General features: G+C 44.7%; 1 protein-coding gene across 1 annotated transcript; it reads left to right on the plus strand.

The window, feature by feature from the left end:
• Positions 1 to 32803: 32803 nt before the first annotated feature.
• Positions 32804 to 108462, plus strand: B4GALT5 (beta-1,4-galactosyltransferase 5). Its single transcript, XM_044262856.1, has 9 exons — positions 32804 to 33060; positions 88931 to 89065; positions 98173 to 98286; positions 99202 to 99326; positions 100319 to 100435; positions 101059 to 101246; positions 101950 to 102072; positions 104258 to 104359; positions 105336 to 108462. The coding sequence occupies exons 1-9, from the start codon at positions 32946 to 32948 to the stop codon at positions 105481 to 105483; spliced, it is 1167 nt and encodes a 388-aa protein (XP_044118791.1). The 5' UTR covers positions 32804 to 32945; the 3' UTR covers positions 105484 to 108462.
• The last annotated feature ends 2119 nt before the right edge of the window (positions 108463 to 110581 follow it).

Raw genomic sequence — 110581 nt, forward strand, 5'->3', positions numbered from 1 at the left:
ACAATGAGGACAGAGAGTAGGCAGAAGGCTTGACTACCTTTTAGTCAAACAGGAAGTGATGAAGGGAAAGAGAAGCTTGTTCGGAGGAGGAGAGAGCACAGAGGTTACACTTCTCCAACTGGAGTTAGGGTCTCAAGTGACATGGGGATGGCGGCATTGACCAGAACCCTCTTGTCCCAAATGGGGATGGTCGGTCACCCTGCTCCAACTGCCCATTTCCAATCTCCTGACCTGGCCATTGTCAGAACCTTCCATGAACACTGGCCTCTCTTTGAGGACACTTCATCTCTTTGAGGACTTTCTTAGGTCTTCAAGGGATGGTTTGTTCTTGCACACTTAAAATTATGGGCAATTAACATTCCCAGGAGTAGCTCTCAGACAAGGACTAACAGGAGTTGGTAGTTAAGCCCCTCAGTGACCTCCATCCTATAATGGGAAAGCTCCGAGATGCATGTTCTACACTGGCTCCCAGAGTTCCCTGATGGGATTAAGCTCCAACTGCCCACAGTGGTAACTTGTTCAAAAACATCTTGACCGCCTACCTTTCCCTGTCTCATTCCCTCAAGGTGCTACCTGGGATCATCTCCCAAAGAATGTTCTTGCATTTGAAATCCTTGTCTTGGGGTCTCCTTGTAGGGAAGCCCAAGCTAAGGGATGCAGCGATCTTCCCTGTTCCCAGGTCTCCATCCCTAAATGCTGGAAGAGAGACTGACCCCACCCTGCAACTCCAGAGTTGCATCTGCCCATTCACATCACCATATATCTTTGGCTACTGCAACTGGTTCAGGGATCACTATATGACCCCCACCCTAGGCCAATGGCAGCTTCTTCCTGGACTTCTGGTGAAATAATTGAGAACAACAACATCTTTCGACTGTTCAGTTACTGGCTTGGGGGTTGGCGTTCTCTGCCAATGAAGCCACCTCAGAGGACAGTGGTCCCGAGATGAGGAAGAGAAGTCAGATCCCGGTGGCCATCTGTGCATCCCGGTTCCAGTGCGGTGTAGACATAATTTTACATGTCATTTATTAGCTTGGGACGTCCTGAGCGCTCCTGTTGCCCCACAGACAGACCAATTTCCCGTTGCTACAGAGGCGTACTCTCCCTATCTGGCCCCTCTGACAAGGTATGCAGTTCCTGGGTTTGGCTGGGAAATAGTTCTTGCCTGACTGTTTCGAGTTGCTTTAGCAACACTGTGGAGCAAGGGGCGTTACCAAAGCTTATAGTGGTGGAATAACCTGATTGAGAAACTAACTACTTTTCATTTCCTCCACTCTGGAGTCACTGGGAAAGAATGAAAGGTATTTCCCCTCCTCTTTGCCAAGAAGGTAGCTGGACTTTATGATCAAAAGGTCTGGATTTCTTTTACCCCTTGTTAGGATAACAGACCACCCTTCCCTAAGGTCCTAGAGGCTCCGATGGTGGTGGGCAGGACCACCTATGTTAGGGGACTTGGAGGAGCTGATTCCAAAGTAGAGTTTAGTTTCAGGCCCCAACCCTAGGGGGACTCGGTCTTTGGGGACCAGACCAGGGAATTGACCTTTCAAACACACTTCTCCGAAGGTTGAGAAACTCGTGATTCTTTTCCTTGTAAGTGATAGAAAACCCATTTGAAACTGGCTTTCCGTAAAAGAGGCAATGTATTGGCTTAAGGACCTGGAAAAGGACTGGCTGAAGCAGCCTGAGAGCTCTGGCTTTAGGGCTGTCTGGATCCATGAAATCAAAGGGGGTCGCCAGACAGTCTCTTGCCATCTCTTGCCTTGGTGTCTTGCCATCTTGCCATCTCTTGCCACCTCTAGTGTCTTGGCTCCATCCTCAGACTCTACCTGACAAGATGACAACCAGGAGCTTCAGGCCCGCATTCTGCCAGGTACAAGTCTGGTGGGAAAAAGGGGGTCATTTCCTGAAAACTCTGCTGTAGTTCCAGTATCCATTCTGATTGGACTAACTGAGGTCATGGCCTGTCTCTGAACCCATCACTGTCACACCAGGAAGGCAATGTTCTGATTGTCTAGGCTAGGTCACATACCTGCTGAGGTAGAGATAGCCTCTCCCAAACTACAAGGACTGGACCTGTGGAGGGGACGTTCCCCAGAGAAAGACTGAGTGGGCATACATGGGAGAATGAATGCTGGACAGGCAAGACAATGGTGTCCAACATAGAGTCCCTGGTATAGGTCGTGTATCTCGAGGGCTCTGGGCTTCTTGGCACTCTTGTGGGCCTAAGTTATTCTTTGGTTCAGATCATGAGAAGAGAACCAAGACACCCACTCAGGAAACAACCAAAACCATGAAGTAGACTCTGTCGATGGCTTCATTCCCCTTCTTCCTGGCTATCAGAGCCTAATTTTGTTGGGGTGAGGAGCAACATGTAAGGCCCAGAGAATGAATATTTTAAAAGATTTTACTTATTTATTTGAAAGAGAGTGAGGTTACCAGCGGGGCCAAAGAGTAGAGGGAGAAGCAGACTTCCCACTGAGCAGGAAACTCAATGCGGGACTCGACTCCAGGATCCCAGGATCATCACCTGAGCCAAAGGCAGATGCTTAACCGACTGAGCCACCCAAGCACCCCCAGAGAATGAATTTTGACTGATCTAAGCCAACCATGGCAATCCTTTCTCCATTTGTCCTAGTCTTGGGGTAAGCATGGGACCCAATTCTGGCCAATGAGGCAGCAGGGGTAGTTTGTGGAGGGCTTCCAGGCAGGATTCTTCTCCCTGTTAAGAGAGAGATGTTTTCGGGGCGCCTGGGTGGATCAGTGGGTTGAGCTGCTGCCTTCGGCTCGGGTCATGGTCTCAGGGTCCTGGGATCGAATCCCGCGTCGGGCTCCCTGCTCAGCGGGGAGCCTGCTTCCTCCTCTCTCTCTCTGCCTGCCTCTCTGCCTATTTGTGATCTCTCTCTCTCTCTGACAAATAAATAAATAAATAATATTTTTAAAAAAAAAGAGAGAGAGAGAGATGTTTTCTCCCCAACCCCTTTTCTTTCTTATATACATTTTTCCATCCTTTGGACATTGTTGTGCTAGAATGTGACCTTTGGAGCTACAGCACTTACTCTGAGGCTATAAAGGAAAGGCAAAAGGGATCCTCAAGAAGGGGACCCATTGCCCTAACACTGAGAGGTTGAAATAGCCAAACCTGAAACATCTTACTCATTGATTTATTGTTACCTGAGATAACAAGGATGAACCTTTAAGGCTGTCTTGATGGAGTGTCCGGTTACCTGCTGTCCAAAGTGCCCTAACTGGTCTACCTCTAGACTATAAAAATGGAAGGCCAGGAAGGCAGAACAAAAAAGGCCACCACTTCTCTGAGATTATTCTGGTTCTAAAGCCGATCACACTTCTCTCATTTGGCTCTTTATTCCATTATGAAGCTCTTCCTGCTGATAAGTATTAATAATTCATCAGGACCCAACTATTCTGGACTGAATTTTGTCAACTCCCTCATAAGTCCCAAAGTTGCCTGAAGCCCTGTGCGAGCATTTACCATGGAGAGGGGAAGACTGGGATGACCTAGGAGCTTGGCCTCTAACATTTTAATTTTTCTTTTGAATCCTTTAATTTGTGAATACTATTAAAGATACAGAAGAGTTAGATGAATAAAAACGGGACAGAGAGCACCTCTATACCCTTCACCTCAATGTACCTATTGCTAACATTTTACTTTCTGTTTTTTATCATTTGTGCTCGCTCTCTCTCTGTTGACACACGTTTTTGAACCGTTTGAGCATAGGTTAGGTATATCATGGTCCCTTACCATTAAGTACTTTTGGTGTATATTTGCTAAGAATAGGAAAATTCCTTAGAGGACCCCAGTAGTTATCAATATTGGTACTTTTAAAAAAAAAGATTATATATATATATATTTTTTTTATTTTATTTTTTTTTTAAAGATTTTGTTTATTTACTTGACAGAGAGAGAGCGATCGCAAGCAGGCAGAGGCAGGGAGAGACAGAGAGAGAAGCAGACTCCACACTAAGCAGAGAGCCTGACATGGGGCTCAATCCCAGGACTCTGGGATCATGACCTGAGCTGAAGGCAGAGGCTTTAAACCACTGAGCCACCCAGGCGCCCCAAAGATTATATTTTTAAAAAGATTTATTTATTTATTTGAGAGAGAGTAAGAGCAGAGGGAGGGGTAGTAGAAGAGGGAGACAAGCAAACTCCCCGCTGAGTGGAGAGCCCAATATGGGCTTCCATCCTAGGACCTTAGGATCATGGCTTGAGCCAAAATCAAGGGTCAGATGTTCCACCAACCGAGCCAGCCAGATGCCCCGCCACCCCCAACTTGGTACTTTAACATTGATAAAATTCTTTAATCTACTGTTTGTATTACGATAAAATACAAATTTTACCATCTGCATACCAATTTTACTAACCGATCCACTAATGTCTTGAAGTGTTTTCTTCCCTCCAGCTCAAGATCCAGTCAGTTTAGAGCTCAATACTGCATTTAGTTGTCATGCCTCTTTAGTTTCCTTTAATCTGGAACATTCACAGTCTTTCTTTGTCTTTTATTATATTGACATTTTTCAGTAATACTCTCCCCCACCTCTGGTCTTTTTTTTTTTTTAAATAATATTTCTATTTTGGAATTGTCTGGTATTTCCTCATGATCAGATTCAGACTGTAACTTCTCAGTCTGGCCTCTAATTTTGGTTCTAACAGAACCTGGCCCTAAGATCCCAAGCAATCTGTATTGCCTCTTTGAGCATCAGTTTCCCTATCTGTAATAAAGAAGAATTGGATTAAATGATGATTAGAGGGGCACCTGGGTGGCTCAGTGGGTTAAAGCCTCTGCCTTCAGCTCAGTTCATGATCCCAGGATTCTGGGATCGAGCCCCACATCGGGCTCTCTGCTCAGCGGGGAGCCTGCTTCCCCTCCTCTCTCTCTGCCTGCTTCTCTGCTTGCTTGTATTCTCTCTCTGTCAAATAAATAAATAAAATCTTTTAAAAAAAATAAAAATAAAAAAAAATTATGATTAGAACCCTTGGGGCGGCTGGGTGGCTCAGTGGGTTGAGCCACTGCCTTCGGTTCGGGTCATGGTCTCAGGGTCCTGGGATCAAGTCCCGCATCGGGCTCTCTGCTCAGCAGGGAGCCTGCTTCCCTCTCTCTCTCTCTCTCTCTCTGCCTGCCTCTCCATCTACTTGTGATTTCTCTCTGTCAAATAAATAAATAAAATCTTAAAAAAAAAAAAAAAAGAACCCTCCCCTAAGGAGTCTACTATCATTTTTATATGACACCAGCCCTCTAAATTCTTTTCTTGCTTCTCAGGGCATGTGGGTGGCTCAGTCAGTTAAGCATCTGGCTCTTGATCTCAGCTCAGTCTTGATCTCAGGGTCCTGAGTCCAAGCCCCAGGCTGGGCTCCATGGGCTGGGCATGGAGCCTACTAAAAAGCAAACAAACAACAACAACAAAATAAAACTTTTCTTGCTTCTAAAAAGAAAAAAAATGAATAAGAAGAATTAATAATAGAAGTAAATAGCTATTGTAGGGACGCCTGGGTGGCTCAGTCGTTTGGGCATCTGGTTTCGGCTCAGGTCATGATCCCAGGGTCCTGAGATCCAGCCCCACATGGGGCTCCCTGCTCAGAAGAGAGCCTGCTTCTCCCTCTCCCTCTGCCCCCCCCCGTTTGTTCTCTCTCTTTCTCTCAAATAAATAAAAATCTTTAAAAAAAGAAAAAGAGAGAGATGTATTATAGGAAGTGGACCACCCACAATTATGAGAGGAGTGAGGAAGTGAAGGTTTGGAGGAGGACTTGAAGGATCAGAAAAGAGTCACCAGTCAAACTGAGAAACCAAGTGTGCCCAACAGTGGAAGTAAGACTGAGTTGGACGGATCACGTGACCTTTCTGGACCAATGATTGCTGAAGGGGAATGGGATCACTGCTTCTGCTTAAGATGGGTCATGATTTATCTGCTGGGGCTGGAGAGCAGTCCACCCTCCAAAGATCAAGCAATTTCTACCCCTTAGCTGAGCCCCAAATCAAGGGAGTTACTGAGAGATCTATAGGAAGCAGTTGCCTCTGTGAGTCAACAGCCAAGCATCTGGCTATGGGCCTAAGATAGCTTTCGGTCAGCAGGACTAACAGGAGAAAGAACTGGAAATGGCATAGTGAGAGCAAAGACAACTTCACCAGTCATAAGAGCAGACAATTCAATCTAGTTTGATAAGGTTTTCTCTTTTTTAAGTTTATTTATTTCTTCTAGAGTTCTCTATACCCAATGTGGGCCTTGAACTTACGACCTGGAGATCAAGAGTCACAAGCTCTTCCGACTGAGCCAGCCAGGCGCCCCTTAATAAGTGTTTTAATAAAGGCTAGCATAAGGTACAATAAGAGATGTAGGGATTTACTGAATCCAGTCTAGAAATCAAAGAAGTCTTCCTGGAGGAGACAGCACTTGAGCTGAGGCCTGAAGAATAAAGAGAGAGCCAGATGAAATGGGGGGAAGAGTCGAGGAATCAGCACATGCAAACACCTAGAGGTGAGGTAGGATATCAGAGGACTAAAAGTAGCTCAGTCTGGCTGGGGCCCAAGTATGAGGTAAAGAGGGACCAAGTGATGGCCCGGTGCTTGCAGGTCTTTATAACGAGAAGTTTGAACTCTGTCTTGAGAGCAGTGGAAAGTTATGGAAGGACTTCCTGAAGCAGGAGAGAGGCAAGTGTCAAAAGCAGGTGTTAGCAATTTGAAAATGGGAGATTTTCTGAATGTCTTCCTTCCTGGGAAAGTCCAAACACCTCTATGGGAACTCTGAGCTCCGCACCTTCAAGGGTTTGCCGGCTGTGGTTTCCTTCCTCCTCCTCCTCTCTTTCCTTCTAGTCCCCCCCAGGGAATCTGGGTAATGGAATATCAGTAAAGTGACCACATTGGGTGGGATATTTTCACCTGCCAGTGACAGCATGTCTGACTAACAGTGGGTTAAGCGAAGAAGAAATGTAATTATCTTTTATAACAAAAACTCTGGAGGTCGGCAGCTCCGAAGTTGTTGCAGTGGCTCGATAGTGTTGTCAAGGACCCAGGCAGGCTCTTCTCAACTTCCTGCCCTTCCTTCCTTTCTTCAGTGCTTGGCTTTTGGCCTCAGACCCAATACCCATCACAGCTATGGTGGCCTCACATGTCATTTGATCATGGGACACCAATCAAAGCAGGAAGGAATTGATGGGGACAAAAGGCCTTCACCCTCTGAAGCTCTATCTCATCAATGAAATGAACTGCCGGATTTCCCCTGACCTTCCCTGGACAAGAGCGGGATCACATGCCCATTCTTGACCAATCACTGCTGAAGGGGAATGGGATCAAGGCTTTGCCAAAGACGGCTCATGACTTTTATCTGCTGGGACTGGAAAGCCACCCACTCTCCAGCGATCAAGGGATTTCTACCTCTTCGCTGAGCCCCAAATCAAGGTTCTTTGGGCACAGAAGATGTGGACGTGGGGTGGGAATGCCTGTGGGGCAGCAAGGGGCAGTGCGTCAATTCAAGCCCTCTGGGAAGCAGATGCTAGGATGGAGTGAGGTTTACAGGGGTAGGAGAGGTGTTATGATTGTGAAAAATAAATAAAAGTAAATATGAGAGAAAACAGAATTGATTGAAGGAGCCTCAGACTGCCATGCAGATCTGCCAAACCCTTGTCAACTCCATCAGGGCCCCAGAGCAGAGACTGTAGGAGCCCCATGTTGGGCAGAGATGGCCAGCCCTGGAACCCTCCCCTGCTCAGTCACTGATCTGGGGCTATTCTGGAAGAGCATGTTGTTGGCTTGAAAGCGGAGACAGATCCCAAAGATGCTGCAGCTGGGGGCAGTCAGCTAACCGCATTCTTCACAGGGGAACAGTGGATTCTTCCTGAAGCTGTGCCCCTCCAGGACTGTCCTAGGGTGTCCAGCGTCTGGCCTGGCTATGCCCAAGGAAGTCAGATGTGAGGTGACAAATCCACTTCTGCCCGGGGCTAGCATTGAGTTTGACAGAAAGGTTAGAAGAACAATGGAAAGATGAGGCTCAATTCAGAAATTGAGTTTCATTAAAAAAAAAAAAAAAAACAGGGGTGCCTGGGTGGCTTAGTGGTTAAGCCTTTGCCTTCAGCTCAGGTCATGGTCTCAGGGTCCTGGAATGGAGCCCCACATCGGGCTCTCTGCTCAGCGGGGAGCCTGCTTCCCCTTCTCTCTGCCTGCCTCTCTGCCTGCTTATGATCCCTCTTTCTCTCTGTCATATAAATAAATAAAGCTTAAAAAAAACTTTTTCCCAGAGAATACTTTTATTGTAGTAAAATTAGAAATTGCACCTTTGCAAAAAGAAGAAGACAAAAATCAATCATAATTCTTCCACCATCGATGAAAGGCAATAATAACTACCATTTGTAGAATGATAATCATGTACCAGGCACTGTGATGCACCATTCATATTCATAACCTCATTTAAATCCCAGCTCTGCCGCGTGAATGAGTTACTTAGTCCCTCTATGCCTCAGTTTTCTCATCTGCCTTATGGGGAGATGCAATAGCATTGATCACGTGGGGTCGTTCTGTGGATTCAACGAAGTTAATCCATGGGAAGTGCCTGCAACATTGCCTCGCTCAAATAAATGCTCAATAAATAAATATTCGTTATTATTTTCCTTGCAAGCCCCCATTCCTTTATCTAAAATTATGAAAATTTTTTGCAAAAGCTGCGAAAACCAAGAGTTTCCCCACAGCCTGGCACCAAAACTCATTTGGGAGCAAACCCTGACCTGCTCTGAGGTTATTTATAATCTTGTCAAGACTTCTTCATGTGAATCTGCAGTCATGGGTTTCAAATCAATGTGTTTGATTATGGGATGTTCTAAAATGTATGGCATATAAACTACATTACTTTTCTAAAATCCAGAAATTACTATATTTTGAAACACTGGTCATCCTCGTGACAGCTCTGTGAGATGGGTGCTATTAATATCTTCATTTTATTGATGAGGAAATTGAGGGTCCAAGGCATTATTTGCCCGGGGCCCCCAGCAAGGAGGTGGAAGCGTGAGATTTTGGACCCAGGAAGACTGATTCCAGAGCTTCTGTTTGGGGTGTTGTTGTCATTTTTGTTTGTTTGTTTTTTGTTTTTTTTAGGCAGTTTCCCTTATGGTAGGATTTTCCAGAGGCTTTCGTCTGCTAACATGCTCTATAAATCTCCAGTAAAGGACTATAGAATGCAGCATTCTCCAAACTCATGGACTTTGAATGTCAAGGTCGTTTTTTCAAGGCAATCCTCCCAGTACTAACACTGAGACTCTGGGAGGCCTCCAGGAGGAGATAAGCAACCCCGGGCAAATCAGGAGCATGAAGGGGCCAAACCAGATACACCCAGGCAGGCAGGGGAGTCCTTGTTACTCCCTTCCGGTCATCAGTTAGACTTTGTATGACCTTGAAAAAAAGAAATCCCACCTCCTGACTTCTAAAACAGATGGCAAAACCATCTCTGAGGTCCCTTCGCTTGTCAGCAACATTTTCTCTACTGTCTTCAAAGAGGAAGCAGGCTGATGCATTTAAAACAGTCATTCAAAAGAATGTCAAGGGGCTGTGGCTGGTGTTAAGTTTCCTGGAAATCCTTTGGAACATCAGGCTGGGCCCACTGAGCTGCGCAGTGGTGGGAAGTTCAGGCCGGAAAAATTCTGACTGTTTCTGGAACTTTGCGTGCTGGGTCCCAGATCACCTTCCGACCCCTGAGTAACTGAACTTGTCAACATTTCTTCTTTTGCCATCCTAACGGTTTCCCAGAGACTATTTCAGCAAGGGCCAGGCTTGTCAGATTAATTTTATTTATTTCATGCACATAAAAGAGATGTAAAACTCAATTGTTCCAGTGACTTTTGAAGTTTTACTTTCTAGTTTTTGAAATGGGAAAAGCTGACTCAAGGTCAACAAAATTCGAGCAGAATAAAAATATCCAGAAAAAGTGAGTCTCCCTCTCCTCGGCTTCTCACTGCCTCGATGCCTCCCCTCCCTCTCCCAGGTGGCATCCACCGATCCCACATCCCCTCCGGGTAAACCTCAGATGTACATAAGCATAGATGTTGTATCTTTTGAGATCTTTTTGGCTCTAAGTACAAAACAACAACCAACCTACAAATGAATGCCTTACTTGTAAGATGTCTGGGTGTTGAACAGTTTCAGAGTTGGTTCATTTAGGAGAGCCATGATATCATCAAAGACCCAGATTCCTTCCCTCCCTCTTCCAGCCTCCTTAGCAGTATGACCTTTGTCTCCGCACCTTTGTGTCTATGTTAGGTGAGTCAGTATGGAGGCCATAGGAGGGTTCTGGAAGCCACTGCTATGCCAGGACAGCAGGCTGTACCTTCACTGTGCTTGGAAGAGATGGACAGCTTCATGATCACACCCACTAAGCCTCAACTGAACGGAGTCCCCAATTTAGCTTATCTTTAGCTGATCCCCCACGTGCCCGAGGCACCCCGATGCCACCTGATGCCGAGATAGGGATGCGGGGGAGTTGTTGAGACAGCAGACTTGTTGATTACAGTTACGATACTTTACTTTTGCAGGTTTAACAGGATCATGTGGTCCTGTAGCCACATTGCAACATGCCCAAGTGAGGCACCCTGAACTCTTGCCTCCTTCACTTCATGGTATGTACACCTCTGGGTTTACAGGAAAGCCAGGCAGGACTGCATGTAACAAGTGAGTCAAAGAGAAATCAAGAGTGATTCTAATGAGCTTTTGGCTTTGAGCAAATACGGGTTTAGTAAGGGAGAAATAGATTTGGTGGGTTCAGGAATCAAAAGTTCGATTTTGACCATGTTAAATTTGAGATTTCTATTAGACATCAACAGGTAACAGGTGGACACTTGAAACAGGTGTTTATTACCTCCAGACTTTTTTTTTTTTTTAAAGATTTTATTTATTTATTTGACAGAGAGAGATCACAAGTAGGCAGAGAGGCAGGCAGAGAGAGAGAGAGGAAAGCAGGCTCTCCGCTCAGCGGAGAGCCCGATGTGGGACTCGATCCCAGGACCCTGGGATCATGACCTGAGCCAAAGGCAGAGGCTTAACCCACTGAGCCACCCAGGCGCCCACCTCCAGACTTTTTGATAAGTAAATAGTACATGTTTTGTTTTTGGTGCTTATAGCCAAAAACATTCTTAATAGATATAATATGAACATATACATATACATATATATGCATGTATATATATATATACATATGTACATACATATATTCTATATAGGTATATAGGTATCTATCTTATCTAAAATTTACCTGGAAGGTGGGGTGCCTGGGTGGCTCAGTCAGTTAACCAAGTCGGGCTCTTGATTTTGGCTCAGGTCTTGACCTCAGGGTCATGAGATCAAGCCCTATGTCAGGTGGTGGGGAGTCTGCTTGGGAGTCTCTCCTCCTCTCCCCTGCTCCTCTCCCCACTCACTCTCTACAAATAAATAAATAAATCTTTAAAAAAGGGAAATAAGGGGCTTGGGTCATGGTCCCGAGGTGCTGGGATCGAGCCCTGCATCGGGCTCTCTGCCCAGCAGGGAGCCTGCTTCCTCCTCTCTCTCTGCCTGCTTCTCTGCCTACTTGAGATCTCCGTCTGTCAAATAAATAAATAAAATCTTGGGACGCCTGGGTGGCTCAGTTGGTTAAGCAGCTGCCTTTCGGCTCAGGTCATGATCCCAGCGTCCTGGGATAGAATCCCACATCGGGCTCCTTGCTCAGCAGGGAGCCTGCCTCTCCCTCTGCCTCTGCCTGCCACTCTGTCTGCCTGTGCTGGCTAGCTCTCCCTCTCTCTCTCTCTCTGATAAATAAATAAAATCTTAAAAAAAAAAAAAACTTTATTTAAAAAATAAATAAATAAAATCTTAAAAAAATAAAAAATAAAAAGATAAATAAAATAAAATTTACCTGGAAGGTGATATATGAACCTAGTAACAGTGAGTGCATTCTGGGGGTGGGGGTACTGGGAGCAGTGGGATGGGGGAGGGAGAGAGAATAATTCTGCTTGTAGGAGGAAAAGGAGGCTCAAATGTAACTTGCCTAAAGCTACACAATCTGTGAGTGACAGAGCTGCCATTTGAAACAGAGGTTGGGGGGTGCCTGGGTGGCTCAGTCATTAAGCGTCTGCCTTCCGCTCAGATCATGGTCCCGGGGTCCTGGGATTAAGCCCTGCACGGGGCTCCCTCCTCGGCAGAAAGCCTGCTTCTCCCTCTCCCTCTGTTCTCTCTCTCTCTCTCAAATAAATAACATCTTGGAAGGAAGGGAGGGAGGGAGAGAGGCAGGAAGGAAGGAAGGAAGGAAGGTAGGTAGGTTGGCCGGGCCCCAGAGTCCAAGCTTCTTCTATTCTGACAGACTCACTCCTAATGAACCCCTCCAGGATAAAGCCTGGTCTTCTCACTGTCCTCTCCCTGGGCTGGCTCCTCTGTGTGTCTCCCTGTGGCATCTCCTATAGCTGAACATCAATAACTGCCTGAAAGGATTCCTGTCTGTGGCTGGGAAAGGCTGCGTGCACTCTTTTCCCCTCTGTTCTGGAAACCACAAATCCTGTGGCTACAGCTGCAAGTAAAAATCGTCCTGGAAGGCCCCGACCCTACATACCTGCCCCCAGTGGGTGACTGTCTCTTTCCTTTCTTTACCTAAGAATTAGAGCTGCTTGGGATTCTGGTTGGAGAGGCCTGGGTTCTAATCTCTGTTCTACCACTGCTGATGGAGCTGTGTGTCCTTGGGCAAGTTACTTACTTTCTCTGTGTCTCACTTGCCTCATATGCAAAAGTGATATTAAAGATCTCACAGAATTATTGTAAGGGTTCAATGAGTCAATATCGTACAGGTGTATATTTCTTGTTTCTCTGTCTGCCTGGCTCACCATTAGTCTACCTGCATTTGTCTTGCTTCACATACTCCTTCTCCTACAGGGCCTTAGCACATGCTCTTCCCTCTATCTAGAATGCTGTTCTTTTCCCTCTTTGTCTAATTAATGACTGTCGGTCCTTCAGACCCTCTAATCTTTGACTATAACCTTGGTGAAGGCAAGATCATTTTTGCTCTCCATAGTGGGCCCACCACCCAGCCCGAACACATCTGGCACACGGTGGACATTCAGTAAATATTTGTTCAGGAAGTGAGTGAACATGGACACAGGAGTTAAGTGATCAGTTCAAGTTAAGTCTTTCAACAAGTGTTCTGCAATGAGGATCCTAAGTACCTACTTCATTGTATCATCGTGAGGATTAAAAATGTTATGTAGTTAAGATATCTAAAGGAAAGCCTGGTAGTACCACGGAATAAGGATTACTATTAGCGCTCTTTTGTATTATTATGATGATTGATATTTCCTGCAGGTGTTCTCGAGGCTTCCTGGTGGGAGACGGCTCTGCTGGTCTGCTGTGTCTGGATGCTCCTCCAGGCCCCGCAGAGCCCCACCCGACAGCTGGGTCCCCTTGCTCCTGAAAGCCGCCTCAGCCTTTCCCCGGAGGCAAGGCTCTGTCTTGTCCTGAGGAAACAAATTCCTGGCTTCTGGCAGTTTCTATGACTTGGCTTCAGTCTCTTTGTAACTTACCTCTTTCAGGTACAGAGCACTGGGGATACATTATGTGGGGTCTGGCCAGCCCATTGCAACCCCTGGTTTTGCAACAGGTGTGGACGCCCTAGGAAGCCATGCTTACAACTACACAACCCTGCCCTCCAGCCAGAGTTGACTGGATGAAGCTGGGGACCTGATTAAATGAGTCAACCACATCCTCTCTCCTGAGATTGTGGGATTATGATCTAGTGAATTTTGTCAGCTGTTGTTTAAGGAGGAGGTTGCATGCTTAGGTGCTGTGAGGCAGCCATATTTGGTCGTGGGCTTGGGGAAGGAGGGAGAGAGAAGAGCAGTAGAGATGAAGGAACCTGTGGGCTGAGTGATAAAGGGACACAGAATATGGGTGCCATAATTCCAGGTGACTTTTCAGATGCTAGTTCCAGAAATGTCTGAAGCCAGTGCACTTCCTGTCCTTGTGTTTGCCATGATAACAACGGCTCTCACAGGAAGACAGCTGGGTAGGCTAGCAGACACCTACTGTCTTCGCTTTTCAGGATCCTGGCTTCGGCATTCAGGGCCTGACCACTGGGCTGGAGCCCTCCCCGTGAGCTGTCTCTGTGCCTGAGACTCGCCCTGGGAATTCCCAAGCCTGTGGCCCGTCTGCCCGGTTACGGCAAAGGCCGGTCCCGCGTGATAGACTGCAGTGTCTCCTCAGATGGCCTCACAGGGCACCTTGCCAGGCCCTTTTTTCCTCTGGAGCCTGGCCTAGCTCACACAGGCCGCTCTGTGAGGCTGTGGGCAGGAGGCCTCTCTTGCCAGAAGTGTTCAGTTACCCCAGTGACATTCAATTGTTCCAAAGAGAAGAGGCCTGTATTTGGCAGCTCCTAGACCTAGATTCCAGGAAGCTCTGCCTGACTCCTTTCCTGTTTGTTTCCAATCAACCAGTCGGCCAGTATCACTTTCTACGGGGTTGCGTTAAGTCCACAAGCTGTTCTCACTGTCTCTCTTGCTGTTGTCCTACCGCTCTGAGCTCACACCGGCCTGGGGGGAAGATACACAGCATATCAGCAGGAGTTCGGTGCTGCCCAGATAGACCCAAAGAGCAGCTTGGCCCCGCCAAGTTTCCAGTTTCCAGGGATGTGTGACGTACCCTAGAACAAGGATCCCAAGGTCTCTGCCCAGAAATGAGAGCCCTAGGCTGGCATTTCAGCCCTATAGGAAGGACCCAGGGCCGTGTCTGTCTCCATCCTCTGCAGAGTAGTTTGGCAGGAGCGAGGAAAGCTGAAATTGGACATGCAACTCTGGAAGAAACTACTTGAGAACTCAAATCCTGCCTCTGTCACTTACCAGCTATGTGACTTTGCGCAAATGACTCAACCTCTCTGTGCTCAGTTTCTGCATCTGCACTCTAGAGATGATAACAAAACCTCCCTTATTGGACTGTAGTAAGATGTAAGTCATTCGACACATGCAAAGGGCTGGGTACAATGTCTGGCACATAATAAAGTCTGAACGAGCCCAAGAGATTATTATTATAATTATAACAATAACTATTAATATTAATATTCATGAAAGAAAGGTCATATTTATGCCCAAGGAGATATGGATAGTAATATTCATTGCAGCACAATTTTTAAAAGTGACAGATTGAAAACCACCTGAGTATCTCCCAGTAGGGAATGGCTAAACCAATTACGGTACATCATCACATCCCCACTAGGGGTTTCTGTGCGGCAGTTGAGAAGAATGAGGCAGAGCTATATGGCCTGATATGAAAGGACTTCCAAAATACAGTGTTCAGCCAAAAAAAGCAAGAAGCAGAAGGATACAAAGAGCATGAAAACTCATGTAAAACAAAAAATGCAAAACAGTCTATCAGTAACATACATATGTAAATATCCGGGGGGTGGGGGAAACATCCAGAACAGTTGTCACCAGCCATATGTAGCTATTTACATTTAAATGTAAATTCATTAAAATTAAATAAAACTTCAAATTCAGCTCCTCCGGGGTGTTAGCCACACTTCAGGTGCTCAGTGGCCACATGTGGCCAGTGGCTGGGAGTTAGCATATTGGACTATCTCCAGATACATAGATGTAGACTGTCTCCATCATTGTAGTACATTCTGTTGGATGGTGCTGGTCTGGACGGTTAAAAAAAAAAAAAAAAGCCAAATTGACGGAAAACTCTTGCCTAAAATAAGTAACTTGGAATAAACAACAATAACAACAAAAGCCAAATTGATAATAATAATTCCTTTGCCATGGATGGAGGAAGGCTGGCAGAATATTATGTATTCCTTTTTTTTTTTTTTAAGATTTTTTTTTTTTTTTAAGATTTTATTTATTTATTTGTCAGAGAGAGAGGGAGAGAGAGCGAGCACATCAGACAGAGAGGCAGGCAGAGGCAGAGGGAGAAGCAGGCTCCCTGCCGAGCAAGGAGCCCGATGTGGGACTCAATCCCAGGACGCTGGGATCATGACCTGAGCCGAAGGCAGCTGCTTAACCAACTGAGCCACCCAGGCGTCCCTTTTTTTAAGATTTTATTTATTTATTTGACAGAGAGAGATACAGCGAGAGAGGGAACACAAGCAGGGGCAGTGGGAGAGGGAGAAGCAGGCTCACTGCTGATCAGGGAGCCCAATGCGGGGCTCGATCCCAGGACCCAGGATCATGACCTGAGCCAAATGAAGGCAGAAGCTTAATGACTGAGCCACCCAGGCACCCACTCATTTATTCTTTTCAAAGGTGTTTATTGGGCGCTTGCTCTGTGCCAGGCACTCTCCTCACACTGAGACCTGTGCTGTGACTACAACAGACCCAACTCCCTGCCCTTTTGGAGTTGTTGTTCCAGTGGGTAGTACGTTTAGGGGAAATAGGGGCTTTGGTGGAAAACAGAGCAGAGGGTATGGATGAAGAATGCTGGCAGATGGCCCAGGGTGATCGTTAAAGACATTTTTTACACCTACCTGCATTTTTTTTTTTTTAAATGAGGAGTCTGCCTTATTTGTGTAATTAAACATTTACAAAAGGAAACAAAAGTACCTCAGCCCTGCAGAGAGGAAACCTGGATTCCCGCCCCGGTTCTGTTCCTAACTCCCACACTCCGTGCCTCGCGGCTTGACCATTCCAGTCCTCCATTTCTTTCCCTTGATGCACATTCGGCAAGGGCTCAGAGGCCCCACCAGCCCTCCATCCTGTAACTGAATGCCTCCCCCCACTTTGTGCACCTGTCCCGGAAGCCCGTGGCCCACTGGATGGAGATATTTGGAAGTGTTAACAGGTAAAGACTCTGCAGGAAATGGTTGCGAGAATCACAACAAACTGGGGTGCCTGAGTGGCTCAGCTGGGTAAGCATCCAACACTTGCCTTTGGCTCACATGATGATCTCGGGGTCTTGAGATCAAGCCCCACCTAGGGCTCTGAGCTCAGTGGGGAGTCTGCTTAAGATTCTCTCCCTCTCCCTCTGTCACTACCCCCTGCACACCTGCTCTTTCTAAATAAATAAATAAGTAAAATCTTAAAAAAAAAAAAAAAAGAAAAGAAAAGAATCATAACAAACTATGGACAGGGGAGGGGAGACTGGGAAGGGGGGAGGGGAGAGGAGAAGACCTGCAGCCAGCTTGAACCTCCATCAGTCTCCCCTGAGGGTTGCCTCTGAGCACCCAGGTTAAATCAACACAGAGTTTCTGAGAAGTTCTTATAAGAGTTGTGCAGACAGACACTTTGTAATAATAGCTAATATTTACCGAGCACTGACCATGCTCTTGGCATCCTTCATATGGATTAACTCATTTAATCCTCACAGCTTTGTGGAGGTCAGTATAATTTATCAACCCCATTTGATAGGGGGAAAAAATACCCTGAGGTTCCAACAAACTGAATTACACTGAGTGATTAGGTGGGGAGGCTGGGCTTCAACCCAGGGGCCAGCCTCTACAGCCCTTGGTCTTAATCACTGTGCTTCTCACCAGCTTATAGATAACTAGAATATAAAACTGAAGAAATAAAGGCTTTTGCTTGTTTAAAGCAGTTCGTGCATGGGCTCTGGGTGCATAGACCAAGGGGGCATTAATTCTGATTGAGGCTGTTGGGTCTTCTTGCTTCTGCTCTCATCAGCCCCTCTCTAGAACGCAAAGGAATCCTAAGTCAGACTATGTCTCTCTCTCAGCTCAAAATGCTCATGGCTCCCACCTCATGTGGAGTAAAAGCCTTACTGTGATTCATCAGGCCTTCTGTGATGGCATCCCCCCGTCCCTGCATTACCTCTGATCCCCTTCCTCCAGCTGCCTCCCAACTCCACTCCTCCCTGCTGCCCCAACTCACCACCTTGGTCCCTCCCCTGGGCTCTGAAGCTTGCTGGTGGAGGTCAAGCCAGAGCTGAGCCTGGCAGGTGTATAGGTGTGTGTGAGCCTAAGAGAGTGGGAGGGGCAGGGGAGGGTTTCAGGGAAACTGTGTGTGTGTGAGGGGGTGGGGAGATAGAGAAAGGCAGAGAGCAGGGGGAGAGAGAGAGAGAGAGAGAGAATGAGAGAGAGAGAGAGAGAGAAAGGAAATGGTTCATTCAAGCAACATAAAAGCAAACCACCAGTGAGATCCATGTTCCTGAAAAGAAACTGAGAGATCACAAGTAGGCAGAGAGGCAGGCAGAGAGAGAGGTGGGGGAAGCAGGCTCCCTGCTGAGCAGAGAGCCTGATGAGGGGCTCGATCCCAGGACCCTGAGATCTTGACCCGAGCCAAAGGCAGAGGCTTTAACCCACTGAGCCCCCCTGGCGCCCAACACTGTCATTCTTTTTCCTACTCTGCATAGTATTCTGTGATTTGATGGGTGACGTTTTATGCTACCAGTCTCCTCCTAATGGACAATGGGGTTGTTTTCCTTTGTTGTTTGTTTTGTTTTGTTATTACAACCCATGCTTTCCATAAATAATTGCATATAAATGTCATCTCACTCTCATGCAGGACAAACTCGTGGAAATGGAATTGCTGCATCAAAAAGGCCTATGCAAGTATTATTTTGATAGATTCTGCCAATTGCCCTTCAGAGCGCTTGGGCTAGTTTATACCACACCGGTATCAGGAATCCTGAAGGTGCCCTATGGCCTCAAACTCTTATCAGGCTTCCGGAACTTTGCGTGAGAGATGGACCATGGGGGTTTACATTTGCATTTCTTAGAATGAGAGCAGAGGAGCGGTTTTCCCCTCTGTTTAACAGCCATGTGAGTTTCCTTCTTTATGAACTGTCTGTTTCCTTTGTCCTGTTTTTTTTGTATTGGACTGTTGTCCATTTTTCTTATCTAAGAGCTCTTCTTATACAAAGGAGAATAGCTCTTTGTGGTTTGAGCTGCAAGGATTTCTCTGTGGTTTGTCATGTGTGTTTTGACTTTGCATACAGTGGCTTTTTTTCTCTTACCCTGTTTTCACCATAAAGTTTTTTTTTTTTAACGTAGTCAAATTTACTAATGTTTTCTTTTATGGCTTCTGGATATTTTTAAAAGAGATTTTATTTCTTTCATTTGAGAGAGCATAAGAGAGAGAGAGCACAGGGAGGGGCAGAGGGAGAGGGGGAGGGAAAGATTCCATAGACTTCCCACTGAGCACAGAGCCGAGGCAGGGCTCCATCCGAGGCAGGGCTCCATCCCGCGAACTGAAATCAAGACTCAGATGCCTAACCAGCCCAGCCACCCAGGCACCCTTATAACTTCTGGACTTCCAATCATAGTTAGAAAGTCCTCTTTCCTATTTTCTTGTCATATTTTATAGTTCCATTGTTTATATGTTTTACAGTTCGGCCAAATGTTATCCTACTTCATGTCTCCTTCGGTAGCTTGCTGTTTTCTCGCCTTGATACATAGAGAAGCTTTAGTTCATTCACTGTCACCGCTGCATAGTATGTCATCATGTGACCAGTAAAACCGTATTTCTTTTTTTTTTTTTTTTTTGCTGTTCTGATTCTTTTTTTTTTTTAAACCGTATTTCATTAGCTTATTCCTCTAATAACAGAATTTAGTTTGCCTACAAATGTTCACAGTTAGACTCAGTGCTGCAGTGAACACCCTGTATATATCTCCTGATTCTCACTTGCCAGAGTTTCTTTGGAGCACATACGTACAAGTAGAATTTCTGTCAATCTTTGGATGTAAAGCAGTATCTGATTCCGGTTCTAATTTGCATTTCCCTGATTAATCTGGAGATGGAACATCTTTTCATATGTTTCTCATGCTCACAGAAATGCCTTTCAAATCCTTCCATCTTTTTCATTGGGATGATTATCTTTTCTTAATTATCAATCTATATGAGCTCTTTATAAATTCTGGATTTAATTCCTTTGTTATAGTGGTTGCGAGAGTCTTCTCCCAGCTTGTCACTTGATTTCCCCCTTTATGAGGTCTCTTGCCATAGAGGAAATATTTCAATTTTGATGTACTCCTATATATCAATCTTTTCCTTTACAGTCTGTGCTTTGGGGGCCTGGCTGAGGAAATCGCTTTCTCTCCAAAGTCTATGTGTTCCTTTCATTGTTTTTAGAGTTTTTGAAGAGAAAACATTTTTTTTTAATAATCTAAAATGATGCCACAGGAGACTGAGATGCTTTTATGTTTGTTGAAATGGGGTATGGGTTAAGAAAACTGAGAAACAGGGACGCCTGGGTGGCTCAGTTGGTTGGACGACTGCCTTCAGCTCAGGGCATGATCCTGGAGTCCCGGGATCGAGTCCCACATCGGGCTCCCAGCTCCATGGGGAGTCTGCTTCGCTCTCTGACCTTCTCCTCGCTCATGCTCTCTCTCACTGTCTCTCTCTCTCAAATAAATAAATAAAAAATCTTTAAAAAAAAAAAAAAAAAAAAAAGAAAACCGAGAAACAGAGCTATAACCTCTGCCCATCCTGTGCCCTCTAGCTCGGGGCAATATTACATTTGCTGTCTTGTGAGTTGATTGATGAGGGCCGGTCTCTGGGGTGTTAAGACCCTAGACTCAGATTTTCCCTCACTGTCTTTGATCAACACTCCTCTTTCCTGTCTGCAGCTCTGGGGCTTAGCTGTGGCCATAGCTCCTTGCTTTGGCCCCCATTACTCTGCTCCGAGTACTGCTGCTAGCTCAAAGCCCTCCCCTGAGACTCAGAGGATGTGTAGGGGGAGGAACGTGGAAAAAACAGAAACAGCTGTTTTTCCTTCCTGAGACCATGACAATATCTGATTCTTCCAGACACCTGCTACAATGTAATGTCCTTGGCTAATTGGCTTTCCCTGTTGCTGTCATGGCCCTTCCTTTCCCCTAATCAGTGGTGACATTTGGAGCCCTGTCCATCTCTTGGGAGATTCCCAGCTTTGGAATGTCAGTGTTCTGGCCAGGACCCAGGCTGGACAGGGGCAGCAGGTAGCTTGGAGATAGGAGTCCTGTGACCTTCCAGCAGGAACTTTCCAGCACCTTCCCCATCTGGGGCCACTTTGGGATCTTGCTGGGCTTCTGGCATGACTTTTTAAGGCCCACCCATATCCTATTAAGGATAACAAAATGCACTCTCATGACCCATTAGATACAATTAGATGTAATCATGTGAATTCAGAAGCAGTTGACTAGTTGGCCTAATATTATATTTTGTAGACATTTTAATTAAGCTGATTAATTTCAATTTTTGCAGCTTCCTTTTTATATTCTGGAGTCAATATTGTTTTTAGGTCTAAAACATTGTTATGTTCACTTGAAATATTTGGAGCCTCTGGCCTCGGGTGTCCATTGGTAAAACTGCCCAGTGCCCAGCTTTCCTTCATAAGGCCCGGTTTGCCAAGCCCACTATAGCCCACAAAATCCCTAAGCTTTTGCCAAGCACTCTCCTGTGTATTAAATCATGAACTGCTTCCAGATCATTTTATATGTAACACGGGAGGATACTTACAGAAATTCTGTGTCCTCTTTGTCGAATCAAGGAGTATTTCCTGGACCCCCTTCATCTGTGTAAGATCTTGGAATGCGTTCTGAACCCTCTCCTACATATCAAATCGTGAGTTATCTGCAGAATACCATCTTGTACACAGTTATGGCCTCTATGCTCTGCCTGCCCCCTCCTCATGTGGAATTGAGAAATATTTACAGAATTCCCTCCTATCTGTAGCAACACTAGCTTCGTACAGATTCCTATGTTTAGGACCATGGAATCTTTATAGAGCACCCCTATTTTTTTTTAAGATTTTATTTATTTATTTGACAGAGAGGGAGAGATCACAAGTAGGCAGAGAGGCAGGCAGAGAGAGAGAGAGAGGAGGAAGCAGGATCCCCGCTGAGCAGAGAGCCTGATGCGGGGCTTGATCCCAGGACTCTGGGATCATGACCTGAGCCGAAGGCAGAGGCTTCACCCACTGAGCCACCCAGGCGCCTCAAGCACCCCTGTTCTAGGTAGAGTCTGGGGAGTAGATACTCTCCTCCTTGTAGAATCATTCATTGTTTGAAGAGCCCTCTCCAGGATCACCAACAGGTTGCAAAGCGCACCGGGAAATCAAGGAAGATCTACCTAGCCTTATTTTGTCTGTAGAATTACATAATATTTGCAGTCTCCTCCTAGGTGTAAAAATCCCAAAACATTTACAGAGCATTCCCTGTATCTGGAATTTTAGGGTGTTTGGGTAACTTTTCTTTCCTGTGTATAGACTTATGAACTGTTTTTGAGGAACACCCTCATGTATACAGAGTCACGGAATGTTGGCAGAGCTTCTTCTTGTGGCTTGAATCTGATATGATTTATAAAACACCTGCCTCTACAAAATCACTGAGTGTTTGCAGAACCTCTTTGCTTATCATTATGGAAAGTCTATAGAGCTTCTTTGTCTGTATAGACATAAGGAATTTTAGCTGAACCCCCTTCTTCTGTGTCAAATCATGGAATGTTGAGTGAGCACACTACTGTGTAGAATCATAGAATTTACTAAGCACACTCCTTGCTATACAATTTCAGATGTTTACGTCCCCACTTACACATTGGAAAGAAGGAAGAGATACAAAGGATCACAATCACATCCTGGAGGGTCTTAAAGGTCAAATGAAGATTAGGCTTTGTTCTATAAGCTATAGGGAGCCACCGAAGTTTTTGATTACTAAAGTGACATGATGAAAATTATGTACTCGGGGCACCTGGGTGACTCAGTCAGTTAAGCGTCTGCCTTCAGCTCGGGTCATGATCTTGGAGTCCTGGGATCGAGCCCCACATGAGCAAGGAGTCTGCTTCTCCCTCTCTCACTGCCTGCCATCCCCTCTGCTTGTATTCTCTCTCTCTCTCTCTCTCTCTCTCAAATAAAGAAAGAAAGAAAGAAAAGAAAGGAAAAGAAAATTATGTTCTCTGACCTTAACATAGTGAAGGAAGTACATGAAATCAACTAAAGAGTAGTGGCTTAAGAATAATTTTTTAGGGGCGCCTGGCCTGGATGGCTCAGTCGTTAGGCATCTGCCGTGGGCTCAGGTCGTGATCCCAAGGTCCAGGGATGGAGCCCCTATGTGGGCTCCCTGCTCAGCAGGAGGCCTGCTTCCCCCTCCTCCACTCCCCCTACATGTGTCCTGTGTTTGTCAGATAAATAGATAAAATCTTTAAAAAAAAAAAAAAGGAATAATTTTTTAAACCAGAGGTGCCTGGGTGGCTGCCTTTGGCTTGGGTCATGATCTCAGGGTCTAGGATGGAGCCCCACATCCAGATCCCTGCTCAGCGGGCTGTCCACTCGCCCTCTGCCCCTCCCCCACCTTATGTGCACGGCCCTTTCTCTTTTCTCCCTCTCTCAAATAAACAAATAATAGTCTTTAAAACAAAGCAAAAATTAAAGTACTGATTGATTTTACTAACTGCAATTATCTGTAGTAAATACTCTAATAAAAATAAAGACTCATTCTCTACTGCAGGGATTAGCAAACTACAACCCAGAGGCCAAATCTGGCCCGTTACCTGTCTTTGAAAATGAACTTTAATTGGAATACAGCCACATGAGCTGTTGTACAATCACAGAATTAAGTGGTTGTGACAGAGCCTGCAAAACCAAAAACATCTGGCCCTTTACAAAAGAAGTTTGTTTTTCTGTGCTTTAGTGGGAGGAGAAACACCCTGACTTTTTTTTTTTTAATATTTGGATTTTTGAGGTTTTTAAAAATTTTCTCACAGCCGACTCAGTTGAATTCATAAAGTTTCATTTACTCATTCTTTTAAAGATCTACATTGTGCCAGGCCTTAATTTAGGCACTGGGTGGCAGGGGTGGGGGTGGGCAAAGGTAGAAAGGAGACAGCCGTTCCTTGCCCTCAAAGAAATGTATAATCTATAGAGCCAGAGCTGTCACATAATTTATAAGATGCCAGCTGTGTGACTTTGAACCTTTTTAGATTTCAGTTTCCTCATCTGCAGTTGAGGACAATGATAGTACCTGCCTGGAGATGTTTTTGTAAGGGTTGAGTGAGTTACTGTGCATTAAGTGCTTAGAACAGTGCCTGACACTGAGTAAGTACTATTTAAGTGCTTTCTCAAATATGTGCACGCCCTTGAACAGACGTCCTTGTGTATACATACATGTAAAACAGTGTGACTAGTGCTGTGATAGAGCTGTGTAGAGTCACTCTACACAGGAGAGCTGTTCACTTGTGATATGTGTATGTCTGTATTTATGTTATACTTCAGTTCTAAACAAAACACAATAGGGGTGCCAGGTGCTCAGTGAGTTAAGCATCCAACTCTTGATTTTGGCTCAGGTCATGCTTTCAGGGTCATGCACTGGTGTGGAGCCTGTTTAAGAGTCTCTCCTTTTCCCACTACCCCTCTCCCCTGCTCATGCATTCTCTCTCTAAAACAAAACAAAACAAAACAAAACAAAACAGGAAAACCTTAGCAAGTACAAAATCTGGGGGATAAAATGATGGCCACCAGGGCTAACTGGATTTAGGATTCAAATTATGTCATTAGGATTCAATTTCTTGTTGTTTGCATCAGTCTCTTTCCATATGCCAGCTTCATTGCCAGGCTCCACATGTTGATAAAATGGCTGCCATTGCTCCAGCCTCACAACCTTTCATATTTAAGTCTAGCATGAAAGAGAAAGTTGGTTTCTCCAAATGTACACATTTAAATATCTGGGAGTTGAATCTCATTGGCTCTGACCAATCTGTCCAACCCCCAACCGATCACTATTACCAGAGGAATACAGTGTTCTGACTGACCTAGCGGGCTCATTATCATAACAAGTCTGAGGGTGGAAATGCAGTCAGCAACCCCAGAGAACCACAAGCAAAAGAAGGTTGTTCTTTTGTGGATAACAAAAGCTGTTCTGGAAGGTGAATGAACATTAAGTAGCTAAAAACGTTTAACAAATGCCTGATACCTAGCCCTCATCCTCATCATTTCTGGTAGCATTTATAAAAATGCCTGGCACATAGTTTGGTACTTGATAAACATTTGCTGAATGAGAAAATTACTTTTTGGCACACCTGGGTGGCTCAGAATGTTGAACATTTGAGTCTGCATCTTGGCTCAGGTCTTGATCTCAGGGTTTTAAGTTCAAGCCCCTCATTGGGCTCCACACTGGGCATGGAGCCTACTTCAAAACAAAACAAAACAAAGCAAAGCAAAACAAAACAAAAAAAGAAAATTAGTTCTATCAGCTAATACTTTCCAGGAGCAATGCTTATGCCTTAGGCCTTCCTGTCCAGGACAGAAAAGACAGTGGCAGAATTTTTAAAAGGTGTATAAATCAGTCTTTGATAGCAAAGATATAGCCCTCTCTAGAATCAACATTCTTGGAAGACTTTTGCTGACTCTTTTATACCAGTTCCTCATATCTTTCTCTCTACAGAGGAGTTTCACGGCAGAAGAACAGAGCCTTGGAAAAGTCAGATCATAGCAACTGTGGGTGAGGCAGGAAGTCACAGGAACCCTCACTCACTGCTGTGGGGAGTGTAAATTGGTACACCCATTTTGAAAACCAATTTGGAAATAGTTTAGCAGAAGATGTGCAAACCTGATTACTCAGTAAATCCACTCTCATATGTATGTGCTCTGGAAAAACTTGTCTACATGCACAGGATATGTGTAGAAGGGTAATATCAGGGGCGCCTGGGTGGCTCAGTGGGTTAAAGCCTCTGCCTTCGGCTCAGGTCATGATCCCAGGGTCCTGGGATGGAGCTCCATCCACATCAGGCTCTCTGCTCTGCAGGGAGCCTGCTTCCCGCCCCTCTCTCTCTGCCTGCCTCTCTGCCTACTTGTAATTTCTCTCTCTGTCAAATAAATAAAATCTTAAAAAAAAAAAAAAGAAGGGTAATATCACTGTAGAACAAAACACTCTAAGCTTAGTGTGTCAACAAGAACTATTTTATTATGCTCATGGATGTGGAAAGGGCATAGCAGGGACAGCATATCTGGGGCTTCAGCTGGCAAGACGGGTCTAGGGTGACTTCACAGCTAGGGGCTGGAATATCTAAAGAGTCATTCTCTCTCATGTTTTGGGTGACTATTGATCAGAGCACCCATCTGTGGCCACTCCGTGTGGCTTCCTCATAGCATGGTGACTAAAGGTTCCAAAGTTGTGTGTCCGAACCAACAAGTCAGAAGCTGTGTAGTGTCATTTCCACGTCTTTTTATTGGCTTGTAAGTGATTCATAATCCCACCCAGATTCAAAGAAAGGGGAATTAAAGAAAGTTCTAGAAGCACATGAAGATGGGAAATATTGCTGAGACCATCTCTGGAAAACACACTCCGCCACAGGGGCCCATTGCAGCAGTGTTTGCATTAGACCACAGCCCCTTATCCAAATCCCAGGGGGCCAGATGTGCTTTGATACTGTGAAGGTCACAGAATTTTGAAAGGTTATATGGTACATACACTGAATATTTATATAACACCCCTTGAGAGGGATAGGTCAGTCTGTAAACAAAAAATCTATGTATTTCCTCAGTGGAACGTATGAATATTCACAGTGAGATAAAGATTATAGGTAGCTTTCTGTCGATTGAGGTCAAGTTTCACCACTGAAGATGTTTAGGCTGGGTCAGGTCTGGCTGCTGAATAAATTATGAAAAGCCTTTTAGGTCTTAGGTTTTTTTGGATTTTGAATTTTAGCAAAGGACTGATGGGCCTGTAATAGTAAAAAAGGAAACAACCTGAACAGATATCATCATTGAAGAAGAGAAGTGTGGCCTTGTTATGCAGTGAAATGCCACATACTAGTGCAAATGAGTAAAGTTGAGCTACTTGCTTCACTGTGGTTATAGCTCATAAAAATAATGTTGAGAGAATGCATTTTGCAGAGAAGTATATTCATGATCAGTTAGGGTAAGCCATGATAAGCCGCAGTAGTAAACAGCCCCTGTATCTCAGAGGCTTAAAACAAAGCTTTATGTCTTGATCATGATGGGGTGGGGGGTGTTTCCTACTCACCCTGGAACTCAGCTGGTGGGGCATCAGCTCTGCAGAACATTGGTGGTTACTGTGGCAGAGGGAAAAGAGTGGCAAAGGAAGTACTGCCTGGCTGAAGGTTACCAGGGTGAGCCCCCCAGTCAACGCTCAGTCAATGGGCATTCCTGGTGCAGGAAGCGTTCAGTGCCAGGGTTCTCGGACACAGAGAGCAGTTACACACATGTCAATGATCTTTATCTGCTCATGCCTCTGGGAGTTTGAACTGAGATAGTCATTGCTCTGTGATGTTATCGTACTACTGGTGATTAGTGTCGGTGGATTGAGCAATGGCTTCCTAGGGGCGGATTCCTGAAACCTCCAGTAGAGTCAGAGAGGGTAGGAAGGGCATGGATTCACTTGTGACCTTACTCTATGCTGTGGGTCCTTTTCTTTATGTGTTTGATTTGGGCAAGCCTGTTTACTGGGTGCTGACAAGCACACATGAGACCCAACTTGTGCTCTCTGGGGTTTCTCCAGGGGCCTCCCTTTCTTTAGTTTACTCCCCTCCTCCAGAACCTTCAAGGGCTCCCTATGGCCCACAGGAAAGAGTGTGAGAACAGCAACAGTGACTGAGTACCTGCCGTGTGCCAGATGCTTTACAGATACTATCGCAAATCTTCCTCGTAGAAACCTCTGGAGGAAGGAATCAGATGTGGAAATGGAGGCTCAGAGAGGTGGAATGACTTGTCTTGATCATAGGGTGAGAACAAGGAAGGGGCAGGACTGGCTGGTCGCCAGATCTTTCTGACTCAGGGCCCCCTGCTGAGCCATAGGGGTCAAGGCACCTCCAGCCTCGCCCCTTTTCTTTCCCTTGTCCTGGGGCTGACAGGCTGCTCCAACCAGCCGCGCCTCCTTTCACTGCCCTTTGAACCAGCCTGTCTCAATTCCCCTTCAAAGACCATCTAGAATCTCACGGAACGCCTCCCCCTGACTGTTGGCACGGGTCCTGTCCCTACCATCTTGTACCACAGTTACCTATTCTCCTGTCGGTCCTGCCACTTGGACTCCGAGAACCTCCTCTTGGGCCCCTGTGGACCCACCAAGGCCAACATGCTCAGAGCACACCTGTGATTTCTTCATTCCTCCAGCAATTATTGAGCACCTACTAGGTGCCTGGCACTAGGTGCTAGATGCAAGGATATAGCACAAAAGGAAATAAAATCCCTCACATCATGGAGCTTATATTCTGATACAGGACACAGAAAACAAATAAATAAACAGATACATGTATACTATCATGTCAACGATGAAAAGTTCTATGAAATTTAAAAAAAAAAAGCTAAGTAAGGGGAGAGAGAGTGCTGGCATGGAAAGGTATTTTAAGAAGAAAGGTCCTCTGAAAAACAATCTGAGGGGTTTGAAGTGGCGGGGGGGTGGGAGGTTGGGGTACCAGGTGGTGGGTATTATAGAGGGCACGGCTTGCATGGAGCACTGGGTGTGGTGAAAAAATAATGAATACTGTTTTTCTGAAAATAAATTGGAAAAAAAAAAAAAAAGAAGAAGAAAGGTCTCTTCGGGGGGTACCACCTGAGCAGAGACCAGTATGCAGTGAACTTGTTTGACCGAAGGCTGAATGGGAGAGGAGGGAATGAATGAAGGGACGCATGTTTGAGCAAGCTGGAAACCTAACATGAGACGAAAAGTTTGAAAAAAGTCCCAATCTTTCTCAGTACCGTGTTATTTCGGATAGGACAGGAGTGAAGATTGGTCATCAGTACCTAGCCCAGATGTAGGAAGGCTTCTCTGTCTCTTTTTATAGGGGAACAGCAGAATTCCTTGCCCGCCTAGGCTAGGTTGGAGACCAAAGGTGAGGACATTTGCTTTGATTTGGTTGCATCTCCACAACTCCCCTTCCTAACTGGAGCCCATTTTGTGAACTCCAGAGGGGCCAGACCCTCTTTTTCCTCGTGGGGTCAGAAGTGTAGAAGTCCCTGAAATATTTCCAGACCCCACCCCCCAGCCCCCATGCACCGAAGAAGGCAATCCTAGGAGTGCCATTTTAAGGATGGGGAATGACGGAGTGTCAGAGTGCCGGATTCCAACAGAGTCTTTCAAAAAGTCAGGTCAGCCTGCTCTCAAGGACGGAAGTACCTCTTCCGCTAGGCTTCCAGAGCACTCAGTCTCCTGGCTTTGCCTCCTGCCTCTGCGTTTGCTTGGTGGAGTCACACTTTCCTACTACTGTGCCATTCAAAGAGGGACTTCTTCAAACCTTGGGGCCAGCTCTCCCTCCCTTCCTCAGAACCACGTCCCACAGATGGTATCAAGGTGTGCTTTTCCTTTGCATTTTCAGAAGCTTGAAGCAGCTTTTCATTGGCTTATTGGCCATTTATTTTTTTATTTTTATTATTTTTTAAAGATTTTATTTATTTATTTGACAGAGAGAGATCACAAGTAGGCAGAGAGGCAGGCACAGAGAGAGAGGAGGAAGCAGGCTCCCTGCTGAGCAGAGAGCCCGATGCGGGACTCGATCCCAGGACCCTGAGATCATGACCTGAACCGAAGGCAGCGGCTTAACCCACTGAGCCACCCAGGCGCCCGGCTTATTGGCCATTTAGATACCTTTTATGAAATGCCTGGTAAAGTTTTTTTTTTTTTAACTTATTTGGTTGTCAGTCTTGTTGTCTCTGTAAGTCGGTGGTGTTTTTTTTTTTAAGATTTATTTATTTATTTGACAGACAGAAATCACAAGGAGACAGAGAGGCAGGCAGAGAGAGAGGAGGAAGCAGGCTCCCCACTGAGCAGAGAGCCCGATATGGGGCTCTATCCCAGGACCCTGGGATCATGACCTGAGCCGAATGCAGAGGCTTTAACCCACTGAGCCACTCAGGTGCCCCAAGTTGGTGGGTTTAAAAAAAAAAAAAAATTCTGTATGAGTTCTTATAAGCTATGTATTTCTATTTCTTTTTACAGTGCTGCCTGTCATTTTCCTTACTGGTGCCTTTTGATGATGAGAAATTATTATTTTATTTTATTTTTTAAAAAAGATTTTATTTATTTGACAGGCAGAGGTCACAAGTAGGCAGAGAGGCAGGCAGAAAGAGAGGGGGAAGCAGGCTCCCTGCTGAGCAGAGAGCCCCATGCAGGGCTCCATCCCAGCACCCCTTGACCATGACCTGAGCTGAAGGCAGAGGCTTTAACCCACTGAGCCACCCAGGCACCCTGAGAAATTCTTATTTTAAACAGCCCTTTTTATCAAAATTTCCCCTCTGTTTAGTGTTTGTTCCTCTGACAAATCTCTGCCCACCCCAAAGACATGAAGATATTCTTCTTCATCTAAAAGCTTTTTTGTGACCTTTCTCATTCACATTTACAATCCATCTTGAAATGATTTTGTGGATAGTATAAGTTAGGAGTAAACAGTCTCTCCCCCCCACCACGTGGAAATCTAATTGATCCAGCGCTGCTTCAGTTAAACAAAACATTGCATGGTGGTGTACAGCTGCTCATTGTATCATTCCTTCAACTTCTCCATAGGTTAAAAAAATGTTTTAAATAAAATGTTGGGAGAAATTATGAAAAAAAGGTACAGACGCTGTTGTAGGTAAATAAATACTATGGAAATAAGTCCAAATGCAATGGATAAGTCTTAATTTGATATTGTTGAGAAAAACAGCTATAAAAGACATCCTTCAGGCAATTGGGGAAATTTGGGAATGCACTGGCTATTTTGGCATATTACAGTGTAATCGTTCATTCTCGTAGGTGTGATATTATTATTGTGGTTATGTAGAAGAATGTAATTTTTCTTAGGATTTTTTGCTGAAGGATTTCTGCATGAAATACCACCAGTAGCTTACTTTTAAATAATTTGGGGGTGGGGTGGGATCTGGACTTAGGAATGTAGAGAGATAAATCTGGAAAAATGATAACACTTGTTGAATCCAGGTGGAGAGTGTACAGGTGCTCCTTGTACCGTTCTTTGAACTTTTCTGTATGTTTGAAAATGATTACTACAGACATGGCGGGGGGGGGGGCATGGTGTGGGTCCAACAAGAAGTAGTTGCTGGTCAGATTATTCCAGCTACTTCAACACTTCTGCTTGAGGGCCTCAGCTCAGCTATCTCCTTTATTCTAAATCATATGCCTGTGGCTGTGGGCAGCACCGGGTCCATTTTACAAACAATGAATAGAATCTGAGGGGTAAGTGACTTAACCTAAAGTCACACAGCCAGCTGAGACCAAGCCAAGATTTGAACCCCAATTTGAGTCAAAATTCTCTGCTTTTCTTTTTTGTTGTTTATGCTTCTTCTGGTCCATCCCACTTCCCAAGGGTGTTGGTCAGGTGAGAGCCAAGTGCATTTACCATGTGCTTGACTCTGTGTGTATTACGCAAATCCTCACAACGACCCCATGCAGTTATTACTAATAATAACCCCCACCTTACTGAGAGGCACAGAGAGGTTAAGTAACTTGCCTAAAGTCACTCAGCTAAGAATGGAAGAGCTAGGAGTTGGGGAACCTAGACGGCTTGGTGCTAGAGCCCTTGCTTGAAGGGCAAAACACCGTAAAAAGTAGAAATCACTTTAGGAATAGAAAGCAGGATTATTGTTGGTTCTCAAAGAATCCTGCAAAGTCCTCTCTCCTCCTGACAGCTTCTGCCATTCCAAGACAGCCTCTTCAGGTTTGAGATGTGCCTACACAGGGAATACTTTCCTCCCGGATTCAGCTGGGAGCTTCCTGAAGCTGGGGCTAGTTTTTCTGGCCCTCACTGTGAGTTTGTAGAGACTGCCTACTGTCTCTGGAGGTCTTCTGGCCTGGGGCTGATCTTAAAGCATTGTTTTGGTTGTGCTCGCACACTATTCTATGGAGTAGGATGCCAATTTACCTGCAGGATGAGAATTAGGAGCCCCAGGGCATGCTGCACTAAGTTACCACCTAGTGGTCGCAGGTCGGGTGGCCTTGGGAGACAGCTCGGTTTGGAAGAGCATACATTTTAGGGCTGCTGGGGCAGTTTAATGAGATAAGTGAAGACCCGCGTTTTTCAACCCAAGCGTTCACGTTGATAACTGTTATCATTACACTCCTTATGGTTCTGCGGGATGTGGACCTTGCCTTGCCTAGGGATCTAATCTCATTCCCGCCGCACGGCTTTGCCTCACTAGATTTTATCTATGCTGGCCTTGGATAAGCTGCGGACAGAGGAAGCTCTTTAACCTCAGGGCCTTTGTGCCCGCCTTTCGCCCTTTTACGTCTCATCTCAGGTTACCTGCTCAACGATGCCTTCCTTGACCACGCTAGCCTGCCTCCAAGACATTCTCCTATTTTATTGTGTTCATATCATTTATCAGTTCCCGATACTATGAATTGATTTGTCTCCTTTTCTCCTCCCATTTGAGTGTAAGTTCACGAGGACGGATTTTGTCTATTTTGTTCTTTGTAGCATCCCCAGCACCAAGAACAGTGTCTGGTCTATGTCTGGCCTTCAATAAATGGTGAAGTGAATGAACGAATGAATGAATGAGTGAGTGAAGGTGTATGCCGAGCCCCTATGCCTACAATCTCCGCTCCACTGCCGCAGCAGGCGACCAGCCGCGTCCGACATTGCAGACGGCCCCTTGGCTCTGGGGCTGGGGGCGCCCACGAGCGGAGCCGACCGGCTTTTGAGCGACGCTCCCCGAAAGCCTGGGCGGTGGCTGCGCCAGAAGAGGGGCTGTCGCCATTTAGCGACGTTCCCTGAGGGCCGCCGCTCCGCCGCGGGAGCCGGACCGGGGGGTCGGGCCGGCAGCGCGCGCGCGCCGGTCTTTTGCGACGGTGCCCGGCGGCGCTAGTCCCGCCCCCTCCCCGCCTCCCGCGCTGTCCGCCCCGCCCCGTCTCTGCCGCTGTGCTCGCTTTGGGCCGCTCAGGCCCCCCGCCCGCTTCATGTGGCCCGGCCCGCGGCGGCCGGCGGCAGGGAGCGGTGAGGCGGCGGCTGGGAGCGGCGGCCGGAGAGGCCCGGGAGGTGGTGGCCGAGGCCCAGGCAGCGGCGGCGGCCCAGGAGGCGGCGGACAGGGAGCGGCGGGAGCAGGCCCGGCCCGGCTCGCCAGCGGCCGCCCGGCTGCAGCATGCGCGTCCGCCGGGGGCTGCTGCGGCTGCCGCGCCGCTCGCTGCTCGCCGCGCTCTTCTTCTTCTCGCTCTCGTCCTCGCTGCTCTACTTCGTCTATGTGGCGCCCGGCATAGGTAGGAAGGGAGCCTGGAGTCCTGGGTGGGGGCTGCCACTCCGGCCTCGGGGGGGATCCCGGGACCCCCCCCCGCCCCACCCTGACGGAACTCCGGCCCTCAGAGGACCCCGGCCCGAGCCTGGCCCTCAGAATACTGCGGGGACCCCGGCCCGACCCTCGGGAGACCCCACGCCCGACCCTCATGGGACGCCGGGACATTCCCGCTTTCTGCACCCGGACCAGCCCTGGAACCCACACCCGCACCCCGCTAGCCTCCCACGCATCCCCCGGCCCTCCTAACCCCATCCCCTGGCGAACCCGACGGTACCTCCACCCCCGCCCCCCGGGCCGGGACTCCCCCTTTCCCGCCCTTGCCTCGCTCGAGCCCCTCTTCCCGCTGCTGGGCTCGAGAACTCCCGTTCCTCCTTTCCCGGGGTCTCCCGCGCCCTGGTTCCCGGCATTCCGCGGACCCCTGAACCTCCTCGGCCCGCCTGCTAATCCTCGCCGAGCCCAGAGGCTCGGAGCTCGAGGTGCCCCACCTCCCCGGTTCCCATCCATCCTTCCTCTCTCTCCTCCCGGTTGAGTTCACCGTTTCCTGCTCCCCCTCCCTATCCTTTCTTCCCTCCACTTTCCTGTTACATTCATCTCCAGGTCCTCCTCCCCAGCATACACATTTTCTCCTCTTCTTGGTGGCCCCTTTCCTCACCGGGTGAACCCCCCCACCTTATGGAGGTCCACCCCCATTCAATGTAACCCTTGAGCGACCCAGGCCGTCTCCCCTGCTGTCTCCTTCCCCCTCCCCCAAGGGCACACCCTTGTTGTTACCTCCGCCCCTGTACCTCTTTTCCTTCCCCAAATTCTCTGCGCCCCTACCCCCCCACCCCCACCCCGCTCCGGTCCTCGGCCACAGTTTCCTCCTTGAACGAAGACTTGGGGAAAGGTTTGTCTGGATGTTTCCACGCTTTTACTGCTGCCCCCCCCCCCCAGTCTCAAGGTAGAAGGTGGCCCTTTAGTATCCTACGGCTCCTGCTCAGGGACCGGGAGGACATGTAAATTGGCCCTAGAGGAGAATTTGTGATAAGAGCCTTGGGGAAATGGTGCCAGGTGGGAGGGAGGAGCATGGAGAAAAAATGGAATGGGAACTCATTCTTCTCGAAGGCATGTCCTTTAAAGGCAAGGCAGTCTCTGGGGAAACTGAACACTGCCCACAGATTTTGTAAGACCACCGAGTGGACATTTAGGACATGAAGAAAGAGATTGGAAGGAAATACAGCATGAGGGTTAAGGTCAGAGGACACTGAGGTCAGACTTGGATTCAAATCCCTGTCCTTTATGACCTTGGGCAAGTTAACAGGCCTCAGCTTTTCTCCTCTGTAAAATGGGAGTGTTAATCTTAACCTCATGGAGTTTTAAGGAAGTAAATAAATTCCCTTTTAAAGCACTTACAGTGCAGAGGGAGTGTTTTGTGTATATGTGTGTCTGTGTGTGTGTGTTAAAGCAGTTACATGTAACTTTTCAGAAAGACGGGAGTAGATGGAAGGATTAAAGAAGGTATTGTCTGACATGGTGTCACCACAGGCTCTAGAGAAAACTTCAGTTCAGGGTGAGAAATGACCAGAAGATGCTGTTGGAGCTGGGGCAAGGAGAGTGAATTCTGCTCTAAAAGTTCTGAGTCGTTTGGATGTTAGGAAAGGGTTGATGGTTTAACTATAGGGGAATGCCCTTTAGGATTGTAGTAATGCCTAGTGCCATTCTCTTTTGACCTATCAACACTGAACTAGCTGAATAGAGAAATTTCCAGATAGAGCAGGAGATTCTCTCCTGATTTTTTTTTTTTTTAGAGCATATTTCACGTAATGGTGAATATTGATGATCTGTACTGTAAACTAGATCTGGGAAGGTAGAAAAGGCAACATCAGATTGTCCTACACAGTTCATGAAGTATCTAAGGAAAAAGGATTCCTCTGGGAGAGTACAGTGTGTGGTCTGACCGATCAGATGAGGAGATAGGAATTTTGGCAGAACAAGAACAGGTGCATAATTAGTGGAACTAATTGAGAAAAGAGGTCATTAACATATTGGATCTCAGACTCCATAACAGTGGGTGTGAAATGATAGATTTGGACCTCAATGCAGTCAGTCTTGGAGCCATAACCACTTCTAGTGATGGGGGTTATTTCTGTTGTTTGTACATAAATCAGCCATATCTACATGCAGAATAATCCCACTGGGATGGTGGTCACCCTTTAGATGAGAGAGGTTAGAAGCCAGATTCTCCAGCAGAAGCGGAACTTACCAACTTACTTAAAATTCCTCAAGGATAGATTTTTAGGTCAATGGAACCACAGTGTAAAGTAATGGGCACCTACTGTGCTTAGATTCTTGTATCACTGATAAGTGAAGAAGTTGCAAAGTACTTAAATTTTCACTAGTTTCTACTTAAATGGAAGTCTTCCAAAGGGCAGATCTACTTAAGATTCAAATTTTGTTAGTGGGAAAGGCAAGCCATAAAAAAGATGTGGAATGGCTTTAGGGCTCCTGCAAGCACAGTTACATTCAGTGGTTTGGTGGTTTTTTTTTTTTTTTTTTTTCTTTTCTTTTTTAAATCTTGGCTTTCTTGCTAATAGACTTAATTTTTCAAATGACCAGCTTTGGACAGTGGGGTGGCAAATCTTTCCAAAGGTTAAGGCAATCTAGAGAAATACAAGGTTTTATGTGCCTTGGGTTGTGAAGACCTTAATTTGAGACAATTATTAAAATAAGCTTAGAAAATAATATTAGGTTGAACCATATGAAATTTCCGTTTTTGCAGGTCAAAAATGGTTTGTACAGTGGCAATGTGATAGTAGTTCAACCTAATTCATTTCCAGAGAATGACAATTCTGACTTCTGGCATAATGGAAAACGTTAGACTTACATTTCCTTCTGGTTTTAATTTTTTTTAGTCCTTTAGTTTGTATACCTTTTGACCGTGTTTTTTGCTTAAGGTTCTAAAGAGAAATAGTCCAAAGAGCGTGTTACAGTTGTATTCAGAAATAGGTAGACTTGAATTGAATTTGAGATAAAAGTCATGTCAGTTATAAATGTTTTAAAGTTGTTCATATATGATACAATCCAGTCCCAATGTCCGCCTACCCATTAACTTAGTATTTTTTGGATCTAATGCCAGCTTTTAATATTGGTGACCTATAGTCTGAGAGCAAGGGAAATTTTCCTGGATTTGAGGGTCATCTGAAATGGGGCTAATGGTGCCATTTGACTTAGGAAATTGGATGTCAGGAGTGTTAACTAAGTCTGACTGTAGTGTGTTTGTAACAGAGGGCTCTCAGTTAACTTTAATATCCCTATCCAAATCCAGTTAGGGATTTCAAAGTACGGCTTTACTGGACATTACATTTTTGTTATGAATTCAGAAGTAGTGTCTCACACCAGTAGTTTGAAAGTAGGAATGAAAAGGATGGGACAGAAATGTGGTGTGGGGGTGCCTGGGTGGCTCTGTCAGTTAAGCATCCGACTCTCGATCTCAGTTCAGGAATTGATCTCAGGGTGGTGAGTGCAAGCCCCAGATTGGGCTCCGTGCCCACTTTAAAGAAGAGAAAGAAAGAGAGATGGAGATGGTGGATTTGAAATGGAAGAGGAAGCCGAGGTGGTGAAGAAGATGTGTTCACGCCTCCTCTCTTGCTCTTTCCCAGCCACAGCCTGATTCTCGTTTACTCAGTCACTGTTTCACCTGTTCTGGTGAAATATCCCTATGCATTTCAGAGTTCTGAAGAAAACTTTGAACTTGCTTATATGATGCTTTAACTTAAAAAAAAAAAGAGAGAGAGAAAAAGAGATATAACAGCTCAGAGTATACCCATATTCCCATCTGACCAGGTCTTTTAGAAGATAAGTGAACTATTTGTAGATACACTTATGAAGTGCTGATTGGAAAACATCTAATAAGTTTATGGTGCCCTCAGATGGGAAGGCTGTAGAGAGGTTAATGACCTTCGCGAATTGGTAAAACAGTTAACCAGTTTTGGGAGAGGTGCCTGATCCTGGTTAGAGGTACTAGTCTATTGATGAAATTTCATTAATTGAAGTTCTGCTACTTAAACTGATTTTCCTTTGCCCTTTGATTATTGAGGAAAGGAAATAGGGAATGATTTTTCCCTTTTGGTCTGCTTAGTTCCAAGAAAAGTTTGATTTATGGCTGGCTTTTGTAGGGCAGGAACCAGTAATTCTAATTCTGCCTGATTTGGCCAAATGACCTTGAGCAGGTCACTTGATTCTCTGATCTTACCCTTGGGAAAAGCCCAAAACTGTTTGAAAAACTAGAAGTGCATCTTAACCAAACTTTTTTTAAGAAACTTAAATTTGAGATGGTGGGAGAGAGAGGGAGAGAGCATGTGAGTGCACAAGGTGGGGGCGAGGGGGTGGAGGGAGAGGGAGAAGCCGGCCCTCTGCTGAGCAGGGAGCCTGACATGGGGCTCAGTCCCAGAGCAGATGCTTAACTGACTGAACCACCTAGGCACCCCTTAACCAAACTTTTATTTTTATTTATTTATTTTATTTTACTTTTTAAAAGATTTTATTTATTTATTAGAGAGAGAGAGAGCATGAGAGGAGAGAGGTCAGCGAGAGAAGCAGACTCCCTGCAGAGCAGGGAGCCCGATGTAGGACTTGATCCTGGGAGTCCAGGATCATGACCTTAGTGGAAGACAGTCACTCAACCAACTGAGCCACACAGGCGCCCCTTAACCAAACATTTTAATGAGATGTTTTTATATGCAGAAAGTTGATAATTCATTCACATTCTGTATAAATATTAGACTTAAGATTTTAGATAAGATACACGTTTTATGCGGTGCCTGGGTGGCTCAGTGCTTTAAGCCACTGTCTTGGGCTTAAGTCATGATCTCAGGGTCCTGGGATGGAGCCCCTGCATTGGGCTCTCTGCTCAGCCCTCTCTCTCTGCCTGCCTCTGCCTACTTGGGATCTCTCTCTCTCTCTCTCTGTCAAATAAAATCTTTTTTTTTTTTTTTTTAAAGATTTTATTTATTTATTTGACAGAGAGAGATTACAAGTAGCCAGAGAGGCAGGCAGAGAGAGAGAGAGGAGGAAGCAGGCTCCCTGCAGAGCAGAGAGCCCGATGCGGGACTCGATCCCAGGACCCTGAGATCATGACCTGAGCCGAAGGCAGCGGCCCAACCCACTGAGCCACCCAGGCGCCCTAAATAAAATCTTTTTAAAAAGATACATGTTTTATGTAACCAAATGCAACCTTTTCTTTTTTTTTTTTTTTTTTAAGATTTTATTTATTTACTTGAGAAAGAGACCGCTAGAGAGCGGGGAGGAGAGGGAGAAGCAGGCTCCCCACTGAGCAGGGAGCCCCATGCAGGGCTCAATCCCAGAACCCTGGGACCATGACCCTGACTGAAGGAACCAGCTGAGCTACCTAGGTGCCCTCGAATACAACTTTCTCTAATAACCACAGGAAAATTTCAGATTCCCCACAGTTTAGTATGAGAACGGCCTTTTTTCTTTTTTCTTCTCCCATGAAAATGCCCTCTAAATGCTAGTGCACATAGATAGTTCTTGAGCTTTTGTGGAAGGATATACATGTGGTGGAATGTGTGTTATTGTAAAAAAGTAAAAAACCTCCCACATACTCATGAGCACTCACTCACTCAAATACTTTCTCAGTTGTGTCATTCTAGAAGGAAACCATGTTTAAGGAACAGGTTGAAGTTTTAAAACCTAACAGCACACTTTTGACCAGGACTTTGGTGATGTTTTATGGCTTCTTTGCAGAATTTTGCTATATTGGAAACACGGTCTGGGTTTGGAGTCGAAATTTCTTTAACAGTGAAAGTATGCTAATCTTGGACAGTCTTTAGAAGCAGTATCAGTTACAGTTCCAGACCGTCAGTGGTGTAGCCAGTAGATGATTCTGCTCTAATTCTGACATTTCTCCCCACCCCCAACAGCTTGACAGGCCAGTGGGAGCAGCATATATTAAATTACCAGGAAGAAGGGTCTCTGTGTTGCTATGATTCTTTAGAATTCTTCAGGAGAGTAGAAATTCCAAAGCTGTAGAAGCCAAAATGCTCTTGACTTGCCCAGTTTTGCAGCTTTTTTGATAACGGAAGATCTGTCGGACACATCTAACCATGTAAAGCAAGCAGAACTTGCAGAAGCAAGAAATAAGGAATGTGGTGATGCTGAGACCTGTCAAAGAAATCGAGAAAACTGGGGGTTAACACTGGCCAAGATAAAGGATAATCAGAAGCAAACAGATTGGGTGTGGCTTGGAAGAGGTTAATGGAGAGGTTTCGAGAGGAGAGGCAGGCCAGCATTCGACTAGCATAAGGTCCTTATTCTTTAGGTTTCTAAAAACTAGCTAAGTAAGTGTGGCCCTGCCTTTGCACAATAGGTGCATTTTTGTAGAAAATTGTGAGAAAATGGATTTGAGATCTATGGGTCAATAATTAGTATTCGAATGTCTGCCTATTATGTTACCAGCTACGGGAGGGAAACGCATGAATTCTAGACTTCTGACTGCTTTTTTCGTTTTATAGATGATCACATAAGCCCATGTGGAGTCATTAACTCACCCAAAGTTGAGAATGATAAGATATCCCTGAGGCATACAAAAAAATATGGTTGAAAAGACAAAATTAATCCCAAGAAACAACTAGGGAAAAACAGGAGCTAGTTTGCAGTTAGTTGCTAAATTATATGACCCTCGTTGTTAATGAGACGGGAGTTCAGGCAGGCATTCGCTCCTTTAATCAACGCGGCCTTCTTTTGGGTGTCTCCTCTTGTCTGACAGCTTTTGTGTATGGAGCAGTCTAGAAATGAATAAAGCAGAATGTTTCTGCAATCATGGTGGCTTTCACCTCAGCGAGAGGGTTTTGCCCTTCTAGTGCTTTTATTCTAATGGGAGGCACAGCCAGTGCAGAGGACAGTTTCGGATGGTGGTGGGAGTGACTGAGTGTGTTTTAGATTGAGGGGTTAGGGAAGGCCTTGTGGAAGAGGTGATACTTGCCTTGACTGTCGCTAACATGTCTTGGGGTGGTGGGCAGGGTAGGGGTGCACATGTAAAAGACCAGAGGCAAGGATGAGTTTGAGTGAAGGTTGACTGGATTTTTTCAATGATGGGAAGAGTGGTAAAAGATGAATTTGGAAACGTGGGAGGGCTCAGGGCATGTCGGACCCTGGAGCCGTGGGAAGGACTTGTAGGAGAGGGGTGAACATTAGCTTTGAAATCAGCCACACCTAGGTTTAAATCAACCCACTGAATGGGCAGATTTTTAAAAAAATATTTTACTTCTTTTTAAGTAGGCTCTACACCCAGAGTGGGGCTAGAACTCACCACACTGAGATTAAGAATCACCTGCTCTACTGCCTACCACCAGGTCCCTCAGGCAAATTATTTTCAGTTTTCTTACCTACCGGGTAGAAGATATTATCTTCCACACGGGCTGTTGTGAGAAATGAGTATACATGTAAAGGGGTTTACGCAGAGCTTGAAGCCCCATGTTACAGTGATTATTATTATTTTTTTAAAGATTTTATTTATTTATTTGACAGAGATCACAGGTAGGCAGAGACAGGCAGAGAGAGAGGAGGAAGCAGGCGCCCCGCTGAGCAGAGAGCCCCATGTGGGGCTCGATCCCAGGAGGATCATGACCTGAGCCGAAGGCAGAGGCTTTAACCCGCTGAGCCACCCAGGCGCCCCTACAGTGACTATTTGTAAACGGAAGAAATCCTCTCTGGCCTCATGCTAGTGCGACACAGAGCTGGAAGGACCCAGGCTCCAGTCCGGCTTTACCAGTAACTAGATGGGAAGTGTTACCTCAGTTTTTTCTCCTCTGTAAATGGAGGACATTGGTGACAGTACAGATTCTAGGGTCCCTTTCAGATCTGAGGTTACATGAGTCTAAGCAAGTGTGGGTTGAATCTTGAAGTAGAAGAAGGTGTGACAACTTAGGTCAAGTTAAAGCACCCCATTTTTAAAAATGCAGGTGCCCCCTCACTTGGGTTTCCCATCTTGGACGAAGTGCTGAGCCGTGGCTTCTGTGGCACTGCTGGAGTGAGGAGGTGTTTGCGGGAGTCTGCACACGGCCCGCTTTCACCCTTCAGGGTGATGGAAAAGTTGACACCCTGTGGTCTCTTGTTTTCGGACACTTGCCCTAAAAAGAATTTTTGCACTGAAGTCTGTGTGTTTGAAATCACTATGACAAAAATTTGTATTGTCTTGGTCAAGGGAAAAACTAAAAAGAATTTTATGGCAATATCTTCAGGATGTTAAGACCATTTTTCCCCCTTTTTTCTTTCCTTTCCTCCCCCCCCCCCTTTCTTGTTTTTCTTTGTTCTTGGGGAAATCCTTTTAACTTTTAATCTGCTAAATCCATCCTTTCCCTAGTTTCACACTTTGCTTTTAAGCATGAGAGAGAGCCCTGGACTCATTAGCTCCTGGCCCATCCTCCCTCTCCTAGGTAATTGATGTTCAGTGAAAATGAATATTACATTTTGACCCAGTAAATTCTTTTTTTATATTGTGGCTTCATCCAAAGAACACTCATGCCTCCTGCTGATCCCCTGAATGCAGTGTTTTCCCAGGCACAGGAGTCCCACCGGAATCTTTTAGAGTCCTGTCCCCCACTCCTTTCGTTAGTTTGAGTAGGCAGTTACTAGACTCAGGTACTCTTCCTCCTCCTTCCCAGGTTACAGATACCAGGTATTCTGCGGCGACTAGAAGGGAAGCTGGTCATTGTTCCTGAGTTGCCTTAGTTACTGTCATCAATTATGAACAGTTCTCTGAGGCGATTCCTGGCCTAATTATGGTGATGAAAATGCTGTGGGGTGTCAGGTACAGGCAGGCGTGGATTGTAGGGAAACTCAGTGTTGTGTTTTAAAACTTAAATTAATCTAGGCTCTGCTATGAGCATGACTGTTTATTATATTTATTAAAGAGCTGTAAACACATAGATATAAAGAGGGAACTGTGTTCTTCACCCTCCAGATGGTCCTAAAAGTATGATTAATAGACATTTAAACCTTTAGCTCAGTTCTCATTGTTGAACAACCGTGTGCTCGAAAGATGGGAAAATAGAAATTTTTTTTTCCCTCATAAAACTGCTCATTATCCCATTTTGAGGAGTTCTCCTTCTAGGCGCTGTGTCTAAATTGTACTCGGGCTGGTGATGTTTATATTTTCTTTTCTCTCTTTTTAATATTTTATGTATTTATCTGAGAGTGAAAGCGTGCACGGGAGGAAGGGCAGAAGGGGAGGGAGAGCGAGAATCCGAAGCTGAGTCCCCGCAGAACATTGGGCCTTATGCAGGGGCTCGATCCCACCACCCCGAGATCATGACCTGAGCCTAAACCAACCAGCCCAACTACAACTAGGCCACCGGCTGAGACACCCAGGCACCACTGTTTTCTGATTGGTAGACCAGTGTCCTCTGATGCCAGAAAATAGTATTTTCCTAATTGCGGTGATGTGATCACATTTGTGTATTTTAAAGAAAAAAAAAATCCTTCATTCCAGTTTAGAAGATGACAAATTGGCAACTTAAAGAAGTTAAACCATGTGGACCAAAGATGGTAGTAGACTGGTGTTAGGATTTTTCATGTACTTGTTATGAAACTGTGTACTTTACATAAAGCATTTAATCTTTTAACTTAAGAAAAACTCACTTTTTCCGTATCCTCATAACCTGTAGAGAGAGTAGTGATAGGAAAGTGTTCTGGGTTGTGATTGTGATTGTGATTTTCTTGTGCCAGGATAGTGCCTAGCACATTGTTTGTACTTAAAATAGTTAATGAAATGAATGAGGATAACTGTTGTCTGGCCAGCCAGCCTCTTCATTGTTGGGATTAGATTTACTCTGGGGGAAGGATCACTGCTTCTGTTAATCCTGATTCTGAAGTGACTTTGAATTCGTTTTGCCCCATGCTACTTTGGACTTGTTTTCCTTGCTGTTTCTTTGGGGTGAATACATATAATATGATGTTTGTTATGTATTTTGGTAATTTAAATGTGTAATTCTGTGGCTTTAATTCACAGTGTTATGCAACCATCGCTGATGTTCCCCAAAATTTCATTACCTCAAGCAGAAACTCTGTTCCCACTAAGCAATAATTCCTCATTTCCCTTTCCTCAGCCCCTGTTACCATCTTATCTAATTTCTGTCATTATGAATTTTGTGCTTTTTCTAGGTGCTTCAACATAAGTGGAATCATCATACATTCCTTCTTGTATTTAGCTTATTTCACTTTGCATCATGTTTTCAAGTCTCATCCATGTGAAAGCGTGTGTCAGAACTTTGTCCTTTTTATGGCTGTGTAATACTCCCTTGTAAGTGTCTGCCACCACACTTTGTTTTTTCATCTGTTGATGAGCACGCGAATGGTTTCCACCTTTTGGGTATGTGAGTAAGTTCTACTCTGAACTTTGGTGTTCAAATGTCTATTTGAGCCTCTGTTTTTAATTCTTTGGGGTATATATTTAGGATTGCAATTGCTAGGTTACGTAATTCTAGTTAATTTTTTGAGGAACTGCCTGACTTTTCTACAGGGACTGCACACCATTGTACATTCCCACCAGCAGAGGATGAGGGTTCCAGTTTCCCACATCCTGGGCACACTTGTTATTTTCCTTTTTTTTTTTTTTTGGTTTTGTGTCTTTGTGGGGTTTTTTTTTGTTTGTTTGTTTTTAAAGCATAGGCATCAGGGCGCCTGGGTGGCTCAGTGGGTTAAAGCCTCTGCCTTTGGCTCAGGTCATGATCCCAGAGGATTGAGCCCCGCATCAGAGAGGCTAAGCAGAGAGCCTGCTTCCTTCCTCCTCTCTCTCTGCCTGCCTCTCTGCCTACTTGTGATCTCTGCCTGTCAAATAAATAAATAAAATCTTAAAAAAAAAACAAAACCATACCTTATAGAAGAGAAATTTGGAAAATATTATAGATTGGTGAACATAGTTAGTGAAACACTGGACTCATCATACAGAAATGAAAGGGGCTGCTGACTTTTAAGATAGGGAAAAGTAAATTTTTCTTGGCTTTGTTTATAACCTAAATCTCCATTAACCAGCCAGCACCTTTGTACTTTGTTATTTAGGAATGATGACATGGAGTTATGATTTTCTATTTGGTATCAAGCATGGGGTTTTGTTTGTTTGTTTTCTGTCTTCTGATTCGGTGAAAATCGGTATTTCCTTATTCACCAGAATAAGGATTGGCATTCTGTTTCCCCGTGCCTCCCAGTCATCGGCACAGGCACAGGGTGGCCCGTGGAGGTGAGGAATAGGCTGCCAGGACAGGCCCTGCATGACTGGGAGGTGTGTGATGCAAACCACATGATTCCCCCCCAGCCACCACCAACCCTTTTCCTTCATAAACATTATCAGAAAATGAACAGAGTGCTAAAGAATGAGGAGTATGGAAGAATCTAATTTGTTAAAACCTGCTGAACTCCTATAACTCAAGGTAAAATACAGCAATTTTATTTTTTTGTCCTGGGTACCAGCTGAATTGCAAATGTATTTACCTAAATGAGAATGATAATGGTAGCGATTAAAGACAGGTGGGTACTCAGAAAGGTTTATGTTGTGAGACCTGTAACGAAAGAAAAAATTCATAAACTTGGCTTTTCATTTGCCTGATTTGACTATTAGAGCTAACTTCATTAGCTTAATCTTCATGATGTACTACATCGCTACAGTGCGCTGGGGCTGGGGGTTCAGTGAGAATGAAGCAGACACCATAGCTGTGTTACATTTTAAGTATTCAGCTAGGGAGTACAGCTTCCCCATAGTAAGAAATACTCAGTTTTGAATGGTTTTATACTCCTTGATGGCTCCCCACTCTGCAGAGAGCCTGATTCGGGGCTTGATCCCAGGACCCTGGGATCTTGACCTGAGCTGAAGGCGAAGGCTTTAACCCACTGAGCCACCCAGGCACCCTGCTTTTAAGAAGTTCTTAAAGGGGCGCCTGGGTGGCTCAGTGGGTTAAAGCCTCTGCCTTCAGCTCAGGTCATGATCCCAGGGTCCTGGGATCGAGCCCCGCATCGGGCTCTCTGCTCGGCAGGGAGCCTGCTTCCCCCTCTCTCTCTGCCTGCCTCTCTGCTACTTGTAATCTCTGTCTGTCAAATAAATAAAATCTTTAAAAAAAAAAAGTTCTTGAAAACACATTTAATTTCCTACCCCATTGGCTCATTGGTTGTGCCAGTTTTTAGTGGTGGTCGTATTTACAAGGAATGTGTCTGCTGTTTATCTCCTGAGTGACCTGAAGTTTCTTTATAACACTAGTGCGCTCCGGACCAGTGGAGGGCGCATGAATTTACATGCCAAGGCCTGTAAATTCTTCCTTCTATCTTGAAGAGTGTGGGTTTTAGAATACAAGTCTGGCACTGAGTAGGTGCTCAGGAGGGATTTGTCAGACATGATGAATTTGTCTCCTGCCCTTCAGTGGCTTTCATTACACTTGGGATAGAGTTCAGACTTCTTGTTGTCACTTCGAAGGCCTTTCATGATCTAGCTTCAGCCTGCCTCTCTGGCTTCATTTATGCCACTCCTCTCCTATCCCTCCAGCATGGACAAGGTAGCTCTTTTCCTTTATCTCTTCAGTGGCCAAATTCTGTACTCCTGCCCATCCTCAGACCTCTAAATCAGTATTCAATGAGCGGGACTTATCTTTCTGGATCATTGTTGTATTCCTGTCTAGAACACTGTTTTGGCACACAGTAGGTGTTTAATCAGTGTTTATTTGTTAAGTCAGGGAAGTGAAGTAGAGGTGGACAGATCTGAGGTGCTGAAAAATACAGTTAGTGCCTTCTGCTTGTTTGGGTATGTTAGCCAGGGCTGTGCTAACCGCTGAGATTTCAGGGTGAGGAACTAAAAGGATCAAATAAAAACACAATGATTTATAGATATGTTCATTATAATTGAAAATATGATTCATAGCATACTTTTAGATTAATTATGCCCCAGTGCAGTCAGATGTTTGGTGATGTGGAGGCCTGGTTTGTGGGCAGATGACAAGTAAAAGTTTCAAGTTTTGCCGGTTTTGTATTCAGCAAGGATTTGAACCCTTCCAAGTGCTTTGTGTCCTACATACTGTGTGTATGATAATGCTTTACAATTGGAAGTCACAGATAAATTTATCAATGTTTTCTCTTGTACCTAAACTTGACATTTAGATGAAAAAAGGATAAACATAGGAAAATAATCAGTCCAAATTTGGGATGGGGCAGCTCAAGTAATTCTCTTATATTGCTGGGGACATTGTTTCTATTTTTAATGAGGAAGATATTTAAGTTAATGGCTTTGGTATTTTCAAATTTATAAAAGTTATACCTTTATGCTGTGAATATGCTTGCCAGTCTTTAATTTGAGAGGTAGTTTTTGCCTAGGACATGAGAAATTGTTTTATATTTTACTTCATCCAGGGAGAGATGAAGATAAAAAACACTTTTCTGAAATTGGAAGTCCATGTGGATGGCTTGGAAAGTAAGACCGTTGTTCATAAGTAGTCTCTTGTGCTTCATGCTGCTGGATGGAAGATGGAAATGACCTTGCCTCTGTCACTAAGATTGTATTTTCAATAAAAGCTTGAGCTGATTAGTGCTAGACCAACACCCATCAGTTTCTCTGTCTGGAAGGCACAACTAGAACCCTCCGTTGTGCTCTGTGTGTGTGTGAGAGAGAGAGAGAGAAAGCGAATGTATATGAGAGGGGAAGTGAAATGTTTTGCTTTTGGCTTAATTGCCTATTTCATCATTGACTTGGTTTGTCTGGCTTTTTCATTCTGGTTTTAAGTATTGAGAAATCTTAAGATTTGTGTGAGTTAGAAAATCTGGATTTATTTGAACTCTATTGAGAATTAACCTTAGGTAAGAGAGCTACTTTTCTGGTTGGCTTTTATGTTTGAGATAACTTTTTTCCTTAATTATTTTACTACAGAAAATTTCAAACCTATGCAAAAGCAGAATGAATAGTATAGTGGATCCCCACGAACAAAGATAATTTTTTGATGTGGCCTTTGTATTTATGAAAGATGTAAAGGGCCCAAAGATTCCCCTTTCTAAAAGAAAAGAAAAGAAAAGAAAACAAAACATGAGGATAGGCTTACACTAATTAGTAACCGGATTTTTAAAGTTTTTAGGTAATTTGATAATTTGATTTCATTTTTGCTCAGAAAATAAGCAGTATATGAATGCAAGATTATTGCAACCATAAAGGAGAGAAATTATCACATGTTTGCAAGTCTTGATACTAGTTAGGTATTCACCAGTCCCGGTCCCCTCTCGCTTCCCCAGCCCCTTGATCACAGAGCTCAGCTGGAGGAGGGACAGGAAGGGAAAGCGGGCAATTTCCTGCTGGGATTACCAGCTCCTCTGAACGGGTGCATAGTAGACCAGAGCTGAAGCAGTTGATTGCAGTGAAGTTTCTGGAGGATTTAATTTTTTCTGTTACCTGTTCTTCATTTGAAACTTCAGAATTCAGTGCAAGAAGAACAAAGGTCAGCATGTTTTCAAAGGCTAAGTCTTTCCATGCTGTGGTGTTACCTGGAAGGTTCTGCTGAGCTTGAGGAGCAGGTGCTGGGGTTAAGGATGCTGAAGCCTCAGGGGCCCTTGGGAGCAGACCATTACTGCTAATGTGCCTGCACAGGTGGTAACCAACCTGTGTTCTTTGGTTTCCATGACCTTTTTTTCTGAGACTGTATTGCTAATTTCTGTAGCTGTTTATGTCAGCCTTGACCAAAGCCAAGTACAAAGTTTGCAAAGGAAAGTGGAAAAAATACCTCTTTTAGGACTCATTTTGGCATAGATTTTGTGGTGTGTGTTTAGTAACATCCCCCGAGATCCACACATTAAACATTACCACCACTGATTTGATTTTAGTATTATTTGGTTAATTTAAGAGTTCTAAAATTAAAATAGTTAAACAGTCAGCATAGATTGAGGCTATAGTTTTAAATTGTATTGTATGTGTGAAAAATTGACTCTCTTCATTGTGCTATCTGAACAAACTTACCAGTAGATTATTTATGTAAATTGGTGTCACCAGAAACATTCCGGAATGAATCATGTTTAATTATAATCTCACAAATGTTACCACCCTTGTTCTGTTGAACAATATTGTTGAACTATTAAATCAGCTTCAACAATGATAAAATTACAATAATTTATTCATAATCATGTTTTCCTCACAAGTGTTTTCATTTCTTGATTTCCTTCTGATCTTTATACACACTCAGATACTTGAAAATTTTGCACCTTAGGAATTGTTAGTCTGAGAGAGTTGATTTTGGAAGAGTGGTAGCGAGTTTTGTGCTGGAATAACCTTTCGCAGTTTCTCTGCTGTAACATCTTTTCCTGGTTGGTTCTGTGTTTCCCTTATTATAACTAACCATAGTGTCTTGCTAGAAGATTATTTCTGGCAAGGGAATTCTTGAAAGCTATAAAGAAAACATACTTGTTCTGTTTACTGATATGCGAAAAACTACACCAAATTGTAGTCCCTTTGGTGTCAAGTTGGTTTAGTCTCAATTCTAAAGATTATTAGTAAAATTAAGTGGAAGAATTTAAAATTTCATGAAATCCTATACCAGTGTGACTAATTTAATGTGAAAGTATAGTATTTGATCTGGTTCCTCCTTTGATTGGATTCAGCAAAGTAGAAATAAACACTTTCAGAAATCTTGTTGTACTTCGTGATTATTTTTCTCCAGTCTGGTGTTTTTTCTCTCGTTTGTCAGAAGTAACTAAACTTTGACAGAGAAGTTTCTCAAAGGTAAGTCAGAGCAGATAAAACACAAGGGCCAGTTGGGCTGCTCTGGCCGCTGCTGCTGTTATTTCCCTCGTATTTTCAAATGTAGCTGTGCGATACGGTGTGCCTTCTAAATCTGTAATTAAAGGAATTAAATACGTAGTTAATTTGTGTGGCCTGCTCTAGGCTTTCTGGGCTTTTCTAGACCGTTGGAATATCCCATCTGGAACTATGAGACAGAATGAAAATTCAGGATATTCCTTTGCTTCCGAGTTGCTGGAAATTTAGGTTGCAACTAAATGTTGTATTTTCTTTTTCTACCTCTTTTCTGTAGCTAAACATACAGACTAGGGACATCATTGATAGCACGCAGGTTATTCTTTGTAAAAGTGGTTATACTAAATACAGTTAGTTCTGCTATAACATGACTTGAGCATTCCTAAAAATCCTCATGCTCCACACAATTGTTGAATAAAAGCCATAGAACTTATGGGAAAAATGAGTTTAGGTACGCGACACTTAAGAACTTTATTAGTGACTCATTTTTTAAAAAGAGACCTAATGAAAAAGGAAACTAATTAAAACAGAGCACAGGTTTACACCTATTAAATGGTTGAGAAATACCATAAAAAGTTTGCTCACGGATGTGGGCATCAGGCCAACCAATCCGTGAGTTATTACCTGGTGGTGGAAGGATTATCTGATGCAGAACCAAATGTCACGTCGGACGTGTATGGTCACCTGCTTGGTGAAGTCAGGTAGCTGGTAGATATTTGGGGTATGTGAGTGCGTGTATGTCTGCTCAGCTGGGGATAGTTATCTGGGTGTTCCTTATGGGTGAAATTACACATAAGCAAACGTGACGTTTTTAGTTTTGCTCATTATTGTCAGATATATCAGTTACCTTGGAACAAATGTGCACTCCCAAAATAAGCATCATAGGGGAACTGTCTATAAGACAAAATGTGATGTAATTGGATAAATGTGTGAGACTATTTAAAAATGATTTTTAAAAAAAGGTTTTATTTATTTATTTGACAGAGATCACAAGTAGGCAGAGAGAGAGGCAGGTGGGGGGTGGGGGTGGGGAGCAGGCTCCCTGCTTTGCAGAGAGCCCGATGCAGGGTTCGATCCCAGGACCCTGAGACCATGACCTGAACTGAAGGCAGAGGCTTAACCCACTGAGCCATCCAGGTGCCCCTAAAAATGATTTTTTAAAAAAGTTTGAAATCAGGATTCCTGGGTGGCTCAGTTGTTAAGCATCTGCTCATGGATCCCAGGGTCCTGGGATCAAGCCCAGCATCGGGCTCCCTACTCTGCAGGGAACCTGCTTCTCCCTCTCCCACTACCCCTGCTGTGTTCCCTCTCTCCCTGTGTCTCTCTCTGTCAAATAAAATATTTTTTTTTTTAAGATTTTATTTATCCATTTGACAGAGAGAGATCACAAGTAGGCAGAGAGGCAGGCAGAGAGAGAGGAAGGGAAGCAGGGCCCCCTGCTGAGCAGATAGCCTGATGCGGGGCTCGATCCCAGGACCCTGAGATCATGACCTGAGCTGAAGGCAGTGGCTTAACCCACTGAGCCACCCAGGTGCCCTGTCAAATAAAATCTTAAAAAAAAAAAAAAAAAAGTTTGGGGCGCCTGGGTGGCTCAGTGGGTTAAGCTGCTCCCTTCAGCTCGGGTCATGATCTCAGGGTCCTGGGATCGAGTCCCGCGTCGGGCTCTCTGCTCAGCGGGGAGCCTGCTTCCCTCTCTCTCTCTCTGCCTGCCTCTCCATCTACTTGTGATTTCTCTCTGTCAAATAAATAAATAAAATCTTTAAAAAAAAAAAAAGTTTGAAATCACAAACTGAGCAGAAAAGGTGCAATTACAGTACATCAACTTTTTCTTGAACCATTTGGTGACCTGATTTCCCATCACTCCCAAATACTAGACTTTTTTTTTTTTTTTTTCCAACAAATAAGCATATTCCAACAAAGGACTATCCAACCATTGAAGTTAAGAAATTGACATTGATACTTTACGGTCGTCTAATCCTTCAGCCTGCATCAGAGTGCTGCCAGTTGCCCCAGTAATGTCTTCTATATCAAAAATAATTTAGGTCGGCATCACTGTTTTACTTTCTGCCATAACAACATGTTCTAGGCACTTTGTGCCTTCCTTATCCCAAACCTGGAATCAGTTATTTCTCCAAAGAACTCTTGAGTCTTTCTAGTGGAGAATGGATATTTAGAAGCCAAGATCCAGGTGTTGGGGGCACTTACTGCTATTGGATTGTTAAGGCTTCTTGCCTCTATGTATAAAGCTATGGGATATGTATATGTATGTGTACATACATACGCACATTGACATCTATATTTCTACTTGCGTATGAACTAAAAATTGTGGAGTTCACCTTAGTACCTGCAATTTAAATCCATTGCTTCAGGGTTCATGCTAGTTTTCTCCCTTTCCATATTTATAACTCTTTTCTCTGACTGTGGAATCCTAGCTCCCGTTTTTCTTAATATATTTACTTAGTTGATCAATCCTTTGTATGTACCATGCTGCTTCATCCCCAATCCCTGTTTATATATCCTTTTCACCTGGAACAGTTCAGTTCCCTTTCCTGGGCTTTCCTTCCTCCTCACCACCCCCGCCCCGCCCTTAAGCTCCCATACCCTGCCCCAGCCCATCTGCCAGCATGGGTGCCCTCTGCACCCCACTTGGGCTCTGACACCCTGGACCAGGCTGCCCCATCTCCTGCAGTAGACACTCCTCTCACCCCTGCTCGGCCTGTGGCACCCCACCCTGGCATCCCCCCCTTCCCTGACGCTGCAGGGAAGACATCCCAATCCTGCTGTGCTCAGGCCTCCCTCTGTGGCCCTTTGTGTCTTCTCTGGACCCCTCACCTCAGACACCTCCCTAGGCGCAGCCCCACCTAATGGCTTTAGGACTGAAATTTTTTTTTTTTTTAAAGATTTTATTTATTTATTTGACAGAGAGAAATCACAAGTAGATGGAGAGGCAGGCAGAGAGAGAGAGAGGGAAGCAGGCTCCCTGCTGAGCAGAGAGCCCGATGCGGGACTCGATCCCAGGACCCTGAGATCATGACCTGAGCCGAAGGCAGCGGCTTAACCCACTGAGCCACCCAGGCGCCCAACTGAATTGTTTTAGAAAAGGGGAAAGAGCCCATATAAAACTTTTTGATAAGTAAATTCACATTTTGGGGGGAAGAATTGCCTGGGCCACGTCACCTAGTTTTGCATTCTGAAAATATAGTCACCATACCTTTCTGAAATTCTTTTTAGGTTATTTTCTGTGTCTCTCAATACACAGGATATTCTTGATTACTTCCTGTAAGGCTGCACATCTTTAGCTAACCAGAGTGGGTCACAAAGTGAAACATTTAACCCACATAATCCTCATGAGTCTTTTCCCCCTTCTTCGATCTTTCCTGTGGCGTAGATAGGGGCTGTAATGTCTGAGAAAGCCTCCTTCCAGAAGTAACTGTCTTGTTCAGTAGATGGCATTTCTGTCTCTCCCCTTCTAGCTCGGTGCCGTCGTCCTGTGACCCAGCATGGCAGTGGCAGCAGACGCTGTTTCCATTAGCTGAGTGTTTTCTGTAGGTGTTTTGCATGTATTATCCTGTTAAAACACCCTTCCTCTGTGAGATGTCGGTCTTTTACGGATGAGGAAACCAAGGCTGGGAGGGGTTAAATAATTTGTTCAAGGTCACATAACTTGCAGGAGGTTTGGAGATGTAATTTTAATCCAAGCTACCCCCCCCCGCCCCCGAGAGCCTATCCTCTTGACTATGTCTATGCTGCCTCTGTATGATTAGGATAAATTTGATGATACTGAGTTTTTAGTTACAGTTTCTGTTTCCTTTTGATTTAGGAAAAGGAAACCTAAGCTCTAGCGTTGGGAGAAGAATAGATGCTATTAGCTGTCTGGAAACAGGGCCACTTAGGCATTCCTGGAATGGGCCCACAGGAGTGGTCGGCAGAGAGGTTGAGTAAGCCCGTTTCTCCCTGTGATCTGAGCACAATTCCACTCTTCATACAGAAAGGGCACTTTGAAGTACAAGAATCAAAACTTCTCCCTGGAAGCTAATGTGAATCCGGAGGTCTTCCGTGAACTACATTTAAGCTGTCTGATGTTCCGCAAGGAAGAGCAGTTTTGAGTTGACTCAGTGTATCAGCCCATCTCAGTCTTGTTACTTCTTAGAATGGAATGATGCGGCTAATTGCTGTGTTGAAAGTGGGTACCCGTCATGTGGTTTTGAGTTATTTTCGAGGTGCAGAGATGAATTGTTCTGTGCCTCTGCCCCCCTTCACGACGCTCTCCCTCATGACTGGTGTCCGGCTTCTGCGAGGTGGCAGAGGGGCACTAGGGAGCTTCCCCCAGGCGACTCCTGATGCCAAGAGCATCTTTAAGCAGAGCTGCAGGCCTGCCCTGGAGTGGAACTGGCACCGTGACCTCATTTGCGCAGCTCTCTGACCGTGGAGCTGAGCTCATCATATCTCAGAAGAAACGTACTGTCAGCCAGGCTTTTGTAAAGTGGCTGAGGAAAGCAAGCTTGTTTCTTAATGATGTATAACCGTGAGAATAGTAAGGATATTTGTACTCGGGCCGTGAGAATAGTAAGGATATTTGTACTCGGGCCCTAGACTCCTCGAAACAGGTGTAGCAAGCTAGCTAGCTTGCTGCTCTCTCTCTTCCCTCTTCCAGTCTGTCTGTCACTCATCTGCCTTACAGACCTTTAGAAACACCCAAGTTAGACATGTATCGCGTTTGCTTTTTTGTTCAGGACAGAGGAAGTGTGCCTGCCCATAGGAGGGAAAATACCACATTGGGCTGTGGAGCCGCACCTTCTGAGCTCATGTCCCAGCTCTCCAGTTTGCTGGTTTTGTGACTTGGGGCAAATTACTGAACCATTCGGTTCCTGCTTCAGCTTTCTCATGGGGTGATAAAGTTCCTACTTCCTAGTGAAGTGCTTAGCGAGCCTCCTGGCAACGGTAAGCACGCTTGCTCAGTGAATGCTAGGTGCCCCTGTGACTGATACTCTGCCCTCTGGGAGATTATAATCTTGGATGTACTTTCAGGACCTGGTTACATATACAGAATAGAATAGGCTCGAAGAATTACAGCATAAAAGAGTGGGAGAGGATATTCAAGAGTACTGGAACAACCTCTGTATTTTACAGGTGGGGAAATGGAATTTTAGAGAATGGTGAAGGATTTACTCAGTCTTCGGGGCAGTGCCAAGCTTACGCTCGGTCTAGTTGTTAAACCAAGGGTTTTCATAAACTTACCTTTGGATGATGATGAGGATATGATGATACCAGGATTTTTTGTGGGTGGTGCTGAGGCAGAGAGAGGCTTGTGTATAAATAGAAAAAGCACACTCAACATACCTATTGTTTTTATAATGCAGACTACAGTGAATAAATTAAAAAAAAAAACTTGGCAGATGGGAATATACTGAAGGTAGTGAGAAAGCATGATTGTGGGGGCATAGGTTTAAAACAGTTCAAGTACCGTCTGCTGTCCTTACAGACATGGGCTAAGTGGGAAAACCAGATTATTTGCATCTTCGGGGTGAGCAGCAAGGATAAAACAGGTACAAAGGGCATTGTAGCTCCATAATCCTAGTGGGATAAGGATCATTTACAAGTCAGTCACAGCTGGGGTTTTGGTTTTTCCCCCAGTAGTTAATATTTATTTTGGATTATAAAAGTAATACATTGAAACTATAAAATTTAGAAAATAACCAATAATGACCAATAAGCCAAGCATAAAGAAAATAAGGGCAGCATATAATCTCATAACCTAAGATAATTTACGGTTAACATTTTGGGGGTTTTTTTTGTTTGTATTTTAGTATGTGTGTAATTTTTCAGAAACATAATTAAGCCCATATTGTATGTGTGGTTTTATATATTAACTTAAAATGTTAAAGTACAGTCTAGAGCCAGTGTCAGGTTTTCAGTCCTCTGTGAAAGTGTGGACTTTATCATAGGCCATAAAAGCACATTCTTTGGAATGTGTTTTATATAGTACAAATGTCTAAGTCAGGCTGATAGTGCTGCCCCTTTGTTTTTATCAGGATGACTCACACTTCCCTGTCTGTAGGCCATCTCAGAAATTAAAATAATAAATTAATCCTCAAGGAAGTTTTGCCTGACTCAACAAGCAGTGTTTTGATCATTTACAGCTCTTACCTGTTGTTAAATAATATTCTAGGAGCACAGCTCAGGCAGTCTGCTAATCTAACGTTAAATTAACCAGTTGCCCGATAAAGTGAGGTAACTATAGTTCACAGCAGACAGAACGATCCATTCTTGCCAAGAAAGATTCGGTTTGGTCATACGCAGGAAGGAAATGCAAGTATTCAAGGAATTTAAATTATGGATAAAATGGAAATCCGTGACTGAGGATTCGTCCTTCCCTAGGGTATTTTATGCTTCTATGAATTAATAAAAATAGAATTTCAGCAAACATGAATCCTTTATTTAACAACTGTTCTTAGTTGTTAAATAAAGTATTCATATGTTGGGCATACCAATCAGTGTGCCCTCTCTGGGGCTGAATATTACTACATTAAAAAGTACTGGTAGCAAGTTAACTGTTAGATTAATATCACTTAAAGGGGAATTTAAAGGAATTGTAGAAATTTAAAGGTGTCACTTTTTCCCTACTTCACATATATAAGTATATAAATTTAACTTTAGGAATGTGCTTTCATTTGATATAATTAAAATGATCTCTTTAAACATTGCTTTTTTTTTTTTTAAGATTTTATTTATTTGACAGAAAGAGATCACAAGTAGGCAGAGAGGCAGGCACAGAGAGAGAGGAGGAAGCAGGCTCCCTGCCGAGCAGAGAGCCCGATGTGTGGGACTCGATCCCAGGACCCTGAGATCATGACCTGAGCCGAAGGCAGCAGCTTAACCCACTGAGCCACCCAGGCGCCCTAAACATTGCTTTTCTAAGATTGATTCCTCACACCATAGACTTGAATATTATTCAAAATGCGTTTCTGAAAAAGAGTGGGTTGGAAATGACACTTGTTCTGGGAGGGAGAAATGAGTGTTGGGATTGACCAGAAAGAGACTAAGGAAATGTTAATATGGTAATGTTTCATGTCTTGATAGGGATTTGGGTTATGCAGGTGTGCAGTTGTCAAAACTCAGCAGACACACACTTTCATTTTATGAAACTTTATATCCGAAGGGGAAAAATTATGCAAATATTGAACTCTTACTAATGATACACTGAAGTATTTAGAGATCAGTTTACTGATCTCTACAATTTACTTGGAAATGCATGAAGAAAATGAGATGAATGGGTGGATGGCTAGATGGATTATTTGTGATAAGAAAAGAATAGAACCAAGATTGTGAGTATATGGGTTTTCACTGCAAATTTCCTTTTTTTTTTTTAAGATTTTATTTATTTGACAGAGATCACAGGTAGGTAGAGAGGCAGGCTGGGCAGGGCTGGGGGTGAGGGGGAGATGGGGGGATAGGCAGGCTCCCTGCTGAGCAGAGAGCCAGATGCAGGACTCGATCCCAGGACCCTGAGACCATGACCTGAGTCGAAGGCAGAGGCTTAACCCACTGAGCCACTCAGGCCCCCCTTCACTGCAGAATTCTTCCAACTTTGCTGTATGTTTGTAATTTTTCATAATAATTTAAACTTTAAATTGATAGATAACTAAGAATTTTTGGATTCTTGATCTTTACTATGTTAAGACTCTCAGGGCACGTGGGTGGCACAGTCAGTTAAGCATCCAGCTCTTGGTTTCAGCTCGGCTCTGATCTCAGGGTCGTGAGATCGAGCCCCATGTTGGGCTTCATGCTCAGCAGCTCAGAGCAGAGTCTGCTTGAGTCTCTCTCTCTCTTTGTCTCTGCCCCTCCCCAAACTCTACGCATATGCTTCCTCTCTCTCTCTCAAATAAATAAATCTTTTTTAAAAAGAGGAGAATCTCTCACTGTCTTTCTTACTGAGTCCTAGGATTATTGTTCTGATTATTTTACTTTTCCAGAAAAGTAACATAAACCCTGTATAATTGTCAAAGAGGTAGCACCTGTGTTCATTTCCACATACAATATCCAGTGGACACATAAACACTCTTTGCCAAGACACTTTCTAAGGCTGATGCTCATCAGCCTTAGAAATACAAATCTATATTTTTCTGTTCTTCTCTCTGGACTTCAATGTGGATATTTTTTATTGCCCTGACATCAAGTTCCACTAATTCCCCTTTTTTGCTGTATCTAATCCAGTGTTAAACCCATCAATTAACTTCTTAATTTCAGTTACTGTATTTCTTGGTTCTACAGTGTTTACTTGGTACTTTTTTATAGTTTCCACTTTTATGATGAAATTCTCCATTTTTCCCCTCATCTTTACTATTTTTTTTAAATCAGTAAACACAGATTTTAAAAGGCACACTTTCATAGAGTTTCTTCACAGTGCATCTTAGGAATGAAGCAAATTTTGACTCACTAGTACAGTGATATTAATGTATTAATATGTATGTATAATATGTATAATGTATAATATGTATACAATATATGTATTGTATAATACATATGTATAATATTATAATTATTATATTTATAAAATTTATATAGAAGTATATATTTTATAATATATAATAATTATAATATTAATACATATGTATAATATGTATTACTAGTATGAATGTATTAAATTAATGTATTAATTGTATTAAATATATTAATACATTAATGTGCCACAGTGGGTCTTTTCCTGTTGTCTGGTTCTTCTTTCGATATTCAGTCATTTGGACCAGTCTCTTGGCATGCTTGGCAATTTTGACTGAAAACTGAATGTTGTGTAAAAAAAGAAAAAATTAATAACGGCGGTCCTGTAGGATTTCATCCTCATCTGGAGTGGGCTTACTCCCTTTGCCAGGCAAATAGGGTGGGGACCTATCTATTCATCCTATCAGGGAGTGAGCGCGGAAGGTAGGGTGTGGCTATGGTGAGGCTCCATTGACTTCTGATGGCCTGTACTCTTAGGGAGTAGCCCTGTGGGAGTTCTTAGAACCTGGGGTGTACAGCAGGATGTGTCCTGGACTTCAGTCCTTGTCTCCTTAGCACATGGAGTGGATGAACTCTTCTCTGTACTTCAGAGGCTTTCTGTTTGGTGTCTTGGCCTCTTAACCTATGCAGCTGTGGGGTTCTGCAGATCTCCTGGGGGGAAAACTGGCTCAATTCTTTTCACTAGGATTCTGGTCCATTAAATCTCTATTTTTGTTTCTCCAGACAAGGAGGTGTTGCCAAAGTTCTGCTGGTTTCTCTGCCTCTTAGTAGTGGCTCCAGTCCTGTGCCCAGACTGCCTGCTCCCTCAGCCTTATTCTTGGTACCCGTAATTGGCAAGTGCCCTGAATGATAAAACCCATTGCAGTAAGCTGGCTCCCTTCTGAGGGCTTCGCCCTACCCCAGGATCTGGTGCCTTAAAGTCCTAGTTGCCTCAGCAGCTCTCTGCAGTCTTCATACCTTTTAAAATCTGGCTTTTCTAGTTGTTCTCTGCGGGATCCCTGGTTTATAGCAGGCTACTCAGTCATAGTCAGAAGCAGAAGCTACTTTATATAATTCTTTTTTTTTTTTTTTAAAGATTTTATTTATTTACTTGACAGAGAGAAATCACAAGTAGGTGGAGAAGCAGGCAGAGAGAGAGAGGGGGGGGGAAGCAGGCCCCCTGCTGAGCAGAGAGCCCGATGCGGGACTCGATCCCAGGACCCTGAGATCATGACCTGAGCCGAAGGCAGCGGCTTAACCCACTGAGCCACCCAGGTGCCCCTTATATAATTCTTGTTCATGTGTTTTGTTTCTTATGTTGCAGAAAAGATTAGTGTGTGTTCCATTTATTAAAGAAGGCACATTTAGTTCAAAGGGAATTGGAAGAAATATGATGTTTATTTAAAATGAACCACCTTTATAAACTTAATTTGTACATTACTACTATGGTTTTTGTGTAACAGTTTAACAGCTAACTTAAAAGTAAGTTTTAACACAAAGTAAATGCAGAGTTTCTCAGTAAGGGCACTAGTGACTTTTGGGGCTGGATAATGCTTTGCTCTTGGACGCACACTGCAGAATTCTAGCGGCGTCCCTGACCTACCCACTAGATCCAGTAGCATCCTTCTCCCTGAGCTACAGCAACCCACAACGCCTCCAGGTGTTGCAGCATGTCTCCTGGGGAGCAAAATCACCTCTGGTTGAGAACCACTGGTCTAGGAGTAGGCTGTTTTCCTAATCTGGCCTGGTGCCAGAGACGTGGAATGAAGTCGGCATTATGTAGGTCCTTGGCTTCCATCATCGGGTGGCTTTCCAGCTTCATTCTTGCCTGATCATTTGATGGTAGATACCATTAAGAGTACATGGATTTGTTCACCGTGTACTTGCCTGCTGTGAATGGGCAGTTGAAATCACCTGTTCACTTGCCCTAGAGTTGAGAGGACAGATTTGATTTCTAGATGATGCGGACTGTTGCCACCTGTGGGGTATCTCCTCGGGCTTCTGCAGAGCAGTGTTGTGCCAGTCTGTTCTCACTGTGGTCTGATTCACGTACAGCCCTTAAGCTGACAGGAGCAAATGAACGCAGAGAGATCCTCTTGGAGAATGTAAATAACCATTTGGAATTTCAGGTAGGAAGGACATAAAGAGACCCAAATTAGGCCCAAAACTAAGGGCTAAAAGAGAAAAAGACTGCTTAAGAAGAGAAATGACTTCAAGTGGACGTTTCTGAATTGTGCGACACTGCCAGAAGTGATTTAAGCTGCTTGCTCCTCTTTTTCTTACTCTGCAGACATTCTCCTGTTTTCCAAATCATTCTGCTTTGATGCCAAGGCTCTTATTACTAATGCATGGCTTTTTTATGGTCCTCCCTTTTCCCATCGTGCCTTTTGGGTGCTGAGTCAGAGTAGATTGCAGAACAGTACCCCAGCACTGGCAAAGAGGAGAGATCCCTCTGTGGTGCCCAGATGCTGCCGGTTTTCTTGCACAAGCATCTTGTAGCAAGCGTTCCACATGAGTTACTCTGATGCCTCGATTCAGATGATGCTTCTTCCTACTCTTAAAAAATAAGGCTTTAGGGACGCCTGGGTGGCTCAGTTGGTTAAGCAGCTGCCTTTGGCTCAGGTCATGATCCCAGCGTCCTGGGATCGAGTCCCACATCGGGCTCCTTGCTCAGCAGGGAGCCTGCTTCTCCCTCTGCCTCTGCCTGCCATTCTGTCTGCCTGTGTTCCCTCTCTCTCTCTGACAAATAAATAAAATCTTTAAAAAAAAAAAATAAGGCTTTATAGGTACCTGGCTAGCTCAGTCTTTTGAGCGTCCGACTCTTGATTTCAGCTTAGGTCATGATCTCAGGGTTGTGAGATCAAGCCCCACATTGGGCTCTGTGCTCAGCCAGGAGTTTGCTTAAGATTCTCTCTCATCCTCTGCCCCTCCCCTTGCTTGCCCTCTCGTCTTCTCTGTCTCTCAGATAAATTAATTTAAAAAAAAAAAGTACCTTAAAAAGAATGAGGCTTTAAAAACTTCCCAGAAATGTCTATGACAGGAGGTTTTTAGAGTTCTTCAAAATGAGCCTGAAATAAGAAAAACGTTGGTCCAAATGTTAATGTGAATCATACTTAATTTCTGGAACAGTAACTTATTTTCCTGCTTTTCTAGCTGTTGTCTGGACATGTGTCTTCTGAGTCTGTAATTTCTACTTTGTAAAATGTAAAATGATATTTTTACATTGCCTTTATGATAGGCAGCTGCTAGGAGTAAAACAGATACTAAGGAAGGAATGGGACGAACTCCTGTCTGGGCCACAGACTGTTTCATTTTCTGGTAGGTTAGGAAATACTGTGTTGTGCTGGGCCCTGCGGGGCGTACGCGGTGTTTTTGAAGCCTCGAGGAGTTGCCTGCTGAAGCTCGTGTTGAGAGGGTGTTGCTACGTCTGTGATGAGCATTGTAGCCTCCTCCTCACATCTGCCTTTAAACATACTGTACGACACATCTAAACAGACCCGTTAAATTGCTTCTGCTGATGTGGTCTGGTGTGTTTCAGTGCTTCAAGTAGGATTTCCCCAGAGTGACTGTCTTTACCGTTGTCCTGGGTTTTAAAAGTAGCTTAGAAAAAAGAAAGAAAAAAAAAATAGCTTAGAAATCATTTCTCTGTCTTCATAGCCTGAATAACAATGTGGGTAAAAGTCATAATGGTATAGGAACTCTTTGTAATATAGCCACCGTTTTTCTGTAAATCTAAAATTATTCTAAAATCAAAGGCACATACGAACAGTATAACTGTGACTTGCTAAAGGCCCACTCTATCCTAATCACGAACTCAGGGGTTTGACGTTTGTTATTTCTAAGTCGCACAGGACTGAGACGTTTATTCATGAGCTCAGGACCACAGGATCCTGACTCAGACCTTCATCTGAGCCGAAGGAAAGACGAATCGCACCCCATTCGGCTCCCTCTGTGCCTGCTGGGGAGTGGGGGTAGAAGTCTTGGCTCTTCAGCGTGTAATTTAAGCTCGCACGTATGCCTCGGTTTCTTTCTATTATAGCACCAGTAACAATGCGTGACACTTAAGCGTGTGTACACTCCGGTCCCTGCCTTGTAGCCTCTGTCAGCTCAGGGACCAACTTTTTCTCTTTCTTTTTTCATTTTCCATTAATTTTTAAAAGAATGTTTATTTAAATTCCAGTTAGTTAACATACAATGTAATGCTAGTTTCAGGTGTACAATTTAGTGATTTCTTTCAATAAATTTTGAACTAACACATGAGTGTCAGCCACATACAAGGCCCTGGTCTTTGAATTTTGCATGTGTTGCTTATCTTCCGAGCCCACTGAGATAGGTGTTGTTTTTCGCTTCGTGTTGGAGGTGAGGAAAGTGAGGTTCAGAGAAGCTAAGTAACATGGCCAAGTCTACGCAGACAGTGTATGGCAAAGCTTATGTTCAGGCCCAGGGCCTGCTTTTAGTGTCTCTGGGTCATTATTGTTTCATAGTAGGCACTCCCATGAAGGATGGTTAGTGGGGTGCCCCTCTGATGGGATGGGGGCCTGCGAATGTGGGATGACTCGATTGGGCATCCCAGTGGCACAGGGGCTGAAAGGGTTTGCCTGAGGCAGACGGAAGTTGATCAGATACACAGCAAGGAAGCAGCTGTCTGGCCGTATTTAAAGGGGGCAGGTGAGGAAGTATGGGGACATAGGGACTTTTCCCTTTTTTGGGAACTTGTGCCCGGGTGTAAGTAGCCCATTGGTCAGTTAGGGCCTGTGGCTTTTTGGAGGTGGGTCACGTAACGAGCTGCTTTGTACTCAGCTCAGTGGTCAGTGTGGGGCCCTTCTGGTTTGATGGTATTTCCATTGCTCAAACACTTTGCCTAAAAGAGGCCTCTCTAGTTAGATTGAGAATGTAAAAGTAACTCCTTAGAGTGTAGAAAACAATGAAATTCTGATTTTATAAAAATATTTTCCTTTTTCAGTTTAGATCAGAGGGCATAAATGAGGGTTTAGGGTCAACTAAAAAGATTGTATTCTGTTAAAGGGAGACGGCCGCTGGGCTACTCAACACCCCATGATTCCATCAAGGTGGCAGGGTGGAAATCTTGTGCTTGTTTTTGCTAGATCTTCCAATACTTTGAGAGACTCTAGAACCTGAATTTTTATATGAATGATAATAACAAGCATTTAAATAAACGTCCTTATTATGTTCTAGGTTTTCTTCTTGGTGTTTTATAAATATTAACTCATTTAATCCTAAAGGAATTACAAATATTGTACAATATTCATCCTATTTTATGGATGAAGAAACTGAGGCACAGAATGGTTAAGTAATTTGCCTAAGATCATTCAGCCAACTATGATTTAACCCAGGTAGTTTACCTCCGAAGTTGATCACTTTTTTAAAAAATATATTTTTTTTACTTTTCTTTATTTGAGAGAGAGAGAGCATGGAGCATGAGTGAGGGGAGAGGGAGATAGAGAAGCAGACTCCCCCCCACCCCCGCCCCAAGTAGGGAGCCTGACGTGGCTCCATTCTAGAACTCTGGGATGACCTGAGACGAAGGCAGGTGCTTAACCACTTAACTGACCAAGCCACCTAGATGCCCCCAAAATTGATGCTTTTAACTACCAAACTATTTACTTGGTAGTTAAGTCACAGTTTAAAGATAAAAGGAGAGGCACCTGGGTGGCTCAGATGGTTAAGCATCTGCCTTCAGCTCAGGTCATGATCTCTAGGTGCTGGGATCGAGTCCCATGTTCAGGCTTCTGGCTCAGCGAGGAGTCTGCTTCTTCCTCTCCCTCTGCTTCTCCCCCTCCTTCTACTTCTCCCTCTCCCTCTGCTTCTCTGCATTCCTCTGCTTCTCCCCCTGCTGTTTTCTCTGTTTCAAATGAATAAATAAAATATTAAAAAAAACAAAGATAAAAGGAAACCAGAAGACACCTACCAGGCCAAACAAAACAACCTTTTTGTGTAGATACTTGGCAGATTCTCATCTGAACATTAACTATTTGTGAAATCAAAACAGTTTATTTCTAACATAACTGCTTCATTAATCATTAGTTGGGAATTTTTTTTTTTTTAAAGATTTTATTTATTTATTTGACAGAGAGAAATCACAAGTAGACGGAGAGGCAGGCAGAGAGAGAGAGATTGGGAAGCAGGCTCCCTGCTGAGCAGAGAGCCCGATGCGGGACTCGATCCCAGGACCCTGAGATCATGACCTGAGCCGAAGGCAGTGGCTTAACCCACTGAGCCACCCAGGCGCCCCTAGTTGGGAATTTTTATCTGCTGTTTCGAAGCTTGTTTTACTCTTCTGTATCATTTCTGTATTTTTCTTTTACAAAGGAATATGGAGTTACAGAAGATGAAAAAGTTATGGAAATGTATAATCATAGAATGTTAAAAGCCCTGCATAACCCCACCATTCCTCCAGGTAACTGCTGTTTAAGCAGCCTGGTTCATATGTCTCTAAGCTTTTTTCTAAACATTAATAATAGTTTTTGAGTTCATTTCAGGTATATTAGTCTTGTTAAATGTCAAAGTTGTATTTATTAAGCTATCCCCCCTTAAGGCCAGTTTGTTACAAATTTCCTTGATGTTCTTGATTGTGGGGCAAAGAATTGACTACCATTTGTCCATCTTTGACTTTCTTGCATAATATGTTTTTCTTCTTTTAAAAATTGCTTATAGAAACTAGAGTTACTGGGTGCCTGGGTGGCTCAGAGTCAGTTAAGTGTCTGCTTTGGCTCACGTCATGATCATGGGGTCCTGGGATTGAGCCCAGAGCAGGCTCCTGCTTAGTGGGGTCTGCTTCTCCCTCTGCCCCTCCCCCTTCTTGTGCTTGCGCGCGCTTGCGCTCTCTCTCTCTCTCTCTCTCTTTCAAAGATAAATAAAATCTTGAAAACAAACTAGAGTTATCCATTTTCTCAGCTCCGGGTTGGTGTGGTTTTTTTGCTAACAAACCTTTTCTTTAGCCTTCTTTGAAGCAAGAGGGGGTTTTCCCCCTAGTTCTGGTCCTTTCAGCTAAGAAGGTGGAATGAAAAGCTGTATTAATGGAAAACTGGAATGGAATGATAGGTTATATATAAATTAAGATGTTGACTTTGAAGATTAAAAATAAATTCAGTAGAATATGAATAAATTGGAAAGCTAGAGCTTGAAACAGGTTTCAGATTATGAGCACAGATGGTATTTATTACTTAATTGCAACTCTAGACCCGTGTTTGATTTTTTAATTGAAAAATTTATCTTTAATTTTAGAGGTATTTGTCGATACTTGGAATGTGCCATAAGCCAAAATTGTATTTTCAGATCTTTTTAAGTATGGATCCCAATTTTTTCCATATCTTCTGTTAATCATTTAACCCTTCCCCCCATTAGAATCGAAATCTTGAATTTTTGCCTTAGGGTTGCTAGCCATCCACACATTCACTTTCAGCTCTAGGTAACATTTATTTATTGGGCTGCTACTGTATGCTAGCTACTGTACACTGGGCACTGGGATCAATGAATAGAAATCACAGAAGTCTGTCCTCTGGAGCTAATTTTCTGTTAAGTGATCAGCGCTTTGGAGAAGGATAAACAGAATGGAAGGTGCAGGTATGTTTCTTTTGCTGCGCTAGGTTTGTAATGTTAAATACAGTGTGGTTAGGGAAGGTCTCACTGAAGGGACAACTGAATACTTTCAGGAGTTGAGCTGCCTTGCAGGCATGAGGAGGAGGGAGCCCCTTGGGTGGTGGATGTGAGGTGGGAACTTGCTTAGGGTGTCCCAGAACAGCAGGAAGGCCATTGTGGCTGCTGCGGAGTGAGTGAGGCTGAGAGAAGTTGTTGCTGCCCTTAGAGGGGGTGAGGACAATGCACAGATCTTTCAGAGCTGCGGTGGGCAGACTGTGTGTGCAGAGGGCCAGCTGCACCTGTTGCCGGCGGTGCGGTCTCTGCCAGCGGCCCGTAGCCCCGAGCTGGAAGCAGCCATAGACGACACATGGGGCTGTGGCAGGGTTCCAATAATATTTCGTTTGCAAAAACAGGGTGGGCAGGATTTGCCCGCGCCCCCAGGTTTGCTGGCTCCTGATTTAGGAGACAGCCATGGTCCAGAGTTTGACTTTTACAACGAGGTAAATGAGAATTCGTTGGAAGTTTCTGAAAAGAGTGGACTGAGATCATCTGACTTCTGTTTAAAAGAATGCCTCACAGTTCCTGCTTGAGAATGGCTGTTAAGGGGTGAGGTGACAGGGTAGGGTTGCACTTAAACCAAGACAGGAAGGCTGTAGGCGGGGCAGGTGGTGGGTGAGGACCGTGTTTTGGTTTAGACAAGGTGGGTGTGAAGAGACTGTTAGACATCCAAGTGGGGATGTCAAGGATGCAGTTGGCCTGCAGACCAGTGCGTAGGAGAAGGTAAGGCAGGACTCAGTCAGGAGCCTTCAGCGTGCATGTGACATTCAGCGTCATGAGACAGGATGGAGAAGAGTGGGAGCCACTGTAGCTTTGTCTGGGCTGATTCTATGTTTTGGGAGTGTTGATTCTTTTCATTCTTTTTTTTTTTTTTTAAGTGGGGGAGAGGCAGAGGAGAGAGAGTCTTAGGTAGGCTCCATGCCCAGCATGGAGCAGGACTCGGGCTCGATCTCATGACTCTGAGATCATGACCTGAGCTGAAATCAAGAGTCAGACACTTAGCTGACTGAGCCACCCAGCTGCCCTGATTCTTTTCACTCTTAAATGGATTTGAAGTACAAGAACCTTCACGCCTCTTGGGTTAGGCTTCTTATTTACCACCTCTAATTTTACTGATTCTAGCTCTTACATACAGTTTTTTTTTAATTGTGGTAAAACTTTGGAAAACAGTGTGGAGGTTCCTTAAGAAATTAAAAATGGAGAAATTATAAATATAAATAAATAAAAAATATATAAATAAAAAAAAATATATATATAAATTTAAAAATAGGGAAATTAAAACTACCCTATGCCCCTGCAGTTGCACTGCTGGGTATTTACCCCAGAGATACAGATGTAGTGAAAAGAAGGGCCATCTGTACCCCAGAGTTCTTAGCGATGGCCACAGTCGCCAAACTGGAAAGAGCCAAGATGCCCTTCAACAGATGAATGGATAAAGAAGATACGGTCCATATACACAAGGGAATATTATTCCTCCGTGAGAAAGGACGAATACCCAACTTCTGTATCAACATGGGTGGAACTGGAGGAGATTATGCTGAGTGAACTAAATCAGACAGAGAGAGTCAGTTATCATATGATTTCACTTGTGGAGCATAAGGAGAAGGAAAGGAAAAGTGAATTGGGGGAAATCGAATGGGGAGACAAACCACGAGAGACTGTGGATTCTGAGAGACAAACTGAAGGTATGGAGGGGAGGGGGTAGGGGAGGGGTGAGCCTGGTGGTGGGGATTAAGGAGGGCACGGATTGCATGGAGCACGGGGTGTGATGCATAAACAGTGAATCTTGGAACACTGAAAAAGTTTTTAAATAATTGTGGTAAAATAAACATAACATGAAAATGATCGTTGTACACATTGTAAGTGTGCAGTGAAGCGGCATTAAGTTCACTGAGAATACTGGGCCGCCATCACATCACTCCTGCGCATTCCTGAAACTTCTGCTCATGCCGGACACAAACTCTGCACCTGTCAAACCACAACTCCCCAGTCCTGCCTTTTCCTGCTCCTTGGTAATCACACTCTGCTTTGTCTGTATGAATGTGCCTGTTACAGGTCCCTCCCATAAATGGGATCGTGTGTATTTGTACTTCTGTTTCTGGCTTATTTCACTTAGCATAACATCCTCAAGGTTCATCCATGTTGTAGCCTGTCAGTGCTTTCATTATTTTTTTTTAAACCTCTTTGAATAATTAATACAAACCGCTGATATTGAGGCCTGTTTCGAAGAGGAGGTCCTTGCTTCTGAGAGGTCTCAGTGATTCAGCCTCGCATTCCAGAACATTCCTGGTCTCTGGATCTGAGAAAGCTGTAAGAGCTTGAGGAGCGGCACCTTCAGCCCATGCAGCCCCCTTCTTCTTGTTTGTGTGACTCATAAAATAGTGACCGTGATAATAAGTAGCTGGACGATTGCTTCTCTGACGTGATCTGGTGGATTTTCTGCTATTATATGGCATTTTAAAATCAGGACAGGGTGGTCTCATTTCAAGTTGATAGAAAACCTGAACCAGGGACAGCTTATAGATAGCAGGTGTGTCAGAATAGATCCTTCTGGAAATGGGATGAGAAGTATTTCTGGAGAGCATAATGTTACAGCTTGCTCATTTGACAAATTGCTAAGGTTGGGAACAAGTCCTGCAACGTTTGCCTGTTGCTTCAAGGCATTCGTGGTGTTATTCGCCCTATCTCCTTGACTCTGTGCTAGATAACAGCAGTATTTATGGCAGGGAGTGCATTGAGGGAGAACCTGGCCCTCCTTTCGGGTTCAGGAGTTAAGTTCACTGAAAGCTCAGTTGACATGTGAACAAGGCGTTGTTTGTTTAACCAACATTCAGTCTCCTAGGCAAGGCTCAGTAATGTTCTTTACTGTGGTGGCAGAGAATGGTGGAGAGTAGAACAAAAATGAATTTTTAGTTTCACTTGAAGACTGGCACTTGCAAAAAAAAAAAAAAAGTAGTTAAAAAAGTTTCATTATTTTTTGAGAAGAAAATTAGAGGCAAGAAGTTGTTTTCAGGACGCAGCCCTGGGGTGGTGGCTTCCGGTGGAGCGCTCAGGTCACTTCCCAGAGCTCATTGAGTCGTCCCAGCAGTGCTAAAAACCGTCCACCGCAAAGAGTTGACAAGAAAGATCAAAGTATCCATTGTTTTCTCCTTTTCAGCTGTGGTTAGTTTGGGCTCTGGGTCTAGGTTTTAAAATTTTTCTTTTTTTCATTTTTTAACGTAACCACCTAGTGGGCAAGGGATGGAATGCACATATCTGGGAGATGGGAGGGGACTTTGCTTCGGGCTCCATGAACGCTGAGAACTTTTCCCCTTTGCCAGTTAGCTGTAAGAGCAGCGGCAGCCTGTACTGAGTGAGGTACTTCCGCAGGCCAAGGCTCGCCAAAGTCTTAGTAGCAAGCTTGGTGAGAGCTTGTAGGCCACATCAAAGCAAGCGTTTGACTCTCCACTTGTTTTTCTATAAAATGGAAATAATGATACTTCATTGAAATTAAATGAAACCCCTTAATTTTCTTCTTGATGAAGGTTTGTGCAAGGAGGAAGTTTGAAAAGAATGTGGCCTTGTTATCTGTCAGCCTCACTGTGTCCCACCAAAGGTCTTGTGAGCCCCTGGATGGCTTCCAGGGCTCAATGATCTGTATCTTCTCCTGCATGCATTGCTAGGCTTTTTTCAAGATCCCCTGGCCAGCTGATTAGTAGTCTTGCCCTGCAGAGGGGGCATCCACACCATTGGGTATATCAGCTTAAGGACTCATGGCTAAATAGGAAGGCACTTACATTCTTTGAACAGTAGGCAAATCAGCTCAGGAAAGGGCCTAAACTCTTGTCCAGCCAAATTACTGTCTACTTGTCGGGACTATAAATAATGCTGTGACATGCATTTAATCCTATTTGAGTTCCAGGGTTGGTTCTGCTTTTCTATCTTGATTCCCTTGGGCTGTCTCTGGGAAATTAGTAACCAAGTTGACCTTCATCTTTTAATTTGGCTCAGGAGCCCCAGGCTGTATCTGATTGGTATATCAGGAGGGGTGATATCTAGGCTCCCTTCCAATGTCATCTGATTCTCTACCTTGCCATTTTCCTGTGCTTTGAAGAAATAAAATTTATTTACTCTGTGTCTTAAGGTGGAAAATAGCTCTTTTAAAAAAACCTTATTTTTTAAAAATTTTGTGTTTTTTTTTAAAGTGCTCTGCGTCCAGTGTGTGGCTTGAATTCACAATCCCAGCAGTAAGAATCACATGCTCTTCCCAACTGAGCCAACCAGGTGCCCCAAGATGGAAGATATCTTCTAGAACATGTGCTAACATATGACTTAAAAGATATTTCATCTATCACGTTAGCCAAATCTTTGTGTAATTTTGCAGGACAGGACTTTTATTTTGTATTGCATTCTGGTTACATTTAAATTTTGTATCCATTCAGTTGGATAATAAAAAAGCAGTTTCTCCCATTTCCCTATAGAGACAGTTCACTTCAGAAATGGATCGAGTGAGAACCAAAGAAGCCTTACTTTAACATCATTGCCAAGAAGTATTAGGGGTCATATTAGGGGTCAGAGATCGGTGTTCACAGTCTTAAGTGGTACGAAAGCGGATTAAAAAATAGGAATACTGGGGGTACCTGGGTGACTCAGTTGGTTAAACTTCTGCCTTCGGCTCAGGTCATGATCCCAGGGTCCTGGGGTCGAGCCCCCGCATCGGGCTCCCTGCTCAGCGGGGAGACCACTTCTCTCTCTCCCATTCCCTCTGTGCTCTCTCTCTATGACATAAATAAATAAATAAATAAATAATTTTTTTTAAAAAATAGGAACACTAGTACAGATTAGCCCAAGTTGTCATAGATTAAAGAGCAGCGCGGTCCTGGAAGTGCGACCTTGGGAAACTGCTTTTGGGTGCCATGCTGGGGTGGGGGACGGTGCACGTTTTACCAGGCTCAGTGTCTGTGGTGTTCTGTTAGGGCCTGGCTCTGGGGAGGGAGATTCGGCCTCTCCTCCTCAGGAGGAACTTGTATTTTAGGTGAGCGCGTGGGTCATCTCTGCACAACAGCTCGTGTAGTTATGACCACCTTTGAAGTCCTGTGGTTCCTTTCTAGCCCATGCTCACCACATGACATCAGAAAGTTGTAGTGCTCTCCGGCTAGCCCTGTAAGCTTCTGAAAAGGCTGCATGCAGACAAGGAAGTCAGCAGAACTAGAGCGCCTTTTAGAAGATAGGCACACACACCTCCTGGGGTCGTATTTGAATGCCTGGGTCTCGTAATTTGGGGATGAGTATGCCTTTATGTAGCTAGAGGAATACAGAAGTTACTCTGCGCTTCTCAGAATGACTCCCCTGCATTATTACTCACCAGAAAGCAGCAGGCACTAGTCCTCTAAACACAGAGGATGAATGCCATTTAACCTTGTTCTTCTTAAGAGTGAGAACACTCACTGTGGAGGGCTTCCTTTTCCTCCCCCAGTGTGGACAGCTACTCGCTGTCTTGGATCCGGTTGTGCCTCTCCTCCCTTCAGTCAGCTTCTTAGTAGTTTTGCTGTGTGCTGCTGTAGTCCTGGCACCACGCGGCCTGACACACTTTGCAGTCAGGGAGCATCTGCCAAGTGCAAACAGTGGTGCCCGTAAGAGCAAGGGGACTTCTAGAAGGAGGAGATCATTTGACAGGTACATCTCTACTGGGTCTGGAAGGTACCCATTTATCCTTCACTCTCTGTTTGACAAGGTTAGTATCTTCAGTCAATAGCTTAACTTCACCTCTGTTTTTATTACCACCCCCAAGCATAAGTTATTTAGCACAAATGCAGACATAATCTCATAAAATTACTCAGTGTTAGTGACCTGCTGTGAGCATTATTTTCTTGAGTGTGTTGTGCTGCAACCGCAAATTAGCAAAGACACTTAAAATTTACTGTGAATCCATTTAGAGGAGTTATTGTAGTTGATGTTACCTGATTTTTTTTTTTTTTTTTAGAGTAGTTTGCGCACCCAATGTGGAGCCCAACGCAGTGTTTGAACTTAAAACCTTGAGATCAAGGGTCGGATGCCTAACCAACTGAGCCATCCAGGCAGGCGCTCCTACTTTACATAGGTCATAGCTTTCCTAGAACAATTTTTTTTTTAAAGATTTTATTTATTTATTTGGCAGAGACATAGCAAGAGATGGAACACAAGCGGGGGGGAGTGGGAAAGGGAGAAGCAGGCTCCCCATGGAGCAGGGAGCCCCATGCGGGGCTCAATCCTAGGACCCCAGGTCATGACCTGAGCCGAAGGCAGACGCTTCACAACTGAGCCACCCAGTTGCCCCCTTTTTTGTTGTTGTTTCACTTTTTACCCCTCAAAAATTTCTCAGTTACCCCATCCATGGCCTGGTCATTTTATGAGTAGGGATCCAGAAAGTGCCAAGCTTTGGGGGCCTGGATTTGGAGGAGAGGGGAGGGAGTCTTTAACCAGAAAACTCTGGGCCTGTAGTCATTTAAGAATTGGGGTTTTTTTAGGGTGGCCTTAAAGATAAAATCACTCATCCCCTTAATGATTTGCCAGATTGTTGAAGTAAAGTCTAGAGCTAAAAATTTTGCTCCGTTTTAACAGTGATCTAATTGTGAAAATCACAGATGGCTTCTGACAGTTTATGAACGTGAGGCATTTGCTGATTTTCAGAATAACTGTGGGAAAGGAAAAGCCAAGGTGAGACGAGAAGCTGAACATCATATAGCCACATTACTGGGCGTCGGGGTCTTCAGACAGCAGAAGAAGCGAAACAGACTACAGGCACAGGAAATTGGCTCGTGATTGTACTAGTTCAAGTCTGGCCTCCCCGTGCATGGATCCCTTAGAGCATTGCTTGCAGCAGCTTATTGGTCAGGTCCCTCCGCCAACAAACCCACAGGGTCCTCCGCAGCTTGGAAGCCTGGGGAGTCTAGGTGTTGGGCGTGGTGAGAAATGTTAATTGGCCTCTGAGCGACCTAGCTAAACTGCTAGGATTCTTATCCCTTGATAAACTTACTCCCTCCGGCGGTCTTGTTAACATTTAAAAATAAAATGCTAAATCTATTACAAAGCACCGTAATTTAATTTTTGTGGCATTTCTGTGTTCTGTGGTTGTCAGCAGAGGGTTGTTTTCATCAAGTTTTTAGGCATACTGGGTTTTAACTCTTAACCTATCCAAGGTTGTTTCTGTTCTTGTTTTTTTGTCGGGTGTGCAGTCCTAGGAATTTTTTTTTTTTTAAAGATTTTATTTTATTTGACAGACAGAGATCACAAGTAGGCAGAGAGAGAGGGGGAAGCAGGCTCCCTGCTGAGCAGAGAGCCCGATGCGGGGCTCAATCCCAGGACCCTGAGATCATGACCTGAGCTGAAGGCAGAGGCTTTAACCCACTGAGCCACCCAGGCACCTCGGAATCCTAGGAATTTTTGTCTAAGAATAAGGTCGACCCAGGAATTTTTAGTCACTTTTCTTTCGGTAAACCTGCAAAGGTAATTTTGAAAGGGAGTGACAAAACAAGCCAAACTAGGAATGTACTGAAAGAGAGAAGGAAGCACAGCTGGGTTTGGCGGTCACTGGCATGTCTCCATTCCCCCTCCCTTTTCATCCTGAGCACGTGCTTTTCCTTGTGATCGTTGATATTTCCTGGAACTTTTTCCTTGACTTTGTCTCAGGCTTTTTTTCTCTTTTTAAGTTCCGGGCCGGAGAAGCAGTGTTTTCTGAGATCTTGGCTGGTGGCGTGGAGTTGCTGCTGTTCAGGGAGGGTGGAACTGGGGAGTGGCAAGATAAGAAATTGCAGAGACAGACCAGGTTTTATGGACGCTGGTGAGTCATGCTATGCAAGAGGAGTTTGATCTTGACCTTGACGCCAGTGCAAAGCCATTCAAATATAAACTGAGGGAGCAACAGGAAAATTTATTTGTAATTTCTCTACAGTTCGCCTGTAAAATTATATGAAAAGAGTATAGGCAGTTCTTGGTTTCAGAAACAAAAAAAAAAATTTGTTGGCATAGAATAGCCACCAAATGCTTTAGCTTCTTATGCGAACATTACTTATGTATTTACTCCCCATATTATAATTTTTGATCCATTTACAGGATTCCTAATATGCTATTAATATACTTTTAGATTTAGTTAGTAATTTAGATAGCATCCAAAATCAAACTTTCCCCTTCATTTTTATTATGAAAAAATTTAAGCCTGAGAAAAATTTAGAAGAGTAAACACAGTGTACATATTACCCTTCATCAGGGGTCAACAATTATTACCATTGGTTTATCTTAAAATAAACTGGAAAGAGTACCCCCCCCAGCCATGTGAAATTAAACTGTAGATATAGCAGACATTTAACGTCTAAATGCATCAGCACACATCTCTTAAAAATGATAAGGATTGGGATGACTGGTTGGCTCAGTTGGTAGAATATACAACTCTTGATTTTGAGGTTATGAGTTCAAGCCCCACCATGGGTACAGAGATTGCTTAAAAATAAAATCTTTTTAAAAAATGATAAAGATATTTTCCTGCATAACCACAATACTGTTAGTAAAATTAAGAAAATTAACAGTACTTTGAAAATACCTTCTGATGTCCAGACCATATCCAGATTTCCCAAAGGGTTATTTATAGCCACCCTCCCCTCAGATCACATACTGTATTTGATTGTGTCTCTTCAGTTTCAGTCTGTAGCCGCCTTCCCGCCCCTCCCCATACCCCTCATTATAGTAACTGTTCTAAGAGAATGTTCTACATTCTGGAATTGCTTGCTGTCATTTTGATGTGTTTTTTAAAAATTCCCCTGAATTTTTGTCAACTGGGAGACAGTTCTGAAAGCTTGATTAGATTGAGGTTACAAATTACTGGTAGAAATATTCTGAAGGTAATAGTAGCTTGTTCTAGTGTTAGCGTGATCCCTTGGTCAAGGGGTGTCCGTCTGAACTCTCCACTGTAAATGTATGTTTTCCCCTTTGTAATCAAGTAATCTGGGGGAAGAATTTCTTTTTTTTAAATGTTTCAGGATAGTCTTACCAGTTTTGACCATGCATTACGCTTTCCAGCATTCTCTTGCTTGGCCCCTCTGTTTCTGTGGACTAGGTAGATCTTGCATTGCTTAAACAGGTGGATATCACTTAACTAAATAAAGAAATGCTAGTGTCTGATCATTCTGGGCCAAGTGAAAGACAAAGCAATACAATAGATGGGGAAAAAATGAGTCCAGCGTTTTGCATGGCTCGGAGGACCCCTTTCTAAGACTACAGTTTCATGTCTGCTAAGCACAAACCATCTGGTCTAGAGGAAGGGTTCATACCTCTAGGGTGTCAAGGGAAGATCTTTGCTAAGTGTGTATGCCAAGAGTCAAGATGTTTTCAAGTGCTTTCTCTGGTAATTGTTGCCTTTCTCTGGAAATGATGGCTCTGATTTCATGTGTCTAACAGTGTAAGTGTTAATGTCAGCTAGAATGATGCTTTTTGGAAACACTTGAATTCCTAAAGAGTAGATAACCCTATTAGTCTGTTATAGTCTTCTGGGCTAACAGTAATATGATTATAATATATTATCCCCATAGGACATGGAGAATAATCTCCTTTCCAAAAGAGGATCAGGAGGGCAGCCAAAGAACTGTCCGTGGATGGATACTTCGGGATTGTGGGCTAGGTGGAGGAAGCATGCTTGGTGAGGTTTTAACTAGAAGGATCAGAAGTTCTAAGGTAATTATGAATCATTAGGGTGTAGATGAAGGTGAAGTAATGGTTTAGGATTGGGGAAATTATTTCAGTCTGCAGCAGTAGAGTGAAGAGCTACTAACGCAGAAGTTTGGTTGTGTTTGTGTACTGCCTGCTCCCCCCGCCATTAAAATCATTAAAATGATTGTTTAAAAAATGAAGAGAAAGAGGGGTGCCTGGGTGGTTCAGTCGGTTAAGCATCTGACTCTTGATTTTGGTTCAGGTATGAGCTCAGGGTCAGAGGTGGGGAGCCCTGCTTCAGCTGGAGTTCAGCACAGAGCTTGCTTGATAGTCCCTCCCCCTCGGCCTCTAACCCCTCGAGCTCGTGTTCGCGTGCTCACTCCTTCTCTATCTCATAAAAAGAATCTTCTAAAAAAATGAAAAGAAAGAAAAAGACCATGTTTGAAGGCAGCATTCCTAGCGTGTGTTCATAGATACTCAGTGGGTGCTCTGTGAAAAAGGGATTCTCAGTAACTCTGGAAACTTCAGAATTTGGGGTCAATTCAAACAGATTTGGTTACTGCAAGAACTTAGGCTGTTGGAACAGAGAATTTCATTATTCAAGGATTTTTCTGATGGCCATGGAATGCTGCATTGTAACAAAGAAAAGAAAGTGCAGAAATCCCATAATTTTGAAGCAGAGATGCCACTGAACATTTGATGTACAAATTTTAAAACTTTTATGTGTATATTTTCCTGTGTCTTTTTCTTTAATTCAGATATGCTATACTATATACATTCTTCTACAGGATGATTTTTTTTTTATTTTTAAAGATTTTATTTATTTATTTGTCAGACAGAGATCACAAATAGACAGAGAGGCAGGCAGAGGGGGAGGGAGGAAGCATGCTCCCTGCTGAGTAGAGAGCCCGATGTGGGGCTCAAACCCAGGACCTGGGATCATGACCCTAGCCGAAGGCAGAGGCTTTTTAACCCACTGAGCCACCCAGGCACCCCTACAGGATGACTTTTTTAGATGAAATAATGATTGCTTAGATTTCAACGGTGTGACTTTGCCTTAATTTTTATCCCTAGTCCCTTTTTTTTGCACATAGAGGTGGGTTTGTAGTTTTGCCTTTATAAATAGTACTGCAATAAACATCCTTGAACATACAAATTTATCCAGTTAGTTCTTTAGGGTGAAAAGCTGAAGTGGTAGCTGTTGGATTAGGAGGTGAGGGTTTCATTTTGACATGCATTGCCAGGTTGCCCTCTAAGGGTTGGTTATCCCAATTTATGTTCCTTCCATCAGGCATGAGATTCCTATGTCCCCACATCCTCACCAGCATTTATTATTATCAGTCCCTTTCTATTTTTTTTAAATTTTTTATTAAGTAGGCTCCATGCCCAGTCTGGAGCCCAATTCGGCGCCTGTCCTCTCCACCCTGAGATCAAGACCTGGGCTGAAATGGAGAGTCGGAAGCCTAAGTGACTGAACCACCCAGACACCCCCCATTATTATCAGTCTTTTGAAAATGGAAGCAACTTCTCTAGCTTCATCCTAAAATCTTGGGTTTCATATTTGCAAAAGGATAGAAGAAACTTAGCTGTAGGCAGATAGCATTTCATACGTAAAGAGATTCAGCTCTTTGCTATAGAATTGCATTCTGTTAAATCATAGTTTTTCACTATGATAAGAGGAAGGAAATACAGAGACTTCGAAGCCCTTTTATGCTCCTTGTTATTGTAGGTAGCTTCAGTGTAATGTCCTGCCGGGCTTGTTTGGAGAAGGAGGTGTCTCTGAAAATGGGCTTTCCTATCCATTCGGAGGCCAGTTTTCTCATTAAAGGGCACGGAGGCACCATTGTTACAGAAGTGAAGGCCAACAGGGTAGGACAGTCAAACCCTAACCAGCTGTGGAAAGGTAGAGGAGAGAAGGCAGATGAATGTTCCAAAGTGAAGAAAGGAGAAAACACACTTAGAATTGTGAGATTTTGAATGTAAGGAGACTTGGCAGTTCAGTGATCCTCAACAACCTGAGGGAAGGGAGAAGAAACAGAATGTTTCCGTATTCTGTACTCTTACATGTTGAATGCATGTAGTGTACTTCTGTCTGCAGATCTCCTGGGTCTCAGTGATGGAGGTTGAGGCTTGGTTGGAAAGATTGAGAAAGCTGCACACAGTTCAGCATGAATGTTGTGTAGATGGAGTGGCCGAGGCCCGAAACCGCAGAGCCAGCCAGGGATGGAACTCAACACTGGTATTGTTGACTTCCCCAGTCGAGGAGTTTCTTCTCCACCATCTTCCTTAGAAGGAAGATTTTTATGAGGAGTTTCTTACTCTTCCCATCATACCTGTCTTTTGTGCCGTATATATCTAATCCACTCCCCAAGAGAAAGAAAACTAGAACTCCTTGTCAGTACGTAAATTCCTGGATCTTGTTGACATTTCTGGTTCTAAGAAGCTCTCCGGCTTCAAGGCGGGGAGGATTTGAGGAGGGGCTGTTTATCGACAGCCTTTCTAGAACCGAGTGTTGATGTGGAGATAATTCAAGTATGACAGCTGCATAAACCTTACCTACTTGCTGCTCCCCACACCCCCAGCCTAACAGCTAAAGAATGAAATCACAAATGTTGTTTATTAATGTGTATTGTCAGATAATTTCAGTCTGGCTGGAGGAATATATATATAAAGCTGTTGTGAAGTTGTAGAAACAGGAGGTCAATTCACATACTGTTAACACGTAAGCCCATGGGTAACCTTGCCTCTAGCCGCCTTTTGCCTCATGCATATGCTTATTCTTTAGCACTAGTTACGATAATCTAACAGAACTTGGTTCATGTTAAGTATGGAAGTCTGTGCTAGGTATTCTACATTTGTGGTGTCTGAGGTTTCATAGCTTTTTAAAGCTGTATAAGATTCCACAAATTGTATGTATCACAGTTAACTTATCTGTTACCTTATTGTTGCTTTTGAGTTTTCCAAGTTTTTGCTTTTAGAAATCATTTAATAAAAGACTTAGTGCAAAGAAAGTCTGCATATTTGGAATAGTTTCCTTGAAATTGCTTGATGAGAGGATATGAGCACTTTTGTGGCTCTTTGTTAAATTTGCAAACAGTTTTTCCAAAGGGTTATACCAATTTACACTTAACACCTGCAAAGTTAGTCAAGTGTAAGTTTCACTCTGTCTGCCCTTTTCTGGCTGAATCTTTGTGGTGTGGTTGCAGAAAAGCCAGTACTTCTGGCTTTCTATAACAGGTCACCTCCACCAAACGACCACAACAGCATGCTGTGTGCTGAGCCGTAGTTCATTAATTTAATAAATAGCTAAGTGTCTACTATTAATCAGACATTATAGATGAAAAAAATAAAGAAGACAGTCCGTAGTCTTACAACCTGCTGGAAGAGCCGTGCTCAGATGTGTGGGGTCGTGGATAAGACTTTATGTATCAGTGGGAAAAGAGCCAAAGTCATTCTAATCCTGCGGGGTGGGGTGATACCAGGAAAAGCTATAAAAGGGACCAGGACAGTTTCGGAAGAACCAGGTTTCGGCAGAGCGCATTCACACGGAGGGTGGTGGCCTGACAATGGGGAGGTGAGGCCCAAGGGTTGGGCTGAGCCTTTGTTTGGAGCCCGAGGCAACATTGTTTTCAGGGCCCTCCCTGAGACTTCACTCCCTAGGGCAGGTGTGTGGGAGGGTGGGGGGCGGTAGGCATTCAGTGTGGGCAGCACCAGGAAGGTAATTTCTAGTTTTTTCTGACCCAGGGTTCCATGCAGGTTGCACAGTACAGAATTGGGGCATCCGTGTTGGCTGAGCCCCTCTTGTGGGTATGTACTTGAGGAGGTTGGGAATCATGCTGTTAAGAATTTGGGGGGAAACAGCGAAAGCTGAAGTGACTGCCTTAGGCTGCTTGGCTAGTTAATACTTGTTCAGGCAGAAATTTTCATTTTGAATCTCATGTACAGTTTAATAATTTAACAGATAATAGACTAACAGGTCGGTGGAAATGTTTACAGAGGATTTCATAGTTGTTAATTTTTACCACTTGGGTTTTTTTTTTTTTTTAATAGCTGGGAATAATAACTAGGGAGGGTGGAAAAAAGAACCTATAATTGACTTGGCGGTTTTTCTGCTTCAGATGGGAAGAACCAGGAAAGAAAAAGACTTGGCAAGTGAAATTTTTCCCCCAAAATAGTTTTAGGGGTTCCTTACTCTCTTAATGTCTCCCTTGCCAACACCCAGTTTTCTTTAAATACTTTTTGTGTGAAAATTGCCACACAGTTGCTCCTGAACATTAAAATAGATGTGCCAAAGGCTGTAAATTTGTTGTCAAAAAATTCCTTGCATCTTTTTTTTTTTAAAGAGAGCATGCACAAGTGTGGAGAGGAGGGGGAGCAGAGGGAGAGGGAGAGAAAATCTTTTTTTTTTTTTTTTAAAGATTTTATTTATTTGAGAGAGGGAGATGGTGAGAGGGAGAATGAGCAGGGAGAGGAGCAGAGGCAGAGGGAGAAGCAGACTCCCTGCTGAGCAGAGAGCCCGATGCGGGACTCTATCCCAGGACCCTGAGATCATGACCTGAGCTGAAGGCAGCGGCTTAACCCACTGAGCCACCCAGGCACCCCCGAGAGAGAGAATCTTAATTAAGCAGACTCCTCACCCAGTGTAGAGCCCACACCAGGCTCCTATCTCACAATCCTGAGCCGAAATCAGGAGTTGGAGGCTTATGACCTGGTGCCCCGGAAAAAATTCCTTGCATCTTAAAAACAAAAACAGGTTTATTTTCTTTCTTAAGTATGTGTCACTGGGCACCCACAACCTTGGATCTTAATATCTCTCAGCGTGTAGTATAAGCCTCCAACATTTAAGTAGATCTGAAATGCAGAAATTCAGGATTCACATTAGAGCTTCAAACTTACTACATTTTTGTACTTAAAGTTTTAGGGACTCACCATACTATATATCATGAGCACCGGCATGGACTACTGAAATATGATATTGGGAGCCAATCGGGGATATGATATTGACAGTGAAGGTCCTGATGAAAGGAATCTGTAAGCAAAGTGTGGCAACATGAGCTGTGTGTTTAAGGGATTTCTAGGCATTTGAGAACCTGAGAAGATGACGGAACATAGTATTCATTAAAAACTTGGACTCTTAAAAAAAAAAAAAAACTTGGACTCTGTAAATTAAAATTTTTAAATAAATAAATAAATACTTGGACTCTGGAGACAAATCTTGGCTACACACAGTCAAGTTACTTTTCCAGTCCTGAGGCCCCTCATCTATAAAATAAAGGTGGTAACCTACCCTGATTTAATGTAAAGAGGGAATGAGGTGACACAGGTATTTGGGAAAGTGCTGGCACACCGGGGCTCAGGAAATGTATTCCTTCTCCCAGGAATCCTCTTTATAAGCAGAATACTAGTGAATTCATTCTTTATACAATACCTCTGTACAGAGCAGTGAACATCGATGATCTCTTTTTCCAGTGGTGAGATCCGTTATTTTTTCTGGTTCTTATTTTTCTCAGAAAATATTGGTCAAAAAAGGTAGTGAACGGGGCACCTGGGTGGCTCAGTGGGTTAGGCCTCTCTGCCTTCGGCTCAGGTCATGATCCCAGGGTGCTGGGATCGAGCCCCACATCGGGCTCTCTGCTCAGCGGGGAGCCTGCTTCCCTTCCTCTTTCTCTCTCTCTGCCTGCCTCTCTGCCTACTTGTGATCTCTTGTCTGTCAAATAAATAAATAAATAAATCTTTTAAAGGGGGGGGGATAAGCTAGTGAAGGTTTTGCAGTACTCTCCCACGGCAAAATTCAAGTCCAAAACTCCTATGACACATCTCTGTTCTTTGTTTCCCCTACATTTGCATCTTATCTTATCTTGTGTCTCTTAATATGTGGGGGAAGGGGAGAGAAAGTGAGCAGCCTTCCCTTTTCCTCTAGTCCTTCCTTTTCTGCTTCTGTTCTCTTTCCATTCTCTCTCTTTCCCGGTTCTTTATTTTGAGAGCGTGGACATCCGAATGGAGTATAACCCTGGTTCATAAGATTTGTTGCAGGCATGTTTTCCTGCGTTGTATTTGACACTGTTATAAATCACACATTGCATGGTCTGTAGTGGTGGACAGTACAGAGATGCCTGGTGTGCGTGAACCCAGCGAAAGAACACGGAGTCTGGCAGCCCACTCGAATGCGAAGTGGCCCCTTGCCCACTCCAGAAGCCTGCCCCTCACCCCAACCCTCCCCCCCTGTAGTTAGTATGAGTAGTCCCCAGGCTTCTATTTTTCACTCCATCTGCTGGCTCCAAGATTTGGCAGACAGAATGTTCCTCCTGCTGCTTCACGTCGAGTGAAAATACGGCCTTTGGTAAGACTTGGACACCCAACTTTTAATAACCAAGTAGGATTCTGCACACACAGGCTCAGTCAGCTCGTCCAAACTTTCTTCCTTTGATAAAGGAACTTAGGTCTAGATACTAAAAATATCAGTCCCTTATCTGGAGCCTATCTGAGTAGCGGTGAATTCACTTGTTTTGATTAATACCTGCTAGTTGGCCCACTGGAAATCTGATCCTGGACTATTTCTTCAATGTCAAGCCACTAAATATAGCACATAAAGCCCTTTGTGATCTCACCGCCTCTTGTCTTTCTAGCCTCCCTTCTCGTTTTTGCAGTATATACCCTTCAGTCCAGCCCTGCTGAACTGCTTTTTGGTTCTCAAACATGTTTTCTCCCTTGATGCCCGTTCGTCCTCCTGGGTGCTCTTCTCCAGCCTATGCTGCACTCTTCTTTCCAGACCCGACCCTAGACTCAACCTCTTCTTTTTTTTCTTTCAAGATCTTATTTATTTATTTGACAGAGAGAGCGTGCACAAGCAGGGGGAGCGACAGGCAGAGGGAGAGGGAGAAGCCTCCCTGCTGAGCAGGGAGCCCAATGCAGGGCTCCATCCCAGGACCCTGGGATCATGACCTGTGCCAAAAGCAGCTGCTTAACTGACTGAGCCACCCAGGTGCCCCTAGACTCCACCTCCTTGAGAGTATTTTCCTGACCCCGCCGCACAGTATGATCAAGAGCCACTCTCCTGTCCCTTGGACACATGACCAGTTACAGTTTCCTTGTCTGGGTGATGGACTACAGATAATCACAAGGACTGCTCTATCTTATTTATTGTTAACTTTTTATCCACAGAGCAGAGGGCAGTTCTTGGCACATAATAGGTGTATAAGAAGTGTCTTATCTGGTTTGCCTTTTGTATGTTTCTTTTTATAAAAATGTATGAGTGTATAAATTTGACCTCATTGCTGAAACCGCACACGTGCGTGTGTGTGCACGCACTTAAGGCTTTTTGCTTTTTTTTTTCATTTAACAAGATATCCTGGAATTCAGTTTACAGGTTTTCTTTACTCTTTTGGGGGGCGCATAGATTTTATGGAAAAATACTTACTATTCACAAATAAGTGAACAGCTTGATGAGTTTTTACAAAATGAACACACCTTTGTATGCCCAAGAAATAACAAAATTCCCAGAAGCCCCCTTCAACCCCACCACCCATCCCAAGGTTATGTATTCTCCTGACTTCTTAGGCTATACACTGGTTGTGCCTGTTTTCAGCTTTATTTACACGGAGTGGCACCATGTGCTCCTTGGTGTCTTTGTTCCACATGATGTGTGAGAGATGGGTCGGTATGGTTGCATATAGTTACGGTTGTTCATTCTGGTCGCTGTATAGTATTCCAAGATCCAGATACGCTACAAATTTTTAATTTGTTCTACTGTAGAAGGACTTATGGGTTCTTTCCAGTTTGGGGCTATTTTTAATGGTTCCTCTCTTTTCTTTATGGCCTCGGAGTACTTCATCCATGTGAGTGTACGAGAACTTATAGTACTCCCGCCATCCATGTGAATGTATAAGAATTTATTCAACCAGTCTTGTTTGGATAGACATTCAGGTTTTTCTCAGTGTTTTTCTGTTACAGGTAATGTTGTATAAGGTTTCATTTTGTTTTGTTTTTTATGATGATTCATTTATTTAAGAGAGTATGCATGAGAGTGGGGAAAGGGACAGAGGGAGAGGGAGAATCTTCAACCAGATTCTTCAACCAGAATCTTCCCCGCTGAGTGGGGAGCCCAATGTGGACCTCGACCTCATGACCCATGAGATCATGACCTGAGCTGAAAGCAAGAGTTGGATGATTAACTGATTGTGCCCCCAGGTGCCCTTTTTGTATAAGGTTTTGAATAAACTTGCGCATTATATTAAGAACATGGGGGGGAAAAAAAACAAAAACTAGACAACTTTGGGAGGAGGGGAAATACCCAAGAACATTTTGGGGGGGGGAAACCTAATCTATTTGGCAGTTTTGCTCAATTGATAAAAAGGAATTGCTGAACTTTTCTTAGGAACAGGTTAGTTCATGGAACAACATTTGGGGTTTCTCTTAAAGGAGAGGTAACTAATATAAGAGAAGAGCTTGGAGTCCCATATCTCTGCCTCCTTGGGCGCAGCCAAGTTCAGAAGACTCCATTGTTTAGTGTCCTGACCGGCTTATTTACATACTGGTTGTGCATCTTCTGCGTTCCAGACACACTGTTCTGGCGACCTGGGGTATAGCTCGTTGACCTCATGGAGCTCACATTCCTGTGAGGGAGGTAGCAGTAGACAAGCCAAATAAGAAAATATGTAGTATATCAAATGGGAAGATAAAGCAGGGAAGGCAGATTGGGCTGTGTGGGTACGTGCATATGGGCGTGTTAGGGTGTTTGCTTTTTGGGGATAAGACACAGATCTTTAAGAGTAGTGAGGAAAGGAATGGCTTTCTTTTCCTCCTTGTAGATTACCAAGCCAGATGTAACAAACACGAATAATTATACATGTTTAGGATAACAAATTACGAGCTCTTTAAGTATACAGGATCTTGTAATGTTGTCTTTTCCTTGGATTATTTTGCTTCTCATCTGGAATGTCAGATCTCATTATCTTGTAAGGAATTTTTATGAGTCAGAGTCATTTATTAATGTGTGTGTTCAAGTGAAAATCATTTACCTGATTCATATGGATATGGAGGCTGACCAGAATTCTAATGGAGAGGAGAGAGTATGTCTTCCCATTAGGAGACCCAGTGCTTTGCTCCCCAAAACGCTCCAGTTAAAGCCATGGCCCAAGGCTACTTACATTGGCACCTGGATGGAAATTTCCAATTATGCAAACCTGAATGGGGCTTACTTTTTCTCCGTTGCATTCTGGTCATAAGAGATCCTTCAACCTAGGTACTGGGCCTCGATAATAATAATGGTTTCTCACGTAAAAAAGTTACTAGTAAGCCTGAATTTGTAGTACATGTTATTTTAGCATTTATCACCCTGCATGATAATTTCTTGTATGTGTCTGTACTTTACCCTGTGCTGTCCTACTCATGCTTGGTTCCCTGTGGCCTAGTACTGCCTGTAAAAAGTACCCAGGAAAGCAGGTGCTCCATAGATAACTTGTTGTCACGATGGAGGCTATAACCACTGTGTGCCGGTTTAAATTGGGTTTTTTAGCTGTGATTCAGTCACCATTGATCAAGACCACATTATTATTTCCACATTATTGGAAACTACTGTTTTCCCAAAAGCTCATCAAAATCTTAGAGAACACCTGATTTCACCCTCTTGGGTTTTTTACTTTGCTGACCATGTGACCTTGGATAAATGACTTCTGGAGGACTTGACTTTCTTATCTAAAATTAAAAAATCGTGATGATATCTACTTCACAAAGATGTGAATTTTATTTTATTTTATTTTATTTAAGATTTTATTTATTTGACAGAGACAGAGATCATAAGTAGCAGAGAGGCCTAGGGAAGCAGGCTCCCTACTGAGCAGAGAGCCGGATGTGGGGCTCGATCCCAGGACCATGGGACCATGACCAGAGCTGAAGGCAGACGCTTAACGGACTGAGCCACCCAGGCACCCCAAGATATAAATTAAATAATTTAGGTTGAAAACAATGTGTGTGTGCCTGTGTACTTCCTAGCTCAGGCCAGAGCCATACACACAAATTTAGTAACAGGACTTCAATAGGGACATTTGTAAGGTCCTCTAGTTTGATTTGTATAACCGTGAGCACAGAAGAGGAAAGGGGCAGCGGTAGCCTGTATCTAGAAAGATTGAGGATTTTTTACTCCAGCAAGCTTCATATGAATCAGTAATGTGGTGTGACTGCTATTATCAGTGACAGCAATTATCAGTTGATTACAGGTAATGGGAAATTCTAAATTCTGTTAATAAAACGGAATTTCCCAAAGTTCTGCAGAGAATCACTTGATGTTGCTAGTTATGCAGAGGAAATGGGGCTGATTTGGGTTTTAAATAATTAAACATCTCTGTTGTAGAATTTCTTTGGCCTTGTGTTATCCTGCATTGTGAATCTCCAAGAGGGGCTCAAGTAGACCACTTTGTAACAGATGGAATAGGGTTGCTGGTGGTCCTGCTTGTTTCTGGGCCCATCAGACTGCTCCTGGACTGCTCCGTCAGCATGGCACCTCCCTTTGTCAAGTGTAGACTGCTGGGCCTCTATCCAGAAGCCAGCAGCCAGGATGCAGAGGGGCGCACAAAGGAAGTGGGGCTGCCTAGCTTTGCGGGGCAGGAAAGGTTAGGTGGGCTGAGGTGAGGGTGGAGGGAAATAGGAAAGTGCTGTCCTCGGCTATCCCAGGTGGGGGAAAGGGATTTGACTGTGGAATGAGAACCAGTGGGTAAAGTGATGGGGAAACGTTTTGGACCAAACCCAAAGTAGGATTTTCTTCGAAGATAACTGTGGCTTACATACTGACTCAGTCTTCCTGGAAGGCACAGTTTTAGGTTTGGTGTGGAAGCATTAAATGGTGATGACAAGTGTTCCTCAAAATCCCATCCAGTCCTGAGACTGTGAATTTAGGATTATTTTCTTTTGTTTGGCAGAATTTATTTCCTCAGCCTTTTATTTTTTTCAGTGTTGTGCTAATTCTTGTAGATAATCAGAAAAAGCATTAATAGGTGGTTTGTGTACATTTGTTAGTTGAATGGCAAGACCAACATGTGAGACAGTTGCTAGCCAACTAGGACAAAATATAAACAAGGGGCCCAATTTTGATCATCTGTTAACAGTAGCACAGAAATTCCAGAAGAAGACTGAAGAAGTATGTAAACTGGGGGTTGAAGGATTAATGAGATTTGCATGGCAGACAGGAGAGCAGAAGCCCCCGGATGGAAGGATTTTGAGCAGGAGCAGTGTGGATAAATCTGTAATTACGGAAAATCCATCTGGCAGCTTTGTGGAGGGAATAAAGGTTGGAGAGGGGCTCCTTAGTAATCGTGTAAGCCATGTGGGTTCCTGAAATCTTTGAGGGGGAGGCTGTGGCTAGAGCATGGATGAGCAGGGTCTTAAAGCTCAGTCCTTTGAGCAGAGGCGCACCTGGTGTAGGTCTGTTGGTGAAGCTTCGTGGAGAAGCTGGAGCCTAGACATGGACTGTAAATTGAATAGTATTACTTGCCTCTTAGGATAATTATGAGAATTAAATGAGATAAAGAATTATGTAATTAAGTGCTCAGCAGATGTTACTCATTGTTTCTTACGTAGCTGAAGTTCTCTAGAGCCATGGTTCTGGAAATGTCCTCAGACCCCCCCAATTTGGTATCACTTGTGAGCTTGCTACAAGTGCAAGTTCATGGGCCCCACATGGGTTTCCAGATCAAAGAAAGGGAGAGAGGCCCCTGGGTGGCTCAGTTGGTTGAGCATCTGGCTCTTGGGATCCTGGGATTGTGCCCCCCATTGCTGTCTGTGCTCAGTGGGGCATCTGCTTTTCTCCCTCTCTGTCTGCCCCTCCCCCCATCTCTCAAAAATAAACAAATAAGTCTTTTCAAAAAGGAGGGGAGAATTTTAAAAAGGGGCCAACAACAGTGTCCTTTGCAGTACAAAAGATAAAAGTACCCCAGAATGAAATTTAGGGGAGGGGAAGTAGTGTGTTTCTACAGTGCCCAGCTAACACCCTTACATGCAATGTTTAATAAATACCTGTATTCATATTATTTTTTAAAAGACTTTATTTATTTGAAGGAAAGAGTACATAAGCAGAGGGAGAAGCAGGCACCCCTGCTGATCAGGGAACCCGATGTGGTGACTTGATCCCAGGACTCTGGGATCATAACGTAAGCTGAAGGCAGCCGCCTAACTGACTGAGCCACCCAGGTGCCCTACTGTTGAAGACAGCTTGCTTAGTATTATGTTGGGGATGGAAGGAAGGTTTCAGGGCAGTTATATATAATATGTATAATGTACATACTCTGTGGCCCAAATGATTAAAAAAAAATACTTTGAAACCACATTAGAAATTTAATATTGTATGGAGTTTAAATCTTCTGTTTACGGATATTTCTAGAATCCTGTCTCCTGTGACGTGTGCTCTCTGCTGTAGATTAAAACTGAGATGTGACTCGCTTTCAGAGGCTTTGCAGAATTACACTTCTTTAAGGATTTGAAGCTGGTCCTTTCCGATAACTTCTCCAGCTGTAGAGAATAAATATTCTATCTGATCTCTCCTCTGCCCCTGTCAGAAGTGAATGTGTGGTTGTCTTCCCATTGGTGCAAGGCCGACTTTGAAACCACCTCATTTCTGAAAGCATTACACTGACTTTTTTTTATTATTTTATGGCTCAGGATATACCTTAGAGATCATTTAAATCCTTTGCAAGATTTTATGTCCCTATTTAATGTGGGCCACCTTGGGTTTTCATGGACAATTGTGCCATTTGGTCTGTCCCCATCCCCACCCCTGTCTCCAGTCCAAGCACCAAACAGAGTAGCTTGAAATAAAGTAAATTGACGTCTACACTTCATTCACTTAGTTGTTATTTACTGCCCATTGTGTGCAGGACACTGTGGATAATAATGAAGTGGTGTCCATAAAACATGCCTAATGGAAGAGCCAGGACAGCCCGAGGGTGAGTCTGGCGGAGTGGCCCAGGCGCTTGGTACCATCCCTGCCTGGGGCCTGGTTGGAGGGCAGTTACGTGCTCTGATGATCTCTCCAGCACACACCGGAGATTGGATTTGTAAATGTGCCACCCCTGTAAGACACCCCCCTTGTACTGTGGTGAAGAGAAAAGTGGGTAGGTTAGAATGGCTGGTTAAGAATATGTGTTTTGAGGGGCGCCTGGGTGGTTCAGTCGTTAAGCATCTGCCTCCGGCTCAGGTCATGATCCCAGCATCCTGGGATCCAGCTGGCATCAGGCTCCCTGCTGGCTAGGAAGCCTGCTTCTCCCTCTCCCTCTCCCCTTGCTTTTGTTCTGTTCTCGCACGCACGCGCGCTCCCTCTCTTCTAGTTAGTAAATAATAAATAAAATCTTCAAAAAAAGATTGTGTTTTGAAACTTTGTATTTCTTGAAAATGGATGACATGGTGTTTGAGATTGCAAGGGGGCAAACAGGAACCATACTCGCTCGTCTTTGTGACTCCCTAGTTTCACATCTCCGAGACACTTCAAAAGCGCGGGAGTGGAGATCATTCCCCAGGAATGACAGTGGGATAGTTAATCTGAATAATTGTTAAAAATAACTTTGTTTTGTTTTGCTTTTATTGAGGTATAATTGATAGATGGGTCACAGGTGTGCAATGCGATAGTTCAGTATTTGTACATAGTACAAAGGGAATATGTTTCACTTGACCCTTGGATCAAGTTGGCGGGTTCTTTGCCCATTGCTTTGGGCTTTCGGGGTGGGGCGGGTGGGTGGTCAGACTGAGGACAGTCTTTCATTATCTTCTTGTCTCTCCAGATCCCCTAAAGAAAAGTCGCTGGAGCCTTAGTCCACCACTTTCAGAGATTGCCAGGACCATATCTGGACCTAAATGTTTCTAGTAGGCATAGTGGTTTCCTTTCTCAGAGTATAGCCTTTGAGTGTTAAGAAGGTCAAGTTAAAGGGAGATGAGATCTTTTTAAAATGTTTTAATCCAATCCATAAAGGTTTTGGGTCATCACAGTGCCAGAATACAGATTGGATATTTGAAGAGTAAATTTGGTGGAATATACTTTTAAAATTTATGGGTTTGTGTTTTTTTTTTCCCCCTGAAACTGCTGAATATTGACAAATTCCCTTTAGTCCTACTGAGCTACCCAAAGAAATGTTAGTGTCCTGGAAACGTAGACCCCAGTATGGAAAATAGAGTTAAGGCATTTGGGGAGTTTTAGAGCTGAAAGAAGTTTAAAAAAGAAAGAAACCCCAAGTATTTGTGTTTGTTTTCTTTTAATGTTTGTCTTTGAATTCACCTCTTTTCCCCCTTCTGTTCTCTGCAGTGAACACCTACCTCTTCATGATGCAAGCTCAAGGCATTCTGATCCGGGACAACATGAGAACAATTGGCGCTCAGGTCTATGAGCAGGTGGTTCGGAGTGCTTATGCCAAGAGGAACAGCAGCGTGAATGACTCAGGTATATTTTTAGTAAAGTGGTGGTCTGAATGTTCCACACGACCAGAGGTCCTTCACTTAATGATTGTATGGTTTAACACTTTGGGGTTGGTGGACGTGTTTTGTTCTGTTTAGTTGCGTGTGGAGGTGGTAGTGGTGGTCCACAGTGTATTCAAAGCAGATCTGGCCAGGGCGGCCGCACGGGAAGACTGGCTCCAGCTCTGTCTTCCTGTCGGACTTGACTCGAATTTAGTCAGTCCAGCAGGACTAGCTCACCTCGTTGTTTACCAGTGCTTTGAGACTCCACAAATTCCCATTTCAATGGGAATTGAAATGGGACATTCAATTAAATGGAGACTGGCACAGTCTCCACGAATCAAAAAAGCAATTTCTGGAAGAAAAGTTTAATCGTTTACCTGGTTTACCTTTGTGGTCAGCCGTGGTTTTCATCTGTGGTTTAGTTCCGTCTACGTGACGGAGTTTCTCGGTGGTAATCTCAGCATCATTCAGCTTTGCAGAAAGCTTTGCAGACTATTTAGCTAAAGATAGCAATGACAGACACTAGAATGAACATTTCTGCCTTCTCAGTCTTTTACCTGTGGCTTTTATTATCTTATAAGCACTAATTATATAAAGAGGATAAAAGAACACAGAGGTTAGATGGCTTGCCTAACATTATATTAAAAGAACTTGTTTCTGAATCATGATTTTGACTCTTAACTATTTTTATAGAGGCTAAACATGGTAAGTTCCTCACCTTTGAAAGCTGTCTTTTTTGTCTCTCTTTTTAACTCTTCCAAAAATTGAACATAGAAAGTATTTCCAGACAGTTAAATGGGACGGTCGTGCAGCTTCCCCTGTCTGGCCAGGGATAATTTTTATTTAAAAAATAGATTCTGAGATATTATTTTGCTGAGCATTGATGATTTGCCTTTTATGTCTTCAACTGAGAACTAGTGTGCTTTCCTGTGGCTCCTTACCAATTTCACTCAAACCTAGTGCAGTATTATAAAATGAGTACAGTTTTAAGAAATATTCTTTCCTTCAAATCAGCCCTCTTTTCTTCCATAGTAAGTTCTTCAGTTGTTCAGAGCTCACTGTGGAATGTGAAATTGCTTTGCAAACATTGCAGATGAGAATTCTGTGGTGCTTGGGGTCTCAGGAGAAAGCATTGCCTCTCAGAGGGAAATGAAATCCTTAAAAGAATGGACCACATCCTCATTTATCTTCAGTCTGCCCTGCTGGCCAGCTAAGCAACAAAGGAGTATAGTTAGCAAACTGAAGCTTTAACACTTCCTTTCTTGTTGTTTGCAAAGAGCAAGTGATTGACTTCCCAGGGCTTTTCTGCCAAATTGTGGTTTCAGGGGACAGTTACCTGAGCTCTGACCCAGACCTGGAAGAGGAACTGGTCCAGCACCTCAAGCCACAGGAGAAGGCTGAGCGCACTTTTGTTTCCTAATTCATTGTGTGTGGCATTAGGTTTTGCAAATAATCCCCTCACACATTGTCTCCCTCAACTCCAGCAAGGCCCTGTGGGTAGGCAGGATTTTAGGTGACTTCCATTTCTTCTGTAGTACAAATAATCTTGGTTTTGGAGTGGCTGGGTCATGAGACTGTCCCTGAACCCTGCCCCAAACCTGCTTGTTGTCGTGTGATGAAAGTTGGGAGTCCTAAAAAAATCCAAACAGAGGGGCGCCTCGGTGGCTTAGTGGGTTAAGCCTCTGCCTTCGGCTCAGGTCATGATCTCAGGATCCTGGGATGGAGCCCCGCATCAGGCTCTCTGCTCAGTGGGGAGTCTGCTTCCTCCTCTCTCTCTGTCCACCTCTCTGCCTACTTGTGATCTCTGTCAAATAAATAAATAAAAAATCTTAAAAAGAAACGGAGTCCTTTGACTGCTTCTCCAGAGCTCTTTCTCCTGATGAGTCAGGAAAAAGGAACGTTTATGCCACTGGGTCATTTATCCTGTCCGAGTGTTCATGCCTCTCCAAGGTCACGTGACCGCTAGGACTTCCATCCGGGCCTTTAGCAAAGTAGTCTGCTCTCTCTCAGAAGTTAGAGGGGCACAAGCAGAGCACAAATCTCACTAACTCCTCTAGGGTGGCTGTCCTTGAAAACTAAGCACCAATCGCGTTGTGTCTTGGAAGGCTTATCCAGGGACCTGGTATTATTTGACGTGGCATGTGTTTATTCTCAAATGATCATATACTGAAATAATTTTTCTCAGCATCCCTCTGGTTGAGATAATCATTCATTTTGTATTCATGGTGTCTGTTTCCCTTATAGATTGGAAGTTTTGCTCTCAGGGGCCATCTTACTGTGTGCTAGACACTTGACTTGCATTGCCTCATGGACTTGTGAGGGACTCAGTAGGTTATCTGCCATGTTCCCGCTTTAGGGATGAGAGGCTGGAAGCAGCCAGGAGTTACAGGACTTCATGGGGCTGCGGGGTTGGGCCTGCTGACTTCTGGGTCCGCGTGGTGCCTTCATGGCCTCTTCCATCCGTGTAGCCCCGGCACACATACACTGCCTAGCACATAGGCCCTCAGGAAGTGGTTTTTAAGTGCATGAGTGAATAGATTTAACAAGGAAACATTTAAGTGTTGTAACCTAATTTCAAGATTATTATCCTAATTGGCTTCTGTTTTATTGGCACATCCAGGGAAGGGAGTGGGTATTAAAGAGGAAATACTACTTCATGGGAAGTGTATCGAGTGAAAACCACCATTTTTGTTCATTTCAAAGCAGTTCTCTGCCTGGCACCGTTGGAGAGGGCACCCTGGACTTGAAGCTTCCAAGACAGTTGGGGGGACTGTCATTTCTGACCCAACCACTCTGGCCAGGAGCCACCAGGGGCTTGACAAGGGTAGCAGCAGGACTGAGGTGGTCCCTGACCTCTGCTGCCCAACCCTGGACACGGTGCTGGGGACTCACACCCACATTCAGTAGCCTTCGTGATGTCGAGGGTAGCTGAAAAGTTTCATGCGACATTTAGGTAACGCTAGCTTTCTTTTCCCTTGAAAGCTAAAGTGGTGATCATCTAATAAGAACGCACTTTAAGGGATGAGGACTGTGAGCCAGGAAATACACTTGATGTGATAATCTGGAGAAGTTTCTTGCTGTCACTGAAAGCCATGAGTGTATGAGATCAGGAATCCTACAGAATTTCCTGTGAGCAGAGGGGGAGATACTCAAAAGAACATAGGCATCAGAAGAAAATTCCCACTTAGGGCTTTTTTTGTTTGTTTGTTTAAAGTTTATTTATGTTTTTTACTAATCTCTACCCCTGCCCTGGGACTCAAACCCACCACCTTGAGATCAAGAGTCACACACTTTTCTGACCGAGCCAGCCAGGCACCACCACCACCTCTGCCACTTAGTTTTATAGATAAGGCGAGCGGTTGGGTGACCTGTCCTTTCTTGTCCTTAAATAGGAGTTTGGAGGTGCCCTTCTACCTGTGACTTTCACCCGGAGGGAGATTTCTTACCTCTCTAACCACATGTGTACATACATGCACGTGAACCTTCCCACACCTCTGGCCCCAAGCCCCTTGTAGTCACATACTCAGAAAAATGTTCTCTTGCCCACATTCTTGGAAAGGACTGTTGCCAGAGGCGAATAAAGTGAATCAAGTCATTGCTGGGGTGCTTTGTAATCTGTTCAGTGAGCTAGATATTCTTCCTCTCTCTCTCCGTAGTTTTAAGGCATTTAGTTCATAGTCTTCCTTATGTCTACTCACCCAGCAGGTGCAGGGGTTATCCTTAGGCATGCTGACACATGAAAAATGCTGATTCTTTCATTTTATAGATATTGGTTCTGATGGCGTGATTTTAGTATATATAAATGTCCACAGTTTTCAAGCAGAGAGGCAAGTGTTCGGTCTTTTCTCAAATGGAAGGGGAAGTTGGTGGTTCTTCTGAAATCTGTTGGTCAGCATTTCCCAGTCCCTGCTCAACTGGATGTGGTAAGATAAAGGAAAAGGCAGATTTTAGCCACCCCTGTGTATTGGGGTAGCCCTGTCGACCCCAGTGCACATGGAAACCCTCCCCTGCCAACAAGGTGGGGCTTTAAAAAATACCAATGTCTGTACCCCACCCCCGAGGTTCTTATTTCATTAGTCTGGGAAATAGCCTGGGCATTATTAGGATTTTTAAAAGCCTCGTAGATGATCTAATGTGCAGGCGTGGCTGCTGAACCACCAGTGTGAAGCAGAGTTGAATCATTATGCCATCTGAATTTATAGGTAGGAAGGATGTCTGTTGTTTTTCCATTTTATAAATGTAGAAGCAATGCCTTCTTTGCCCTTCTACCTCCCTTGCTGGGAGAACATGTCCTGATTTAAAATAGATTACAGTTAAATTAAAAAATAAAACCATGGCCAGAGAGGTTCAGCAGGCTTGCTCTATCCTCGAAGCCGCTCGCTCACGCAGTAGGGACGCGCAGAGGAAGAGGAAGGGGCTCCTGGCTGGCTCAGTGGGAGGAGCCTCGACTCTTGATCTCCTGGTTGTGAGTTTGAGCCCCACGCTGGGTGTAGGATTAATTTAAAAATAAAATCTTAAAAAAAAAGAAGAAGAAGAAGAGGAAGGAGCTGTCATTTGGACATCCCCATTTCTGGGCAAGCTGGCACCCCACAGTAACCAGGCAGCTTTATCAGGTCACAAGCAGTTAATTTCCTCTACGTCTTCCACTTCTTTAGAAGGTTTCTACTGGTGAGGGGCGCCTGGGTGGCTCAGTTGTTGAAGCAGCTGCCTTCAGCCGGGGCCGTGATCCTATGGTCCTGGGATCGAGCCCTACATCAGGCTCCCTGCTCAGCGGGAGCCTACTTCACCCTCTCCCACTCCCCCTGCTTGTGTTCCCTCTCTCGCTGTCTTTCTCTGTCAAATAAATAAAATCTTAAAAAAAAAAAAATTTTTTTTTACTGGTGAGAACTATTTTTATCTTTACATAAAAATCACATTCTTATGTAAGAAAATTTAAGTTAGAAATGAGGAAATGGACGTTTTTATGGGGGATTTTCCCCCTCAGGGTGTAGGGCAAGGCTACTGCCACTTAGAAGTTGTGTATTTGTGGGGTCTTTAAAAAAATGACTTCATTAATTTGGCAATCAGAAGAAAATAAATGGTGCTGATTTTGTCTTGTTTTGTTTCATGCTGGTTGCTACTAGGCTTATTAGTGTTTGATGGGAGTAGAAGGGCTTTATCTGTGTCTTCACACAAACCCCCAAAGGTAGGATCATTAAGGCTAGAAAGTGTCTTAGCCCTTCTGCACGCTAGTTTTTTGTTTTTGTTTTTACATCTTATTTCCTGTTTAGGTTGTAGTTCTTTTAAGGCTTGGTTCTGTCATTGCCCAGAATTATTATTCTCTGCTTCTGTGTTTTGTATTTTTAATTTGCTTATGAAAATGCTATTATAATGCCTCTGGGAATTTCTTCTCCTTCAGAGGCAAATATAATTACTGTGGTGCTGTTTGGCAGCAGCTGCTCCCTCTGCACGTGTGCGTGTCACAAAATACACCTTTTCTAGCACCCGTGAAAACTTTTCTTAAAGAGAATCATTTATATATTTAAACACACATACACGTAATTAAGAAGCAAAATCAGAATTATCCAGAGTAATGATTGGTACTGGAGATTCTTGACATAGGTCTTTGAAGTGTCAATACTTTCAGAAAGGATCAATTTAAGACACGTTTGCATGTACAGACTGAGGACTTTTGGGCTAATTTCTGTAAAAAACAAGAATGTAATCTTGCTGTTAGGGTTCATGCCGGCACTGTCTGTATAATGCAGGCTTGGTGTTTTTGGTGTTTTTGTCAGGAAAGCTACTACTGAAAATGACAGAAAGCATTGTGTTCCTCGCTTTCCCTCTTAAGAGACTTCGTTCTCTTGCAGTAGGCCCTCAGAGTTGTGTCCGGTGGACACGTGCACGGTGGACAGCCTGTGCCCCTGTGAAAGGATTCCCTGTATTTATTAGCCGTAGATTCTTAGAAACCCTCTTAGTGTTGCTTGAAAAATACCTGAGTAGAAGGTTGTAGAATTCTCCAGTGCAAAAAGCGAGTTTGAATAGGAAGTTTTAATTTTCATAGAATCTGCATGAATCCCAAAGGGGATTGGCGAGAGGGATTTTCATACTCTGAAAAAACAGTGCAGCACACTGGAGAGATCACTAACCCAGACCTTAGTCGGGGCTCTGTGGTAGTTGTACCAGTTGTGTATGTGATGCCTTGGTTTCCTTATCTGGAAAAAAAAAAAAAAAAGTTGGAGGGCCCCTTCATACAGACTCCCTAGGGAAAAGGCACCCACTTCACGCTCTCAAGGCCCCACTAATGACAGTAAAGAGGGGGTGTGCGTGTTCTCATGTGTCTGGTTCAGTGGCACAAAGAATGAAGAGAACAAGGAGTTGGAAGTCGGAAAGCAGACAGACCAGTGATACAGGGCCCAGCAGACCCAAGAAAACGGACTGCTTGATGTGGCCGCAGGGATAGCCGCTATCCCCTAGAACCTTCCAGAAGCTTGGGAAGTAGCAGTATTGGGTATTTCTGCAGATGAGAATGAAAGTGACAGCTACGATAAAAATTGGTTGAAAGTACTTAAAAAGCAGTCGGATACCCAGGTTCTTTACCCATCCTGGCAGAGGACTAGAGACCTGATCGCCCTCAGGGATGGTGAAACAGGGGCCCCTCAGCTTGGGGGGTCCTGGCTGGGCCTAAGTGCTTCCAGCCCCTTTCTCTTCTTCTGTCGCACTGTGCTTGTGTTGTAGCAAGCATCCTTCTGGCAGGAGCTTAAGACTAGAGTGCTCTGGGGGCACCTGGCTGGCTCAGTCCAGAGTGTGCGACTTGATCTAAGGGTTGTGAGTTCAAGCCCCACACTGGGGGTAGGGATTACTTTAAAAAAAAAAAAAAAAAAAAAAGCATTCTCTGGGGAATCTGATTGGACCAAGAAGGATCCTAAGATACTGGTGCTGGAGGCTCCCGAACCAGACTGGCCAGAACACTCTGCAGTGGAAAACCTCAGCCCAAGCCCTTGCAGTTAGTGCCCCACTCTAAAATGTAAGCAGTGAAAGGAGCACTGTGCAGGGGTCAGACCAAACAAGGAGCAGCAGATGGAGAGACACAGGCGATGCTGGGAGAAGAAGAATGCAGAACAGCTGTCACACCTTCTCAAGGCTGAGGGGAAAAGGATTGCAAACATGAAAAAAAAGTATATTGTAAGAAATGAACACTCAGGAAATAAAAATGACTTTTTAAAATAAAAAAATAGCAGAAATGAAAATTAAAAGAAGGTCTGGGGGGCCTGGGTGGCTACCGTTGGTTAAGTGCCTGCCTTCTGCTCAGGTCGTGATCCTGGGGTTCTGGGATAGAGCCCCGAGTTCGGCTCCCTACTCAGTGAAGAGTCCATGTCTCCTTCTCCCTCTGCCCCTCCCTCCACTCATGCGCACGTGCTCACTCTCAAATAAAGAAAATCTTTAAAAAAAAAAAAAAAAAAAAAAGATTGAGGAAGTAGGCTCCCACCTGAGCAGAGAGTCCTATGCGGGGCTCGATCCTAGGACCCTGGGATCACGACCTGAGCCGGAGGCAGAGGCCTTAACCCACTGAGCCACCCAGGCATCCCCCCCAAAAAAGATTGAGAAGATGAGAAAATCAGAGGGCCAGGAGGTCTGACATCTAACTCGTGTTTTCTGTTCTCCAGAAAGAGCGCGGAATACAGAAGGGAGGGAATCATCACCACAGTGATAACCTCTAGTCCTGCCCCCAAATTCTAGAACAGGCGCATACAAGTTTCTAGACTGTAAAGGTCAAACGGTCAACACAGTGGGCAAGCATAGAACTCGGAATAGAAATGTGACATTCCCTGAACCAAGACAAAGTTCCTCATTTCCAGAAAGAAATTCCCAGTCACCTTCACGAAGAGCCAGATTGGAATGGCTTCTGATTTAACAGGTGTAGGTGGATTCTAGAAGGCAGTGGGGAGCACTCGCACAATCCTCAGAATTTTTTCCAGCCAAGCATTCTGTAAACCCTGGCACCCTGTGAATCAAGTGAGAACAAAAACAGTCAGATGTGCAAGGTTTCAAACACTTCCCATCCCCCCCTGCTTAGGAAGCTACTTGCAAGAAGTTTTCCAGTGAGAAAAAAGGAGAAATTGAAGCCAGGCAGAGTGAGGTCTCCCACTGGTGAGAAGTGAAGGGAGTCCCTAGGACGCCAAGCAGGGGAGACCGCAGGACGGCGTCTGCGCAGCGGGCACGGGGAGAGCCCGTTGGGATTGGAAGGCGCAGGACCGTCTCTGGGAAGACAGTGGAGAGAATGTCTCATGCTGGTGGACATCCTAAGAGGGGCCGTGGGTGGCAGAGGGCATGGCGTTAGTCACGATGCCATATAAAACTAAGCAAACAGAAACGAAACAGTCACTCTAGGGAAAAAGAACAACCAAATTATGCAGGAAAAGAAATCATAACTTGGCACATTTCTCAGCTATGAATGATAGTAATCTACGGAGTAAAGACTTCAGGGTAAATACTGAAGATGGGCCCCACAGTGGAAGTCTTTGGGTAAGGTGACGGAAGCATCTGGAACAGCTGTATGGGAAGTACGTACTAAAGTAATTGGCTGGAAGGAATGAAACTAGTTCCCGTAGAGAGTAGGACATGGGGGGAGGCGGGTGCTGGTTGTTTTTTTTTTTTTTTTTTTTTTAAAGATTTTATTTATTTATTTGACAGAGAGAAATCACAAGTAGGCAGAGAGAGAGAGAGAGGGAAGCAGGCTCCCTGCTGAGCAGAGAGCCCGATGCGGGACTCGATCCCAGGACCCTGAGATCATGACCTGAGCCGAAGGCAGCGGCTTAACCCACTGAGCCACCCAGGCGTTTTTTGTTTGTTTTTAATTACGTTGTTGAGTTCTGCGGCTGGACAGTAAGTACATATAAAGCTGTAAGACCAGTAAGAACAGAGACACTGGTTTATCATCTGGTTAACCTTTTTATTGATGGTTCAAATTTTTAGCTGTAGCAAAGAGCTAGTCCAGAATCCTGATTCTGCAGAAGATGATAGCTAAGAAAAATGCTTTGATAGACCTCTGGGAATTGCAGAATTGATGACCTGTGCTGCTCTGAGCTGCCTTTTCTCTTCCCTGTCTAGATTATCCTCTTGACTTGAACCACAGTGAAACCTTCCTGCAAACCACAACGTTTCTTCCTGAAGACTTCACCTACTTTGCAAACCATACCTGCCCCGAGAGGCTCCCTTCCATGAGTGAGTACAGCGCCCCCTGCTTTTCACACTGAAGGGTCTGGTTTGGTTTGGTTTTTTTTTTTTTTTTTATTAAAATGAAAGAGAGTGTTCTCCATCTCTCAGGATGCCTCCCCTGTGTGGAGAATAGAAGGCCTCCCTGCCGTCGGAAACAGCAATTACAAAAGCTACTTGTGTCCTCACCTTTCTTTAGCCCTTCTGCAAGGTTGCCTGTGTTCCTAGTGTCATTTTCTACCGTATTCCTCAGTCTTCCCTTTGCATGTACCCCCTCCTTGATGACTTGGGGCCTGTTAGGATGTCCTAGAGAAAGTACAGGCAACCAGCTTTATCTTTTAGTATAAATCCCTTGCTGATTATACCTTGTTTGGTAATATGGATGAACGTGACTTTCTCCAAGCGTTGGTTCAGAATTCTGTGGTCTTGTCCTTTTGTTCTTGCCGTCTCTTGTATAATTTCAAGCAACGACAGTAAGTCCTTCTATATTTCCGTGCCTTTGGGCTTTTCACACAGGCCCCCTTCGCTTAAGTCAGTGATGACGAGTGTTTGGGGTCTGGGCCGCATTACTTGGGATCATTGATGAGGGAACCGGGGCCCTGTATCTGTGCTTGCCTCTGGAGCACGCAGAGAGGCTCCAAGTTCAGCCTCACTCTTTCCTCCTTCCTCTTTGAGAAGTTCAGCTGCCGTTCCACGGAGTCTTAATTTCTTGACTTGCCGCTTTACGCAGCGCTAGTGATGAGCTGAGATGCAGGGAGTTGCAGGCAGGGGAAGGGCCTCCCATCTCTGAAGAACACAGTCAGCTGGAAAAAAGCACTGACCCTCCCTAGAGAGTGAAACCCTGGTCATACAGGGAAAATGTGCTGTCACTTTCTGGCCTCTTAATTCTTTTTCTCCCCCCCCCCCGCCCCCCTCTCTGTTTAGAGGGCCCAATAGACATAAACATGAGCGAAATCGCAATGGATGACATCCATGAAATCTTCTCTAAAGACCCAGCCATCAAGCTCGGAGGTCACTGGAAGCCTTCAGATTGCATGCCTCGATGGAAGGTAGGGTGTGGGGCCGTGCCCGAGGTGCCGGGAGGCCCGCCCGGCCTTGCCGTCCTTCCAAGCCACGGTGGGATTCACAGACTCTGATAATTTGTAATTTGCACCCTATGACCTGTTGCAAAGTATCTGCACTTGATGGCAACACTTCAGAGGCATGGGTTTCCCTAAGAACACTGTAACCCCAGAAACGTGCATCGTTCCTCTGACTGTGCAGGACCCTTTTGTCTTTACAGGAGTACTGGCTAAGTGAGGGGGAGGGTTGGTAGGTCTCTTGGGCCACATTGGTCAAAGTCATCTTCACAAATTTACTGCTTCGTGCCTCGTCCGGCACTGTTGGCTGTGAGTTTAGTGCAGCAAAGAGCGGCGCTCCGCAGCCCAACATTGACAGCTGCTTAGTGGTTTTCTACCTGATGGTGGTCAGGAGGCCTCAGTGTGGACCAGCCTGGCCCCTGACACTGGCCTGCGTCCGTCCATTCTTGTAACAAGTATTTGTTCAGGTGTGGCTTCTGTGCCCATCGTGCAGTGAGCAAGGCAGATATGGACTAGACGGGCTTTTCCAGCCCATCACTGGGATGTAAGGTCAACTTAATGACCAGCATTTTTTTAAAAATGTATATATATAAAAGACAGATACATGTCAGAGTGTACTGCGTGTTGTCAGGGGAGTCCTGTCTTGCGGAGTCCATTTTAGTTGTGTGCTCATTAATCTGTGGGCACGTGTGTGCGGGTCATGGTGTAGAACGAGTGTGTGCCTCTGGGTTGTGGTTAGAGTGACTCATTCAGCGGGCCGGCTGTGTACGCAGTGTGGCGCGTGCTTATGCCCCACGGTCTGCCTGCCGGCATAGCTCTCCATGGAGTGGAGGTCGCGGATAAGGCGGCCTTCTAGAATGCCCCGGGAGCTAGCTGGTCACCGATTCTGTGGCAGGGTCCTGCCGCCAAGCCGATGTTGCGGGCATTAACGGGACGGTCTGTTGTGCGGTGACCCTCTCCAGGTGGCGATCCTCATCCCTTTCCGCAACCGCCACGAGCACCTCCCGGTCCTGCTCAGGCACCTGATCCCCATGCTTCAGCGGCAGCGCCTGCGGTTCGCCTTCTACGTGGTCGAGCAGGTGAGTGGCCCGTCCTGCTCTTTCTGAGACAGCAGTTCAGGGTGGTTTCGGCCAATCCGCCTTGGCAGACAGAGCCAGTGAAACTGAACTCTTAGGACTGAGCCCCGCAGAGGTGAAAGGGGAGCACAGAGCAGCTCCTGGCTTCTGGCTGGAGTGTTACTCAGCGCCCGCAGACTTGAGTGAGTCCAGGATGGAACTTTGTTTACCCTCGAACAAAGGCCTCTTGCAAGGTGGTTTAGCCAGAGGTGCTTGGGTGGTGTCTTGGGTCTCCAGACCCAGGAAATTCCCCTTAAGATAAGGAGCGGTGGGGAGAAATGGCCGAATTGTGCTTTCTTCCCTGTATGGGGCCCGATGCTCCTCCAAAGGCCCGAGAGGTCGAATGCCTGCTCTTACAACAGTCGTGGGAGAGAGGAGCCTGGGCCCGTTACCCTTCTTATTTCTAAGGAAATCGAGGCCAGATGTCAAGTGGCTTACAAGAGGCCGTGATGAGCTGCGGGCCAGGCCCCGCTCTGGCCGGGTGATCTGTCCCAGTCGGGTTCATGAAGCTCTCCTTCAGGCTGCGCTGAGGCCGTGAAGATGGTGCTCCACAAGTCCTTTTAAAAAGACAGTTCTGCTTCTTTTAGGTTGGCACCCAGCCCTTTAATCGAGCCATGCTGTTCAATGTCGGTTTTCAAGAGGCAATGAAGGATCTGGACTGGGACTGTCTTATTTTTCATGACGTGGATCATATACCAGAAAGCGATCGGAACTACTATGGATGCGGGCAGATGCCCAGGCACTTTGCAACGAAGTTGGACAAGTATATGTATCTGTGAGTATCATTTCCTCCGGAAGAGGTTGACTCTAAAGGTGCTGCGAGGCGCAAAGATGGCAAAATCCTGTTAGCTCTGCCCCCCGCGCGGCGGCTGGCGGGTGGACGAAGGAGATGGAACACAGCCCCGGCGCGGGGCACTGTCGGGCAGGTAAAAGGAATGGAGCCCTGCCCCGCGGGGCCGGAGGTATGGACCTTGGAAACGCCGCTGTGTGAAAGAAGCTAGTTACCAGAAGCCACATGTGGCATGATTGTGCTCCCGTGACTTGTCCGGAATAGGCAAATCCATAGAAACAGAAAGAACAGCGGTTGCATCGGGTTGTGGGGAGGAAGGGAAATGAGGATAATGGGTACAGGGCTTCTTTTGAAGGTGATGAAAGGTATTAAAATGGATTGGTGTTCGTGGTTGCACAACTCCACAAATATCCTAAAAACAATGGAATTGCATGCTTTTTAAATGGATGAATCGTTTGGAATGTACAGTTATGTCTCAGTAAAGCTGTTAGGAAACAGATCAGTTAGAGAAAGATGCAGTTGGCCACAGAGGTCGATGTGTTTCAGCGTGAGGGAGCGTGGCAGGTGGTTGAGGGCGGTAGGCGCTGTGTCATACCGGAAGCAGTTCTCTAGTGCAGTGGTGGCCCTCCCCAGGGGAAGAAACCGTCCCTTGATTCCCAGATGATTCAGGCTGTATGTCTCCTTCTAGGCTTCCTTACACCGAGTTCTTCGGTGGAGTGAGCGGCTTAACGGTGGAACAGTTTCGGAAGATCAACGGCTTTCCGAACGCTTTCTGGGGTTGGGGTGGAGAAGATGACGACCTGTGGAACAGGTACTCCCCTCTTCCGGTTTCCAGGGCCTTCTAAAAATGTTGCCTTCGGCTCCCCAGACAGCACCACACAGATAGGATAGGGTGCCAGCCATGTAGGTAATGTGATCTGTTCTGGTAGTCACATTTAAAAAGGTTAAAGAAAGAACTTTGAGATGAAATTCATTTTAACATATTAATAAAACATGCCAACAGTATATTTATCACACTGTGTTGAAAATAATACCCACCCAACATATAATCAATATGAAATATTAATGAGATATACTTCACATTTATTTTTTCTCTTACTATACCTTTGAAATCTGGTACATATTTTACAGTCAAAGCACATTTCAGTGAAACCTCCCCAAGCCAGAGATCACGTATTAGTGACAGGAGTATACAGATTTATCTGTTCTGTTGGATAAGGCTTATATTATACAAGTTTGTGAGAATGATGCTATATTTGAGTAGTATAAACTAATCTCTTTACAGAATGAGTAAGTAAATAGTAACCTAATAAGGAACAAGTAAGCAAAACAGTCTCCATCATGTATCTGTTGACTTTCTCGGTGGGTTTTAAAAACGAATTTACTTGTTGCTTTAATTACAAAGTAATACTTGCTGGTAAAAATTCAGATAATAAAGGTGCATAAACCAAAGGGTATAATTCTTAATCCCTATCGCTGTGCTGTCTCGTTCCCAGGAAGCAGCTATTTTAACAGGGCTTTTCTTTCTCTACTTCTTTGTATTCAAACACAAACAACCCAGACCCATCCCTTCTCTTCCAACCCTGTTAACACGGATAGAACCACTTTGTTATCTTTAACAATTGCGTGACATTCCTTTATGGAGATGCATGATATTTTATTTTAATCCTTTCCTGTTAATGAACATTGTTCATAGTTTCGAACGTCCTTGTTCATGTGTGCAAATATTTCTTCAGAATTAATTGCTAGCTGTGGAACTACAAAGTCAAGTAAATGCCCTTTTTACATTTGGATAGTTACCAGAATTTCCCTCCAAAAGTGATCACAGAAAGATTCCAAGCAGCGGGGCGTCAACATTCCCGCTTTCTCACATCACCGCCCACGTTGGTTGTAGACAAGCTTTTATGTTTTGCCACATTTCAGCCCTTGGCTGCTGTACTGGACAAAAGAGCTCCAGATAATTCTTTCTCAGTCTGAGAGGTAAAAATCGCATCTCATCCTCTTAATTTGGGTTTCTTAGGAACCTAGTAAAGATGAACAGCTTTTCCATAAATGTAACTGGTTTGACCGGTCCTTGAATCCAGTTGAACTCCCCCAGGACATCTGTCATAATTCTCCACTCGTGCTCTCCCCAGCTCAGCAGGAGCCCCAGGCGCGGGAACAGGGGACAGGAGGAACGGGGGAGCTGGTTCTTCCCAGGCAACTGTAGACCTCTCTGTATTTACCAAACCGGAGAGAGAACACGTTTCCCAAAACAAAAGGAGAGTATAATTTGGAGTCAAGAGGAGGATGTTGAAATAATACTCTGCCAAGCTTTAAAATAGTGATGACGACCATGGATTCCATGTCGATACCCAGAGTCTGCCTCCATGTGCTACTTCTTACAGCCCTGTCAAGTGCCCAGCAAATCCAGCTTGGGAAATTCTGTCTTTATCACATGAAGAAAAGTAACTGGACACCTCCTTAAGTTCTGCTTTCCTCCTAGTATTGTGAAGTTTTACACGGAGATCAGAGGATGTCATACAAATTAGTTCGTCTCCCTGACGATGGGGGAGTAGACAGTCATTAAAGTTCATAAGCAGGGACAACACAGTGCAACTCGGACTTCACTGACTTGCTTTGTGGTAGGCTGTGGACAGGAAAGGCACTGCCCACCAGGGAGAAAAGCACTGTTGATAGGACCCAGACAAGCCGGCGGAGGGAGTGTTCGTGTGTACTCACCTACGGGGGAATGAACGCTCACTGTTGCCCCCATCCCTGAGAGCCTGTGTCTCACCTTACTCCCAAGAATTTTGCCTTTTGCCTTTCAAAAAATTTTGGTATCGTAGACCTCTTTTCTAAAGCCGTGAACTTACCCAGGGGCATGGGCGATAGAACATTTAGATGGAGAAGTTGTTCTGCTTTTCAGCCTGGGGTTTCTCAACCTTGGAGTGGGTGTGGTGGTCTGGGGTACTTGAACATGGAATCTGAAAGCCCAATGTCTTTGTCTGGGACAGAGTACAGAATGCAGGCTACTCTGTGAGCCGGCCAGAAGGTGACACCGGGAAGTACAAGTCTATTCCTCATCACCACCGAGGAGAAGTCCAATTTCTTGGAAGGTTGGTGCAGTTTGTTTGTTGTTCCTACACATCATCCTCTGTACTTGGTGTTATCAGATGTCCCAGAGCGTATCAGACTCCGCCCTCGTCTTACTCTCCACCTTCTCTCCACCGTCCGGGTCTGGCTGCGTTGCAGTTTCTAGATAGGTTTTAATGTACCTAGGAGGCGGGCGTTTGTGTGAAAGCAGATTATCGGTGAACAATTTGATCCCAGATCTTTGAAGGAAATCACTCTTCTGGCCTCTTAAGCTTCACGGTCTCCTCTGTAGCCTTCAGGGAGTTGGAGAAAGACCCACTCAGTTCAAGGTCCCATGTAGCTTACACTGACAGGGCAAAGCAGAGTTGGCTCCCCTTTCTGTGAGCTCCGGTTCGGGAAGGCTACCCCTGAGCTTCTGTTCATGTGGGTGCACTTGATCAGGAAGTTCCATTCTGGACTCATGGGGGCATGTGGACGGAGAGACAGCTCTGTGTTGAGTGCCTTTGTGTCTTGCTCACGGGGAGGAGGACTGCTCTCCGGACCACCAGTTCTGATTGCATGAGCTCTGTTGTCAGGGGCGTGAAAGGGCACGGAATGCAGACCCGACCTTGCTCACCTGGTGTATTTTTAATATCTTACCTCCCATTTCCCCGTTCCGTAACCTTACCTTGGGCCAACCATTGAACAACGGAAGCCTTGGTTTCCTTGTTTGCTTAAGGAGCGGTGCATTAAATGAAATGAGGTCATAAATAAAGCCCCTGGCATGAAGTAGGAGGGGTCTCCAATAATAACCTTCAGCAGGGAGCAGCTGGGCGGGGTGGGCTTGTCCGCCGGCCGTGGGATGCCGCGGCCGTGGGATGCCGGAGAGCTGCCCTGGGTTGTGACCCGTGTGCGGGCTGCCCTGGGTTGTGACCCGTGTGCGGGCTGCCCTGCTCTGTCCTCCACCCTGAGGGCGTTGGGCCCTCCCTCAGAGCCACCCTCTGTTCTCTGCTCAAACAGGTACGCTCTGCTGCGCAAGTCCAAAGAACGGCAAGGGCTGGACGGCCTCAACAACTTGAACTACTTTGCAAACATCACATACGACGCCTTGTATAAAAACATTACTGTCAACTTGACACCCGAGCTGGCTCAGGTGACCGAGTACTGAGATGAGGAGAGAACCTATGTTTGCTTTACCCACCGCCACCAAGAAAGCAGCCTGGGGAGAGGTCTTGGGGCTCCACACAGGAAGAGAATAGAAATACGGCATCTGGTGAAGGGTCGCAGGGTTCGAGGAGAAAATGTGAACAGAGTACACGCACAAAACGCCTTCACTGTGGCTGGGAACATCCTTCATCAGGACGGGCTTTCTGTTTTCACAAGGCGGACGTCGGTCCCGCTGCTCTTCTCCCCCGGTCTAGAACCCCAGCGTCCCGTCCCCGCCGGGATCTCCAGGATAGGAACCCACGTCCGCCGGAGTCCCGGCGCCGAGCCTGTTCCTACGAATGGCCTTTGGAGCTTCTCGGCCTTCAGAGCAAAGAGGCAACCCCACCACAGGGCAGCTGTGTTTTAGGAAGAGCAAGTGAAACACCACACACCATTCTTCTCCATCTCTGGTGTTCTCTTTGGTTTCTTTTTTTTTTTTTAATTACCTGCTTTGGGTGGGGATTGGGAGGGGGTGGGGAAGATAAATAGACCTGTAACAATCACTTCTTGAAGAAGTATAATTGTAAATAAGCCATGTAAAATGCCTTTTTTAAATTTAATTTTATAGCTGGCTCCAATTCAAACAGGATTTATATATTAGATCACTCACTTGGTTGGCAAATGCAGGGACCCCGTTAAAATGCAGTAGAAGGCTCTCACTTCCCAGATTTCTATCACTTTGGAGGGGAGTGGGTAGAGGGCATGTCACAAACAGATGGGGACAGTCCAGTCTGTCACTGGTCGCTGACTCCTGTCCCCTCCCTCCCTCTTCCAGAAGTCTTGCTCTTGACTTTGCTGTGGACTCTGACTCCCTGTTGGACACATACACTCTCATCCCAGTCTTCTGCTAAACAGGACCTCTCCCTGCTCAAAGCAGACCCCTTCAGGGGGCCTCCTGTGCACACGCCCCTGGATCTCTGGACTTAAGTTTTTGTCCTTTCGTCACCGAGAGTGGTGGGGTCAGGTGGGTGGGTTTTCTGCCTCTTCTTACCCCCCGTCTTTTTTTTTTTGCTCTTGTGGAACTTGGCCACAATTCTGAAATCTGTGCCTAAATTATCAACTAACTTCAGTGATTGCTCTGAATTTTTCCCTTTTTGGTTTCTGGGAAGATTCTTCGTCAACATTGTGAACTAGTTCACTAATGAGCGATGGTCTGAATCAGTCAGCCAGGGAGCAGGTGACACTTGGGTGCTGTGGCTCAGCTGGGGGCCAGGGTGAGGCCAGTCAGAGCTGTGTGGGTAGATAGAGCTCCTGGATGCCAGGACCCAAGCCTGAGTGCTGGGCTCACACCCTGTGCACTTCTTGAAGTTAGATTCTAAATTGCCCTTGAAGTTGTGCCTCTCTGTTTTTCCCTGAGCCAGATCCCTCCATCCATAGTCCCTCTTGGCTTCTGTAGGATTCTGAACAATGCCAGTCTTTTCCTCTCCTTTTCCATAAAGCATATTTATATATTGTGATTAGGAGTACTTTCTTGAAAAGTACTTCATATTTTTTTTAATTGCCTTGTTTGCCTTCAACTTCCTTAATTTTCATGGTTTACATGGATGTGTGTGTAGGGATATATTTGTGTATATACGTGTGGGTTTGGGGTTTTCTCCGTTGCATGTGTTGGTTCCGTGGACATATGATCCCCACAGGCTGTGGGAGTGATTGGCCAGGCCTTGTTTTTTGTTCATGCTTTTGTTCTTTTGAAGAATAGAGCGGTGTTGTAGAAAACCAACTTGCATTACAAAGCTCTTATCGGCTCATATGAGAGAGCAGGTTGCTGCCCTTGAAGATGCTGGTAAGTTGTATCATGTGTTTTAAAAGAATGTTGAGCATCTCATGCTTTAAAAGACCTTCATGAGGGAACATTCCACACAGGAGCTCACTTGGTTTTCCTTTGAAGTCTGGTGCACAGAGCAATAAAGATTTCTTTCCCTTTTTCTCCCACCTCCCCTCAGGCCTGTGTGCTGGCCTTGCCTCTGCCCCTCCTCCTGTCCCCTCTCAGCCCCGAAGGCCATGAGCGGCTTTCCGTGGGTCACAGCCATGATGTCATTTGGAAGAATTTGCCAGAACAGAGCGATCCTTGGTGAAGGATGCTGTGTGTGTACACGGCCGTGTAGTAAAATGGTCTTGTTCAAAGCTTTTCACGAACATACCTGCCACCAAGAACAAAACGTTGGCAAAGGCTACACAGCTGATTTAAAAAGAAAATGCCGATTTAAGGCCAAAAGGAAGGTGTCTTTTCACTCCTTGAGGTAGGGTCACTGAAATTACTTTGCGATCATGTGTGAGTTTGTCTTACTAGTGGAGACACCCTACTGCGCACCGCCCCGTCGTTCACCCGCCAAGCTATCATGTGGGAAACGTGGAAGTTGCAGACAGACAGCCAGGCCCGTGAGCTGTTAGTGGTGTGAGATTCTCCTGTTTAACAACAACAAAAAAAGAAACGGATAATAAGAACCAAATGTGACCTTGCGTGTATTTTGGCAGCTGAAATTCTTTCAAGGCTACTGATGGGTGACCTGTTCAGTCAGTCCCGTCCGTGTCAGCTGCGTGCAGGGAAACGTTTGTCCTTTCACGCTGGTTTTCTGAGCGAGGAGTTAACTGCAAAAATACTCCTTTGGACGTGACAGGGGCTCCTGTTGGAGCTCCTCTGTCTACCACAGTCACGAGTAGCTGAGCGACAGCCTCCTGTCCCGATTGTGCCCGCTCTCCGTGGACGATGGCATTGAACGTAGCTAGCTTCCTTCCATCACAACGTTTTTTTTTGAGCTTGCTCTTATGTTTTAAGAGGTGCCAGGGGTACATTTTTGCACTGAAATCTAAAGATGTTTTAAAAACACTTTTCACAGAAATAGTCCTTTGTCATTACATTATTTACTCATGTGTTTGTACATTTTTGTATGTTAATTTATGAATGATTTTTTCAGTAAAAAATACATATTCAAGAACCAAACCTTGGTGGTCGTCTTTTTTGGCCTAGATCAGTCTGGCTTCTAGGAGGCCTTTCCCCTCTTTTTCTCACGGAGTTCAGCGTCTGTGTGGTCCTTCAAGAAGCTTGTGGCTTCCGCGTGGCTGGGCTGGCCCCGGGTGCTCCCGAGAAAGACTGCCCGCCTGAGCCCAGCCCCCAGACCAGCTGAGGGACAGCCTCAGCCGATGGAGCAAAAGCACTAAACCCCACCTTGCGACCCAGGCGTCTTCCCACACTTGGGTTTTCTTTCCAGAATGGGCCCAGGAGATGCCCATCGAGTCAAACAAGACCCCTGGGTAGGGAGAGGAGTTGGGATCCAGAAGTTCTGGGGTCTGTCCAGGGTTTGCTGTCGCCTGGTTCCGCTTGGAGACTCTGATCAAAGCTTCTGTTTGTTGAATGTTTACCGCTCACTGGTATTTACTGAATGTAAAGTTTTGTGTCCAGGTGCTAGGAATATAATGATTAGCAAAAAGGACAGGGTCAGTGGCCTCATAGAGCTTACTGTCCTCTTTCCCCACAGCCCCAGTGGAGGGGATGATTAAAATTACAGCTTGGGCGCCTGGGTGGCATAGTTGGTCAAGCGTCCGACTCTTAATTTTGGCTTGCATCACGGTCTCAGGGTTCTGGGATCAAGCCCTCCATCTTGGACTCCCCAATGTCCCTCCCCATTCCCCAGAAAAGAAAAATACAATCTTTTAAAAAAAAATAATTAACAACCACAAAGAGTGCTGCAAAGGACATGGCTGCTGACCACAGGCATATGGTGTGGAAGGGGTCCCTGGCGGGAGGTCGGTGAACGGTGGGGTTGCGGGACCAGCAGGTTACCGGGCGAGCTGCAGGACAGAACACTGCTGGGCCAGTGCCAGGGACGAAGGGCTGCCCCGGCCGCAAGGTGGATGAAGCCAAATGCCTGGGGGGGGGCCTTGTGTGCCAAGGTAAGGAGGTTGGGTTTTATCCTTAGAACAGTGTGACCTCGAGAGTTGCCACCAGAAGGGGCTGTGTGATGTCATTAACGTAATCTTACTGGTTGGCTCGGGCTGCAGAGAAGCAAAGGAGAAGGAGGGGGACCAGGTTCAGGGCACAGTCACGTGGGCACAGTATGGAGTGGGGGCTGGGGAGATCCTGAGGGAACAGGTTGCTGTTGGGATGGAGCAACCCACCTAGCTTCTGGCTTCCCCACTTGGGTTCATGGCAAGGCCATTCTGAGATGAGGGCCCTGGAATCGGACCAGGTTCAGGCGGAAGACCACAAGATGGGTTGTGAGCGTGTTGAATTCGGGAGTTCTGAGGCCACCAAGCAGATAGGGTAAACAGTTGGGACGTACTCCAGTTGGGGACTCCAAACAGTGGGGTTCAGGGTGGATGGTGTCTCTGATGGCCTGGGAGATGAGCCCAGATTCAGGAGTGGATGCTGACGCCCTGGAGCGGAGTAGAGCAGCTCCCTCCAGAGAGAAGGTAGCCTTGGTCCCTGGCCGGAAGGGCTCCACTGGTAACAGCTGAGAAGCAGAGGGGGCAGGAGCAGGGCAAACAGAGGGGTAGGAGGAAGCAGCAGTGGGCAGGACAGGAAAGGGAAGGGAAGGGTTCGAGGGGTGGGAGGGGTTCACAGTGCTGAGTGCAGGGAAAACATGAGGAAGGTGAGCCTTGAAACTATGGGGCATGGGGAGGAGGGAATGGGAGAGGGCTCCACACGGGGGGGGGGGGGCGGGCTGCTGAGCAGGGAGGCAGTGAAGCCGTTGTGAGGGCAGTCGCCTCTCCAGTCCCATTGAAGAGAAGGCTGGAGCTCAGGGAGGGTTTGGATCCTGATTTTCCTTCAAGAGAAACCTGAGTGGCCTGAGTCATAGGGAGATGGGCACCGGAGAGAGAGAGCTGAATATCCAAGGAGAGACAGGGGCTAATTTAGCAAGAATGTTCCTGAACCACTGGCAGTGGATGAGACTAAACAAAACCCGGGAGGAATTAGGAGCCCTTCCCACGTCAGTTCTGATCGGCAGACACAAATAGCCGGTGAAGACCCGTGTGGCTGTTTAAAGAATCAAGGATCCCTTTCAGTAAGAAGTCACCAGAACTGATTCCTGGCATTACCACTTCCTCCCAACTCAAAAAAA

The sequence above is a fragment of the Neovison vison genome, chromosome 8, assembly GCF_020171115.1.
Source record: "Neovison vison isolate M4711 chromosome 8, ASM_NN_V1, whole genome shotgun sequence".
Classification (NCBI taxonomy): Eukaryota; Metazoa; Chordata; class Mammalia; order Carnivora; family Mustelidae; genus Neogale; species Neogale vison.

What these genes read in the sequence shown, in the direction of transcription:
- B4GALT5 (XM_044262856.1), top strand. Translation starts at nt 32,946, where the DNA reads ATGCGCGTCCGCCGGGGGCTGCTGCGGCTGCCGCGCCGCTCGCTGCTC. An exon ending in CGAGAGGCTCCCTTCCATGA is followed by an intron (nt 98,287 to 99,201) that starts GTGAGTACAGCG and finishes CTCTCTGTTTAG; the next exon opens with AGGGCCCAATAGACATAAAC. An exon ending in TTGGACAAGTATATGTATCT is followed by an intron (nt 101,247 to 101,949) that starts GTGAGTATCATT and finishes GTCTCCTTCTAG; the next exon opens with GCTTCCTTACACCGAGTTCT.